General features: G+C 44.1%; 1 protein-coding gene across 1 annotated transcript; it reads right to left on the reverse strand.

Annotated features, from left to right (window-relative positions):
• Positions 1-43,965: 43,965 nt before the first annotated feature.
• On the reverse strand, positions 43,966-97,124 carry LOC126474302 (mucin-2-like). Its single transcript, XM_050101768.1, has 3 exons — positions 97,025-97,124; positions 79,262-79,431; positions 43,966-44,961 (listed from the first exon to the last, which is right to left on the reverse strand). Exons 2-3 carry the CDS (start codon positions 79,421-79,423, stop codon positions 43,966-43,968), a joined length of 1,158 nt encoding a protein of 385 aa, XP_049957725.1. The 5' UTR covers positions 79,424-79,431; positions 97,025-97,124.
• Positions 97,125-144,179: the final 47,055 nt, after the last annotated feature.

Consider the following 144,179-nt stretch of genomic DNA (forward strand, 5'->3'; position numbering starts at 1 on the left):
CTCAACGTAGCCTATGATAACGCAATAAGCATTAAAACGAATTTGTTCTCAAACGATTATCCAGTAGGTTGAACACCATACATACAGATTTGAAATTAACAGTCTGCTTCAGTCCAACGAACTACATACACTCCTGGAAATTGAAATAAGAACACCGTGAATTCATTGTCCCAGGAAGGGGAAACTTTATTGACACATTCCTGGGGTCAGATACATCACATGATCACACTGACAGAACCACAGGCACATAGACACAGGCAACAGAGCATGCACAATGTCGGCACTAGTACAGTGTATATCCACCTTTCGCAGCAATGCAGGCTGCTATTCTCCCATGGAGACGATCGTAGAGATGCTGGATGTAGTCCTGTGGAACGGCTTGCCATGCCATTTCCACCTGGCGCCTCAGTTGGACCAGCGTTCGTGCTGGACGTGCAGACCGCGTGAGACGACGCTTCATCCAGTCCCAAACATGCTCAATGGGGGACAGATCCGGAGATCTTGCTGGCCAGGGTAGTTGACTTACACCTTCTAGAGCACGTTGGGTGGCACGGGATACATGCGGACGTGCATTGTCCTGTTGGAACAGCAAGTTCCCTTGCCGGTCTAGGAATGGTAGAACGATGGGTTCGATGACGGTTTGGATGTACCGTGCACTATTCAGTGTCCCCTCGACGATCACCAGTGGTGTACGGCCAGTGTAGGAGATCGCTCCCCACACCATGATGCCGGGTGTTGGCCCTGTGTGCCTCGGTCGTATGCAGTCCTGATTGTGGCGCTCACCTGCACGGCGCCAAACACGCATACGACCATCATTGGCACCAAGGCAGAAGCGACTCTCATCGCTGAAGACGACACGTCTCCATTCGTCCCTCCATTCACGCCTGTCACGACACCACTGGAGGCGGGCTGCACGATGTTGGGGCGTGAGCGGAAGACGGCCTAACGTTGTGCGGGACCGTAGCCCAGCTTCATGGAGACGGTTGCGAATGGTCCTCGCCGATACCCCAGGAGCAACAGTGTCCCTAATTTGCTGGGAAGTGGCGGTGCGGTCCCCTACGGCACTGCGTAGGATCCTACGGTCTTGGCGTGCATCCGTGCGTCGCTGCGGTCCGGTCCCAGGTCGACGGGCACGTGCACCTTCCGCCGACCACTGGCGACAACATCGATGTTCTGTGGAGACCTCACGCCCCACGTGTTGAGCAATTCGGCGGTACGTCCACCAGGCCTCCCGCATGCCCACTATACGCCCTCGCTCAAAGTCCGTCAACTGCACATACGGTTCACGTCCACGCTGTCGCGGCATGCTACCAGTGTTAAAGACTGCGATGGAGCTCCGTATGCCACGGCTAACTGGCTGACACTGACGGCGGCGGTGCACAAATGCTGCGCAGCTAGCGCCATTCGACGGCCAACACCGCGGTTCCTGGTGTGTCCGCTGTGCCGTGCGTGTGATCATTGCTTGTACAGCCCTCTCGCAGTGTCCGGAGCAAGTATGGTGGGTCTGACACACCGGTGTCAATGTGTTCCTTTTTCCATTTCCAGGAGTGTAATATACTTCGGGAAACACAAAAAGACATACGAGAAACAGCCTCGTCGCTATTACTGGAGTGTCCCTAACCGTGGTCGTGTTACTAGCAGTAGTGAAATACACAACTTGCAGTATCAACTATTTATTAACATAACAAACTACGTACGGTTTCTGATAACCGATGTCCCTCACAACGTGATAATGGAAATGTCGATCCTCGACGGTGCCCGACAGGTGTTCACTGAGACAAAGCCCGTGAACGTCGATGTGGCGGGGAACAGGGAGGGTAAGTGAACGACACGGTCCCACGAAGTGACGACTTTGTGGACAGCCACATGCAGATAGTCTAAGCGGTGCCCTCGGAGGCAGTGCACATACGCGTATTTCATGCACGAAGTTGGCCAAAGTTACAACATGAAATAAAACAATATCGGTATTTCTATTAGATTCTTTATTTCTTAGGTAGAATGCTATGTACACTACTGGCCATTAAAATTGCTACACCATGAAGAAATGCAGATGATAAATATATTATACTAGAATTGACATGTGATTACATTTTCACGCAATTTGGGTGCATAGATCCTGAGAAATCAGTACCCAGAAGAACCACCTCAGGCCGTAATAACGTCCTTGGTACGCCTGGGCATCGAGTCAAACAGAGCTTGGATGGCGTGTACAGGTACAGCTGCCCATGCAGCTTGAAAACGATACCACAGTTCATCAAGAGTAGTGACTGGCGTATTGTGACGAGCCAGTTGCTCGGTCACCATTGACCAGAGGTTTTCAGGTGGTGAGAGATCTGGAGAATGTGCTGGCCAGGGCAGCAGTTGCACATTTTCTGTATCCAGAAAGGACCGTACAAAACCTGCAACGTGCGGTCATTCACTATCCTGCTGAAATGTATCGATTCGCACGGATCTAATGAAGGGTAGAGCCACGGGACGTAACACATCTGATATGTAACGTTCACTGTTCAAAGTACCGTCAGTGCGACAAGAGGTGACCGAGACGCGTAACCAATGGCACCCCATACCATCACCCCGGGTGATACGCCAGTATGGCGATGACGAATACACGCTTCCAATGTGCGTTCACCGCGATGTCGCCAAACACGGATGCGACCATCATGATGCTGTAAATATAACCTGGACTCATCCGAAAAAATTACGTTTTGCCATTCGTGCACCCAGGTTCGTCGTTGAGTACACCATCGCAGGCCCTCCTGTCTGTGATGCAGCGTAAAGGGTAACCGCAGCCACGGTCTCCGAGCTGCTGCAAACGTCGTCGAACTGTTCGTGCATATGGTTGTTGTCTTGCAAACGTACCGATCTGTTGACTCAGGGATCGAGACGTGGCTACACGATCCATTACAGCCATGCGGATAAGATGCCTGTCATCTCGACTGCTAGTGGTACGAGGCCGTTGGGATCCAGCACGGCGCTCCGTATAACCCTCCTGAATCCATCGATTCTATATTCTGCTAACAGTCATTGGATCTCGAACAACGCGAGCTGCAATGTCGCGATACGATAAACTGCAATCGCGGTAGGCTACAATCCGACCTTTATCAAAGTCGGAAACGTGATGGTACGCATTTCTCATCCTTACACAGGCATCACAAAAACGTTTCACCAGTCAACGCCGGTCAACTGCTGTTTGTATATGAGAAATCGGTTGGAAACTTTCCTCATGTCAGCATGTTGTAGGTGTCGCCACCGGCGCCAACCTTTTGTGAATGCTCTGAAAAGCTAATCATTTGCATATCTTAGCATCGTCTTCCTGTCGGTTAAATTCCGCGTCTGTAGCACGTCATCTTCGTGGTGTAGCAATTTTAATGGCCAGTAGTGTATTATTCAGATGATGCCTCCCAGTTCTGTCCATCTGAGCAGTCTGTTTCTGCTGGGAACTCCATTCATTATCATTTTTAGCCTGAGGGGCCTGTCTGGTCCGTTCTTCGCGTAAGGGCAGTAAATGTAATCTTTGTTTTAGAAAACATTGCTGGTTGTCTTTGACCTCGGTCTCATGGCTGTTATTAATGGATAACACGTCAGCAGTAGCCTATTTATTACGTGCCGATTGCTTACTTCTCAGGAGAATTTCGTGGCAAACGATGGCGATAGAGAATAAAGCGCTTATTGCCGGCCTCGGCTGCTTCTTTTGTTAAACTACCTGTGGGTAAAAGGGCACGTTCAATGACTGTTGGACCATGCACCAAGATCTTGTGTGCGGTGGGAGACATACAGGGGATAGGCAAAATAATGTGAACAGTGGTAGTAATGGGATGGTCGTTTACGACTACTGCACAATTCGTATTTTCATTCAGAGGCAGAGGTCGACGTGCAATGAAAGACATAACAGTTCCAGAGAGGGCAGATTTTGGGGGCGCGATTAGTTTGAGCATCAGTAACCAAGACAACCAACTTATAGAATGTTTGAAGAGCAACTGTTTCAACAGTCATGACAGCCTGCACAAACATGGAAAGACATCGTGTAAACGTAATAGTGGGCGCAAATCAAATCTATATGACAGAAATCGTCGTACGCTAACACGAATTGCGTCAAAACAACACAAAACTGCAGCGGTTAAAGTGACTGCAGAGCTCAGTAGCCATCTTAGAGACGCGTATCCATCGACACTGTCCACCGAGAACCCCATAAAGGAAATATTCACAGATACCGAAACCATAAGTGACGACACAACCAACGCAAAGAAGCGTAAAACATGGTGTCTAGAGCATAAATCGTGGACGGCTGATCAGTGGAAACACGTCGTATGGTCCGACGAGTCAACGCTTTCGTTATTTCCAACATGGAACCGGATTTACGTCTGGAGAACACCAAAAGAAGCCTACAATCCTTATGGCCGGACGGTGTGGCCGAGCGGTTCTAGGCGCTTCAGTCTGGAACCGCACGACCGCTACGGTCGCAGGTTCGAATCCTGCCTCGGGCATGGATGTGTGTGATGTCCTTAGGTTAGTTAGCTTTAAGTCGTTCTAAGTTCTAGGGGACTGATGACCTCAGATGTTGAGTCCCATAGTGCTCAGAGCCTGCAATCCTGATTGCTTGGTTCCAGCGGTTAAGCACGAAGGTGGAAGTGTGATGGTGTGGGCAGCCATATCATGATATCCTGTTGGTCCCATCATTACTCTCAAGGGTCGTGTTACAGACAATAATTATGCGAACATTTTAAGTGATCAGCTGCACCCTATGATTTAAATGCTATTCCCCAATAATGATGCCATATTTCAGGACGATAATGAAACCATTCACACAGCCAGGACAGTACAATCGTTGTATGAGGAGGATGCAACTGAACTGCAGCGTCTTCCCTGGCCAGCACAGTCCCTTGTGGGCGGTATCGGAGCGCAGATTCCGGAGCAGATTTCTGCCTCCCTCGTCACTACAGGAGTTATAAGAGGTTCTGACCGAAGAGTAGCACAATATTCCACTGGAGACTATACGATTATTACATGTCAGTGTTCCAAGAAGACTCACAACTGTATTACGGGCAAATGGGGGTCGAACCCCTTATTGATAAACCGTTCCTAAGTAAGTAAAGGTGTTCACATTATTTTTCCTATCCCTTGTACGATGCCATGACTATAAGTCAACATACAGTCTCGCTGTTTGTCAGTACCAGCAGAAAATTTGTCTATGTCCGTCTTACGTCCACTGTAAATAGCTCCTAGAACACTGGTTCCCTATCTTTCTTAGACCATTACTGCTGAGTGCAATCAGACATTAGCTAGTACCCCCAACTCCCTGCAGTCTGTTGTCCCTCCTCCCCCGCATTATCACAACTTTAGCACCTAACTAAATTGTAAAATGTAAGAATTTTCTTGGAAAACTTTTATTTTTAAAATGGTGAAAGATGACTCCCATTTGTGTGTCGGTGGGGGGGGGGGGGGGGGGGGGGAGGGGGGGGGGCGAGAGGGGATGGTCACATTTAGAATGAGCGACGAAGGGATTCGTGGTGCATCGCAAGTGCTACCCACAAATCCTTCTCAGATAAGAAAGCTAACTATCCACAGTGAGGGCACACACTTGTTACAAAACGTACATCCCCTGCATTACTCTTCACTGCGGCACTTCCATGACCTGCACACTGCGACCCAATTTAAAATCAGCCAAGTTAAAATACATGCGCTACACTTGCTGTTCGTAAATTACTTGATTGCTGCACTCCTTACTTCTGAACTGGCAAAAATTGAAAGACTTCAGGTTGTTAAAGTTTCGCATCTAACCACTCTAATAATAATAATAATAAGAAGAAGAAGAAGAATACTGTGTAAGCATTATAGTAGCCCTTATGTAGTTACTGCTGTGTCGTGCTGTCAATTAATTCATTTATCCGTTTCGAAGCGAGTACGGAAGCAATTTACGGACTATTTCAGGTACTTAATCATACAGTTCATGCAGTTCAGGTACTATCTACAACTCTGAGAATACATTTTCTTGAGATGTTTAACATTTGTTGGATATATGTCTCACTTTTACATCAGCGATGTATGGGACAAGCCACAACTTATGTGTGTACTGGACGAACTATGTGAGGAACCTGTAACCTCCAGTGCATTGATGTTACTAATTGCAAAAAGTAATTATACTGATAACTTATCAGTATTAGTCTTACATAACTGTGATAATAGTAATTATCTTTTGAAAATAACTTTATGCGTGGCTGAAACAAAATCGAATCACTTAGTTTTTACCCATCAGAAAATTTCATTTTGCCCCTCAGGAGGTAATTAGCCACAGGCTGGGAGCCACTATTCTAGAAAAACCTCAATCAATAGATGAATTGCAGATCTACACCTGTGATTTCTGCTGATGTTTCAGGGTCTAAAAAAACTGGTATTTCCATCATTGCTATTTCAATAGCCTAGCTTGCGAACATCTGCAGTTAATTCAAATCGGTTTCTGAACATTTCTTGTGTGACTTTTTTCCTCTCTTCATCAAGTTTCTTTTCCTTTTTGAACGGATGTGGCACACCTTGATGTTTATTTTAGAGGACAAACGAAACAAAATTTTGAATAATCTAATTAGGGAATGGAGTATAGACAGGCCGAACTGAGGAGCTTTTGTATTTACCACTTTGGTTTTTGACAAGACTTTCGAGGTAGCTTTGCAAATGCAGCACCTCATTGTCGATGCTGCCTCTGTTGCTGCACTGAAGACTCATGCATCTACCATAGTCATCAGCAATTGTGTGTTTTATGGAGAAATCACCCTCTGTTCTACCAGTTTTTGTTTCTTGTAATGTTCGAGTTCGTCTGTTGATGAAACCAATTTCTTCACTAGTAATGTTAGGTGTTTCATGAATAAATCTAATTCTTACTCGTATGCAAGCGCGAGAAAGTGCTGGTGTATGATTTTTCCAAAGAATTAGGTCTTTACTCGTGGGACTAATAAGTTGGAGTGGTACTAAAGATGACAGGTTTATTCGCATCAGAGTCATGGTTGTTTTCAAATTTTTGTTTAAATTGAATTTGCTGTGAACCATCAGAACCTCATTTATAGATAAGTTCCAATAGCTTTATGTCATCATTTGGAGGATCATTTAAAACTTCTTCCAAATATAATATTAATTCGTGACATGCGTCATTAAGCAAGGCTTAAAGTTGAATCCCCGCGCAAATGGCTGTCACCTGATAGGATTGAGTGACAGGCAAGCGAAGGTTTTTAGCCTCTTGAAGGATAGTGTAACAGGCCTATACTTCTTATCAGCTGTTCTAATTATTTCGTATTGTTTCCTTATCAGTGAGGCTTCCACACAGATTGACAAGGCTTAGATACGTGAAAGTCATTTCCTTGCTTGTAAGACTCCACTACTCCGATCTAATGCTTGTCTGTATTTAGCTTCTCGTGTAGGAGATAAAGTAATACCTTTAATTGCTTTGGAACAACATTTCCAGATTCTGGGAGCTTCACTTGACTGCCATACGTTAATCCTGTGGTTCCAAAATTGTTTATCGATAGCTATCTCTTACACCATCTACTGCGTTAACTTAGCTACACAAACGACTTTGATGGCGTACAATCTTGAGGTTTGCAACACGTAATTTTAATTGTACTTCGCAGCCAATTACGATTATTTTTTAAGAAGGCACTTTCAACTTTGTGTGAGGCAAGCCACAGATTCTTTAATCGTGACTTTATATAAGACAGTTTATATTCAAAAACTTTCTTCCTCAGGGAAGGTAGAATCTATTAACAAATAATTTTCCATAAAGCCCAATCTCTTCACAAACTCTTTTTAAGAACATCCCTTCATAAGGTCACAGAGACCTTTTCTTGTTATAATTTTGGCTTTCGAAGAACCTAGGATAAAAAGAAAATGCTTTCATAATTAATTTCGGAGACAACTTTTTTATAGCCAATTACTCATTAACGTAAAAAAAATCGTACAAAATCAAACGGAATTCAGCGGCTGTTTTTTTTAATTTTCAGTAGGGCAATGATTTTTCTGTCACATTGTATTAACAAATATGCAGGGAAATACCGTGAACTATAACAAAAAGGACGATTAGCATTGAAGTACCAAGTAACATGAATGAAAATAACGGGACGCACCCGAATCTTTGGAATACATACTGCTTTTCGTCGCACTCCAAGTGAAAGCACACTTTAACCTATTCAAAATCTAGAGTGATTTAAAGCCAGTGCAGGAGCTTCAGGTTGTAATCTACCCCTCCCTCACATCATTTGTTGATTGTCACTGTGTTTATGGTTAACTCTTTTAATAAGTTTCGAGAGGAGTAAGATTTACAATAACCTTTTTCTGATTTTCTTTTCTCGTCGTTGACTCCAGTTCTTCACCTCTAGGGGTGAATTTTTTTACATTATAGGTTCTCATGGTTCCAACTGACATAATTAATTTCGAAGTAAGCCTGTTCAGATTTTTTATTTTTTTCACTATAATTTATTCTCTCACATTTTTCTGTATCACACTGTCTTTTGAATTTTCACATTAACAAAGCCGAAAATTACATTGTTCTTCCCAAAAATAAAAACACGACCGATCACGTCAGAGGCATGCCCACTACTACCTCACTCTGCGGTTATAACAATATACCAAAGGGTTTACAAATTGTCTTGATAAATGAATTTCTATTAATTTATATTATTATTTTATAAATGAACCCAGAAACAAACGTAATAAACAGTACTAAATTGCGTAATTAACAATAGAAATTTTAAGTGTACCAAATATTTCGTAATTTCAGACGTTTCTAAAAGAAAAATAATTTCAACTGCACATTCAGAGCTAGTGCATATCGACTGTAACGACGAAAATAAAGTAATTTCTTTTTATGAATTATAGCTTGAAGTATAATACGTCGTGTACAAAATCATATGAAATTCTTTTAGAAAAACAGCTGACTTAATATTGTTGTTGTTGTGGTCTTCAGTCCTGAGACTGGTTTGATGCAGCTCTCCATGCTACTCTATCCTACTCAAGCTTCTTCATCTACCAGTACGTACTGAAGCCTACATCCTTCGGAATCTGCTTAGAGTATTCATCTCATGGTCTCCCTCTACGATTTTTACCCTCCACGCTGCCCTCCAATACTAAATTGGTGACTCCTTGATGCCTCAGAACGTGTCCTACCAACCGATCCCATCTTATAGTCAAGTTGTTCCACAAACTTCTCTTCTCCCCAATCCTATTCAATACCTCCTCATTAGTTATGTGATCTACCCATTTAATCTTCAGAATTCTTCTGTAGCACCACATTTCGAAGGCTTCTATTCCCTTCTTGTCCAAACTGTTTATCGTCGACGTTTCACTTCCATACATGGATACACTCCATACAAATACTTTCAGAAACGACTTCCTGACACTTAAATCTATACTCGATGTTAACAAATTTCTCTTTTTCAGAAACGCTTTCCTTGGCATTGCCAGTCTACATTTTATATCCTCTCTACTTCGAACATCGTCAGTTATTTTGCTCCCCAAATAGCAAAACTCCTTTACTACTTTAAGTGTCTCATTTCCTAATCTAATTCCCTCAGCATCACCCGACTTAATTCGACTACATTCCATTATCCTTGTTTTGCTTTTGTTGATGTTCACCTTATACCCTCGTTTCAAGACACTGTCCATTCCGTTCAGCTGCTCTTCCAAGTCCTTTGCTGTCTCTGACAGAATTACAATGTCATCGGCGAACCTCAAGGTTTTTATTTCTTCTCCATGGATTTTAATACCTACTCCGAATTTTTCTTTTGTTTCCTTTACTGCTTGCTAAATATACAGATTGAATAACATCGGGGAGAGCCTACAACCCTGTCTCACTCCCTTCCCAACCACTGCTTCCCTTTCATGTCCCTCGACTCTTACAACTGCCATGTGGTTTCTGTACAAATTGTAAATAGCCTTTCGCTCCCTGTATTTTACCCCTGCCACCTTCAGAATTTGAAAGAGAGTTTTCCAGTCAACATTGTCAAAAGCTTTCTCTAAGTCTACAAATGCTAGAAACGTAGGTTTGCCTTTTCTTAATCTAGCTTCTAAGATAAGTCGTAAGGTCAGTATTGCCTCACGTGTTCCCATATTTCATAGTTGATATTAATCTATTCAAAATTCGAAGATTTTCTGGTTTCGACTACTTCTGTTGAAAAGTAATGCTACAGGAGGGTGTCCTTTTACATGGAACACTGCAAGCGAAGCGCAGATGTAGGCTAGTTCTACTGTGCATCAGTGCGCAGTATAAGCAAATAACACACTGCCTCGGCGAGGCCCCGTCTACCAGACTATCTCAGGAAGTTATGCATTTCAGAAATTACTCCATTTTGAAAGGCGGACTTTCGGGCAGCTTTAGGGCAAAATACCGCTATGTTCGGCGGACGGAAGCGCTGCGACGTGCGCTGGTCACGGCAAGGGTGAGGGCGACACGACACCTGGGCGGGCAGCAGCAGGGGTTGGAGTCCGGAGCTTAACTGGTGCGAGCTAAGTACGCATCCGGCGAAAGATCACACGCGCCACCGGTGTCACGTGGATACGTGACCGTGCAGACGCAAATAGGTACCTGCGATGCGACTTACACGCTCCCGGACGCTGTGGCGGTAAACATTTCAGCGACTTCTCTGTTGGTAAACATCCTCCGAGGTAACACAGGGACTAGGCCTCCTAAGCGTATCCGCAAGCGTGGTGGCCGAATATGCACGAGTGCAGCCATGGATACGCCACACTTGCAGCTTGCCGGAGAGAAGGAAATCGCGTGGTGTAAGAGCTGAGCTTCCTGGTCAGAGGTCACCCATATCTGAACGCCGTCGGTCAAATTGTGGCCGCCATTTCACTACGGCTGGATGTGACACTGTACTTGGTCTTTTTTTTTTCATCAGTCTTCTGACTGGTTTGCGGTTGCCTGCCACGAATTTCTCACCTGTGCCAACCTCTTCATCTACATCTGCATCACACTCATACTCCGCAAGCCAGCTAATGGTGTGTGGCGGAGGGTACTTTCGGTACCACTGTCTGACTCCTCCAACCCTGTTCCACTCGCGAATAGTGCGTGGGAAGAATGACTGTCGGTAAGCCTCTGTATTGGCTTTAATTTCCCGAATTTTCTCCTCGTGTTCATTACGCGAGACGTATGCGGGGGGAAGTAATATGTTGTCCGACTCCTCCTGAAAAGTGCATCTCTCCGTGATGCACAACGCGTCTCTTGTAACGTCTGTCAGTGGAGTTTGTGTAGTATCTCCGTAACGCTCTCTCGCTAGCTGAACGACCCAGCGACGAAACGCGCCACTCTTCTTTGGATCTTCTCTATCTCCCCCATCAGTCCTAACTGATAGGGATCCCAGATAGATGAACAAACCTCAAGATTCGGGCGAACAAGCGCCTAATAAGCCACTTCTTCCGTGGATGAGTTACATTTCCTTAAGATTCTTCCGATGAATCTAAGTCTGGTGTCTGCTTTTCCCACTATCTGATTTATGTGGTCATTCAACTTAATGTCCCTCTGGATAGTTACGCCTAGATATTGTACGGCAGACGCTGTCTCCAGCTGTTTGTCATCAATAGTGCAGCTGCACAGTAGTAGATTTCTTTTCCTATGTATACCCAATATGTTACATTTATTTACGTTCAGGGTCAGCTGCCAGAGCCTGCACCATTCATCAATTCTCTCCAGGCCGTTCTGCAAATTCTTACTATCTTCTGGCGTTGCTACTTTGGTATAGATAACTGCATCATCTGCGAATAGCCTTAAAGAGCATCCGACGCTTTCTACTAGATCGTTTATATTTCCTGTTAACAGCAACGGCCCTATCACACTTCCCTGTGGACTCCGGATATTATCTTTACGTCTGTAATCCGTTAAGAGCGAAGTGTTGAGTTCTATCTGCAAGAAAGTCTTGAATCCAATCGCAAGTCTGCTCCGATACTCCGTATGCTCCTATTTTTTTTCATTAAACCGCAATGCGGGACGTTTCAAATGCCTTACTGAAATCAAGGAACGCGGCATCAACCTGAGTGTCGTTGTCCACTGCGCTGTGGATCTCATGGAGGAACAGAGCGAGCTGAGTTGCGAAGGATCTCTGTTCGCGGAATCCGTGTCGATTTTTTTAGAGGAGATGTTCATTTTCCAAAAAGGTCATAATTCTTGAGCGTAAAACATGTCGTTAGGTACCTTTTGTTGCTCAATTGATCTACGATAAATTACTGCTGGAAGGGGGGCAAGTTCTTTCGCATAATCTTTATAGACTCTTATAGGTATCTCATTTCAGAGTAGCAGCCACAACCTACGTCCTCAACTACTTGCTGGGTGTATTCCAATCTCTGTCTCCCTCTACGGTTTTTGCCCTCTACAGCCCCCTCTAGTATGATGGATGTCAGTCCCTCATGTCTTAACAGATGTCTTACCATCCTGTCCCTTCTTATCAGTCTTTGTCACATATTTCTTTCCTCTCCGATTCTGCGCAGAACCTCCTCTTTCCTTGCCTTATCAGTCTACCTAATTTTCAACATTCGTCTGTAGCACCACATCTCAAATGCTTCGATTCTCTTCTGTTCCGGTTTTCTCACATTCCATGTTTCAATCCGTTCAATCCTGTGCTCCAGACGTACAGTCTCATAAATTTCTTCCTTAAATCAAGGCCTATGTTTGATATTAGTAGACTTTTCTCGGCCAATAATGCCTTTTTTGCCTGTGCTCGTCTTGCTCCATCCGTCATTAGTCTATGAACGTGTCAGTAGTTGATGACTGGGTGTTGTGTGATGTCCTTAGGTTAGTTAGGTTTAAGTAGTTCTAAGTTCTAGGGGACTGATGACCATAGATGTTAAGTCCCATAGTGCTCAGAGCCATTTGAACCATTTTGTCATTAGTTATTTTGCTGTCTAGGTAGCAGATTTCCTTAACTTCGTCTGATTCGTGACCATAAATCCTGATGTTTATTTTCTCGCCGTTCTCATTTCTGCTAGTTCTCATTAGTTTCGTCTTTCTTCGAATTACTCTTAGTCCATATTCTATACTCATTAAATTGTTCATTCCATTCAGCAAATTATATAATTCTTCCTCACTTTCACTCAGTGAATCGCATCACTGATATCCTTCCACTTTGAATTTTAATCCTACTCCTGAACCTTCCTTTTATTTCCATCATTACTTCCTTGATGTACAGATCGAACAGTAGGGGCGGAAGACTACATCCTTATCTTACACCCTTTTAATTCGAGCACTTCGTTCTTGGTCGTCCACTCTTATTACTCCCTCTTGGCTCTGATACATGTTGTACATTATCCGTCTCTCCCTATAACTTACCCCTATTTTTCACAGAATTGCCCGATTTTACATTGTCGAACGCTTTTTCCAAGTTTGACAGGTCCTATGTACTTGCCTTGATTTTTCTTTAGTCTTGCTTCCATTATCAACCGCAACGTAAGAATTGCCTGTCCTGTGCCTGTACCTATCCTAAAGCCAAACTGATCGTCATCTAACACATCCTCAACTTTCTTTTCCGTTATTCTTTATATTATTCTTGTCAGCAACTTGGATGCATGAGCTGTTAAGCTGATTGTGCGGTAATTCTCGCACTTGTCAACTCTTGCGGTCCTCGGAATTGCGTTGATGACATTTTTGGAAATTTGAAAATTTGTGGTAATGTTATGGGACCAAACTGCTGAGGTCATCCGTCCCTAAGCTTACGCACCACTTAACCTAACTTAACCTAACTTACGCTAAGGACAACACACCCACCCATGCCCGAGGGAGGGCTTGAACCTCCGACGGGAGGAGCCGCGCGGGCCGTTACTAGGCGCCTGAGACCGCGCGGCTGCCCCGCGCGGCGATGACATTTTTCCAAATGTCAGTTGGTATGTCGTCAGACTCATACATTCTACACACCAACGTGAACAATCGTTTTGTTGGCACTTCCCCCAATGATTTTAGAAATTCTGATGGAATGTTATCTATCCCTTCTGCCTTATTTGATCTTAATCCTCCAAAGCTCTCTTAAATTCAGATTCTAATACTGGATCCCCTATCTCTTCTAAACCGACTCCTATTTCTCCCTCTATCGCATCAGGCTAATCTCCCCCCTTCAATGTTTCCTTCCACCTATCCGCTCTCTCCTCTTCATTCAACAGTGGAATTCCTGTTGCACTCTTAGTGTTATCACTCTTGCTTTTAATTCCACCGAAAGTTCTTTTGACTTTCCTATTTGGTGAGTCAGTCCTCCCAACAATCATTTCTTTTTCGATTTCTTCACATTTTTTCTGCAGCCATTTCGTCTTAGTTTCCCTGCGCTTCCTATTTATTTCACTTCTCAGCGACTTGTATTTCTGAATTTTCCTGGACGTTTTTGTACTTCCTTCTTTCATCGATCAGCTGAAGTATTTCTTTTATTACCCATAGTTTCTTCGCAGTTACCTTCTTTGCACGTATGTTTTTCTTTCCAACTTCTGCGATTGCCCTTTTTAGAGACGTCCATTCCTCTCAACCTTACTGCCTACTGAGCTATCCCTTATTTCTGTATCTATAGCCTTAGAGAACTTCAACCGTATCTCGTCATTCCCTAGTACTTCCGTGTCCACTTCTTTGCATATTGATTCTTCCTGAGTTATCTGTTAAACTTCAGCCTACTCTTCATCACTACTAAATTGTGATCTGTGTCTGAATCTGCTCCTGAGTACGCCTTACAATCCAGTATCTGATTTCGGAATCTCTGTCTGATCATGATGTAATCTAACTGAAACCTGCTCGTATCACCCGGCCTTTTCCAGGTATGTCTCCTTCTCTTGTGGTTCTTGAACTGAGTTTTGCTATTACTAGCCAAAATTTATTACAGAACTCAGTTTGTCTTCCTCCTTTCTCTTTCCTTGTCCCAGGCCCATAGTACCCAGTCAACTTCTCTTCTACTTCTTCCCCTACAACTGCATTCCATATACTGTCAAAATGTTACGTTGAATCAGTGTGCAATTTAGACACTTTGCCCATGAGAATAGTACTGTCTTAGCCGGCCGGAGTGGCCGTGCGGTTCTAGGCGCTACAGTCTGGAGCCGAGCGACCGCTACGGTCGCAGGCTCGAATCCTGCCTCGGGCATGGATATGTGTGATGTCCTTAGGTTAGTTAGGTTTAATTAGTTCTAAGTTCTAGGCGACTGATGACCTCAGAAGTTAAGTCGCATAGTGCTCAGAGCCATATAGTACTGTCTTACGTGCTTCAAATCTTGGAGGATGTTTCTAGTTTCCGCGTGGCACGCTGCGATGCACCTGTTATCCGTAATGCAACAGGACTGTTTCGGAGGAGATGTGAAACAGGAGATATGTACTCTTTTCTGACAATGCGCCTTTCTCATTGCGCCGTGGCCGTGGGATGACACGTGTAACTTTCTTTCTGATGTCTCCACGTATTTGTGGTGTAAATATAAGAATATTTTGCAGTAACCTCTTTAAAACTGGATAAACTAATTACTGATTCTTGCTGTATTTATTCCGGAATGAATTATGACGTAATTATACAGTATATCTCTCCCGAAAACCAACGACTTAGTTAGGATCACTACCAGCAAGAACAAAAATCTTCATAAAGACTTAAAGTCATTGTGTTAGGTCCCGAATGGCTTCCTTTATTCAGGAATACATATTTTCAGTAGTTTCCCAGCAACCATAAATGGTTTGACTACTGCCAGAATACACATTAAGACGAGCCCTTTATTGCTAGCCTACTTTTCCTACTCGACGAATATCGAACCAGATCAAGTCGTTGTTCTATCTTAAATCTGATGTCGGCGTAGCTTTAGTGCAATACAGTGGTCTGTTTAAGCAAGGCTAGCAAACTTTTCTTTTTCTTTTTGATGATGCTTGGCTACATTAGTCTTGAAATCAATAATACAATTAAAACTTTTATCGATTGTGAATGTGGAACTGTCAAGAATAAAGGTTTTTAGAAACAACTGCGATAATTTTTCATTTTGTGATGGTTCAGTTATTTACTATACTATGACCGGTTTCGAATCGCCTAGCGATTCATCTTTAGAGAGCACACACTTTTGATGATTGTTTGTAGCACTGTGGGGGTCATATATCTGTAACAATACAGGAATGGCGAAAGAATTAACCACTGAATGTGAGGAGGTATCTGGAATCTTCTGATGTAAATTATTCCTGACACTCCTCCACATACAGTGTTTATCTGTACAGTCTTTTCTATCTAGCCACTATGCTATGCGACCCCCACAATGCTACAAACAACCATTAAAAGTGTATATCATTTAGAGATGAGGTTTTAGGCGATTCGAAACCGGTCATGGTATAATAAAGAATTGAACCATCACAGAAGGCGACTGGTTGCAGCTATTTCTGTAAACTTTTATGCGTACAACTGTATACCTGTGGTAATTTTTAACTGATGTTTCTATTGTAAAACTCTTTTTTTTTTATTTTTTCCACGCCATAGAGAACAGTTTCATATATAAGATATTTTGAGATAATTACTTTACAATGTGTTTTTGTTTTTCTGATGTGTTCCACGTGTCGAGGATGTCGTCTCTATGCTTCTGTGGGTCGAAGAGGGTATGTAATCTAATCTAAAATATCAATATGTTTAACGACAAACCACCAATGAAAATCTGGTAAAACATTATATCTTCAGCAAAGGCGCCACTGAACTTCCAATATCATAGTAAAAGCAGCAGTAGATATCGTCTAAAATTGATAAACCCACGCAAGTCAGACAAAAATCATCAAAGAAAGAAGTAATTATTCAGTCGTACAAGGTACGGTGTATGTCAATTAAGTGTGTATAGGTGTAATTCAGAAAATCTGTAAACAGGAATTAAATTACTTCAATTTTCCAGAATGGAAATGAATAATTGTTATCAGACTTAAATTGTCATATCGTCAAATTGAAGCATTAACTGCAAGATGATTTTAAATTTATAGTTTGTTCCAACAGATATGTAAACTGAAGTTAACAGATAGCTTCATAATTCTCTAAAGTTACACGTATTCACCGTCACCTTCTTGTTGAAGTTGTATTCATTGGTGAGAAAAATGTAACTTTTATATCTACAGCTTTCGTTCACTAAGCCACTTCCCACTACACGATAATAAAAACGTCTCCCATCAATGCCGAACTCAGCTGTGTGCATTGCAACTAGTAGTAGTCTGCAATAGGCAACGAAGTTTATTACGTTAAATACGTTGTGTTGACCGCGAACAACAGCTCTCGACGCGAAACGCCTGGAAGAACCGCAAACCTCTACACAGACGAGTAAGTTGGATTGCTTACTAACTCGTTTGTAGGCGCATTGGTTCTGATGCACCCATCTAAATTTACACTCAAAGTCATTTTTGGATGGATTCCTAGCCGAGATGGTGTGTGGGAAGGACAAATGCCGATGAGCTTCTATATGCGCACTAACATCTCTAATATTCCCACTGCAGCCATATATGTAGAGGGATGTAACATTTTGCCTGACTTCTTGGAAAGGACTATCTCGGAATTTTTACCAGTAAATTTGTCTGCGATGCATAATATCTCGTAACTCTCTCACTGCCTTCGGTATTCTTGCAGTGGACCGTGTTCAAGTGTACCCATTTACCGAAAATAGCATCAGCTCTGAAGAAAATAAACCGAAATGATGTGGGAAAGTATACAACTGCTTGTTACTATGACACACAGAATTTTGTCCTTATAACGAATGGGTATAAATATGCTTCACGGTTAATTTTGATCAGTTACTTGAATTTGTTACTGGTTAATAAACTGCAGTTTACTGAAAATTTAATTACAGATGTGAATAATACGGTCGTTAGTCCTAAAGTCCACAACAGTGTTGCTATTAATTGGATTACATTGAATCTGAACTTATATACATTACAACTAAAGATATGTGCGTGAACGACGATGGCCATTACTTATGTGGGAGCTCTATTGAATATGCAAGTTATAATCAATCACCATCCTCTATTATTACCTTTTTTTATATAGAGATAACTGATACCATGTATACAATCGATTTTTGCATAGGTTAAAATTGTCTCAGCTGTTTCATTAGAAGAATTGATATGATGTTGTGTACGATTTCAGGCTAAAATGTATAAAAAAGAAATTAATATGTTACAATCGATATGTACTTTTAAAAATATTTGAAATTATGAAATGTCTGGTAAACCTAGAATTCATATTATTAATTGTACAATGTAACTCTATTAAATTTATTTCTGGATTTATTTATAAAATAATGATATAATTTGGTGAAGATTCTTCTTTGGTAAAGAATGTTTGTAAACTCTTTTGCTTTGTAAACTCTTTGCAATAACGTGAGTACCGCAGAATGTAAGTAGTGGTGGGCAGGCCTCTGATGGAAGTAGACGTTTTCTAAGTTTGTCATCAACTATGTAATTATTGTTTTTTTTAATGTGGAAAATGTAAAAACGGTGGTATGTTGAAAGATGTGACAGAGAATAAAATTCAAGAATAATACAGGCCAATCTTCACCAGTTATTTTCTCATAAAGAACCTACGAAATCGAAATTTCGGCTGCAAGAGTGTTCCCCTAGACAAAACTTTCAGCCATCGACAACAACAAAGAGATAATGAAGATAAGTAAAAAGTTATTCTTTTGTATATCTTACGCCTCTCGAAGCTTTCAAAATTTATGCAAAGACAGAGAATGGTGTGGGAGGATAAGATTACTAAGTTATCACAAAAATCCATTTGGTCAGTTACTATTAATTTCAACACTTTAGGACTATTTAGATTCAGAATTGACGGACTTATTGTCTCGCACGACATGGTAATAACTACGTTGCGTGATCTCAAAGTAATATCCACTGTCACTGGGTACAACTAACCACTTCTTACAAACAGTCAAAATTCGTTACCAAAAATAGAACATTTAAACATATGTGACGTCAGAAATAACAGCAACAATCGAAGGTAACGCCCAAATGGGATGGCCACGAGATCGATACACGAAATTAAACTCACAAAACTAAGTAATATATCTGAATAAAATAATGAAAATCATTATCGTCTACCAGATTCAATAATTTGAACATTTAATGAATATTACTTTAAAAAACTTAATATTACTGGGGTTCAGAATTTACGTAACGATTTTAACTACAAGGATTGCTCTTTTAATCTGAGACAACATTTAGCGTTATTTTCTGGCACATCTACCAGTTTTTAGATTGTAACATTCCTCTTTTTTATTATGTGATATGTAGTTGTTAGGATGGTAGGATATGGACTCTTCTTATGGCAATAATCGCTTGGGTAATTAATTATTTATAGGATTATGACTAAGTTTCACACACTCATCAGTGTATTGTCCGAAGAAAACTTTACAACACTGGCAAGTCTTTTACAGCACTAGTCGTCTGAAATGGTACAGTGTTACTTGATGTTAGATTGGTGGCGCGGTGTGTTAGTTTAGAGGCAATAGTTATACCTGCTCTGGCTCATCTTACAGTTGTGGATAATTTGCGAATGTGTTTTAGCTACACCGCACCCACCCTTTACAGTCCTCTTGAAGCCACTTCATTAATTAGCACTGTACTGTAGTCTACAGGATTACACGCCCCCCACACCTTGCCACGTTGCCGCGCGCGTTGCCAACATACCGTGAACACAGACACCCACTTGTGGGAGCCTTTTCTCGCAGCTACATTGCGCCAAATTTAATTCACTGGTGATTTCAGACTGTCCACTTGATCCCTCGTACGCCACAGATTCTACGCATCATCTACACCATCTCTGATTCTTTATAATGAAATGTCCGTGACATTGCCAGTGCGTCCACTTTGCAACTGTTCAGATGGAACTTTTACCAAAATATTACAGCTGATCATCACTGGCAAAGAAATAATGAAAACATGTACATGCCAGATTTTAAAAAAATGAAATAACAAAACAAAAGGATACTGTATCATATGGTGACATACTACACTGTAGGAAAAAAATTAGTACACCCTTTCAGAGTTTTCCACTTCACTCAAGATTTATTATTGCACCAGTGCATGTAGTGTACATGAAGTGATTACATTTACAGATCAACAGCACAAGCGGTTCTGAAGTACCAGGTAGCGATCCATATTAGTGCCTCCTCAGGTGGCAATGCAGGCTCTGACTCTTGCATCCAGTCGATCGTATAGATGGCGAATACTGTCCTGGGATACGTTATGCCATACCTTCTCGACCTGTTCGCGTAGTTCTGCAAGAGTTGTTTCTTGACGAGTCGCACGAGCCACTTCTCGTTCCATCGTATCCCACCTGTGCTCCTTTGGAGACAGGTCTGTATACTGTGCTGGCCAGGGAAGTTACTGTACGTCTTGCAGAGCACGTGGAGTTTCACGGCCAATGTGTGGGCGAGCGTTATCCTGTTGGAACGACACACCACCTTCCTGTTGCAAGAATAGCAAAAGAATGGGACTGCATATACCGAGCGCTGCTTAGCGCCCTCCCCCCCCCTACCCCCCTCAGAAACACCAAAGTGAACGAGAGTTGTACTTATCGTTTCCCAGACCTTAAGGCCTGGGCTGAAGCCAGTGTGACTTGGACAAATTTACTCTACGAGATAGTGCTCAACAGATCTACGTCGTACGCGCAAACGAGCATCCCTTGCATGCAGGCAGAATCTGATTTCATCGCTGAAGACCACGGCACGCCATTCCATATTCCAGGTGATCCTTTGACAGCACCAGTCGAGCCGTGCACGTCGATGTTGTAACGTGAATGGCAGACCGCCTAGAGGTGTGCGTGCCTGCAGTCCCACTTTTAATAACCTGATTGCAACAGCTCGTGTTGACAAGTCTGGGCTCTCAAGCCCTCTTCTCTATTCTACAGATTAATTAATAGTTTTAAGAATAATAATTACGATGGATTATGAGACGATAGTTCTTCGAGCCTTGTAATTATTTACCCCCTCTATTTTCTTTGAAGATAATGTTTCGGCGTCCAGGTTGCTGTGCTTAAATTTCTTGTTTCTCCGAAGTACACTGTTGGCCATTAGTACTGCTACACCAAGAAGAAATGCAGATGATAAACGGGTAGTCATTGGACATATATATTATACGAGAACTGACAAGTGATTACATTTTCACGCAATTTGGGTGCATAGATCCTGACAAATCAGTACCCAGAACAACCATCTCTGGTCGTAATAACGGCCTTGATACGCCTGGAAATTGATTCAAACAGAGCTTGGATGACATGTACAGGTACAGCTGTCCATGCAGCTTCAACACGATACGACAGTTCATCAAGAGCAGTGACTGGCGTATTGTGACCAGTTACCATTTACCAGACGTTTTCAATTGGTGAGAGATTTGGAGAATGTGTTGGTCAGGACAGCAGTCGAACATTGTCTGTATCCAGAAAGGCCCGTACAGGACCTGCAACATGCGGTTCGTGCATCATCCTGCTGAAATGTGGGGTTACGCAGGAATCGAATGATGGGTAGAGCCACGGGTCGTAACACATCTGAAATCTAACGTCTACTGTTCAGAGTGCCGTCAATGCGAACAAGAGGTGACCGAGACGTGTAACCAATGGCATCTCATACCATAACGCCGGGTGAAACGCCAGTATGGCGATGACGAATACATGCTTCCAATGTGCGTTCACCACGATGTCGCCAAACACGGATGCGACCATCATGATGCTGTAAACAGAACCTGGATTCATCCGAAAAAATGACGTTTTGCCATTCGTGCACCCAGGTTCGTCGTTGAGTACACCATTGCAGGCGCTTCCGTCTGTGATGCAGCGCCAAGGGTAAATGCCGCCATGGTCTCCGAGCTGATAGTCCATACTGCAGCAAACGTCGTCGAACTGTTCGTGCAGATGGTTGTTGTCTTGCAAACGTCCCCATCTCTTGACGCAGGAATCGAGACTTTGCTGCACGATCCGTTACAGCCATGCGGATAAGGTGCCTGTCATCTCGACTGTTAGTGATACGCGGCCGCTGGGAGCCAGCACGGCGATCCGTATTACCCTCCTGAACCCACCGATTCCATATTCTGCTAACAGTCATTAGATCTCGATCAACGCGAGCAGCAATGTCGTGATACGATAAACCGCAATCGCGATAGTCTACAATCCGACCTTTATCAAAGTCGGAAACTTGATGGTACGCATTTCTCCTCTTTACACGAGGCATCACAACAACGTTTCACCAGGCAACGCTAGTCAACTACTGTTTGTGTATGAGAAATCGGTTGGAAACTTTCCTCATGTCAGCACGTTGTAGGTGTCGCCACCGGCGCCAACCTTGTGTGAATGATCTGAAAAGCTAATCATTTGCATATCACAGCATCTTCTTCCTGTATGTTACATTTCGCGTCTGTAGCACGTCATCTTCGTGGTGTAGCAATTTGAACGGTCAGTTGTGTATTACTACAGGCACTGAAAACGCAGATAGATAGATCAGGGGAAATAAGTAACTAGTACTACAAGAATTAATGTTTCACATTACTTGTAAACTAAACAGAATTTCACGTCCTCCCTCTACCATGAACTGGGAGATCATTTGCATATCACAGCATCTTCTTCCTGTCTGTTACATTTCGCGTCTGTAGCACGTCATCTTCGTGGTGTAGCAATTTGAACGGTCAGTTGTGTATTACTACAGGCACTGAAAACGCAGATAGATAGATCAGGGGAAATAAGTAACTAGTACTACAAGAATTGGTATTTCACATTACTAGTAAACTAAACAGAATTTCACGTCCTCCCTCTACCATGAACTGGGAGACAAACATAAGAAACTCAATGTTAAAGACTAGCACCACAGGCTTCGTTGCTGTGTGCATAATGCATTTTAGTATTTACTGTAAACTACTTAGGCGAAAGAATGGATAAAAATTGACAGAAAAAATAAAACATGTTCCTGTATGTGTAAATCCCCCCTCCCCCCCCCCCTTCTGTATACTAGCGTGTTCCCAGATTACTGAACGGCAGTATACAGTAGCAGTGCTCTTCTCTTTCTACACTCATGCTCATAAATTAAAGATAATGCTGATACATGGTGAAATAATGCTCTGGTGCGTGGTTTGCAGGTTTAAATCACCTCGGGGTATGACCATGCCGTGCATTTGGCCTGCGGTCGTTGCACGGTGTCGCTGGCAGCAGTCCACATACTCAGAGGTGTGTTGGTTCATGTCAAGAGTACGGTGCAGCGAGTAAGTGTGCAGACGTTTCAAGACGTGCTAATGGTGACTGTGAATTGAAAATGGCCCAAAGAATCATATTGATAACGTTATGAGGGGTAGAATACTGGGGCGACTGGAGGCTGGTCAAACACAGCAGGTCGTAGCATGGGCCCTCCGTGTGCCACAAAGTGTGATCTCAAGATTATGCCAACGATTCCAGCAGGCGGGACACGTGTCCAGGCGCTACAGTACGGGACGTCCACAGTGTACAACACCACCATCAGTGCCCACAGACGGCCACGGAGTACTGCAGGTAGCCTTGCTCGGGACCTTACCGCAGCCAATGGAACAGTTGTCTCCAGAAACACAGTCTACAGACGACTAAACAGACATGGTTTGTTTGCCCAGAGATCTGCAAGGTGCATTCCACTGATCCCTCGTCAGAGGAGAGCCCGTAAAGCCTAGTGTCAAGAACGCAGCACATTATTATTGGAACAGTGGTCCCAGGTTATGTTCACGGACGAGTCCAGGTATAGTCTGAACAGTGATTCTCGCCGGGTTTTCATCAGTCATGAACCAGGAACCAAATACCAACTCCTTAACGTCCTTGAAAGGGAACTGTACGGAGCTCGTGGTTTGATGGTGTGGGGAGGGATTATGATTGGTGCACGTGCACCACTGCATGTGTTTGACAGAGGAACTGTAACAGGTCAGATCTGACGTCATTTTGCACCAGTGTGTCCACCTTTTCAGGGGTGCAGTGGGTCCCACCTTTCTCCTGATGGATGATAACGCACGGCCCCACCGAGCTGCCATCGTGTAGGAGTACCTTGAAACAGAAGATGTCAGGCGAAAGGAGTGGCCTGCCTGTTCTCCAGACCTAAACCCCATCGAGCACGTCTGGGATGCTCTCGGTCGACGTATCGCTGCACGTTTTCACTACGACACTTCAGAAGCTCCGAGAGGCACTGGTGCAAGAAGGGAGGCTATACCCCAGCAGCTGCTCGACCACCTGATCCAGAGTATCCCAACTCGTGTGGCCTGTGCACGTGTGCATGGTGATCATATCCAATATTGATTTCGGGGTACATGCGCAGGAAACAGTGGCGTTTTGTAGCACATGTGTTTCGGGACGGTTTCCTCAACTTATCACCAATACTGTGGACTTACAGACCTGTGTCGTGTGTGTTCCCTAAGTGCTTGTGCTATTAGCGGCAGTTTTGTGTAGTGCCACGTTGTGTGGCACCACATTCTGCAATTACCCTTAATTTATGAGCATATGTGTACCTACAATCATAACATATTAAAATTTATTTTCGGTTATAACTCGTATTGTATCTTTGGCCTTATCGGGTGTTTAAAATACCTTTATTGATGGCCAATCTTATATTAGTGTATACCCTAGACGTGCCACTCTTGTTTTACTGTTTTGTATACGTATTCTGGAAGTTTAATTTTCCAAAGCCATGCCGCAACGAAAGGAATGTTAAGAGGTACAGTCCGCGGTTGCATTATTGCGAAGTAAGCGCTACACGGCTCTTGCAGGGCTATGCTCTCACTCGTTAAGGAGGGTAGCACGTCAAGCGGCCCGACTTGGAGCAAGACAGGCACCACAGGACATTTTAATTTGCACTGTCTATAATTTTACCAATAAATTCGTAAAAATTTGTCAGCATGACCAGGAAGGATTCAGGATTCATACTCATAACAGTGGAAGTTCAAACACATAACAGAATAAATATTTTTTTCCTTGTGAAATTTCAGCATTTTTTCACTTACTATTGGCTGCATTTGTTGCTATAGGTACACTTTTCTTCACAAGCAAGAGAGATTGTTCCATGAATTTTGCACAGCATACAAACCATGCTTACATGTGTATGAAACTCTAGAATTTTCCAAATCTATTAAAAACTGTGGTAAAAATTGAGGTAATTCACTATAAGAGTTGAGTGTTTTTCTGAACATGAAGTTTAAAATGCAACAGCTCATTCATGTTTTCATAAATTAAATATATTCTAGAGTTTCATATACCTGTAAGTATGGTTTCCGTGCTGTGCAAAATTAATCGAACAATCTCTTTTACTTACAAAGAAAAGTGTACCTATAGCAACAAATGCTACCAGTAGTAAACTAAAAAAATGATGAAATTTCACATGTAAAAAAAATTATTATGTTATGTTTTTGAACTTCCACTACTATGAGTGTGAATCCTGAATCCCTGCTGGTCATGCTGACAAAGTTTTAAGAATGTATTTGTAAAAGTATAGACAGTGGGAATTAAAATGTCCTGTGGTGCCTGTCTTGCTCCAAGTCGGGCCGCTTGACGTCCGCGAAGTTTGTTGCGCACGCACCTCGTAAATCCGTTGTTGCAACATGGCTAGGCGGTACACATTGTTTTCACACATTTTAGATAACAACGAGTCTTATGTCGTCAAAATGTCCATAGAACTGTTCCGTAGTGTAGTGTGTGCAGGCGAGTGCGTGATTGGGTTTCTGATACTGGAACGGAAAGCCCCGTCGTTTCCGATCTATGGTACCGGAGCCACGTCTTGCGTCATATATTTCAGTGTCCAAGGCCAGCCCGCCAGCATCACGTCGAGATCTTGTCAAATGTTAGGTAAAGTCATAAACGTTTTCACCTTATACGGTCCCATGAAGCAAACTCTAGCATTCCTCGTCGCTACAAACGAACCGAAAACGTGAGCACTTGCATTTCCACCCACTATGATACACGTCAGTGTAACCTTTTTACAGCACACGCCAAGCATTTATTAATTGTATAGTTCCTCTTGACGACTGTTTTGTCAATACATATATTGTTTCAAATAACATAAATAAGCATTAGAGTCCAACATCATTTGATTTAACCTAAGCATACATAAATCTATATCTACGTCTTGCTGAAACGTTGGGTACATATATTGTACATTTTATACATTTTCGCATCTAGATTTATTATAACATTTATAACTCGTGCATAAAACAATATTTCAATATCACTGCATGTTCTTTAAGATTTAATTTTCGCCGCTGGGACGCGTATTATACGCTACTCGCCATTAAAATTGCTACACCACGAAGATGATGTGCTAGAGACGGGAAATTTAACCGACAGGAAGAAGATGCTGTGATATGCAAATGATTAGCTTTTCAGAGCATTCACAAAAGGTTGGCGCCGGTGGCGACACCTACAACGTGCTGACAAAAGGAAAGATTCCAACCGATTTCTCATACACAAACAGCAGCTCACCAGCGTTGCCTGGTGAAACGTTCTGATGCCTCGTGTAAGGAGGAGAAATGCCTACCATCACGTTTCCGATTTTGGTAAAGGTCGGATTGTAGCCTATCGCGATTGCGGTTTATCGTATCGCGACATTTCTGCTCGCGTTGGTCGAGACCAATGACTGTTAGCAGAATATGGAATCGGACGGTTCAGGAGGGTAATACGGAACGCCATACTGGATCCCAACGGTCTCGTATCACTAGCAGTCGAGATGACAGGCATCTTATCCGCATGGCTGTAACGGATCGTGCAGCCACGTCTCCATCCCTGAATCAACAGATGGGGACGTTTGCAAGACAACAACCATATGCACGAACAGTTCGACGACGTTTACAGGAGCATGGACTATCGGCTCGGAGACCATGGCCGCGGCTACCCTTGATTCTGTATCACAGACAGGAGCGCCTGCGATGGTGTACTCAACGATGAACCTGGGTGCACGAATGGCAAAACGTCATTCTTTCGTATGAATCCAGTTTCAGTTTACAGCATCATGATGGTCGCATCCGTGTTTGGCGACATCGCGGTGAACGCACATTGGAAGCGTGTATTCGTCATCGCCATACTGGCGTATCACCCGGCGTGCCATTGGTTACACGTCTCGGTCACCTCTTGTTCGCATTGACGGCACTTTGAAAAGTGGACGTTACATATCAGATGTGTTACGACCCGTGGCTCTACCCTTCATTCGATCCCTGCGAAACCCTACATTTCAGCAGGATAATGCACGACCGCATGTTGCACCTCCTGTAGCGGCCTTTCTGGATACAGAAAATGTTCGACTGCTGTCCTGGCCAGCACATTCTCCAGATCTCTCACCAATGGAAAACGTCTGGTCAATGGTGGCCGAGCAACTGGCTCGTCGCAATACGCCCGTCACTACTCTTGATGAAGTGTGGTATCGTGTTGAAGCTGCGTGGGCAGCTGTACCTGTACACGCCATCCAAGCTCTGTTTGACTCAATGCCCAGGCGTATCAAGGCCGTTATTACGGCCAGAGGTGGTTGTTCTGGGTACTGATTTCTCAGTATCTATGCATCCAAATTGCGTGAAAATGTAATCACATGTCAGTTCTAGTATAATATATTTGTCATATGAAAACCCGTTTATCATCTGCATTTCTTCTTGGTGTAGCAATTTTAATGGCCAGTAGTAACTTCTTATGACATTTTAAATACACAATACTTGCATTTTCTCTGACCAATCAAAGGCTACTTTTATCTTACAGTTTTTCCATGAACAGGTCACTCTCTTAATTTCTGAGTTCATGCAATAGTATTACCTTACACAGAATAACAATTAAAATTCTTTTTTTCAATTTCTGGGTTGAAAGAGCAATATACATACGAGTAATATACATAAACCACTGTTCTCACATTTCGTCTGACTCGTGCCTGTAAATCCAGATTGATAAAGATAAGAAATCTTCTTACACGTGAACCAACACAAAATAAAAATAGCTACGCTTAGCCCCACCCTCCCAAGTCTAATAGGAATGCGTTTACTGATCTACAGGGAATGGAAAGAAGAATTTTTTGATCTGATACTGAAATCCATCGCCTACATACCATAGAATAATTGAGTAAACTCTTTCCGCACACTTCGTTGCATCTTTGTGAAACTACTTACTTACTGTTTGGTGAACTAACTGCAGAAATCTCACAGTACAGTGTTACATAAATTATCAATATTATTTGTTTGAAAGCACCTGTTTTCCCAGCTTATATCCATCTTCAGGATACCACCTTGTGTATATAATATACTTAAATATGCAACTACGTAGGTCGTGCCTAGAAAATATTGTAGAACTTTCAGATAAGTGGTCATCCTGTGTAAATGCATCATGAATACTCGTATTTGGCGTTCACATCGGTAGTTTGCGCTTTATTAATATGTGGTCTAACCCCTTTTTTCCCTTGGTAGTACCAGACCTAAACTTCGTTTAACAACATTCTACGAACTGTAATCTTTTCACATACACATTCATACACATATTTATATACATATAATTACTCGTATTGCGGTGTGGGCCGTTTTTTTGGTATCAGCTACCTAAATTCTCCTTCCTGCCTTTACCAGGTCGTGTCCTTGTATCGTTACTTGGAAAAGAAACTTAATAATAAGTTATAAACTAAGAAAGTAGTCGCTCCTTGGCTTACTAACTTACCATTTTTCCCCTCACACACACAACTTTTTACTTTAAGTACTTGGACGAGGAAATTCATCAACTCCTTTTCAGTTCTCAAAACCAGTTCTTTTATAAGAGCGGAAATATTTAGAGCATGTCCGTCGTTTCTACGATTTCAGTACTTCCACATTCGCGTACGATTAGATCTGCAATTAATAAGTGTTGTAGACGGGCACAATCTCATACCTCGTCTAGTTTATCTAGAATGTGACCATACTTCTACAATTATTATTTTTTTCGTTGTACATAGATACTTTCGCTGTATTGTTTTATTCATTGTGTACACAACTACCGTGTAAATTTGAAAATACTGTAAATAGTAGTCTATTATATACGTAGGTTCTTGTAGTTAGTTATTTTTTCTTCATCTGTAAATTTTTATACCTCCTTACTGTATTACCCTTATAGTGTAGACACCTTCATTTTAAGAGTAATTAACTTATATCAAAACCTCCAGAATACAGCTTCTATTCCATCTGGCGTATTGGACTGAACTGTTTCTGCGCTTGCACTGAGGTTGCTGACCTATTTGTTAGCTGCTACTACGCCTGGGTGTCCTCTCTGGCTTGTAATGCTATTTCACGTGTTTACTTCTTAAGTGCATCATCATATTGTATTTGGGAAATGTACGTATTGTAGAATGAATCGGCATCACTGCAACCGTGTTTGACATCAAACAGAATCTTAAACTATTGTAACGTACCTTGCTTCCATTTAAAAAATATAAATAAATAAAATAAAACTAAGCGAACAATTGTTATATATGTATTGTATTGAAATATTTCAGTTGTTCATGTACAGTACTTCAAGTGAGGTTTGACCTTCGTCCAATCATCTTCGATCCTTGAGTGGATAAAGTCCCTTGTCAATGCCCCTATTAGGGTAGACTAATCTGTATGCACCTAGATGTGGAATTTTTAATAACTACAAATGGCCCTGTGCACAAAACTGCCATTTACGGTTGAGCTTCCCATATTTCGTAGATTTGGGGTGCATTTGTAGTAACACCTCTTGTCCTGCCTGAAATGGTACAATGCGCCCTAATCTTTTGTCGTACGACATTTTCCTCTTCTCAGCCCTTTGCTTCAGATTAATCAAGGCCTGGCTTACTTTTTCTTCAACTCCCCTGGGTATCTTGGGCTATGGTTTTTCCCACTTGTAGACTTCTTTTCAACATCAATTCTGTAGGTGTAAAACAGGTTGAAGTGTGTGGTAAGTTGTTAAAGATTTGTTGAAATGGTGAGACAAACTTGTGTGCTTCTGGGGTGCGTAGGTGCATCTAAACCTGTTAAATTCTTTGGCTATCCTTTCTATTGGACTTGCCTTCGGGTGAAAACCGGATACCAGTATTCGTTTTATCTTGTTTGTGTTAGTAAATTACTTCCATCTGGTGCCTACAAAATGCGATGCATTGTCCGTTAACAATACTTTTTGCTTCCACAGTCTCGGGACATAATCTTCCATAATCCTCCTAATAATAAAACCTGCAGTCACAAACCGCACTGCAAACAACTTATCATATTTAACATATTTTGTGAAAACATCATACAAGGCAAAGACATATCTGACACCCCCTTCCATTGTGTATAGGGTCCAGCAGCATCCAAGGACACTAATTCTAAGGATTTTGTGGGCAGTATTGGATATAGATCAATCGACTTGTACTTGTTTGAGAATTTCGTCTTTTCGCAAGTAATGCACTGCCGAATTACTTGGAAAACTCGTCTCCGCAAGTTGGCAAAACAGTAGTACGTACTTACCTTGTTTGTGCATTTGGAAAGCTCGTAGTGACCCCATACGTTGTGAGTGCACAAAATGAAATCAACTACTTAACTTTCCGGTAAACGCACACACCACAGTTCTTGATTCGGTGTATGCAGTTGAAGAAGGACTCTCTTGTATATAGTATAGAATTTCTTCAAATTTTCGTCGTTACTTTCAGACAGTTTCTACCTTACCTTTCTCCATTACAGGTCTCCGTCTTCCGCTACGGTCGCAGGTTCGAATCCTGCCTCGGGCATGGATGTGTGTGATGTCCTTAGGTTAGTTAGGTTTAAGTAGTTCTAAGTTCTAAGGGACTGATGACCTTAGAAGTTAAGTCCCATAGTGCTCAGAGCCATTTGAACCAATTGCTCCAAACTCTTACACATCTTCACAAAACATGGCTGTTGGGTTGTTGTGTCTTGTCCTGCGTAAGCAGAATCCTAATTTCAAGATTATGTTCTGTGATTTCGAAGAATTTATCGAGCACTTGAGGTGACCTTGAAAAGCCGTATGTGATTATGTTTTGTTTACGATTCATGTATGTGAACTGAACTCCTGCACCACCTGGATAACCCTCATTGTAATAATTTGCATGTCAACAGGATAGGAAGTGCTTAATGGACATAACAGACTTTGGTGTGCTTGCTCCATAAGTGATACTTAAATTTCCTAAATGCCCATGTAACCCCGAGAGCCTCGAGCTCTGTCTCGGAGTATGACTGCTCTGATTCAGAAAGTGTTCGACTAGCAAAACAGATTATCTTGGGTGTCGGTTCCCCATCGTCTCAGTGATTTGAAATACACGTGCTAACTAGTCCCTGTGGAGATGCACCTGTATTCAAACAAAAATCCTGTGTCACGTCAGGGTAATGTGGTATGTTTGCACATAGTAAGGCTTCCTTTATTTTGTTGAAGTCTGCTTGACATTGAATGATCCACATCCATGGCTTGTTTGTCCTCAAAAGATTCAGCAATGCGTCACTATTCGATAACTGATCTGGAATGAAACCAAACCCAAATATACCTTGAGTTGCTTATTATTTTTTGTTGGTGGCAGATGTCTGATCCAGGAAATGCCGAGATAGTATGACACAGGAATTTGACCTTTTCTTTGCTAAACTCCGAATCTGCTAAATTAGCTGTGCCCCATATTTTGCAAATCGGTATAATACCCGTGCCAGGAGCCTCACATGTTCTTCCCATGTGGGAGTAGCTGTTGGCAGGTCATCAACATAGACAGTGGCTCTACTGGGGAGCTCTGGTCCCAAACGTTTGTCTAACGTGGAAATGAAAATAGCCAAACTCACGTTCAAGCCGAACACCGAAACACAAAATTCAAAGCTCCTGCCTCCACATACAATGGCTGTGTACTTCGCTATCTTCATGTAAAGACGACAAAAATGGTTCAAATGGCTCTGAGTACTATGGGACTTAACTTCTGAGGTCACCAGTCCCCTAGAACTTAGAACTACTTAAACCTAACTAACCTAAGGACATCACACACATCCATGCCCAAGGCAGGATTCGAACCTGCGATCGTAGAGGTCGCGCTGTTCGAGACTGAAGCGCCTAGAACCTCTCGGCCACTCCGGCCGGCGCCAAGACGACATTTTAAATCAATTATAATTAGGTATTTAACATTGTGAATTTCAATAAATGCTCTTCAAGGTTGTCAAAGGCGTGTCCTGACAAGAACAATGATTTTGTTTATACTTCGGGCGTGAAACACAAGCCTGACGGGTTTGGTGACAGCTAAAATAGGGCTACAATATGGGGAATACGAGGGCTGTATGATCTTCCAATTTACCATCCTTTCAATTTTTTTCCTCACAACTTCTTTTTTTGCCCAAGGAATTGGATATGAATAAAAGCAAAATGTCTCTTGTGGGTAAACGACCATTTTATACTCGTAATCCTTTATTATCCCAGGGCACCTTCTAAATACTTGCGCGTACCAAAGTATTGCTTCTTGTACCTCCTCCTTCTGATCTTCTGACAAACAACAGATTCACTTACCTTGGTTTGGACAGTCTCCGGGTTCATGTCTTCTTCAGACAGCTGCTCAAAACAGTATGTTTGGATATTATAACTGTACTCCGATATCAGTAATCGGTTTGAGTGTATTTTCAGTTGTGCTAGTTTTAATTAAATTTACTGATAACCTCTGTTCGTTGATTGTAAAGAAAAATTTTCCTTGCAGTATGTCAATCTGTACTTTGTAGTGTCCGAAGGTATCCGTTCCAATGAGTTTACTACAAGTTTTTCCGCTACAAGAAAAATACACTTTAGAGAAAAATTGCTGATGTGGGTACTAATACTTGAATGCCTGAAGTTGAACTCCTTTTTATTTGCTCCCCAATGAGGTCAAACTACGATAATTGTGTACCGGAAAACTTAGTGTATAGCATCGTCTTTGCAGCTCGTTAAACAGCCCTTCCGATATTAGATTTGTCTATGCACCCGTGTCAAGCAACACAGGTAACACGAGGTTACATATCTGGACATTAATTACAGCTTGCACTGACTCCTCGTATCCTTGTCTGCATTATTTACATGTTCCCGACACAGTTCTTCTTTCGTGTCTACTCCTTGGTCATATCTGAGAAGGTAATTTCTAATAAATTGCATGCCATACTTCTTTTACCGGTCTGCGAAAACGGGCTTATCGCCACCTGTTCGAGTTTTCCTGATTGGTCGGGGAGTTAGACTCTACATGGTGAGTGGCTTCAACTACCTGCACGTTGTAGGTCTGACGTCGCCAGTTCGTGTCCTGTATTGCCCTGGAATTAAATTCTCCGTGACCTTGACCCTCACTGGATACATAACTGCTATTCCGTTGATCGTAAATGCCTGGTGGAAGACTGCCGGATGGTCTGTTTGCTGTCGGTTCCCGCCAATTACTGTATTCGTTACCGCCACCTGCTGGGGTGCGTTGTGAACTTGTTGGCCATAGCCTCTCTGTTCCTTATAAACGGGTCTATTATAATTCGGTTTGTGATTTCCTTTGAAAACTAGTTTGTAATTTAGGTTTTGCTTGTGTTATTGTTCTTGCTCGGGACGTACAGGTGTCAATCGTGTTGGTTATCGCCACCGTTGCCATTCTGCTGTTGACTATTTTGCGGAGACGCGCATTGCGTATTAATGTTCTGTGGCTGCGACAGCCCATTTTCATACGCTACTGGCCATAAAAATTGCTACACCAAGAAGAAATGTAGATAATAGACGGGAATTCAGTGGACAAATATATTGTACTAGAGCTGACATGTGATTACACTTTCACGCAATTTGGGTGCATAGATTCTAAGAAATCAGTACCCAGAACAACCACCTCTGGCCGTAATAACTGCCTTGATGCGCCTCGGCATTGAGTCAAACAGAGCTTGGATAACGTGTACAGGTACAGCTGCCCAAGCAGCTTTCACACGATACCACAGTTCATCAAGAGTAGTTACTGGCGTATTGTAATGAGCCAGTTGCTCGGCCACCATTGACCAGACGTTTTCAGTTGGTGAGAGATCTGGAGAATGTGCTGGTCAGGGCAGTAGTTGAACATTTTCTGTATCCAGAAAGACCCGTACAGGACCTGCAACATGCGGTCGTGCATTATCCTGCTGAAATGTAGGGTTTCGCAGGGATCGAATGAAGGGTAGAGCCACGGGTCGTAACACATCTGAAATGTAACGTCCTCTGTTCAAAGTGCCATCAATGCGAACAAGAGGTGACCGAGACGTGTAACCAATGGCTCCCCATAGCACCACACCGGGTGATACGCCAGTATGGCGATGACGAATACACGCTTCCAATGTGCGTTCACCGCGATGTCACCAAACACGGATGCGACCATCATGATGCTGTAAATATAACCTGGACTCATCCGAAAAAATGACGTTTTGCCATTCGTGCACCCAGTTTCGTCGTTGAGTACACCATCACAGGCCCTCCTGTCTGTGATGCAGCGTAAAAGGGTAACCGCAGCCACGGTCTCCGAGCTGCTGCAAACGTCGTCGAACTGTTCGTGCAGATGGTTGTTGTCTTGCAAACGTACCCATCTGTTGACTCAGGGATGGAGACGTGGCTGCACGATACGTTACAGCCATGCGGATAAGATGCCTGTCATCTCGATTGCTAGTGATACGAGGCCGTTGGGATTCAGCATGGCGTTTCGTGTTACCCTCCTGAACCCACCAATTCCATATTCTGCTAACAGTCATTGGATCTCGACCAACGCGAGCAGCAATGTCGCGATACGATAAATCGCTATCGCGATAGGCTACAAACCGACCTTTATCAAAGTCGGAAACGTGATGGTGCGCATTTCTCCTCCTTACGCGAGGCATCACAACAAAGTTTCACCAGGCAACTCCGGTCAACTGCTGTTTGTGTATGAGAAATCGGTTGGAGACTTTCCTCATGTCAGCACGTTGTAGGTGTCGCCACCGGCGCTAACCTTGTGTGAATGCTCTGAAAAGCTAATCATTTGCATATCACAGCATCTTCTTCCTGTCGGTGAAATTTCGCGTCTGTAGTACGTCATCTTCGCGGTGTAGCAATTTTAATGGCCAGTAGTGTATGTTAGATCAATCGAGCTGAGTACTGATAAGATATACCCAGTATCATTTTCAGGTATAGTGATCAGATTTTCCCTGATACGGGTGGACAGGCGACTTTTCCGTATTTTCAAGACATCCACATGGGAGATTGGATTTGTCCAAGATCTGGTTTTGTTTTTCGAAATACTTCATCAGTATTCCATGTTTACTAATGTATGGTGACGGGTCGAAAACCTCTCGAGGTAGCCTCTCTTGGATTGCTGTGGACTAATGTTTGTCCAAGAAAGTCCATAAAATTGATCATAGGCATGTCATCTCTCAGCCATATCTGTTGCCCACAATAAAACATCGCCCTGTGTGTACCCCACACCCGATCTTCTGAGCTTCTGTCCAGTTGCGGGGAACACGTTGCGAAATGGTCTGATAAACATTATTGGGTTCGTTCTCTTACCCTTTGTTGAAAGAATCAGAAATTGCCTATGATGGAGCTGACCATCTCTAATAAAGTATACAAGTATACAAACATGCAGTATTGTTTGTTGCCGCCATGGCATTGTTCTGATGTTCAGTATTATACTCTGGATATGTTGGCGCAAGTGGTATTGACATTGGCAGAGCCAGAAATTCCTTCCTTCTCCGTCTGGGGGACTGGTAGCAAATGATTGATACATATTGCCGCTATCTATTCTGTCTGACTGCACCTGATTGTTGCCATGGCGTCTCTCTTGTGACATCCGCAATGTTAACTGGACTGCTCTGCAATTTCTCTTCCGTTGCCTTTACTTCTAGCTCAATCCTAGCAATCAATTCGTCAACCCTTTCCTTGACTACCTGTTCAACTGTTTCGACATAGGTCTTATGCTCTTGTACGACCTTCTGTGGCGAGGGTCATATCCAAAAAATGTTCAGACGTGTATGAAATCTCATGGGACTTAACTGCTAAGGTCATCAGTCCCTAAGCTGACACACTACTTAAACTAAATTATCCTAAGGACAAACACACACACCCATGCCCGAGGGAGGATTCGAACCTCCGCCGGGACCAGCCGCACAGTCCATGACTGCAGCGCCTGAGACCGCTCGGCTAATCCCGCGCGGAAGGTCATATCCTTACTTACCATACCCAGACCGCTCGGCTAATCCCGCGCGGCAGGTCATATCCTTACTTACCATTCCCACTTCGGCTCTGTCCTCTAAATTCTTCACCTACTTTTTGATATTTTCTTCCGCTTTCAATTTTATCGACAGCTCTTGCACTTGTTCTGGCAATTCTTTACATAAAGATTGCAACTCATTAACAGCACCTGTCATAATTTCTAAATTTTTGCAAATTTCTGACTGAGCCTCTTTTATCTGGGTCTGCCATTGACTCTTGTGCCTGGTCTATAGATGATATTTTTCGATCTATTTTGTTTATCCCCTGAGGCAAATCAGTAGATAATTCCACTTTTAATTTCTTCCCCATACCTGAAGTTTTGCATGTTAAATTGTTAGAAGGGCCAGTGCGTAGATTTTGACCTAAATTAACGAACCTCTGTGATAGGTCATTCCTAAAGCCATCAAATGTTTGCTTTTGTTCATTTTTAAAATCACTAAATTTTTGATCAAGTTTTTCGATTTGTTGTGTAGAAAAATTATTAAATAAATTCTTCATTGGGTCATGAGGCATTTATACATGTCCAGCATTGAATGCACTGATGACACATTAGCTTCTTATGTATCTACCGTCTCTTGTTCCGTCACATTTGAAACAAGTTCTTGTGACATGGAGAAATTGAAATTTTGCTGATTCCGCACTAGCGTGTCTTGCACTGGCTTTTTGCGAGAAAATGCATCTCGGTGAGTTTTGGGAATTAGTCTTGTCTACCGTTAGCATGGCAGTGAGACATTTTTGTCATCAGCATAAACTGAATTTCTGTAATATTCCCCACTGTCGTCGATAGGATCGACATTTTCGGTGTCACCATTATTTGTCGTCGCATCCATTGCGGCGACATTTTGTATCTCTTCACTTTTTTCATTAGTCAGCACAACCTTTTTAACTGGTTACATTTTGTACATCTTTTATAAAGTTATAAATGTGAAATAAAATTAAATCTCAAAACTGATTCCGAAAATTTTCCCGATAAGTATATGACGTATTCTACGGTAGTGTTGGAGCTTATTGTTGCCGTTTACAATTTTTGTGTCCAGATTGCAAAATATCAAAAAATGTTATCACAAATCTCTATTGCTTACAAAAAATGCTTCAAATTTATGACAGGACAGGGTAAAGTACTGATACTACTTTTGATCGAGGCATTACCAAGCGCAGACATGCGAACTATAAGGTGGAGCTCTTTCCTGCCTTACAGACGATCTTCTCAAATGTTGTTGGTACAATTCGTCCGGTTAACAATTAGCAATTTAAGCATTACACGTGGTGCTTGCCCTTGATTTTCTCTCGGCAGTGTTATTCCAATCATGGAACAAAATGAATAAAAAACAATTAGTACAATAGAATGTTACACAACACTTCATTATTGCACGTGTCTAATCTACCTGGCACCTACCAGGGAACGGTCGTCAGTTCTACTGGTTAGTTTCCAATTTTAAGAATAATAAATAATTACGACGGAAATTTACTGGCGTCGCACAAGATAGTGAGTTCACTCGGGAGCGTGTGTTTCAGCTAATTTACGAACAACGACACACACTACAGACAGTCAGGCTTATGACTTGCCGTACACACGGAAAATGTGTGACATATGATATTGGATTATTAGATGATAGTTCTTCCAGCCTTGAAGTTATTTACCTCCTCTTCTTGTTTGAAGACAATGTTACGCCGTCCAGCTTGCTCTGCTACAATTTCTTGCTTCCCCGTAGTATTACAGGAACTATGGCGGCCGTATAACATTCCCTTAGGGTAGTCCAGAAGTTACTTTAACGTCAGGCTATGTTGTCCCGTTAAGAACGAACTGTTGAGTTCTTTCTGCTAGGAATCCAGTCAGAAATCTGCTCCGATACTCTGACACTAACTGACACTGCGGAACTCTATCGAATACCTCCCGCATGTCAAGGGACGCAGCATCATACTGAACAACACTGTCTACAGTTCTCTGAATCTCATGGACGAAGAGACTAAAAGCCGATTACTACGAGGCTTGCCCAGAAAGTAATGGACCACAATTTTTCTCTCAGCCGAAAGCAATGCTACGAATGCGGAATGTTACGTACGTATTATGTGAAGTCTCCTGAGAGAGCGCGCCAAGTTTCCGTCACTTCCGACAGATACTGTAGGTGCAGGACAGTTTCAAAATAGCGTCTGTAGGTGATGTACGTTATGACCAACGTTCCGTCACTGAATTTCTCACTTCAGAGAAAGAAACTGTGGGGAAAATTCGCAAAGGCTTGTACAAAGTCTACGGAGCATCTGCTGTCGACAGAAGTACAGTTAGTCGCTGGGCACGGAGGGGGAGGTCGTCAGAAGCCGGTTCGGTTCGGCTCCACGATTTGCAGCGGTCGGGGAGACAGTCCACGGGCCGGCTGGTGTGGCCGAGCGGTTCTAGGCGCTTCAGTCTGGCATCGCGCGAGCGCTACGGTGGCAGGTTCGAATCCTGCTTCGGGCATGGATGTGTGTGATGTCCTTAGGTTAGTTAGGTTTAAGTAGTTCTAAGTCTAGGGGACTGATGACCTCAGATGTTAAGTCCCATAGTGTTCAGAGCCATTTGAACTATCTGAACAGTCCACGGCTGTCACACCTGACATGTTGCAGCGAGCTGATGTTGTCATTCGCGAGGACAGACAGTTGGTGCTGCATCTGTCAATCAGCAAAGGAAGTTCACACAGTGAAGCACTGGCTCCGCCACCAGGACATGGATTGGTACCGACAGGGAACACACGCCATTGTTTCGCACTGGACGAAGGCCATGGAATGGGATTGAGGTTGCGTGGAAAAATAGGGTGCGTAGATAAAACACCATTGTTTCGTGTATGTAATTCTCATTACGTTCAATAAAAAATTGTTGAAGAAAAAAAAATCGGTGCATTACTTTCTGGGCAACCCTCGTACCTGTCTGATCTTAATCGAGCACATACGTGTTATGAACCCACTAGTAATGCCATGTAAAATAGTTCCCTTGATACAGAAATTTTTTTACCCATGAATGAACATCTATGCAATCTCACTGTTATCAATGTAATACCCGGTAACAGGCTAAACTTTCATAGGGCAACGGAAAATATGACGGGGTCTCTAGCATTTCTTGGCATTACAGAAGCGTCCGAGTCCACCCGTCTGCTTTGACCCATGACGTCATCAATATGGTGGAAACTGCTTCTTCCAGTTTATAGAAAATGATGACAATTAAATCACTACATACACATGTCAACAAGCGAGAACAAAAATATAAATGACGCAATAAAGTCTCTCTCCAAAAATAAAACGAAACTAACGAGGCACAGAAATCTGGGGGTTTGAGGTAAGGAGAAGCTAAATACACAACAATGAAAGGACAACACATCATCCCAAAACAATTAATATCCAAAAAAATTTAAATTACAACATTCTGGTACACCAACAAAAGCACAGTGTCGACAACCGCCCTACCATAAATACAAACACACACAAAACACTAAAATTATTATAGAATAAAACCGAAACAAAAATTACCAATAAAAGTTTCCGACACATACACACTAAATTAATCAGACTTGACATAAACGCCAAACACATAAACAAAAAAAAAAAACCTTGATAACTCACTGGAGACACTTCCACAACCCGCATTACCGCATCAATTACCTAAACTCAAAACCACGTTAGCACAATGACAACCAAAATTCAAATGAGCCCAATACCACACGTTAAACTCAGCACTTCCACATTCACCGCCAGAGGGCACCATCAAATACAACAATATAAATGGTTCAAATGGCTCTAAGCACTATGGGACTTGACATCTGAGGTCATCAGTCTCCTAGACTTAGAACTACTTAAACCTAACGAACCTAAGGACATCACACACATCCATTCCAGAGGCGGGATTCGGACCTGCGACCGTAGCAGTAGCGCGGTTCCCTGCGTCAAGGATTACAGCCGACGGGTGGAATCGGACACTTCCGCTGATCCACAAGAGCTTTGTGACACCCTTCCCACACGAAACATCACTTGTATCCAGGCAAGAGCGGTGGAGCGTCATACTGATAAGTGGACTCATAAGGCCACGTTCTTCGTGAATTTCACTCCATTTTTTGATCACTGAAATAGGATCACACACTCTGTCAAATCGTGAAGTTCCATTTGGTCTCCTCCCCACCTGCTTGGTTCCCTTTTTTCCTGGCTGTGAATAACCTGCTGACGTCCACTATGTTGTGCGAACTTTGTACAATACGTGACATAGTAGTCACAAAGAGTTCTGAGCACAAACGGCCCGCTACGGTCGCAGGTTCGAATCCTGCCTCGAGCATGGATGTGTGTGATGTCCTTAGATTAGTTAGGTTTAATTAGTTCTAAGTTCTAGGCGACTCATGACCTCAGAAGTTAAGTCGCATGGTGTTCAGAGCCATTTGAACTACAAACGGTCAGTGGCCTTTTCTGCCACAAGTTGGGTCTTAACGTGACGCAAGTTAGTACACATAGCTTTTCATTGATAGGAGATAATATCGAAACGTCATTGCTGTGGTTTGTTGGTTACCTTTTCAGCCGTAGTCCATATGGAAATTTGACTTTTGTGATTCTGATGGAAGTGTTTCCTAACAGCAGTCTGTAGGCTGGCACCATGGCCTGATAACAACAGTAAGAAGTGCCAGTGACTGGTTGGACAGTGACTGGCTGGGCTGCAAGAGTGCGAGTAGTGTAGTGGTTTGGGCGATTTCTGGTTGTGGGGGATGTGGCTGGGTGCGCCGTGGGTACAATAGAGTCTTAGTGTAGGGTTGTGAGGTTTACTTCTTCTGTTGGGACAGTTTATAGGTGAGCAGAGAATTGTTTGGGGAATAACTAACCGGGCAGTGTCTGTTTGGGCATTGTGTGGCTTGATGTTGCTATGCTGGGTGATGCTACATTAGACAATATCTGGTTGTTTGGTAGTGTGTGATGTTAATACTGGATGGTGCCTGGGGTTATCAGTCCTGAATGAGAGATGTGGCTCAGTGCTAGTTGGGTGGAGTATTCCCTGGGTGAATGGGATCAGCTTTGATAAAGACTTGGTGTATTGTATTGAGGTTTACTTCTTCTGTTCGGACGTTTCTAGGTGAGCAGATTATTGTTTTGGGAACGACTAATTGGGAGGTATCTTTTTAGGCATTATGTGGTTTGGTGTTGTTATGTTGGGCGATGCTAGGTTGTATGGTAGTGTGTAATGATACTGTTGGACAGTGGCTGGGGTTATCAATGTGGTTGTGAGGGATGTGGCTGATTGCTTCCTGTATGGTGTGCTCTGCGAGTGGGTGGACTTAGGTTCGATATACAGTTGGTTTATGCTGTTGAGGTTTACTTCTAATGTTTGGTCAGTTTCTAGGTGAGAAGAGTTGTTTGGGGTTGACTAAATGGGAGATGCTGTTTGGGCAGTCTGTTCTCTGTTGTTGGTATGTTGGGTGATGATAAGTTAAACAATGAGTTGAGTGTGTGGTAGTGTGTAATGCTATTGTTGGACAGTGCCTGGGATTATCAATTTGGTCATGGGTGTTGTAGCTGAATAGAATCATGTTCACTAGAGTCCTGGTGTATGGTGTTGAGGTTTACTTCTTCTGTTTGGTCAGTATCTAGGTTAGAAGACTGCTGATTGGGCAATGAATGATCGGGAGGTGTCTGTCTGGATGGTCTGTCTTTTGGTGTTGGTATGTTGGGTGAAGCTAGGTTATACAATGTCTAGGTTTATGGTAGCGTGTAATGTTATTTTTGGACAGTGCCTTGGGTTATCGATCTGGTTGTAGCAGATCTGGCTGGGAGTTCACTGGATGGAGTGTACGGTGGGTGGATGGGATCAGATTTGGTAGAGTCCAGCTGTTTGGTGTTGAGGTTTACTTTTTCTGTTTGTACATCTTCTTGCTGAGTCTTCCTGTTTGGGTAGTATGTGGTTTGGTGTTGGAATGTTGGGTGATGATAGGTTAGGCGTCTGGATGTGTGGCAGCATGTAATGTTACTGTTGTATAGTGCTCCTGGTTATCAGTGTCTTGGTCGACGGTGTTACATTGTCTCGGATGGCCAAAATGTCATGATGTGTAAGTGGTCAAGGTGATGGGAAGGGAGAGGGGCTGGATGTCAAGGTGAAGATAGTTCAAATGGTTCAAATGGCTCTGAGCACTATGGGACTTAACATCTGTGGTCATCAGTCCCCTAGAACTTAGAACTACTTAAACCTAACTAACCTAAGGACATCACACACATCCTTGCCCAAGGCAGGATTCGAGCCTGCAACCGTAGCGGTCACGCGGTTCCAGACTGAAGCGCCTAGAACCGCACGGCCACACTGGCCGTGAAGATAGTGATACTGTCTCCACTCAACCTATCGAGTGGGATTAATAAAACTGCTGCAACGCCAGGAGACGTCTGATGGAGCAGTCCTGAAAGTACTGCCTAGAAAATTGAATCTGCGTTCTCGCTTGATATGAAAATGAAATTTCTTTGAGTTTTATGTAAAGATGTTGCTCTTGAGAGGACGTAGAGAGGTCATCAACACAATGGAATAGTTGTTAACATTCCTTCTACTGAGTAAGATGTTTCTCCAATGTTCCTGACGCCGACTGGCTAACCTGCTGATGCCATCTACAGGAAACTATTGAGACGAATAAGCAGTGATATTCAGGAAATGGCATGACGTTATAATAATATATTTCATTTGATTTATGCTTCATTTATGGATCAGAGGCTCGAAACTTGTTCAGTTTTAGATTCCTTTTAGCATGCACATTCTTGTCTCACTCTGTTTTACAATTAGTTAAATAACACACTAACTATGTGTTGGAATAATAATATTTATTTCCATTTGCATTATTTTTGCAGTTTTTTTACATGAAATATGGACATCAGCGGCGAGTGAATAAGAAACAGCAAAGGGAAAGGTCACTATTATTGATGTATCCAAGCTGATAATACAAGTCTCACATACATCCACAGTTTTAAATTCAGAAGGAATCCCATTTTATCAACTTACTACAATATATATTTCAGTTAGACACTTCTCTGGCTCATCTTAATACTAAAAAATAAAGTTTTTTCGTACTAATAGATTCTTTTCTATGGCTGTTATCATCTTAGTGTTGTTGTGAAAGGAATTTACTTAAAAAATTTGTTGCACATAGACGTCTTCGCATATCTATGTGCTGTCTAAATGTCCATACCTCGAGACATAATTACCACATTTGATATGTTTTAATTTACAAAAATTATTGTACCTTGTTATAATAACACGATTAATTTTTTTCCAGCCAATGATTGCTCAGCGACAAAACTTGTGGTGTGAGAGGACAGAAGCTTGAACAGAAAACATACATTGTTCTGTTCAAAAACTGGTCAATTGTTGAGCATAATATTGCAAATGCCTGAAAACTAGGGTGGCTAACAACCAAACACAAAAAATTATGTTAGTGATAATTTAAATATTGTAAGGTTGCACCAATAAATTTCTCTATACAATAATGATGTTGTAGATGTTATTACTGAGCAAAAAACACATTAAGCGCCCTATTTGCTCAATATTTAATTTCGTGGTGTGGTGTGGGGGGAGTCATTTTCACAGAATTCTTTTTGTAACTCCCAGCATAAATAAAAACAAAAAAGTGAAAGGAAAAGTAATGCTTTCTACTGCTTATGTATCATATGCAGCATCACAGCTTGGAAGAACTATAGAATACAATTACATTAACACATATAATACAGGTCATATAACGTGATATTTCGCTCTTCTGACGATCAGTAAGGAGAAAGTCTTGCGGAAAGTCTTTGGCGCACTATGGTTGTGAAGTTTCCGGTACATAACGGCAAGTAACAATCGTCTGATTGTCGGCGTGGGTTGTGTACAGTTATGAGTAAATGGACAAAGTGGAAACTGACCTGTAAATTACACTGAATGAACTGGAGTCGCCTGTATGGTTTGTGACACAAGAAGAACTCTGGCAGTGGTCGTAGTCATGGTCGAGGTCGACGTTGTGGAGTCCACTGGCGGCAGCGGATGCGCCGTCGTCGTGGTCGTCGTGGCTGCTGCGGATGTAGACTCTGGTGGTGGTGTAATGGGCGGATGCTCTGTTGTTGTTGTTGTTGTTGTGGATGTAGACTCCGGCGGTAGGGCTGTAGATGGGTGCTGCGTTGTTGTGGTTGTCGTTGTCGATGTAGATTCTGGTGGTGGTGCAGTGGGCGGATGCTCTGTTGTTGTTGTTGTTGTTGTGGATGTAGACTCCGGCGGTAGGACTGTAGATGGGTGCTGCGTTGTTGTGGTTGTCGTTGTCGTTGTCGATGTAGATTCTGGTGGTGGTGCAGTGGGCGGATGCTCTGTTGTTGTTGTGGATGTAGGCTCCGGCGGTGGGACTGTAGTTGGGTACTGCGTTGTTGTGGTTGTGGTTGTTGTCGATGTAGATTCTGGTGGTGGTGCCGAAGATGGGTGTTGTGTTGTTGTTGTTGTTGTTGTTGCCGGTGTTGCCGTCGCCGTCGTCGTCGTCACTTTTGTCGTAGACTCCGATGGAAGACCAGTTGTCGTTGGTATTAGTGTTGTGATTGTCGTATCTACCGTCCATGTTGTATCTTCCGCCGTTGTCGAATCCAGTATTGTTGTCTCATCAGTCGTCAGTCCCGTCGTACTTATTTCCGATGTATCTTCAGTAGCCGTTGTGTCAGATGTACCTATAGGCTCTTCTGTCGTATCCGTAGGCGCTTCCGTCTCCAGTGGTGTTGTGTGTATTGTAACTCTATTATCTTGCGTCGGTTCTATTGTGGCCATATATGTTCTCGACACGTCTCCAGGAGTCGCCAACTTCTCTGCTGGTCTCTGATTTATATCTGCATGCTCTGCTGTTGCCGCCATCAACACCATCGTCTCGATCAGCTCGGAAGTACGTCGACTCTGCCAAGAGAAAGAAACTTTTGAATCACCAGTTTATGCACAGCTGTCCTTTTCGAAACATGGGTGGGTAAAGTTGTATAGCCCTGTCGGATGAAAGGCAGCTCAGCTCACTGAAAGACGATATATGTTTCTGATGTGTTGGCACACAGTTCGTTATGCTGTTCTGTACAGACAAGCACTGTCAGAAACTACGATAGCGTCTAGCGTATCTCAAGGGCCACTGCTATACACGAGATGTGTAGAAATGTAAAAGTAGCCTAATGAGTCTGTTCGCAGAGGACACAGTTGTGTACCGAGAAGTGACATCGTTAGAAACTTGTCACAGAATGCCGACTTGCAGATGATCAGCACCTATACTCCGTTCATTGTAAGAATAAACCTGATGTAAAAAAAAAAAAACACAAACGCGATTATTAGTCATATTCCGTAGCACATGTACACTGGTTTTGTTTCGCTCTTGGAAGTAAGTCCTACTTATTTATTAGCTACCGGGTGATCAAAAAGTCAGTATAAATTTGAAAACTGAGTAAATCACAGAATTATGTAGATAGAGAGGTACAAATTGAAACATATGCTTGGAATGACATGGGGTTTTGTTAGAACTAAAAAAATACAAAAGTTCAAAAAATGTCCGACAGATGGCGCTTCATCTTATCAGAATAGCAATAATTAGAATAACAGAGTAATACAAAGCAAAGATGATGTTCTTTACAGCAAATGCTCAATATGTCCGCCATCATTCTTCAACAACAGCTGTAGTCGAGGAATAATGTTGTCATCAGCACTGTAAAGCATGTCCGGGGTTATAGTGAGGCATTGGAGTCGGATGTTGTCTTTCAACATCCCTAGAGATGTCGGTCGATCACGATACACTTGCGACCTCAGGTAACGCCAAAGGCAATAATCGCACGGACTGAGGTCTGGGGACCTGGGAGGCCAAGCATGACGAAAGTGGCGGCTGAGCACACGATCATCACCAAACGACGTGCGCAAGAGATCTTTCATGCGTCTAGCAATATGGGGTGGAGCGCCATCCTGCATAAACATCGTACGTTTCAGCAGGTGTTTATCAGCCAGCCTGTGGATGATGCTATTCTGTAACATATCGGCGTACCTCTCACCCATCACGGTAGCAGTTACAAAACCAGAATCACGCATTTCCTCGAATAAAAAAGGCCCGATAACGGTAGATGTGGTAAATCCAACCCATACCGTGACTTTCTCGTCGTGCAGTGGAGTTTCCACGACAGTTCTAGGATTTTCGGTAGCCCAAATTCTGCAGTTGTGGTCGTAGACAGACCCTCGGAGCGTGAAATGAGCTTCGTCGGTCCACAACACGTTACTCAACCAATCGTCATCTTCCACCATCTTTTGAAACGACCACACAGCAAATGCCTTCCGCTTCACTAAATCTCCAGGTAACAGTTCATGATGCCGATGGATTTTGTACGGATAGCATCGGAGGCTACGCCTCAGTGCCAACCAAACAGTAGTGTATGGAATACCGGTGCGACGTGCGACTGCACGAGCACTGACTTCCCCGTGCGTAGACGAACCCGCTACAGTCTCCATTTCTTCCTGAACTGTCTCAGCAGCATTACGCCTTGTGCTTGGTCGGCCACCACGCGGTCTGTCGTCTAAACAACCCGTGGCTTCGAACTTCGAAATCATTCTCGCCACAGCTGCATTTGTCAACGGACCTTTACCCGTTCGAATCCCCTTCCTATGGCGATAGGATCATAACGCTGAACTAGCACATTCCCCATTCTGATAATACAGCTTCACTAAAAGCGCCTTTTCAGGTAACGTCAACATATTGCGACTGCTGGCGCATCTGATTCTCTCTCTTTTCAATTCCCCCCAAAGGGGGGCGGGCTGGCAGCAGCTTACTACGCTGCTCTACAGCCTACAGACTTTTTGTTAAAAATAGGAAGAAGAAAGAAAGAAGGAAAAACAGGCGATAAAATGGTGATTTAAAGTGTAAAATGGCGTAAAAATGAGGAAAGTTAAAACAGAAAGCAAAAGGGGTAGGCAATGTTGATAAAATACACAGGAATCAGACAAGTAACATAGTAGACAATTAAAAAAAACATGGCGACAGTCTGGTTTCTGTTCGCAAGAGATAAAAAATCACACCCAGCGACAGTATGATGGCTGTTCGCTACACTTCCCAAAAGACACAACACGGATCACTCACTGGAAAAACAAACCGTAAAACACTGCACGAAAATGGCGGCACAAATATGGCATTCCCGATCCAAAGGCAGATGGGGGGGGGGGGACTTGGAGAAGGGGGAAAAACAAGGAGGGAGGAGAGGAAAAAACGAAAAAGGGGGGGGGGGGAAGCAAGGAGGGAGAGGACTAATAAAGGGGGAGAAGGGCAGATGCGAGAGGGAATGAGAGGAGGCAGAGGAGGGAAATGTAAAAGGACTCAGGGGAGAGAAGGGGGCAAAGAGAGGGGAGGTGGGGAAGAAAGAGGATGGAAGGGGGGGGAGAGGGAGCCCGGGAAAAGGACAGAGGAAAGGAGGGGGAGTGAGGATCAGAGTTGATAGGAGGGATAAATGAAGGGGGAGAGGGCATCATCCGGGAGGGGGAGTTGATGGAAGCCACCTTGGGAAAGGAGATGTAGGGTGTAGAGATGGAGGGTAGGGGGGACACAACGGTGAAGACGTGGCAGGGGGCGGGGATCGGAGAGGAGAGGAGCAACCAGGGGGTGAGGGGGTTCAAGACGGCGGGAGGTGTAGAGGATGCGGATATGTTCGAGGAATAGGAGCAGATGGGGGAAAGGAATGAGATCATAGAGGATCTGCGTGGGGGACGGGAGGCGTATACTGAAGGCGAGGCGGAGTGCATGACGCTCAAGGATCTGGAGGGACTTATAGAATTTGGAGGGGGGGGGCAGATATCCAGGCAGGACTGGCATAACATAGGATGGGACGGATTAAGGATTTGTATGTGTGGAGGATGGTAGAGGGGTGCAACTCCCATGTCCAGCCAGAGAGGAGTTTGAGGAGTCGGAGGCGGTTGTGGGCTTTGGATTGGATGGAGCGGAGATGAGGGATCCAGGTGAGGTGACGGTCAATGGTGAGGCCAAGGTAGGTGAGGGTGGGAGTAAGGCAGACAGGACGGGCGCAGACAGTAAGGGAGAAATCCAGGAGCCGGAAGGAGCGAGTGGTACGACCTACGATGATGGCCTGGATCTCGGAAGGGTTGAGTTTCAGGAGTCACTGGTTACACCATGCAGCAAAAAGGTCAAGGTGATTCTGGAGAAGGCGTTGGGACCGGTGGAGGGTAGGAGCGAGGGCTAGGAATGTGGTGTCATCAGCATATTGCAAGAGGTGTACTGGTGGGGGGGGGGGGTGGGTTGGGGCATATCTGCCGTGTACAGGAGGTGGAGGGGAGGGGAGAGGACAGAGCCCTGGGGCACACCTGCAGAGGGGTAGAAGGTGTGGGAATTGGCATTATGGATGGTAACGTAGGAGGGGCGGTGGGAGAGGAAGGAGGCCACCAGACGGATGTAGTTGATAGGAAGGGCATAGGTTTGGAGTTTAAACAGGAGACCGGGATGCCAGACATGGTCGTAGGCCTTTTTGAGGTCAAGTGAGACAGAAATGGCAGAGCGACGGGAGTTAAGCTGGAGGGAGAGGAGATGAGTGAGGCGGAGGAGTTGGTCATCAGCAGAGAAGGAAGGTCGAAAGCCACATTGGGTGTTTGGGAGGAGGTGGTTGCGGTGGAGGTGGTGATGGATGCGCCGGGAAAGGATGAATTCCAAGAGCTTGCTGAACACCGATGTGAGACAGATAGGACGATAGGAAGAGGCATCAGATGGAGGCTTGTTGGGTTTGGAGAACATCAGGATACGGGAGGTTTTCCACAGGTCGGGATAGAAGCCAGTGGCAAGGATGACATTGTAGAGGGTGGCAAGGATTGAAAGGAAGGAAGGAGGGCAGTGTTTGAGGTGGCGGTAGGTAATGCAGTCGTGGCCGGGAGCAGTGTTGCGTTTAGTGCGGAGTGTGAGGCTGATGTCCTGTGTAGTGATGGGAGTGTTAAGTTCAGATGGTGGGGTGTGGCCCAAGTACTGGAAGCTAGGAGCAAGGGGAGGAACAGAGGTATTCGTACGGTCCATGACATTAGGGAAGAGGGAATAATCAAAGTGGGGATCATCTGGGATGGAAAAAACATCAGAGAGGTGGGAGGCAAAGTGGTTGGCCTTACTGAGGTTGTCAGGAAAGGGACGGTCATTAAGGAGGAGAGGGTACTGCGGGGTGGGGCGGTTCCCAGTAAGGCGGTGGAAAGCAGACCAATACTTGGAAGAGTTTATGGGGAGCGTGGTGTTGAGTTGTGTACATGTCTGGCGCCAGGCACGGCGTTTCTTCGCAGTAAGCAGGTTGCGGATGTGTCGTTGTAATTGCCGGTGGCGGGTAAGTGTATCCCGGTCACGAGCGTGGAGAAAAGAGCAGTAGAGGCGGCGGGACTCTCGAAGGAGAAGGACGGCCTGTGGAGGCAGGGCAGGGCGGTGAGGGTGGATGGCTTTGGTGGGGATATAGGTGGCGACGGCGTCAGACAAGGTCTGGTGCAGGAAGGCAGCAGTGTGAGAGATGTCATCAGGAGATTGGAGGGTAAGGTCGTGGCCGTCAACCTGGGTGTGAATGGAGTCCCGGTAGGCATCCCAGTTGGCACGGGAGTAATCATGGACAAGTTTAGGAGGGACGTCAGGGCGAGGAGCGTTGCGGGGATGTCGACCATTAGAGATAGTGAGGAGAACAGGAGCATGGTCACTGCCAATGAGGTCAAGGAGATTCTCTCTCTCATTACAGCTCCTTTTATACACGATTGTCATGCGCAGTCACTGACGTTTTGCTGTCCAGCGCCATCTGTCGGACATTTTGTGAACTTTTTTTTTTTTTTTTGTTCTAATAAAACCCCATGTCATTCCAAGCATGTGTGTCAATTTTTATCTCTCTATCTACGTTATTCCGTGGTTTATTAAGTTTTCATATTTATACTGACTTTTTGATCACCCGATATATTATTACTAAGTAACGTAAAATGAAGCTTTAAGACATTCAAATGTATTAGGAGCCATCCATCAAAGTTTTTCTTAACCACGCTTTAGTTATGTAGTTTTTATTTCAAAAATCGTGCATAGTCACAGCCTCTGTACTGTTGTTCTCTTGATTGTCGGCGCTGTTAATACGCAGTACCAAAATGGTGAGGCTGCTTCATGCTCCGTAGTGAAACACGCGTGTGGAACAGGGTTAAAAAGTGCCAAAAAATAGGTTTTTCTTAATGTTTGTCATAAATTTACAGAGGTAATTAATTGGCTTTGAAGTTTTCCGAGAGACTATATTACATACAGTTGCAACGAAGTTACACATTCGTGTACAGCGGAATCGGTAGCGTAGGAGCTGGTTCAAGTCTCGCAGAGTGAAGTTTTTTATCGTTCATTTTGAATTACCTACCTCTCGTAATTGTAAAATTAATCGTCATTTTTTATGAATAATGCACGTCTTCTTGCTTTCAATTACATATTGCACTCGAAATTCCTGTTTTCATTTCAAAAATAAATTCTCAACTATCGATATTTTATGAAAGACTTAATAAAGGTTGCTTATATTAATAAAACATGACATTTATTTTTAACGCAAAAATGAAAAACTAATACTCTTTATTTGGGCTATGTCCATTGTTTTATACTACAATTGTAGATAAGTATCGATATGCGTCGTAGAAACATGAAAAAAAATCATTTTCACAGAATCGAGCACACCATACAAATGCTTCATTTTAATGTGAACCCAACAGAATCGATCAGGAGCCAAGTTAAGGGATTTGGCTCGAGAAATAACAATACTGTTAAGCTGCCAGACCTGCTGGAACTGACGCACGCAGCTTTTTCACATCTTACTGCCGAACGTTGGCCGGGATGTAGAATGAAACGTCATAAAAGAAGAGGAGAAAATGCGGCACCTGGATGGCTTCGTGGATTCTATTGTTTATCGACTCGTTATAAACGTGGCAGATGACAGTTCCAGTACTGAAATGTAATTTTCGGATGTGGATGAGGAAGGAGCTGAGAGTTTACCAGACGCCTGATTGTAATTAATACTTTCACTGGCTTCAGTATTAAATAGTGCGGTGAAATCCCTGCAGTATGCTTTTGCATCACACATTAGTCGCTCAGAAAAATTACCCCGTGTTTAAATTAGAAATTTTCACCACTCTTGTTTGTAATTAGAATACTATTCCAGCTGAGAATGAGAGCATTTTATGCTTTCCGTCAGGTCGCCTAAAAAGGAAGCGGTAGTGCTGGAGTTTTGCCGAATGTTATTTCATTCTGTTTAAAAATTAAATGACATTCGAAACTATATTGTTTCTTTGCCCGTCTCTTTTTATGTCTGAACTGCAACTGCTCACATCATTGCAGGTTTATTGGATTGCTGGTTGGCCAGTGTTGCCCAAGTTCAATGCGCCGGTTGTCCCGCACATTATCGCTCAATAGCCTGTGTGTGCGTGTAATACAGCGTAAAACTTATCTTTGTGATCGTACTTGACTGTACTGGTCACAACATGGCTTCCGCTCCACGTGAGACGAAATCCAATGATATTCAAGCAAACGCGGAAGAATACATGGAGTAATGTTTACATCAGGTTTATTGTTGTGATGAATAGAGTACGAGCGGCGTTTGAAAAGTCCGTGCATAGTTTGAGAGATGGCACCACCGGCGCGTGTCGAGGTCATGTTTAGTTAGTAGCATCTTTGGAAAGACCGCACACCAAGTTTCATCCATATTGGTCTATTTCTTTGTGTTTGGCATTCGTGTAAATCAAGGAAGTGATTGTCAAAAAATGGACGAAAAAGAATTTAGTGTAGTGATTAAACGTTACTTTATGAAAGACTAAACGCCTCAGGAGACTAACGAGAAGCTTGATAAACATTATGGTGACTCTGCATCTTCGATTATAACAATTTATAAGTGATTTCAAAATTTACGGAGTGGCCATATGGGCACAAGTGATTCTGAACGTTCTGGACGCCCTGTGGAGGTTACGACTCCAGAAATCCTTTATAAAATCCATGATACGGTGATGGATGACAGAACAGTTAAGGGGGGTGAGATTGCTAGTGCTGTGGGAATCTTGAGTGAATGGATACATAATATTTTGCATAAGCATTTGGACATGAGAAAGCTATCCGCAAGATTGGTTTTGCGATTGCTCACGCTTGACCAAAAGCGGAATCGTGTGAAGTGTTGCGAGGATGGTTTGCAGCTGTTCAGGAAGAATCCGCAGGACTTTAAGCGTCATTTCGTCTCTGTGGATGAAACATGGATGCATTACTATACTCCTGAGACGAAAGAACAATCTAAACAATGGGTTACCAAGGGAGAATCTGCACTAAAAAAGATGAAGACCATTCCTTGGGCCGAAAAGGTTATGGCGACTATCTTTTGGGATTCGCAAGGGATAATCCTCATCGACTATCTGGAAAAGGGTAAAACTATTATAGGTGGATATTATTCATCGTTATTGGACCGTTTGAAAACCAAGCTGCAAGAAAAATGCCGACGATTGGACCGCAAAAAAGTCCTTTTCCATCACGAAAATACACCAGCTCACTCCTCAGCAGCTGTGGTTGCAAAACTAATGGAAATAGGATTCCAACTCGTTTCACATCCTTGGCTCCCTCGGACTTCTATTTGTTCCCCAATTTGAAGAAATGGCTGGCGGGACAAAAGTTGTATTCAAACGGGGAGGTGATTGTAGCAACTAATAGCTACACTCCTGGAAATGGAAAAAAGAACACATTGACACAGGGGTGTCAGACCCACCATACTTGCTCCGGACACTGCGAGAGGGCTGTACAAGCAATGATCACACGCACGGCACAGCGGACACACCAGGAACCGCGGTGTTGGCCGTCGAATGGCGCTAGCTGCGCAGCAGTTGTGCACCGCCGCCGTCAGTGTCAGCCAGTTTGCCGTGGCATACGGAGCTCCATCGCAGTCTTTAACACTGGTAGCATGCCGCGACAGCGTGGACGTGAACCGTATGTGCAGTTGACGGACTTTGAGCGAGGGCGTATAGTGGTCATGCGGGAGGCCGGGTGGACGTACCGCCGAATTGCTCAACACGTGGGGCGTGAGGTCTCCACAGTACATCGATGTTGTCGCCAGTGGTCGGCGGAAGGTGCACGTGCCCGTCGACCTGGGACCGGACCGCAGCGACGCACGGATGCACGCCAAGACCGTAGGATCCTACGCAGTGCCGTAGGGGACCGCACCGCCACTTCCCAGCAAATTAGGGACACTGTTGCTCCTGGGGTATCGGCGAGGACCATTCGCAACCGTCTCCATGAAGCTGGGCTACGGTCCCGCACACCGTTAGGCCGTCTTCCGCTCACGCCCCAACATCGTGCAGCCCGCCTCCAGTGGTGTCGCGACAGGCGTGAATGGAGGGACGAATGGAGACGTGTCGTCTTCAGCGATGAGAGTCGCTTCTGCCTTGGTGCCAATGATGGTCGTATGCGTGTTTGGCGCCGTGCAGGTGAGCGCCACAATCAGGACTGCATACGACCGAGGCACACAGGGCCAACACCCGGCATCATGGTGTGGGGAGCGATCTCCTACACTGGCCGTACACCACTGGTGATCGTCGAGGGGACACTGAATAGTGCACGGTACATCCAAACCGTCATCGAACCCATCGTTCTACCATTCCTAGACCGGCAAGGGAACTTGCTGTTCCAACAGGACAATGCACGTCCGCATGTATCCCGTGCCACCCAACGTGCTCTAGAAGGTGTAAGTCAACTACCCTGGCCAGCAAGATCTCCGGATCTGTCCCCCATTGAGCATGTTTGGGACTGGATGAAGCGTCGTCTCACGCGGTCTGCACGTCCAGCACGAACGCTGGTCCAACTGAGGCGCCAGGTGGGAATGGCATGGCAAGCCGTTCCACAGGACTACATCCAGCATCTCTACGATCGTCTCCATGGGAGAATAGCAGCCTGCATTGCTGCGAAAGGTGGATATACACTGTACTAGTGCCGACATTGTGCTTGCTCTGTTGCCTGTGTCTATGTGCCTGTGGTTCTGTCAGTGTGATCATGTGATGTATCTGACCCCAGGAATGTGTCAATAAAGTTTCCCCTTCCTGGGACAATGAATTCACGGTGTTCTTATTTCAATTTCCAGGAGTGTATTTTGCAGACTTGGACAATTCGTATTATTCGGAAGGGATCAACAAATTAGAACAGCGTTGGACAAAGTGTATAAGTCTAAAGGGAGACTATGTTGAAAAATAAAAAAGGTTTACCCCAAACACGTAAGTAGTTTTTATTTTTGCGCGGACTTTTCAAACAACCCTCGTATAGTTCACAGATTGACAGCTGACCCTCAACGTAAGCAAATGTAATGCAACGCTAGTGAAGGGACGAAAAGATGCGACTGAGAGACAGGATATCAGTCACGACCTTCTCGCATCTAGGAAATCAACCCAGAATAGTTTAAGGTGCAAATTAAATGAATAAATTTGATCGTAGAGAAGGCAGATGGCAGACTGAGGTTGATTAGAAGAAGCAGAATGAAGTGTAATACACTCATGGAAGAGATTGCTTGCGATATACTCGCTCCAGCAATTTTTGAGTATTGTTCGCCCGTCTGGGACCCTTGCTAGGTTGGTTTCCGTAGCATTGACAGAAGAGAACGCAGAAGTTGATTCGCTGCGACTTTGTTAGGTCAGCGAAATGCTCAACAACCTGTAGTGGAAGACTTCGCTTGAAAGATATTGCGCTTCGCGAGTAGCCTTACCTACAAACTTTCGAGAACTCACTATCGAAAAGGAGTCAAGAAAGAAAGGACTTCCTTCAACCACGTAAAGAATACGACGATAAAACTGGATAACTTCGGACTGACACAGAAGGGTACCAACGTTTTTTCTTCCTGTGTACCATCCAAGATCGTGAAAGGTGGCTGCCCTATTCGCTATGGTAATTCTGAGTATGTCATGGTCCATAAATGTGAGTTAATTTGTAAATTTGATAAATGTTTTCGAGCTTTGTAATACCGCTTTAACAATGCCTTTGTAATTACACTGATAAGCCAAAACATTGTGACCTCTGCCCACTCCGACGTTGGATGCTGTCTGGTGGCGTTGCGGTAACTAAAGTATGTAAGCAGGGCAGTCACGGATGAGGAATCACCCTTGCGGACATGTGGGCTGCAAATGGGGAAATACATTGAGGTAAGCGACTTTGATAAAGGGCAGGTTATTATTACGCAGACCATGGGCGTACCCAGCGAGGGCCAGAGGGGGGGGGGGGGGGGGGAGAGCTGGGAAGAAGAGGAGAAGTTTATAGAAATGATAAATTTAGCGATAAGCAATCCGCTCTGCTATTCGCAGGCATGTTACGTCGCCAAGGAACAGCGTATTCGCTTGTAGGCAGTAAGGGGCCGTGACTATGTGAAGTTTCTAACGAACAATATCGTTTCTCCTACCATATTTAAATGTAAAATGCTTTTCTGCTCCTAAATTATTAATTTTTTAGTTACAGCTGACGCTAACTGTAGATTAATAGCAGTTGACGTGCAGGTTATGACAAGCAGTAGATGGCGAGACATTTAGTGCAAGTGATTTATAAAATATTTTTTAGAACGTTTCACAAAACTGGCCATCACCGAAAAAACTACCGGGCACTTCAGTAAAAGCCCCATTAGGGCTGCCTGAAGCCCTTGCTCACTTGCGTAATTTAATGAGTCCATTTTCTGGATTGTTACTAAGTGACGAAGAAAGATCATTTACCAAGAAATTATCGGCGGCTAGAGTGCTAGTGAAACGCACGTTCGGATTTTTGACGAGCAAGTTGCATATTCTCCCAAAGAAAAAAAACTCCTTTAGAACACCAAGATATTGTTATTCAGTGCATCTCCTTCTTTCATAACATATTAATCGATAAAGGTAGACCCAAAATCTCCCTTCAGTTGAGTTTTTACTACGACATAATCGAAAACAGTGCTTTGAAGCATGCTTTCAGAAGAAAACAGTGGAGCTTCAAGAAGGATGAGGAGCGGAGGAGAGGTGTTCAAAACCTGTCAACTGTCATTATTGCAAATTTACATCATGAATCGTTTATTGAATACTGTAACTACTGGGGCTATCATTTCTTTACTAAAATGATAAAATTTGTACGTAACTCAAATATGATAATATACCAAAGTTTATGCGTTTCTTGTCTGTAGTATTTTTGGTAGTTATTTATTTTAATTTTTTGTACTTATTCAGTTCATTCCAAGCTTGGCATACCAGACCTCAGTCGTGGCAGTGTTTGTTTTTCTGATCCCACAACACGGGATGTTGACGTACATATGGGACTTTCGATGTCCATCGCATCCAAAGTTGTATTTTTAAACAAGTGCATTCTAATATTTAAAATGTTTATTGAAAGCAGTTTTTCACTAGTTTCCTGTTTCATTTAATAAGAACTTCTGCATGTTTTCTCGGATTGTACAAGTGCATTCTTGTATTTAAAATGTTTATTAAAAGCAGTTTTTCACTGGTTTACTGTTTTATTTAATAAAAAGTGCTGTATGTTGTTTCGAGTCCTTGTTTCCTGAGACTAGTATGACCTGCCCCCCCCCCCCCCCCCCTAGTTCAGATCCTGGGTACGCCCTTGACGCAGACCCTGTGAATGAGGATCTCGAAAACGGCGAAGCTGGTCGAATGTTCAAGTGCTACTGTCGTGAGCATCTACAGATAGAGGTACAAGGACAATAGAACTACCACTAGGCACTAAATGGTTGGAGGTCCACGACTCTTCACAGAACGTGGGGTTTGGAGGCTTCTCTGCTCTGTACAGTAGGATAGATGTTGATCTGTGACATATCTGCAGAAAGAGCGTTATGCTGGTGCACGCACAATTGTTTCGTAGCACACCGTTCATCGCACATTGTTGAACACGGAGCTTTGCAGCACACCACCCCTACGTGCTCACACGTTGAGCCAACGACATCGTCAACTGCGATTGCAGTGGGCACAGGGCCATCGCGATTCGACCGTGGATCAATGGAAACGTGTCGGCTCTTCGAGGGAATCACACTTTTTATACACTAGGTCGATGGTCGTCTTCACAAACGCCGTCGTCGAGGTGAACGGCGGCTCGAAACGTGCAGCGCGACACGAACGCAGTTTGGAGGGAGCAGTAGTATACTATGAGAGACATTCTCCTGCTCTTCCATGGGTAGCAGCCGAAAACCTGCTGACAGCTGCGAACCACCTGCATCCCTTCATATTTGATACTTATATGGAGCGTCTGCCATCTAAGCAGCAGTTCCCGAGCGAGTCCCGGTCGGGGCACACATTTTCACCTGTCTCCGTTGGTATATAACAGCGCCCGTCAGCAGCCGAAGGAATTCATATAATTCTAATTTCTGTTCTTTCGGGACTTCTGTAAGAGTTCGGGGAATATGCGTGCATCCGCACAGAAGAACAGACATCATATCCATATAAGTATATTGCCAGAACTATATACATACATGGATATGGGGACTGTTCTTTCGGACATGTCCGAAAGAACAGACACTATATTCATAAAGTATATAGTTCTGGCAATACCGGCCATGACCTTCTTCTTCTGTGCGGATGCACACATGTTACCCGAGCTCTTAAGGGACTTGGTAAGAATGTCTTCCACGAATAATGAGTATGTTGGGTAGGGACAAAATGTTCAAATGGTTGTGAAATCATATGGGACTTAACTGCTAAGGTCATCAGTCCCTAAGCGTACACAATACTTAACCTAAATTATACTAAGGACAAAAACACATACCCATGCCCGAGAGAGGACTCGAACCTCCCCCGGGACCAGCCGCACAGTCCATGACTGCAGCGCCTAAGACCGCTCGGCTGGGTAGGGACACTACGAATGTAGTGTGTGGACATATATGGTGAGAATGTGGGTCTCGCGGGAGGCGTGCGCGAGATAGTCCCTGCAGTCGCACTGTTCTCTGCGCCCTCGGTGGCTCAGATGGATAGAGCGTCTGCCATCTAAGCAGGAGTTCCCGAGTTCGAGTCCCGGTCGGGGCACACATTTTCACCTGTCTCCGTTGGTATATAACAGCGCCCGTCAGCAGCCGAAGGAATTCATATAATTTTAATTTCCTTCATACTTGATGTCCTCACGGACGGCGATGTCTTCTTTCAGCAATATAAATGTCCGTGTCGCGGGGCCAAAATCGTGCTACAGTGGTTTGAGGAGCATTATAGTCAACTCACGTTGATGTCTCGGCGACCACACCCGCCTGATGTAAATCCTATGGAACCCGTCTGAGTCGTTTTCGGGCGCCATCACAGCGTACGCAAATCAGCGGCCCGTTATTTACGCGAATCAAATGACGAGTGCGTAGACATCTATTGACGCATATCTCCGCAAACCTACCAACAAACTGTCGGATCCCTGATAAGCAGAATCAGTGATACATTTCTTTGCAAAGACGGACAAACAAGCAATTAAGCAGGTATTTATAATGTTTTGTCCTATCAGTGTAGACACTTTCGAAGTGCGTTCAAGACAAGAGATGTTGGACAGAGAGGTTAGCTTTACTTTGTCAGAGTAGACCCATAGTGTTCTAGTAGCAACAGTGTGGTAATGTACTTGTTATGAAATGGACTGAAGCTGGTCTGTCCTGCAGCGGAGGTAACATTATTTGGAGCAATTTTTGTAATATGACGTTTAAAGACAGATATCTAAACAAAAGGATTATAATACTGAATGAATGAGAAAATGTAAAATTTAAAGGTAACGTGGTTTGCCATATTTGTAATTACTATAGTTCGCTCATTGTTATAACAGTGCTTATGGTTTAGATTTTCTGCAAGGTTTTTTGTAATGAAGTTGGTTTAGATTTTCTGTAAGGTTTTTTGTAATGAAGTTATATGGTTCCGTCTTCCACTGCAGTGATAAATGCTAAAGAGACATTTTACGAATTAGTCCGTGTGTGCAAAGTGTGGAAAGTTGTATTGTTGGAATGACTTAACGAAGCTCAGTTGAAACTTAAAGCGCCGATTTTGTTATTTCTTTGTCGCCGAGGTTGGTACCCGATTTTTCATTTGCTGTCATAGTTTTGACTGCACACTCCCATTGCACATCGCGAGTGGTGTGCTGAGTAACATTTCTGAGTGTTGACGAAATCCCGTCTTGCATTGCACAACGCCAGTACGGTGAGTGAAACTTAATTCTAAGAGCCAGGTCACTATTTTATATACATAAAAAAAAAGTTTAAAAAAACAAGATCGCAGAGCAGACGAGCGATCCATTGCGCAAAGGGAAGCCATAAATTTGATTATCATTGTAGTTCATATTGTCAGTCCGCCACGATAGCTGAGTGGTCAGCGAGGCGGTCTATCGCGCCAAGGGGCACGGGTTCGATTCCCGGCTGGATCGGAGATTTTCTCCGCTCAGGGACTGGGTGTTGTGTTTTCCTCATTACTATTTCATCATCGTCAGTGGAAAGTAACGGGAATTCACCACTCGAATCACTTCCCTAGATGCTCATGCAGTGGACCTCTCTGACGAGGCTTCCCCCATGACAAGACCTGCCGTAAGGCAGAACGCAAAGTAAGTTTTCGTAATGTCAGAGTGCATTTACGAGAATAATATCAGTAAAAGTTGCAAGGTCGAGTGAAACGTTTTATGAAAGTGCTACACTGCGATTTCACACAGATTTATCAGATAAAGTCAAACGCGTTTTATTCAGTGATCATTTGTTGTGTGATTAAGAAAGTAGTCCTGGTACAGCAATTGTTTTCTAAATTAACAAAGATTCGCAACATTCAGAGTCAACATTTAACCCAAAGTCATTTTGTCACAGAGGCAGATAGCGTACGTAAATTTGATTGAGAACGGATTTCTTTCTCGCAGTCGTATTATCTGATCGACTGGTTACTCTGGATTTCCAATCGCATAGCATGAGCTTCACGTATTTCCACCTCAAATAAGCTTCAGATATTTCCAGTCAACATTTCTCAATTACTCGCTTTGCATGCTTTACCGTCTGGTTTCACAATTATGAGATTATTAATACATTTGAAAGAATACTTTCAAACGGTATATGAATGGGAAAAATGATGCCATTGCACCATATGCCGACTCCAGACACTGAATTGTGGTTTGCCGATAGCAGTTGTAGGTGTGGTTGTAGTGCTGTACAGGCGGACCAGGAGAAGTCCCAGGAGCTTGTATAGCTTGCGTAGGATACGGTGGATGATGCGCAGTCGCCAGTTTTCGTCCAAATTGCTGGGCGAGTTTATTCGTTTCTTTGGTCGGGGAGGCCGATAAGTGCTTTCCAGAATAAAGGCGCGCACCCCTCAAACGATTTAACAGAAACTATTCGGTAAAGAAATTTCATTCTTGCTTTACTTGCAGCTTTATATGTCGGCCTAACGATGATGTGCCCATCATTTCATTAATGGTCATAGTCATTGTGGTATTTGCGTGTAAGTTGGACACTTTGCGAAATTCGGGAAAATATACAATGAAAAATAGATTTCGCTATGACTTTGTGTTTGGTTCATTTTACGTAGTACACTATTGGCCATTAAAATTGCTACACCAGTAAGAAATGCAGATGATAAACGGTTATTCATTGCACAAATATATTATACTAGAACTGACATGTGATTACATTTTCACGCAATTTGGGTGCATAGATCCTGAGAAATCAGTACCCAGAACAACAACCTCTGGCCGTAATAACGGCCTTGATACGCCTGGGTATTGAGTCAAACAGAGCTTGGATGGCATGTACAGGTACAGTTGCCCATGCAGCTTCAACACGATACCACAGTTCATCAAGAGTAGTGACTGACGTATTGTGATGAGACAGTTGCTCGGCCACCTTTGACCAGACGTTTTCAATTGGTTAGAGATCTGAAGAATGTGCTGGCCAGGGCAGCAGTCGAACATTTTCTGTATCCAGAAAGGTTCCGTACAGGATCTGCAACATGCGGTTGTGCATTATCCTGCCGAAATATAGGGTTTCGCAGGGATCGAATGAAGGGTAGAGCCACGGGTCGTAACACATCTGAAATGTGACGTCCACTGTTCAAAGTGCCGTCAATGAGAACAAGAGGTGACCGAGACGTGTAACCAATGGCACCCCATACCATCACGCCGGGTGATACGCCAGTATGGCGATGACGAATACACGCTTCCAATGTGCGTTCACCGCGACCATCATGATGCTGTAAACAGAACCTGGATTCATCCGAAAAAATGACGATTTGCTATTCGTGCACCCAAGTTCTTCGTTGAGTACACCATCGCAGGCGTTCCTGTCTGTGATGCAGCGTCAAGAATAACCGCAGCCATTGTCTCCGAGCTGATAGTCCATGCTGCTGCAAACGTCGTCAAACTGTTCGTGCAGATGGTTGTTGTCTTGCAAACGTCCCCATCTGTTGACTCCGGGATGGAGACGTGGCTGCACGATCCGCTACAGCCATGCGGATAAGATGCCTACTATCTCGACTGCTAGTGTTACGAGGCCGTTGGGGTCCAGCACGGCGTTCCGTATTAACCTCCTGAACCCACCGATTCCATATTTTGCTAACACTCATTGGATCTCGACCAACGCGAGCAACAATGCCGCGATACGATAAACCGCAATCGCGATGTGCTACAGTCTGACCTTTATCAAAGTCGGAAACGTGATGGTACGCATTTCTCCTTCTTACACGAGGCATCACAACGACGTTTCAGCAGGCAACGCCGGTCATCTGCTGTTTGTGTATGAGAAATCGGTTGGAAACTTTCTCCATGTCAGCACGTTGTAGGTGTCGCCACCGGCGCCAACCTTGTGTGAATGCTCTGAAAAGCTAATCATTTGCATATCACAGCATCTTCTTCCTGTCGGTTAAATTTCGCGTCTGTAGCACGTCATCTTCGTGGCGTAGCAATTTTAATGACCAGTTGTGTATGAAATTTAACTAACATATTGAATTTTTCTTTAGACATGGGTAGATGTATCTATCTGTCACCAATCTCGAGAAAATTGATCTGATGTAGCACACTCATTTGCGATCGCGCCGCGCCAACGATAAAGCCGGAGTGAAAATCCACAACATTCCTCATATTTCATAAATGGTTTCAGATATCGAAATGAGATTTTGGCAAATGATAGCATGCAAAGAGGAGAGTATTTACCATATCGTTATCATCTAAAACTTCTTTATTCTAATAACTACGGATTTTTTCGGTGAAAGAATGTTATTTCTAAGGGCTATCGATAGCTGTGAAACGAGAAATGCTATGGATTTTGGAACGACATACGTGAAGACGTTACTCGTTTTTTGTACCTAGGATGTGCCTTTAATTAGCTACTGGCTTTACTTTCCCTCAGTTCATTACTTAATAAACTTAACAAACCACCGTTTCAGAATTGCCCCGCAATTGTGTCTGCACGTGTTAGTCAGAGGAGACAGTGTAAACTCCACTGAGTTTCGGCATAAGAAGCAAATTTTGACATGGCAACCGGAGAAACGTGTAGGTTTTACTCAAAATTCGTCACTCACGACGCTTCCTTAAAGTTACAATAGGTTAACAAGCCAGGTGAAAATAAATCGCTGCATTTTCGGCGGAATTCTTTTTAGATACTAACGAAAGCGGGGGTAGCAAGTAGATCTTTTTTAATGCCACCACGCAGGTGTTGGCGTGGAGGGGCCCCACGTAATAGTTACGTCTCGAACTACCAAAATTGGCGACGTAGCAATGAGGCAGCTGATGTTTGTCTTTTTTTCGCTCATTTGATATTTACCGCTGAGATTTCGTCATTTGTGCTAAGTCTAGTTTCCTTTAGAGCGCGGCGGAATGGCACATGGCAGCTGCAGCTGCTAGTGCATCAAGGTGGCTGCAGAAGCGTCAAGGTGGCACACGGGATTGGTGTTCCCGTCAGAAGCAGCAGCCGCCAGCGGAAATCAGTGGCAGAACCGAGCTATCAGGAGGGACCAACGCAAAGCGCTTGGCAACTGGCACTTCGGACAGGGTAAATACGCCATTAGGGCTCGGAATGGTGAATTGGTGCCATAGTTCTAAATGAATCCATGCTGTCCAGAGATTGTATGTTAATGACTGTACTAAGTATGTTAGAACATGTGATTAACTGTACCGCCGGCCGCGGTGGTCTAGCGGTTCTAGGCGCTCAGTCCGGAACCGCGCGACTGCTGCGGTCGCAGGTTCGAATCCTGCCTTGGGCATGGATGTCTAAGTTCTAGGGCACTGATGACCACAGATGTTAAGTCTCATAGTGCTCAGAGCCATTTGAACCATTAACTGTACCGTGAAACTACACTACTGGCCATTAAAATTGCTACACCACGAAGATGACGTGCTACAGACGCGGAATTTAACCGACAGGAAGAAGATGCTGTGATATGCAAATGATTAGCTTTTCAGACCATTCACACCAGATTGGCGCCGGTGCCGACACCTACAACGTGCTGACATGAGGAAAGTTTCCAACCGATTTCTCATACACAAACAGCAGTTGACCGGCGTTGGCTGGTGAAACGTTGTTGTGATGCCTCGTGTAAAGAGGAGAAATGCGTACCATCGCGTTTCCGACTTTGATAAAGGTCGGATTGTAGCCTATCGCGATTGCGGTTTATCGTATCGCGACATTGCTGTTCGCGTTGTTCGAGATCCAATGACTGTTAGGAGAATATGGAATCGTTGGGTTCAGGAGGGTAATACGGAACGGCCTCGTATCACCAGCAGTCGAGATGACAGGCATCTTATCCGCATGGCTGTAACGGACGTGCAGCCACGTCTCGATCCCTGAGTCAACAGATGGGAACGTTTGCAAGACAACAACCATGTGCACGAACAGTTAGACGACGTTTGCAGCAGCATGGACTATCAGCTCGGAGACCATGGCTGCGGTTATCCTTGACGCTGCATTACAGACAGGATGGTGTACTCAACGAAGAACTTGGGTTCACGAATAGCAAATCGTCATTTTTTCGGATGAATCCAGGTTCTGTTTACAGCATCATGATGGTCGCGGTGAACGCACATTGGAAGCGTGTATTCGTCAGCGCCATACTGGCGTATCACCCGGCCTGACGGTATGGGGTGCCATGGGTTACACGGCTCGGTTACCTCTTGTTCGCACCGACTGCACTTTGAACAGTGGACGTTACATTTCAAATGTGTTACGTCCCGTGGCTCTACCCTTCATTCGATCCCTGCGAAACCCTACATTTCAGCAGGATAATGCACGACCGCATGTTGCAGGTCCTGTACGGGCCTTTCTGGATACAGAAAAGGTTCGACTGCTGCCCTGGCCAGCACATTCTCCAGATCCCTCACCAATTGAAAACGTCTGGTCAATGTTGGCCGAGCAACTGGCTCATCACAATATGCCAGTCACTACTCTTGATGAACTGTGGTATCGTGTTGAAGCTGCATGGGCAGCTGTACCTGTACACGCCATCCAAGCGCTGTTTGACTCAATACCCAGGCGTATCAAGGCCGTTATTACGGCCAGAGGTGGTTGTTCTGGGTACTGATTTCTCAGGATCTATGCACCCCAAATTGCGTGAAAATGTAATTACATGTCAGTTCCAGTATAATATATTTGTCCAATGGATACCCGTTTATTATCTGCATTTCTTCTAGGTGTCGCAGTTTTAATGGCCAGTAGTGTATATGAAGCAAAGATAGATTTTGGTGAAGATATGGTCATTTTTAAAGTTATTTTCTCTATTATAGAGGATGGTCAGAAACAGTCTGAAAAGCTAATAAGGTGGTAGTTGCAGTGAGGGTGTGGTGAGAAGTAGCTGTTAAGAACAAAATTCGATACGTTGCGCCGTTTCCAAGTTATTTAGCGTTGAAACTAGCCAGTTGGGTCGTCGCGCGCGCAAATTCAAGTACTTGCGCCTGCTAAAAAGTGGCAATGCCCAGACATCTGTGGATCTGCGAGTTACCACTTGTTCAAATGTTCATTACCAGTTAAAATGTGCTTTTTTTGGAAATGATAAATTTAAAGTAGGCGAGCAGAAGCGAAACGAGGAACAAGCTTGGAGAATCTGTCTTTGGCAGACTTATTGAAACTGCACACGCTACATTGTGATTGGCTAACTTCAATGTCAGATAACCCACAAATGCCGCAGAGTACAGAATTTTGTTTTTAACAGTTATTTCTCTCAACAATCTCCCCTGCAACACCCTTACAAGCTTTGCAGACTTCTGCTGCTCACCCAGTATATTTGTTCACACATTATTTATGTGGTGTTCTTTTACTATCAATATCCTTGAGAAACTGTTCACTATCTTGTGAATATTGAAGATGGTGTACAGGATATTATGTTCGGTACTTAACACCAAGGTGTTCGCAGTCAGCTGCAATCACGTATGTACATCTACATCTGCAACATACTCCGCAAGCCACCTAATGGTGTGTGGCGGAGGGTACTTTCGGTACCACTATCTGATCACTCCAACCCTGTTCCACTCACGAATAGTGTGTGGGAAGAATGAATGTCGGTAAGCCTCTGTATCGGCTCTAATTTCCCGAATTTTCTCCTGGTGGTCAATTTGTGAGATGTATGTGGGTGGAAGTAATAAGATGTCCGACTCCTCCTGAAAAGTGCTGTCCCGAAATTTTAGTAGTAAATCTCTCCGTGACGCACAACTCCTCTCTTGTAACGTCTGCCAGTGGAGGAGAGGAAAATTTGCAATATATATAGGAGTGTCATAGGCAGTATTTTAAGAATATGGACAAGTACTGTGCGCTGTCGGTTACTTTCTATCTCAGTTTTCATCTGAAAGAATTAATTATTATCTATCGAATAACCTATAGAAATGGATGTCTCTTGTTACACCTTGAAATTGTTTGTGTGCAGCATTTACTACAACACGTCAGTCAACGATTTTTGCAGCCTCCTTAATGGAAAGCGCCCGGGTAGAGCGTCTATCGTTTCTATAACAACATGCTGCTCTTCATGGTACGTCGTCTGACGTGACAGTGTTTGCCTATCGATATTACAACCTCGTTGGAGAGTAGCCTGCTGCCATATCTTTGGAATGGCATCTATACTTAATATGGCAACCAGTAGCTTCTAAATGGTTCTGCAACAGGCCCAGAGAGGACAACCCATGTACTGTCAAAAAATGGTTCAAATGGCTCTGACCACTATGGGACTTAACAGCAGAGGTCATCAGTCCCCTAGAACTTAGAACTACTTAAACCTAACTAACCTCAGGACATCACACACATCCATGCCCGGTCGCGCGGTTCCAGACTGTAGCGCCTAGAACCGGTTGGCCACTCCGGCCGGCCCATGTACTGTCGAAATGATTTTTATTTATCTCATATGTTTAATATTTTTACATATTTTATCTGACAATTGCTGTTGAACCAGCTAAGTTCCATGTATTTTTATTTTTCATTCTAGCCTTTTTCTTTTAATTACGAAATTTTACGTTATTATTTGACTTTTAATCCATTGGTTAGCGATGATATCATTCTGTCAAAAGTGGGCGGAGCCTCCAGTTTTTAAGTAAGACGTGCACTGCTCTATCTAACAGTGATTTACCACCAGAAGGAGGTTCCTGCTCATGCAGCATTTTGCTAATTTATCATTTTATATCTTTGTAGTTTTATATAATGTTCTTTAATGGCCGGCCATTGTGGCCGTGCGGTTCTAGGCGCTTCAGTCTGGATGTGTGTGATGTCCTTAGGTTAGTTAGGTTTAGGTAGTGCCAAGTTCTAGGGGACTGATGACCTCAGATGTTGAGTCCCATAGTGTTCAGAGCCATTTGAACCATTTTCTTTAATGTATGTAGCCCTCTGATCAGACCTTGTATTTGACTTGTAGGTCTGAAGATGACCACAGACGTGGTCGAAACCGGTTACCAGAATAAATAAATTTGTGATCAAGACTGATTTTAATAGTAACTATTAGGAATAACATTGATCACTGTCTGCTCCCACGATGTATTCAAAAGTAAATATGCAGCCTAACACGCACAACACGCAAATTCACAGCGACATCTATTTTTCACTGCAAACTAAGGATCTCTTTCAATAGTTTACCTACTATCGAAATGTCACAATAACTATGACCATTAACGAAATGATAGGGGGTTCTTTCATGAAGCTGACGAATTAAACTATAAGATGTGCGAAAATCAGAGTTTATTAAGGAGTAGTTTGTTTAAAGTCCTCTAGGAAAGATCGCAGATCGGCCGGCTTGTGCGGCATGCTGTTCAAGCGAGGCTGCCAGGTTCCACGCCGAGTAGGCTTGGCATTAGACTGCTGCACCTGTTGACGCTCCCAGCACACGCTGACAACTACGCTTCCCTCCACTCGCTCCGTACTGAACTGTCAAAAGCCGGTACTTATTTTAACCGCGCTATACATCTACATCTACATCTATACTCCGCGAGCCACCTTACGGTGTGTGGCGGAGGGTACTTATTGTACCACTATCTGATCCCCCCTTCCCTGTTCCATTCACGAATTGTGCGTGGGAAGAACGACTGCTTGTAAGTCTCCGTATTTGCTCTAATTTCTCGGATCTTTTCGTTGTGATCATTACGCGAGATATATGTGGGCGGTAGTAATATGTTGCCCATCTCTTCCCGGAATGCGCTCTCTCGTAATTTCGATAATAAACCTCTCCGTATTGCGTAACGCCTTTCTTGAAGTGTCCGCCACTGGAGCTTGTTCAGCATCTCCGTAACGCTCTCGCGCTGACTAAATGTCCCCATGACGAATCGCGCTGCTTTTCGCTGGATCATGTCTATCTCTTCTATTAATCCAACCTGGTAAGGGTCCCATACTGATGAGCAATACTCAAGAATCGGACGAACAAGCGTTTTGTAAGCTACTTCTTTCGTCGATGAGTCACATTTTCTTAGAATTCTTCCTATGAATCTCAACCTGGCGCCTGCTTTTCCCACTATTTGTTTTATGTGATCATTCCACTTCAGATCGCTCCGGATAGTAACTCCTAAGTATTTTACGGTCGTTACCGCTTCCAATGATTTACCACCTATGGCATAATCGTACTGGAATGGATTTCTGCCCCTATGTATGCGCATTATATTACATTTATCTACGTTTAGGGAAAGCTGCCAGCTGTCGCACCATGCATTAATCCTCTGCAGGTCCTCCTGGAGTACGTACGAGTCTTCTGATGTTGCTACTTTCTTGTAGACAACCGTGTCATCTGCAAATAGCCTCACGGAGCTACCGATGTTGTCAACTAAGTCATTTATGTATATTGTAAACAATAAAGGTCCTATCACGCTTCCCTGCGGTACTCCCGAAATTACCTCTACATCTGCAGATTTTGAACCGTTAAGAATGACATGTTGTGTTCTTTCTTCTAGGAAATCCTGAATCCAATCACAAACGTGGTCCGATATTCCGTAAGCCCGTATTTTTTTCACTAAACGTAAGTGCGGAACCGTATCAAATGCCTTCCTGAAGTCCAGGAATACGGCATCAATCTGCTCGCCAGTGTCTACGGCACTGTGAATTTCTTGGGCAAATAGGGCGAGCTGAGTTTCACATGATCTCTGTTTGCGGAATCCATGTTGGTTATGATGAAGGAGATTTGTATTATCTAAGAACGTCATAATACGAGAACACAAAACATGTTCCATTATTCTACAACAGATTGACGTAAGCGAAATAGGCCTATAATTATTCGCATCTGATTTATGACCCTTCTTGAAAATGGGAACGACCTGCGCTTTCTTCCAGTCGCTAGGTACTTTACGTTCTTCCAGCGATCTACGATAAATTGCTGATAGAAAGGGGGCAAGTTCTTTAGCATAATCACTGTAGAATCTTAAGGGTATCTCGTCTGGTCCGGATGCTTTTCCGCTACTAAGTGATAGCAGTTGTTTTTCAATTCCGATATCGTTTATTTCAATATTTTCCATTTTGGCGTCCGTGCGACGGCTGAAGTCAGGGACCGTGTTACGATTTTCCGCAGTGAAACAGTTTCGGAACACTGAATTCAGTATTTCTGCCTTTCTTCGGTCGTCCTCTGTTTCGGTGCCATCGTGGTCAACGAGTGACTGAATAGGGGATTTAGATCCGCTTACCGATTTTACATATGACCAAAACTTTTTAGGGTTCTTGTTTAGATTGTTTGCCAATGTTTTATGTTCGAATTCGTTGAATGCTTCTCTCATTGCTCTCTTTACGCTCTTTTTCGCTTCGTTCAGCTTTTCCTTATCAGCTATGATTCGACTACTCTTAAACCTATGATGAAGCTTTCTTTGTTTCCGTAGTACCTTTCGTACATGATTGTTATACCACGGTGGATCTTTCCCCTCGCTTTGGACCTTAGTCGGTACGAACTTATCTAAGGCGTACTGGACGATGTTTCTGAATTTTTTCCATTTTTGTTCCACATCCTCTTCCTCAGAAATGAACGTTTGATGGTGGTCACTCAGATATTCTGCGATTTGTGCCCTATCACTCTTGTTAAGCAAATATATTTTCCTTCCTTTCTTGGCATTTCTTATTACACTTGTAGTCATTGATGCAACCACTGACTTATGATCACTGATACCCTCTTCTACATTCACGGAGTCGAAAAGTTCCGGTCTATTTGTTGCTATGAGGTCTAAAACGTTAGCTTCACGAGTTGGTTCTCTAACTATCTGCTCGAAGTAATTCTCGGACAAGGCAGTCAGGATAATGTCACAAGAGTCTCTGTCCCTGGCTCCAGTTCTGATTGTGTGACTATCCCATTCTATACCTGGTAGATTGAAGTCTCCCCCTATTACAATAGTATGATCACGAAACTTCTTCACGACGTTCTGCAGGTTCTCTCTGAGGCGCTCAACTACTACGGTTGCTGGTGCAGGTGGTCTATAGAAGCATCCGACTATCATATCTGACCCACCTTTGATACTTAACTTAACCCAGATTATTTCACATTCGCATTCGCTAATAACTTCACTGGATATTATTGAATTCTTTACTGCTATAAATACTCCTCCACCATTGGCGTTTATCCTATCCTTGCGGTATATATTCCATTCTGTGTCTAGGATTTCGTTACTGTTCACTTCCGGTTTTAACCAACTTTCCGTTCCTAATACTATATGCGCACTATTTCCTTCAATAAGAGATACTAATTCAGGAACCTTGCCCTGGATACTCCTGCAGTTTACCAATATTACGTTAACTTTTCCTGTTTTTGGACTCTGAGGACGGACGTTGTTTATCAACGATGATAATGTCCTCTCTGGTAAGCCGTCAGGTATTTTATCGTTTCGCCCAAGGGGGGGTCCCTCTAACCTAAAAAACCCCCGTGTGCACGCCACACGTACTCTGCTACCCTAGTAGCTGCTTCCGGTGTGTAGTGCACGCCTGACCTGTCTAGGGGGGCCCTACAGTTCTCCACCCAATAACGGAGGTCGATGAATTTGCAACCATTATAGTCGCAGAGTCGTCTGAGCCTCTGGTTTAGACCCTCCACACGGCTCCAAACCAGAGGACCGCGATCGACTCTGGGCACTATGCTGCAGATATTAAGCTCAGCTTGCACTCCGCGTGCGATGCTGGTTGTCTTCACCAAATCAGCCAGCCGCCGGAAGGAACCAAGGATGGCCTCAGAACCCAAGCGGCAGGCGTCATTCGTTCCGACATGTGCTACTATCTGCAGCCGGTCACACCCAGTGCGTTCAATAGCTGCCGGAAGGGCCTCCTCCACATTACGGACGAGACCCCCCGGCAAGCACACCGAGTGCACACTGGCATTCTTCCCCGACCTACCCGCTATTTTCCTGAGGGGCTCCATAACCCGCCTAACGTTGGAGCTCCCTATAACTAATAGGCCCGCCCTCTGTGACTGTCGGGACCTTGCCGGAGAATCGGCCACTGGTCCAACAGGCGAGGCATCCTGTGGTGGCTCGGAAACGATGTCATCACCACTAGGAAGCACCCCGTACCTGTTGGATAGGGGTAAGGCAGCTGCCACGCGGCCAGATCCCACCTTCGCCTTTCGGCCAGGCACGCGCGAGCCCACCACTGTCCGCCATTCACCCTGGAGTGATGGCTGACCGGTAAGATGCTCACTGCCGGAAGACGCAGCGACATCAGGGGTTCCATGTGATTCCAAGGCCACCGAAGTAGGCATAGGTCTCACCACAGTTGCCCCAACGCCACTACGAGCCGACGCCTGCGCCTCGAGCTCGATGAGCCTAACAGACAAAGCCTCCACCTGCCCCCGAAGAGTGGCCAATTCTCCTTGCGTCCGCTCACAACAACCACAGTCCCTACACATGACTATGTTTACCCTACTCTATACGGTGACAAATTCCCAAGATAATCTTCTGATGAGCTACTCTGATAATCAAGAAACACTCACTGAAATACGAGACGCGAAAACTACGCTAGGTTTTCCCAGAAAAACTATTTAAAAGCTAAGCGCAGCAAATAAGTACAAAAACGCTTTATACAAACAGTACTCGCTGCTGCTGGTGCTCTCGCTCTGGCTGTCACAAGACAACTGCTGATTCAAGTGACTAGTGGCTAACAGCCGCGAAACAAACAAAAGACGGTTTTAGGGCGCTTTCTGTTCTAAACGATCAAGAAAACACTAAGAAATCTAACACGAAAACTACGTAAAGTTTTATCAAGAACTGTTAGTTACTATGCAGAGCAGATAAACACAAATAGAATCCCTTCCTTAGTGGAAGGTCGTAAACAAAATGCAAAATAAACGCTTTATACAAACAGTACTCGCTGCTGCTGGTGCTCTCGCTCTGGCTGTCACAAGACAGCCTTGACAGAAGCGACTTCTGACAAACGGCAGTCTGTTACGTCACGGCGCCTCGGAGCGAGTATCTGGAGAACAACTGCTATCGTGATCATTTGTGAAAAGTGGTGGACGGACGGCGGTGAAACCTAGAGTGAGCGATAAAGTGTTCGGACATCCAAGTCTCGTCACAGAACGTGGATATCGGGCGCAGCGGCCTGTGGCAGATCTGGCGACAGAGTAGAGTGCTGGAGTGGGCGCAAGTGTTCCGGAGCGCAGCGTTAACCTCGCCTTGTTTAACAAGGGCTTCGCAGCTGAGGGACCCCTCTGTGTTTCCATTTTGACTCAACGCCACATCCAATTACGACTGCGGTGAGTGAGTGATCATCGAGACTGAACAGTGCAACAATGGAAACGTTTTGCTTGGAGGGACGAGTCACGCTTCTTGTTGCATCATTTCGATGGCCATGCCCCGACATGTGGCCCCAGAACAGATGCATACGATAACTGAGCTTTATACACTACTGGCAATTAAAATTGCTACACAAAGAAGAGAAGAAATGTAGATTATAAACGGATATTCATTGAACAAATGTATTATACTACAACTGACATGTGATTACATTTTCACGCAATTTGGGTGCATAGATACTGAGAAATCAGTACCCAGAACAACCACCTCTGGCCGTAATAACGGCCTTGATACGCCTAGGCATTGAGTCAAACAGAGCTTGGATGGCGTGTACAGGTACAGCTGCCCATGCAGCTTCAACACATCAAGAGTAGTGACTGGCGTATTGTGACGAGCCAGTTGCTCGGCCACCATTGACCAGACGTTTTCAATTGGTTAGAGATCTGGAGAATGTGCTGGCCAGGACAGCAGTCGAACATTTTCTGTACCCAGAAAGGCCCGCGCAGGACCTGCAATATGCGGTCTTGCATTATCCTGCTGAAATGTAGCGATTCGCACGGATCGACTGAAGGGTAGAGCCACGGGACGTAACACACCTGAAATTTAACGTCCACTGTTCAAAGTGCCGTCAATGCGAACAAGAGGTGACCGAGACGTGTAACCAATGGCACCCCATACCACCACGCCGGGTGATACGCCAGTATGGCGATGACGAATACACGCTTCCAATGTGCATTCACCGCGATGTCGCCAAACACGGATGCGACCATCATGATGCTGTAAACAGAACCTGAATTCATCCGAAAAAATGACGTTTTGCCATTCGTGCACCCGGGTTCGTAGTTGAATATACCATCGCAGGCGCTTCTGTCTGTGATGCAGCGTCAAGGGTAACGGCAGCCATGGTCTCCGAGCTGATAGTCCATGCTGCTGCAAACGTCGTCGAACTGATCGTGCAGATGGTGGTTGTCTTGCAAACGTTCTCATCTGTTGGTTCAAGGATTGAGACGTGGCTGCACGATCCGTTGCTGCCAGGCGGATAAGATGCCTCTCATCTCGACTGCTAGTGATACGAGGCCGTTGGGATCCTGCACGGCGATCCGTATTACCCTCCGGAACCCACCGATTCCATATTCTGCTAACAACTGGAATTCGACCAACGCGAGCAGCAACGTCGCGATATGATAAACCGCAATCGCGATAGGCTACAATCCGACCTTTATCAAAGTCGGAAACGTGAAGGTACGCATTTCTCCTCTTTACACGAGGCATCACAGCTACGTTTCACCATGCGACGCCCGTCAACTGCTGTTTGTGTATGAGAAATCGGTTGGAAACTTTCCTCATGTCAGCACGTTGTAGGTGTCGCCACCGGCTCCAACCTTGTGTGAATGCTCTGAAAAGCTAATGATTTGCATATCACAGCATCTTCTTCCTGTCGGTTAAATTTCGCGTCTGTAGCACGTCATCTTCGTGGTGTAACAATTTTAATGGCCAGTAGCGTTTTTTGTAACTGTCACTGCTTTAATAAGTTAGTGAATGATGTCAGGATGTTGAAAATAAAATGTTAATTACGACGTGACAACAGCTTTACAGTTACACTGTTAACGACGCTATAGCGTCGTAACTAACATTTACCGAGCGGTTCTAGGCGCTTCTTTCCGAAACTGTGCGACCACTACGGTCGCAGGTTCGGTTCCTGCCTCGGGCATGAATGTGTGTGATGTCCTTAGGTTAGTTAGGTTTAAGTAGTTCTAAGTTCTAGGGAACTGATGACCTCAGATGTTAAGTCCCATAGTGCTCATCCATTTGAACCATTTTTGAACTAACATTTAATTTCAACATCTTTACACCATTTATGCTCTAATTAAAGCAGTGACAGTTACTAAACAGTTCACTAATGATACAATATACACGTCACATCAGTTAAGACGTACTTGAAAATGGCGATTAAGCCGAAATAGTTTGTCGTAAATAAAGATTACTCACTATAAGCTGCTATTTGGATTATCTACTCTAACAATCAGATCGCTCTGTTCCTCGATAGCGATGTACACAACATCGCTTAAGTCGATGCCGTGATCCCTGACTCCAGGGAGACATTTGACACCATCCCGCACTGACGTTTAGTGAAAAAAAAAAAAAAAAAAAAAAAACGAGCTCATCGTATATGGTACCAGATTTTCAACTAGATTCAAAACTTCATTGCAGACGGAACTCAACACGTCGCAAAACCGACTGATTTAAAAATAATTTCCGGAGTACGCTAAGGAACAACGCTAGAAGATGGTATCGATTTGTGGAATGACCTACAGAGGACTGATGAATGTTGCAGGCTCTAGCATTTGACCCTGAACGTAAATAAATGTAAAGTAATGCGCATACACAGGAAAAGAAAGCCACTACTGTACAACTACACTAATGGTGAGAAACTGCTGGAAACAGTATCCAACGTAAAATATTTAGGATTAACTATCCAGAGCGATCTTAAGTGGAATGACCACATAAAACAGTAGGAAAAGCAGATGCCAGACTCAGATTCATAAGAAGAATCTTAAGGAAATGTAAATCGTGCACGAAGGAAGTGGCTTATAAAGTGATTCGTCGAACGACTGTTGAGTATTGCTCATCAATATAGGATCCTTACCAGGTAGGACTGATAGAAGAGATAGAGAAGGTCCAACGAAAGCTACGCGTTTCATCACAGTGAAACGTACTAATATATGATCGTTAGGATGAGTATGAATCAAGCGCTCAGGCTTCAGACTGTCACATTTACAGGCTTATGCAAATTTTGCAACAACCTTACTTCAGTTATCTGGCCATTTAGAATTTAATTTACCATACTGATTCATATTCTGTCGTTAATTCCTTGCCAACTTCAGCAAGCAAACATATATCTCTGCGCTGGTTCGACTTTTACCAATCGATACTTGAAAATAAAACATCAACAATTCTCATTTTGTAATTGCAGGATAGTTTTTGTAAGGATTGAAATTTGCATTTCGTTTATATTTGTTTAATGAACTCACAGATATGTTAGGATGATGTAGGCAACTTTTTCGAAAAACATTTTTAGCGAAAATAAATGTAAATGTCGTGTGACTAGGGCCTCCCGTCGGGTAGACCGTTGGCCGGGTTCAAATCTTTCGATTTGACGCCACTTCGGCGACTTGCGCGTCGATGTGGATGAAATGATGACGATTAGAACAACACAACACCCAGTCCCTGAGCGGAGAATATCTCCGACCCAGTAGGGAATCTAACCCGGGCCCTTAGGACTGACATTCTGCCGCGCTGACCACTTTTTTTTCTTTATTTTGTTCGGTGTTGTTCGTGGTGTTTGGTCTGGGCGGACGTCACGTGACATCCGTTCAAGTTAACGGCCACCACTCAGCTCCCGGGGGCGGGCAGCGAACATATTTTACGAATTTCAGTATTAACAGCTGAAAGCCGTGTAAAAACTTCATGGACTGGTAACCAGTCAGTTTAATCCCTCTACTCCGAAAACCAAAGAACCAAAGCTTCATGTTTGCTATGTGAGAGGAAACGAATTAATTCGTAACTGAATGGCGACAGTCTGCGTACACTAGGAAGATTTTGATTGTAATCCATAAACTATCCGTTTCTAGTAATGGATGACGTAGGCAGTAATTGCTACAAATATACATAAGCAGTGGCGAATCAGCCGTGGAGGTGTCAGTTTTTCGATACTTTTTGTGAGTCAGTTTTGTTACAGTATTACGAAATGAAGATGTGATTTTTGAAAGAGGCACCGTATTAGCCGGAATTTCTTGAAATTTCTCTTAGCACTACCAAATCAGTAGCTACAGTGTCAAGAGCTCAGCAAGTTGCAGCAAATTTTGGATGGAGCAGATAACTCGCAAATTTTTTTACAGCTACTGCAGCATCGGAGATCGCCGAGAAATGAAGATAAGTGTTTGCTGATTGTTACTCCCTGGAATATTTCAACGGGGCCGTTGCAGAGGTGCTCAGCAAACTCCGTTGGCAGAAGCTACAAGAGAGGCGTTGGGCTTCACTGGGATGTTTACCACTGAACTTTCGAGAGAGCTCTTTCCGGAAAGAGTCGGCCAACATATTACTTTCTCCCAGATACTTCTCGCGTAATGACGTCGACGAGAAATTAGACACAATATAGAGGCTTACTGACAGTCATTCTTCCCACTCGCCATTAGGGAGAGGAACAGTGAAATGGGGGGGGGGGGGGGCAAAATCACTTAGTGGTACCAGGATTACCCTCTGCCAAACACCATTATGTTGCTTGCGAGGTATGATGTAGATGTAGACGATGTTATCCAGGCAAAAAGCTGGTCGAAATATTAAACGCGTCACTGCCGCGATGCGGTGCAGGCAATATTATGCTATGGAGGAATAGAGGATATCGACTTAGGACTCCATGAGACCTGTGGTAGTAACCAAAGGCACCGTGACGGCTGTACACTGCATAAGGTTATTGTGGTCCACTGACATCCGCTAATGCTTGATGTCTTCCAGACGACAATGGCATCTTCCAGCAAGATAACCATCCGTGCTAGGAGGCCAGGATCATGCTACACTAATTTGAAGAGAATGATAGTGAACCCATGTGCCGTCCGCGGTGGCCAAGAGGTTCTAGGCGCTTCAGTCCGGAGCCGCGCGAATGCTACGGTCGCAGGTTCGAATCCTGCCTCGGGCATGGATGTGTGTGATATCCTTAAGTTAGTGAGGTTTAAGTAGTTCTAAGTTCTAGGGGACTGATGACCACAGATGTTAAGTCCCATAGTGCTCAGAACCATTTGAACCAAGTGAACCCATTTCGATGACTTGGACGCCAAATTCGCCTTAACTGAACCCTATGGAACACATCAGGAACGTTAACGGACACGGGCTCTTCGCCCGCAAACAACCAGCCCGTAATTTAAGGGAATTGCGTAACCTGGTGTGCAAGACGTATGAGACAGGTGAAATACCTTCAGACCTCAAGAAGAACGTAATAATTCGAATTCCAAAGAAACCAGGTGGTGACAGGTGTGAATATTACCGAACTGTGAGTTTTATAAGCAACAGTTGCAAAACGCTAGCGCCAATTCATTGAAGAGCAATGGAGAAACTGGTGGAAGCCGACCTCAGGGAAGATGAATTTGGACTCCGGACAAATTTAGGAACACGAGAAGCGATACCGACCCTACGACTGATCTTAGAAGATTGGTTAATGAAAAGAAAAGCTGCGGTTATAGCACATGTAACCTTAGAGAAAGCTTTTGACATTGTCGCCTGGAATTCTCTCTCTCAAACTCTGAAGGTGGCAGGGGTAAAATATTGGGAGCAAAATGCCATTTACAATTTGTACAGAAACCAGATGGAAGTTATAAGAGTTGAGGGGCATGAAAGGGAAGCAGTGGTTGGGAAGGGAGTGAGACATGCCTGCAGCCTATCCCCGATATTGTTCAGTCTGTATATTGAGCAAGCAGTAAAGGAAAAAAAAGAAAGATTTGTAGTAGGAATTAAAATCCATGGGGAAGAAAGAAAAACCTTGAGGTACCCAAGCACGACTCCAGCCACCAGGCTGTGGCTAAGCCATGTGTCCACAATATCCTTTCTTTCAGGAGTGCTAGTTCTGCAAGGTTCGCAGAAGAGCTTCTGTAAAGTTTGGAAAGTAGGAGACGAGGTACTGGCAGAAGTACAGTTGTGAGGACGGGGCCTGAGTCGTCCTTGGGTGGCTCTGTTGGTAGAGCACTTGCCCGCTAAAGGCAAAGGTCCCGAGTTCGAGTCTTGGCCCGGCACACAGTTTTAATCTGCCAGGAAGTTTCATATAAGCGCACACTCCGCTGTAGAGTGAAAATCTCATTCTAAAAACCTTGAGGTTTGCCGATGGCGCTGGAATTCTGTCAGAGACAGTAAAGGACTTGAAAGAGCAGTGGGAGGGCATGGAGAGTGTCTTGAAAGGAGGATATAAGGTGAGCATCAACAAAAGCAAGACAAGGATAATGGAATATAGTCTAACTAAATCACGTGATGCTGAGGGAATTAGATTAGGAAACGAGACACTTAAAGTAGTAGATCAGTTTTGCTATTTGGGCAGCAAAATAACTGATGATGGTCGAAGTAGAGAGGATATAAAATGTAGACAGGCAATGTCAAGAAAAGCGTTTCTGACTATTTAAGAGACATGAAATCTTTTCTGAAAGTGTTTCTATGGAATGTAGCTATGTATAGAAGTAAAACGTGGACGATAAAATGGTTCAAATGGCTCTGAGCACTATGGGACTTAAGTTCTGAGGTCATCAGTCCCCCAGAACTTAGAACTACTTAAACTTAACCAACCTAAGGACAACACACACATCCATGCCCGAGGCAGGATTAGAACCTGCGACCGTATCGGTCGCGCGGTTCCAGACTGAGCGCCTAGAACCGCTCGGCCGCTCCGGCCCGCCAAACGTGGACGATAAACAGTTCAGACATGAAGAGAATAAAAGCTTTTGAAATGTGATACTACAGAAGAACGTTGAAGATTGGATTGGTAGATCACGTTAGCTAATGATGAGGCACTGAACAGAACTGGAGACAAAAGAAATTTGTGACGCAACTTGACTAGAAGAAGGGGTCGATTGATAGGCCACATTCTGAGACATCCTGGGATCACAAATTTAGTACTGGAGGGATGTGCTGGGAATAAAAATGTGTGTAGAGGGAGATCAGGAGATGAATACACTAAGCAGATTCAGAAGGATGTAAGTTGCAGTAGTTATTCGGAGATAAAGAGGCTTGCATAGCATAGAGTAGCATGGAGAGCTGCATCAAACCAGTCTTCAGACTGAAGACCTCAACAACAAACAACACACACAAACATCTGGTGCCACATACCTTCGGAACACTACGTATGATGTCGAAACCTCGCCACGCAGAATCGCCGCTGTATTGCGTCTAGGGGTGGACCAACACGTTATCAAGCAGCTGATCGTAATGTTTTGACTCATCATTGTGCAATTAGATAAAATAACATGTCGGAAGTGCACAACAACATCAGAACCACGTTTTTGTAGCGCCTGTAACTTTTCTACCCAGGCTTCGGCACTTGTCTGTCGCTAGTTTGCACTCGCACCTCACCTTCGGCAAAAGTGGGCTGTTGGAGGCCTCCTGGTGATGTCTCCCATGAAGTGCCGGCGGCAGCAGCTGGTGAGTGTCGGACGCTGGAGGTCTGGCGGGCAGGGCCACCGCGTCCATCAAGCCGCCAACCAGTAGCAGCAGGAGTGCCACCAGCCCCCTCATGTCGGCGTCTGGAACAGAGTTCCGGCAGGTCAGCCAATTGACCGGGACAGCAGGTTCTGGACGCGAGAACTGCGCCTCACTTCAGCTCAGCACTCGGAAAACCTGCATTTCATACACAGGATGGCTCTGTTGCCCCCAAGTTTTGATTTTATGCTACCCGCAATGCCTTCAAAAACCACTGCGAGATTTTAGCACATTCGCTACACATGAATTGTTAGTTGTATAGAAAAAAATGAACATTCTCTCGTTCACTACACATGAACTGTTAGCTGCATAGAAAAAAATGAACAGGACGTTATAGTAAAAAATTGAATGTAGCTAAGTTTTATACACCACTGGCCATTAAAATTGCTACACCACGAAGATGACGTACTACAGACGCTAAATTTAACCGACAGGAAGAAGATGCTGTGATATGCAAATGATTAGCTTTTCAGAGCATTCACACAAGGTTCGCGCCGGTGGCGACACCTACAACGTGCTGACATGAGGAAAGTTTCCAACCGATTTCTCATACACAAACAGCAGTTGACCGGCGTTGCCTGGTGAAACGTCGTCGTGATGCCTCGTGCAAGGAGGAGAAATGCGTACCATCGCGTTTCCGACTTTGATAAAGGTTGGATTGTAGCCTATCGCGATTACGGTTTATCGTATCGCGACATTGCTGCTCGCGTTGGTCGAGATCCAATGACTGTTAGCAGAATATGGAATCAGTGGGTTCAGGAGGGTAATACGGAAGGCCGTGCTGGATCCCAACGGCCTCGTATCACTAGCAGTCGAGACGACAGGCATCTTATCCGCATGGCTGTAAAGGACCGTGCAGCTACGTCTCGATCCCTGAGTCAACAGATGGGGAGTTTGCAAGACAACAACCATCTGCACGAACAGTTCGACGACGTTTGCAGCAGCATGGACTATCAGCTCGAAGACCATGGCTGCGGTTACCCTTGGCGCTGCATCACAGACAGGAGTGCCTGCTATGGTCTTCCCAATGACGAACCTGGGTGCACGAATGGCAAAACGTCATTTTTTCGGATGAATCCAGGTTCTGTTTACAGCATCATGATAGTAGCGTCCGTGTTTGGCGTCATCGCGGTGAACGCACATTGGAAGCGTGTATTCGTCATCGCCATACTGGCATATGACCCGGCGTGATGGTATGGGGTCCCATTCGTTACACGTCTCGGTCACCTCTTGTTCGCATTGACGTCACTTTGAACAGTGGACGTTACATTTCAGATGTGTTACGATCCGTGGCTCTACCCTTAATTCGATCCCTGCGAAACCCTACATTTCAGCAGGATAATGGACGACCGCATGTTGCAGGTCCTGCGCGGGCCTTTCTGGATACAGAAAATGTTCGACTGCTGCCCTGGCCAGCACATTCTCCAGATCTCTAACAAATTGAAAACGTCTGGTCGATGGTGGCCGAGCAACTGGCTCGTCACAATACGCCAGTCACTACTTTCGATGAACTGAGGAATCGTGTTGAAGCTGCATGGGCAGCTGTACCTGTACACGCCATCCAAGCGCTGTTTGACTCAATACCCAGGCGTATCAACGCCGTTATTACGGCGAGAGGTGGTTGTTCTGTGTACTGATTTCTCAGGATCTAGGCACCCAAATTGCGTGAAACTGTAATCACATGTCAGTGCTAGTATAATATATTTGTCCAATGAATACCCGTTTATCATCTGCATTTCTTCTTTGTGTAGCAATTTTAATGGCCAGTAGTGTATTAATTTTAATACTTTCTTAGTAGTTTTTATAACGCATCTTTACAGTCTTACAGAAAAGTTCTCTTACAAGCAATTTGGTTTTCAGGTCAAAAACTTCCATCTAGTTCGATGTTGCCACCAATCTCTGCATGTATGACGTGGATACTTTTGTATCCTTACTTTTTCTACTGCGCGTGTATATCAGTTGCCTAACATATCATAGACTTCGTCTCTGAATTCCGATTTTTCTCCTTTCACTGCTTATTGCAAGAACTATTTGACTATTTCTGGAAGCCTACGGAGATATCTCACTGACCTGTCCCATCACCACTCAGGAGATTTCGTCTTCAAGTGCTTCTAGTCGCAACTTGCTTCGTGTTTTAGCTGCCCACTTAACGATAAACATCCTCCTGCAGCGCCACATTTCAAATGTTGACAGCTTTTTGCGAACCGCGTTTTCCACTAAGCTCAAGTCACATCGTTGCATTACTCTGATCCAGACTCAATAGTTCTTGAAACCTCTGATTCAGTTCCTATTACGCCGTGTTCGACATACGCATCCACAAAGGGGGAAGGAAGCAATAGGCAGAGAGAGAGAGAGAGAGAGAGAGAGAGAGAGAGAGAGAGAGAGAGAGACCCTCTACCCTGAAAGGTTTACCAGAAGCAACGTCATCCGGTCGTGAAAGCATTCATTCTATCAAGAAACATGATTCATCCGTCCAAGCGAGATGTTTTCATTGATCCATGGTCCCGGCCACCAATCTGGTGTAACAAGAAATACCTGCTTCAGAGGACAATACACAGCAACGTTCGATGGACGGTGGTTGAGGAGACGCTTATGGTAGCCCCTTGGTTCATCTGGGCAGTCAGTTGCACGTCTATGTGCTTGTAGACATCCGCACTGCCATCGTTCACCTCTGTTGTCTATGGCCTGGCTACCTCTAAACAAATGTGTGTGAATTCCTAAGGGACCAAACTCCTGAGGTCATCGGTCCCTAGACTTACACACTACTTAAACTAAGTTAAACTTATGCTATGAACAACACTCACACCCATGCTCGAGGGAGGACCGAACTTCCGGCGGGAGTGACCGCGCAATCCGTGACATGTGGTTGCCTCTCGATCCGGTTTTAGATAGTGCCATTTTGCACGCGAACAATTTACAAACTGAGCCATTTCGGAAATGTTTCCACCCTTGACCAGAAAGCCAGAGATCATATCCTTTTCGTTGTCAGATAAATCGCTGTTTCCACGTTACGATGACTGCACTATTTTCAGCGTCCCCCCCCCCTCCCCCCCCCCCCTCTCCGATAAGACTCGCTTCGTATACCCTCCATTGCTAATGCTGTTACCTGCCGTCTGTGAGTGGTTACTGCACGTTGGCGTAAACATAGGTGGTGGTCACATTAATGTTAAGTGGATAGTGAAGATAAAAATGGCTCTGAGCACTATGGGACTTAACATCTGAGGTCATCAGTCCCCTAGAACTTAGAACTACTTAAACATAACTAACCTAAGGACATCATACACATCCATTCCCGAGGCAGGATTCGAACCTGCGACCGTAGCGGTCGCACGGTTCCAGACTGTAGCGCCTAGAACCGCTCGACCACCCCGGCCGGCTAGTGAAGATAACGGTGTGACCCAGAGACCTGTTCGTTCTTCTCTTAACAAATAGGTCTACGAATGGCAATTGGCCCTCTTAATCGAGCTCAGTTATGAATTTTATATTGCATCGGATCGGGTTTTAATGTTCCAGGAACTTTGGACCTTTTCCACCACATGTGGTGAAATCATAAAAGTATTATCCATGTAACGATAGAAATACGTAGGTTTCAGCTTGGCGGATTCTTGTGCCCTTGCTTCAAAGTGTTCCGTTTATCGCTTCGCCACGACAGGTGATAACAGTCTACCGTCTCAACGCTATCGATTTGTGCACAATATATTGTATCGAACAGGCGGTGCCTATAAAGTTCTGCGAAAGAATCGTGAAACTTTTCTGCGATTAGTTCCAAGGAATCAGAAAGTGGAAGAGGGACGGTACATCGAAAATGACCATAATATCCGTATCCTGGACCTGCTGTTGACTGAGGCGGTGTACAGACCCAGCCGATTTGCGAACGTGGTGTTCACACTTCCCCCATATTCACTGAGAATGCGTTTCAAGTATTATGCCAGCTGGTATGTGGGTGCGTCAATATTACGAACTATGGGTCTTACAGGAATTCTGCCCTTTTGTGTCTTACGACGGTTATATACTCATGGCGTCACCGCTGCCCGTGTTTTAAGACCCTTAATGGTATTACGCAGCAAGCCTGACTCACTGAGAAGAGCCATCATCTTCCTCTCGATTTTATTTGTAAGAGGACATCTGTGTGTCTGAATGCAACGTTATCCGAAAAATCGAAAACCTTCCTATTGTAGGACGTTAGGACCACAGTGTTCCCTTGTTGGCTGTCAGAACTCCCGTTTCCTTGTTCTACCGCAGACTTCTCAATGCTTCTCGTTGTCTACTTGATCCTAACATTGGCGCCTTGGTAAGTGCTCTCCAGGTTTCGCGCGAACCTCTTCTGCTTCGCCGTGCGGGAGAGAAGCTACAACATGCTCCATGGAGCTGAGATAATCTGCTACTGGTAGCATTTTTGGAGTGGGCGCACAATTCAGCCCTTTGGCAGTGTTCATAACTGCATCCTCTTCCACGTGTTTGTCATTGAGATTAATTACAATACGCCTCCTTACATCTTCTCCCGGATTTTTGAACAGGTGATCGTATTCGCTGTCTGGCGAGCACACATCTTCAATTGCTTTGATTCTCTTTGTGACCAGATCGTATTGTCAACTCATTCCGAAGAGCCTGCAGACAATTTAGCCTACATGTAAGGATGGACATGAAGAAGCTCTTTTGAAGTAACATCTAGCAACCGTTGAGTGTCACCAATTCCCTCTCACACTGGAGCCTGGTTTGCACCGTGCATAATCCTATTTGCCGCCGACATGTTAATGTAATACTCTTATTTGCTTTTAGTGAGCATAAGTACAATTTTTTCGCGTCGACATCTTTTTAGGAAGGTCGACGTACTAAGTCAGCCTTTCTGTTGGCCGAGCTCATCCAACTTGTGTAGAGTGATGCGATGTGATGTCTCAGCTTGTTCTCGGCGTCGTTGATAAGTAGTGAGCTTTCGGGTGTTTAGACGAGTTGCTTCCATTTTCACGTTTCGAGCCACCACTATCCATCACCAAAAAAAATTCGGCGCTAAAGGCTCTGGTCCATAGAGTTCGAACACTGTCAGACAAGAAGAGCTTCGCCGAAAATTTGCAACTGCCCACGAATAATGTTCCGAAGAAATGTGTACTCAGATCATCAAACTGAACGGTCCATGTGTGGTATCACCCTTTTCCTGTCACTTTTTCTCCTTTAGTGCAAATATTTAGTCTTAACTGTCCAAGCGGTGTATATGGATCAAAGACTCATTACGACTGCAAGAGAGAGAGAGAGATTATTTCTGACTCGTGATATAAAAACTTTGTGGATGTAAAACATTTCGTGTACTATGAACTTACTTACTTCTGATTTAGCAGTTGTGGAGAGGAATCGGATGGCATCATCGCAGCTGAACTGTAATTAGCGGCATTGTTGGAAGCTGCCATTTTGAATACGGAATGTAATTTGATTAATTATGATAACATTTCATCTCATACAAGAGGATGACGTATCCTAAAATGCAGCTATGAGGATCATTTATGGAAAAATATAATTTCATGAATGGAAAAGGTACGTTTAATTCTTTGGTTATTTTAAGTTCTCCCTTATCTGTGGCTCGGAACATTATTTGGTGTGTCGTAACTCTTAGGGAACTTTGTATCTTGGGAAATCAGTAAACCCTGTACCACGATCGTGTATGCTCTATTTTGAGAGATTAATTTCTGGACTTTTGTAGAAATTAATACACAACCTGGACACTGATTCTCACGCTGCACAGTGAGTACGTCATTGCACCTAAGACGGCTCCCCCATGGCGTACGATTGTGTCTCTGACTATTTTAAGAATTTTCAGAATCGACAATCGCCGGAATTGTGCAGAGCCATAGAAATTTTATTCCAGGTGCTGACTCCGACGTCGAGAGGCAGACGGAGTATGATTACGAACTGTAATTGCCCTTTACAAACCGTTAATCATTTTACTTTATAAACTTGAGAATTCAGACAGGAATTAAATTAATAACCGGGAGTGAGGGAGATATTTGTGTAAAAATATTGACGAAGCAATTTCTCTCGCCCAAAGTTTCCATGCAAGTAACCAGATATTATTCAAATGTAATAATTTAACTTCAATTTAATAGGGAGAGAAGTTAGAGATGCAGTCAACATATAAGAACGTCTGAGAAAGAGGTTGCGACTGAGACCTAGGAAGAGAATCACTGATCTGCCTTACGCTGGCCCAATGTACGTTAAGATCGGTAGACTTTTAAGGAAACATGGCATCCAGCGTACTTCGCTTCCTTTTTCGAAGGATCTTTGTGATGTTAAAGACGATCTAGGCCTCCGAAAGTCGGGTGCGCATTACGCCCCATGCGATTGTGGCGTGTACGAGGTCTGTTAAAAAAAATTCCGGAACATTCGTAACTTCGCGTGATGTGTTGGAGCGACATGCGGTTGGGGTCCCAGCACGCGCCCATGTTTAAGGGGGGTAGGACGTCAAACGGGCCGACTTCGAGCAGGAGAGGCATCACAGGGCATTTTAGTTTCCACTGTCTATACTTTTACAAATAAAATCATAAAAATTTGTGAGCATGGCCAGGAAGGATTCAGGATTCACACTCATTGCAGTGGAAGTTCAAAAACATAACAAAATAAATTTTTCTTACGTGTGAAATTTCAACATTTTTTCACTTACTAACGGCTGTATTTGTTGCTATAGGTACACTTTTCTTCATAAGTTAGAGAGATTCCTCGATGAATTTTGCACAGCATACATACCATACTTACAGGTGTATAAAACTCTAGAATTTATTTAATTTATGAAAAAATGAATGAGCTGTTGTATTTTAAACTTCATGTTTAGAAAAACACTCAACTCTTATAGTGAATTACCTAAATTTTTACCACAGTTTTTAATAGATTTGGAAAATGCTAGAGTTTCATACACCTTTAAGTATGGTTTGTACTGGGTGATCAAAAAGTCAGTATAAATTTGAAAACTGAATAAATCACGGAGTAATGTAGATAGAGAGGTACAAATTGACACACAGGCTTGGAATGACATGGGGTTTTAATAGAACCAAAAAAATACAAAAGTTCAAACAACGTCCGACAGATGGGGCTTCATGTGATCAGAATAGCAATAATTAGCATAACAAAGTAAGACAAAGCAAAGATGATATTCTTTACAGGAAATGCTCAATATGTCCACCATCATTCCTCAACAATAGCTGTAGTCGAGGAATAATGTTGTGAACAGCACTGTAAAGCATGTCCGGAGTTATGGTGAGGCATTGGCGTCGGATGTTGTCTTTCAGTATCCCTAGAAATGTCGGTCTATTACGATACACTTGCGACTTCAGATAACCCCAAAGCCAATAATCGCACGGACTGAGGTCTGGGGACGTGGGAGGCCAAGCATGACAAAAGTGGCGGCTGAGCACACGATCATCACCAAACGACGCGTCTAGCAATAAGGGGTGTTTTTCTTTGGTTCTTATAAAACCCCATATCATTCCAAGCATGTGTGTCAATTTTTACCTCTCTATCTACATTATTCCGTCGTTTATTAAGTTTTCAAATTTATACTGACTTTTTGATCACCCGGTATGTTGTGCAAAATTCATCGAAGAATCTCTCTTACTTATGAAGAAAAGTGTACCTATAGCAACAAATGCTGCCATAAGTAAGTGAAAAAGATGATGAAATTTCACATGTAAAAAAAATTATTTCGTTATGTTTTCGAACTTCCACCGCAAAGAGTGTGAATTCTGAATCCTTCCTGGTCATGCTGACAGAGGTTTATGTATTTATTTGCAAAAGTACAAACAGTGCCTCATCTGCCCCAAGTCGGCCCGTTTGACGTCCTGCCCCCCTTAATGTGTAACTTCCCGAAGTTTTTGTTGTGTGTCTCAATGGTTCCAAAGGCTCTAGGCACTATGGGACTTAACATCTGAGGTCATCAGTCTCCTAGACTTACGACTACTTAAACCTAACTAACCTAAAGACATCACACACATCCATGCCCGAGGCAGGATTCGAACCTGTGACCGTAGCAGCAGCGCGGTTCTGGACTGAAGCGCCTAGAAGCGCTCGGCCACAGCGGCCGGCTGTTGTATGTCTGTTAGTTACTGTTCAGTGCTGTATTGAGTAGAACGTGGTGCCGCACAGATTGTGAATATCGAAATGCAGAGTTAGAGGAGCAACGCTTCTGCATTAAATTTTGCGTGAAACTCAAGAAGACCTTTACAGAGACACACTCAGTGATGCAGGAAGCGTACAGTGATGAGTGCTGAAGCCGTACTCGGTGTTACGAATGGTTCACACGGTTTAAAAATGGCCGGACCGGACTTAAGGATGACACTTGTTCAGGACACCCTCGGACGTCTACCGATACATTCATGTCGAAGACTGACTGTCGGAGAGATTCCAGAAGAATATAACATTTCAGTTAGATCCTGAGAGAAGGAAACGGTCTGAATTCATGGCTCTTGAATCACAATAACGCACCCACATATTCATCCCCGTTGGTGCGCGACCATTGCAAAAGAAACGAAAACATCGTGCTGACTCATTCTCGTACTGTCCAGGCCTGGCCCCAGCAGATTTTTTTTATTTCCAAAGTTGAAAGCCCCATTGAAAGGACTAATATTTTCAGCGATAGGCGAGATAAAAGAAAATTGGCAGACGGCGCTTCGTCCGATCCAGCAAGAGGCGTACTAAGACTGCTTCCGGAAGTGGAAACGGCGTTAGGAGCGGTGTATCAACTGTGGAGCGACGGGGTGGGGGAGGGTGGGGGTGGGGGTGGGAGGGGGGAGTATTTAGAAGCAGACGATGCACACTAAGTAAAATGTAAGCGTATAAAAAGTTTGTGGACAAAGTTCCGGAATTTTTTGAACGGATCTCGTATTACGTGGGACAGACCATCAGAACAGTCGAGAAGGGATGCAAGGAACATCAGCGGTACACCCAGCTAAAGCAAACAAGCGAATCACCTGTCACCGCGCAGTGCTCCGAATATTATATGAATTAAAATACGATGAGGCCGTCATCGTAGTGCAAACGCCAAGTTTCTACCATAGCATGATTAAGGGGTCGTATGCCCCGATAGCTGAGTGGTCAGCGCGGCATGATGCCATGCAAAGGGGCCCGCGTTCGATTCCCGGCTGGTCGGAAATTTTCTCCGCTGGGGGCTGGGTGTTGTATTGTCTTCATCATCATTTCATCCTCATCGACACTCAAGCCGCCGAAGTGGTGTCAACTAAAAAGACTTGCATCAGGCGACCGGTTTACCCGACGGGAGATCGTAGCCACACGTCATTTAAGGGGTCTACCACAATAAAGATGCCAGAAAACCTGATGAACAGGAACGGCAGTATCAGTTTAAATAACGCTTGGAAAACGCTCAGAGAGTTTGCGTTACACGAAGTATCAAGACAGTCTAATATACACTAGTGGCCACTAAAATTGCTACACCAAGAAGAAATGCAGATGATAAACGGGTATTCATTGGACAAATATATTATACTAGAACTGACATGTGAATTCATTTTCACGCATTTTTGGGTGCATAGATCCTGAGAAATCAGTAACTAGAACAACCACCTCTGGCCATAATAACGTCCTTGATACGCCTGGGCATTGAGTCAAACAGAGCTTGGATGCCGTGTACAGGCAAGCTGCCCATGCAGCTTCAACACGATACCATAGTTCATGAAGAGTAGTGACTGGCTTATTGTGACGAGCCAGTTGCTCGGCCACCATCGACCAGACGTTTTCAATTGGTGAGAGATCTGGAGAATGTCCTGGCCAGGACAGCAGTCGAACATTTTCTGTGTCCAGAAAGGCCCGTACAGGACCTTGCAATGTGGGGTCGTGCATTATCCTGCTGGAATGTAGGGTTTCGCACGGATCGAATGAAGGGTAGAGCCACGGGACGTAACACACCTGAAACGTAACGTCCAATGTTAAAAGTGCCGTCAGTTCGAACAAGAGGTGACCGAGACGTGTAACCAATGGCACCCATACCATCACGCCGGCTGATACGCCAGTATGGCGATGACGAATACACGCTTCCAATGTACGTTCACCACGATGTCGCCAAATACGGATGCGACCATCATGATGCTGTAAACAGAACCTGGATTCATCCGAAAAAATGACGTTTTGCCACTCGTACACCCAGGTTCGTCGTTGAGTATACCATCGCAGGCGCTCCTGTCTGTGATGCAGCATCAAGGGTAATCGCAGCCATGGTCTCCGAGCTGATAGTCCATGCTGCTGCAAACGTCGTCGAACTGTCCGTGCACATGGTTGTTGCCTTGCAAACTTCCCCATCTGTTGACTCAGGGATCGAGACGTGGCTGCACGATCCGTTACACCCATGCGGATAAGATGGCTGTCATCTCGACTGCTAGTGATACGAAGCCGTTGGGATCCAGCACGGCGATCCGTATTACCCTCCTGAACCCACCGATTCCATATTCTGCTAACAGTCATTGGATCTCGACCAACGCGAGCAGCAATGTCGCGATTCGATAAACTGCAATCAGGATAGGCTGCAATCCGGCGTTTATCAAAGTTGGAAACGTGATGGCACGCATTTCTCTTCCTTACACGAGGCATCACAACAACGTTTCACCAGGCAACGCCTGTCAACTGCTGTTTGTGTATGAAAAATCGGTTGGAAACTTTCCTCATGTCAGCACGTTGTAGGTGTCGCCAGGGGCGCGAACCTTGTGTGAATGCTCTGAAAAGCTAATGTTTTGCATATCACAGCATCATCTTCCTGTCGGTTAAATTCCGCGTCTGTAGCAATTTTAATGGCCAGTAGTGTAGATACAGTCATGACACTGTCTGGAGCAAAAGTTGTTACCGTTTGACAGCTAGAGTGACACTAGCGCTCCAAGCGGTGAGAAAGCATTCACATACGTCTTAAGGATATTGTATGTTTATAATTATTTTCCTACTTAATTAACAAAATAATTGTTACCTTTCTGCGTTCTATGCAATAATAAAGTACCAAGAGACATGAGTTATCGTGAAATAAATGTGAAAACATCCGGATCTCACTGATCAGTGACATATGCTACATCTTATTCATGACGTACTTTCGTAAATGTGTATAGTTGCAACTTATTCCGCTAAAAAGAAGAGAATGTAAACACATATTTCATGCATGAGGAGCATATATTTGTGATGCTGCCTGGTCTTATTACGATAGCCACTTCCCTTGACAAGTAAAATTTTTTGTGGAGTCTGATGAAAACCCATTCTTACATATCAGTCGACTTTCTAATGCACGAATATTTTTGTATATGTAATCAACTTTGTTTCAAAAGCGAATGTATTGAAGATTTGTCTATAGTGGGGAGCAGGCTTGGTAATTGCGACGCGATAAATAATCTCTCGCACTCCCATCACTTACTATGTATACTTTTATTCTCGCAGCCTATGCACAATGCCTTTGTCATAGAGCGCGTATTACAGAGAACTAGACTTGGCCACTGTTTCTATGTTTCGATACAGTGTATCGATACGTGGAACTGTTTCAGTGTTTCGGAACGGCTGTGGTTTACTGTTTCGAAACAGTGGTGTTTCGTATCGCCCCTGTCTCGGATATCCGGACCAGATTCGATCTCGAGCCAGACACAGAAACTGTATCGTTGTTTCAAAATAATGCTTGTTTCAGTCCACCTGTGCTTGGAACGGACTGATTGTATCGAAACAGTGATGTTTCATTCCACTCTGTGTCGGACGAGATTCGGGCTCGGCACAGGTACTGAAACACAACATACCACTTCGTGAAACACCTTCAAGAGTGTCGAAATCGTTTTGACAAGCAATAGCATGAAGCTTAAGATATCCGAAAATAAAGCTTCGTTTCTAGATGACTGTCCTATTCCGAAATGGCGTAATATTTGCTTTATAAACATTAACCAAATAATAAAACAACGCATACTATTCACATTCAAAATAATAAATATTCAGTTAAATTACACTTTTTTATAACATACATTTCTCTGTTCAAGTACAGTAATCATATTAAGAAACGCAAGTAAGCCTAGAACATTTCGAATAAAAAAAAGGCGTAGAGGGACAGTTATTATACATATACATAAATTTAATGTAGGTATAATTGCAAGCAATCTGTTTGACATATCACTGATAGTGTAATGATGAACGGGAAGGGCTTGGAAGGATGGTGAATTTATAGTTACGGTTCGAAACACCTTGAAAGACAAAAATTTTTATGTTATATTTTGTTATTTATTCGAATTATTTGGCATTATTTGTGAGTCTATAGTCACTGTGCCTGTTATCCACAATGATTCCCTTTGTGTGCATGGGAATTAGCAGGATGGGTATATTCCCGTACTAGCAGAATGTGGGAATCCCAGTACCATATCCGTTGTTTCTGCAGTTCGCTCCCACCTCCAGTTCCGTTCGTGGTGGTTCTTCTGTCTTCAGCTATGGCTGTCCTCAGCCAATTGAAAAGTATGAAAGTCACACGACACGAAAGCAGCGCATTTGCTGCATGAAATACGAAACGGCCAAGACGCCTAAGTGATAGTTTCATACTTTCTGCGATTTGATTAGCGCTCTCGCATCTCATTTGTGTTTATAGGGACATACCTATACAGTAGACATTCAAGATGATAAAATGTCGAGGTTTATTAGATTACAAAACACAAACTGTTTCACTGTTTCGAAACAGCGTATCGAAACATTACATTGTACTGTTTCATTTGTTTCGAAACAGTTACTTGTTTCAGTTTGCCCATCTCTACAGAGAACTAATCTGGCAAAGATACAGTTGTTCTTGCTGCGGTAGGGCAGCGATATTATTGGAGGGTAGAGCCAGTGGTTCCACGTCCCCACAGATTCTTGCCGTTTGTCACTCAGATGTAGTAACAGTTGTGGGATTGGTTTCATCTGTGTTGGGAATCTGTTTTATTGCTTTTGGCGTGTTTTTATCTCGCCTATGCGGCTTCCCCTTCAGTTACCTGTGTTTTGGAATATTCCCTTCGTTCCACATTCACTGATTTGGCAGAAGGTGTGGCGATCAAAACTTCGCATTGTTGGGTAGATACACGACGTATTTCTGCAAAAGGTCCGTCCTTCTGGTGTTTTCTAACAATGTTTAGTTATTAAAAGAAAATGACACCCTCCAATAAATATCTGTACGTTATAAGAGAATCGTAAATATATTATCCTGTAATGTACTGTTTTATACCTCCCAGGGTCCTTAGGAAACTAAAGTATGACAAATGTGGTACCTTTTTAGTTATTGTCGATTTTTGTGGCACTACATACGCTCTCTATTGTAAAGACTATGGTACAAATCAATATAAACGGTTGTACTCCCTCTCATCCGATAGCATACTCAGAAGAGTCACTTGCTGGCCGCTTGGTGCGCTGCTGTAGAAAAGAAGAGACGGAGTGTCGCGAATGTTGCGTAACTCTGTGGTATCAGTGAAAACTCTGAAACGCAAAAAAAGAGCACCAAAAGGTGTGGGGCGCATCGGGAACCGAACTCGGCTATAAACAGCGGCGCGAGTCCGACAGTAGCTCGCTGCCTTGTTGGAATCCGGGCAACGACTACACGTAACAGCACAACTGGTCGCAACCGAAGAAGACGGCTGGGTCGGCTGTGGAAATATTTTGTACAACATGGAGACAACAACTTGGCGGAACACCTGGGTGCTCACTATCAATCAATCATGCCGAGAAAACCTGAGAGATCAGAGGCAATCACATTTATAGCATTTGTAGATGTAGATAATGTTGACTGGATTAAACCATTTGATACTCTAAAGTTATCAGGGATAAGATACAGGGATCCAAAGGTTATCTACTGCTGGGAAACAAATCTCACAGCTTAAGAGACAAACGACGGTATGGAGGTGATTGGGAAGGGAGTGAAACATGGTTGTAGCCTATCTCTCACGTTATTCAATCAGCGCAAAGAGCAACAGAAAAAAAATAAGGAGACATTTCCAAAGGACAGGAAGAAGAAATAACGACTTTAAGATAGTTGGTACTGTAAGATACTGTCAGAGACGGTAAGGACTTGGAAGAATAGTTAAGCGGAATGTATAGTGTTTTGAAAAGAGTTTGTAAAAGGAAAATCAACAAAAGAAAGCCGACGGGGTGTAGACGAATTAAACCAGGTGATACTGGAAGAACTGAATTAAGAAATGAATCGCAAAGGTAATGTGCGAGTTTTGTCTTTTGGGCACCAAAATACAGTATGTAGGCGTCGTCAGCAGAAATAAAGAGAGTAAAAAACGGACCCTGGCAACAAGAGAAGGACCTGTTCTTAAAAAGAGAAATGTATTGGCAATATAAATGAAAGTCTTGGTCGTTTGCAATAGTAGTTCAAAATGGTTCAAATGGCTCTGAGTACTATGGGACTTAACATCTGAGGTCATCAGTCCCCTAGAACTTAGAACTACTTAAACCAAACTAACCTAAGGACATCACACACATCCATGCCCGAGGCAGGATTCGAACCTGCGACTGTAGAGGTCGCGCGGTTACAGACTGAAACGCTTAGAACCGCTCGGCCACTTCGGCCGGCTGCAATAGTAGCTGTTGCGAATGTATGCTCCTGTGGAAATCAAACGTGGACGAGAAAGAGACTGACGAAAAAAAATCGAATCACCAAGGAAGAAAGATGAGGCTACTCCAATTTCGCGGCAGTCGCGTAAGTGTGGCACTAGAAGCGCCACTATGAGGGTGCAAATCGGGTTCGCTTTTAAATGTACGCTGCAACAGTCGTGAGTGTTGGTTACGTTTGAGATTCGACGTGGTGTGTTGATGTTAGCCAAGAATGGCGACAAAAGTACTATTCTTAACACCTCACTAAGTTCGTGTATCAGGCTTACGAGAAGCTGGATGTTCGTTCTGAGATATTGCAGCAACACTTGACAGGAATATAGTCTCTGTAAGTGACTGGTGGCAGTGGTGGTCATTCGAATTTACGGTCGCAATAAGATAGGGATCCGGACGGCAACCGGCCACTACACAGAGGAAAGAACATGATGTTCGGTGTACGGTTCTGGCACATCGTACTGCATCTGCAGCTGCAGTTTCAGCAGAAGTTGGCACCACAGTGACAAATGGTTCAAATGGCTCTGAGCACTATGGGACTTAACATCTATGGTCGTCAGTCCCCTAGAACTTAGAACTACTTAAACCTAACTAACCTAAGGACAACACACAACACCCAGTCGAGGCAGAGAAAATCCCTGACCCCACCGGGAATCGAACCCGGGAACCCGGGCGCGGGATGCGAGAATGCTACCGCACGACCACGAGCTGCGGACCCACAGTGACAGAACGAACTGTTACAAATAGGTTACTTCAACAACAGCTTCGAGCCAGACGCGCTATAACTTGCGTTCCACTGACGCTAAGCGACCGGCATATGCGACTTCAGCGGTGTCAGGGGAGAGCCCATTGGAGGGCAGTGTGGAGTTCTGTTGTGTTTCCTGATGGATGCTGGTTCTGCTTCGGTGCCACTGACGGCCGTGTGGTGATTAGGAGTCCAGATGATGGCCTGCAAATAACCTGTCTGCTTGCTAGGCACACTGGACGTACACCTAGAACTGTGGTCCGGGGTGCGATTTCGTATGACAGCAGGAGCACTCTAGCGGTTATGCCAAACACCCTGGTTGCATATTTGTACATCAGTCTGGTGGTTGGGTCTCTTGTGCTGCCATTCATGAACAGCATTCCAGGGGGGAGGGGGGGGGGGCGGTTATAACATCAGCACACATACCGCTGTTGTAACCCAACATGTTCTACAGAGTGTCGACATGTTGCCTTGGTCTGCTCGATCATCACATCTACCTCCAATCGAGCACATACAGGGCATCATTGGGCGACAACTCCAGCGCCATCCACAAACAGCATTAACAGTCCCTATCTGATTTGATCCATTATAAATGGTTTTTGAAAGCCTGCGACTGTAGATACAATAGGTTTGTTTATAAATAAATAACTCTTCTGCTACCAGTCACGATTTTTTCTTTATTTTACTATTCGCACGACGCGTTTCGAGAAATAATTCCCATTTCAAGTGCGTTTTTTGGTGTGTATCAAGCCATTTCTTTTGATGTTGTCAGTGCGTGTGAATCTGCTTCATTTTGTTGACCTTTAAGTTTTCTAGTGGTCCATTTGTATAGAGACTCTATACAAAGAAAAGTCTCATTACTTTATTGATGCACCTCGTAGAATCTAAAAATATTTACATTGTCAAGGGACCAGAAACTTTAATACTTGATATAAACTTCAAATTGATACACGTACTCGTTCCTGAGGAAAAGAGTTTCTAACAGCTGGACAGACAAACGGATGGACAGACCACAAAGCTATCATATCAGAGTTCCGTTTTTAAAGACTGAGACACGGAACCGGAAAAACAAAAAAGAAGCAGAAGTAAAGGAGTCATTTCTAGGCTCTTTTCAGCAATCTGGGAAGAAAGCCGTTAGCATAACACAAGATATTTTTTGGGTCATTGAACATGATGGTCAGCAAATAACAATTTGCCTAGGACAGAAATACAGCAACGCTTCTACAATGGCTGCAGTGCGTTCAGGAGTCCAAGTAAGAATTTTTGTGAACTTTCCTAAGGCATTATTTGTGCCCTATGTAGGCCAGTCTTAACCTGTGCGGATTACACTCTTTTGCAACAGTTTCATCGTGCGCGACTTTTTTTGGGGGCCTCTGAAGATCTGTTAACCTGTTTTACTCACCCTCCACAGACAGGTTGACGATACTTCCGAAAAACGTTGGGATTTAAGTTAAACTTTAGGATACACGATGGACTGTTCACTATCAAGCTGTTAAGCCTTTGTTTCTCTGCATTAAATCGATTATCGATGCCACTGAGGAATTGATCCTTGCTCAAACTTTGTCTTCATTGCGTGATCAATCATTTTTATGACAAATTGCTTGTTAGCTTTTATCTCGGGGTTCTTCGACCGACGTTTGATTGATAATTTTTCTGACCTTTCGCCGGCAAGAGTTACTGGCACTGAAGAACCCGAGACAGATGTAACAGGCAATTTGTCAAGAAGTGGCCTGTTAAATCTTAACCTTTTTGTAATCATTTTTACGTTTTTGTGTTTAGGGAGTATTGACTTAGAAGAAGACTGTCATTCACAAAATATTGACAATTTCTTGGTGTCAGCTTCGGAATACGTATTGCTAAGATAAGAGGCCTAAATGCCTTTCTGAAAGACAAGAGTAATTATAAATTATCATGTTGATGGAGGTCACATGTGACAAGGTGGGCATTCCCGTGGAAAATAAGGAAAACTATAAAGAAGAAGGGGAAAATACCTGAAGAGAAGGCTGCAGACGAGACGCTGACCTTGCACCACGAACGAAGAAGCTCAATCAATGTCGAAAGTGCATATACAGCTGCGGCGTGTATTGAGGTGACGCAACTGAAGCACTGCCTCGGCAACAACAGCTGTAACGATGTATTATGGCTACGGTCGCAGGTTCGAATCCTGCCTCGGGCATGGATGTGTGTGATGTCCTTAGGTTAGTTAGGTTTAAGTAGTTCTAAGTTCTAGGGGACTGATGACCTCAGCAGTCAAGTCCCATAGTGCTCAGAGCCATTTGATGTATTGTGTAACTTCAGTCACGCCGTTATTCAATAATATTTACCTGTAGATAAAACCGTCACATTTCTTCGAAAGACGTAACACTAATACGTTCATTACGTCACATTACTGACCGAGCATTGTGTGCCGACCCGAAGCAATCGTCCTGCACTTACCGGAACAGACAGACAGTTGCGCGCGCATCTCTGAAGACCACGAGCCATTTGCGTGCCTTTCTGCCACAACCGATACTAGCGTCGGACGGACATATAATACAAAGTAGCAGATTGTGTCAATAACAGCATGTACTGTATTGCTCAGTATACGGGGTTGATAAATGTGTATGAAAGTGTGCATAGGTGCTAGATAGCATCTACTCATATAATACAGAACTATATGCGTGTTACAAAAGAGCTTTTGTTGACGCTGTTTTCTGCACATTCTTTCTCAGAAAAACAGGGGATAATTAAACATGGACAGCCAACATCAGAACTACCCAACTTGGTTCAAAAACCAGTAAATTTAGGAGTGATTTAGGAGTAATCCACTAAATTACATGTCCATATCATTAACGTCGATATGCAGCAGGATTTTGGAACATATATTGTGTTCGAACAATATGAATTGAAGAGAAGGTTCTATTGACACAAAGTCAACACGGATTTAGAAAACATCGTTCCTGTGAAACACAACTAGCTCTTTACGCACCCAGAAGACTTTTGACACTGTATCACACAAGCGACTTGTAGTGAAATTGCTTGCTTATGGAATATCGTCTCAGTTATGTGACTGGATTCGTGATTTCCTGTCAGAGACGTCACACTAGTAATTATCGGAAAGCGATAGAGTAAAACAGAAGTGATTTCTGGCGTTCCCCAAGGTAGTGTTATAGGTCCTTTGCTGTTCATCAGAGGATCAGAACAAAATGCAAAACGATTTAGAAAAGATATCGGTATGGTGCGAAAATTGGCAGTTGACCCTAAATAATGGAAAGCGTGAGGTCATCCACACGATTACACTATAAATCAGTCAAATCTAAAGGCCGTAAGATCGACGAAACATCTAGGAATTACAATTATGAACAACTTAAATTAGAAGGAACACATAGAAAACGTTGTGGGGAAGGCTAACCAAAGACTGCATTTTTTTGGCAGGACACTTACAAAATGTAACAGATCTACTAAAGAGACTGCCTACACTTTGCTTGTCGATCTCTTTCAGAATACTGCTGCGCGGTGTGGGATCCTTACCAGATAGGACTGACGGAGTACATCAACAAAGTTCAAAGAAGGGCAGCACGTTTTGTATTATCGCGAAATAGAGGATAGAGTGTCACTGAAATGATACAGGATTGGGGGTGGACACCATTAAAACAAATGAGTTTTTCGTTGCAGCAGAATCTTCTCTTGAAATTTCAGTCACCACTTTTTTCCTCCGAATGGGAAAATATTTTATTGGCACCTACCTACATAGGGCGAAACGATCATAGTAAAATAAGGGAAATCAGAACTCTCACGGAAAGATATAGGTGTTCGTTTTTTCGCGTATTGAACGAGATTGGAATAATAGAGAATTATTGTGAAGGTGGTTCGATAAACCTTCTGCCGGGCACTTAAATGTGATTTGCAGAGTATCTATGTAGATGTAGATTAGACATTTTCACAGTAATACACTTTAAGAAATAAAAAAAAGATGCACCACGAAGGAATTATCCGTATGCGACGTAAATCAGTACATGTGATGTAGGCCCACCCGGCTAGCCGTGCGGTAAAACGCGCTGCTTCCCGAGCGGGAAGGCGTGCCCGTCCCTGGCACGAATCCGCCCGGCGGATTAGTGTCGAGGTCCGGCGTGCCGGCCAGCCTGTGGGTGGCTTTTACCGCGGTTTTCCATCTGCCTGGGCGATTGCGGACTGGTTCCCCTTATTCCGTCTCAGTTACACTATGTCGGCGAGTGCTGCGCAAACACTTTCTTCATGTACTCGTACACCATCATTATTCTACCACGCAAACATTTGGAGCTACACTCGTCTGGTATGAGACGTTCCCAGGGGGGCCCACTGGGGGCCGAACCGCACAATAACCCTGGTTTCGATGTAGGGCGGCGGTGGGGTGGTTGGACTACTATGGCCTGTTGTGGGGTTGTAAACCACTGGGGGGGGGGGGGGGGGGCTATAGCGGGACGAAATCTCTCTGTCGTTTCTAGGTCTCTGGTTCAATACACAATACACACATGTGATGTACATGTAAAGACAAACAAATGGTTACAATCTCAGAAAAACTGGATGATCTATTCAAGAGAAAAACCTTCACAAATTGAGCAAGTCAGTAGCCCGTTGTGCCACCTCTGCACCACGTGTGAGCAGTTATTCTGGTCATCTTTCCAGACGACGTTACCAGAGCATCATCTGTGTCTACCCTTTAATAGGGGGTGCTCATAGACATGTGAAGCAAGGAGGCAATCATGCAACAGAGACACACCCTGGCTTCCTACTGCTAAATGAGCGAGTTCGAAGGGAGTCGAATTGTGAACTTACGAGTGGCGGGATGGTCCACTCAGAGAACTGCCACACAAGTTGGATGTGCTTCGTCAGTAGTACAACGATGCTGGTATCAGTGGTCACACGGGCATTCTCACAACTGTAGACGAGGTTCTGGACGTACATACGGCACGGGCGCGCGCCAGGGTCGTCGTATTTTTAGGGCAGCAATGGTAGATCGTACAGCTACCACAGCTCAGATAATAGGGCTTGTGGGTGTAGATGTCTGACTCATCGTGGAGCTTTGAAAACCTCCTCTCACATGACGCTACGGGAACACAAAAAGTTATGCAAATCTTTACTCCAGAATGAGGCTGGGAACGCACTATGAACAGTACGAATATTTATGATGTCCAGCCAAGAGACTCAATGAATTTTTACAATTTGCGAGAACCTTCATACATATGAAATTTCTGCAAGGATACTATCCTCAGAAATGTCGTCGTAATTGTGAATTGAACTTAGAATCCTGGCAAGTTCCATTTCTGAAATTTTTATCAGACTGCTAGTCTGGTTTTTCAACGTGTCTCCATTTCTTGCAGAAGCTTGTCGATCAGTGGCGTGCTGTGGTCATTCAGATAGCCGGAGCAATGAATGTTATAATTATAATATCTTTATTGTATATTAATTATAATTTTAATATTACTTAATTCATAATTTTAATATTACAGTTTTAAGTAACCAATGGTAAACCAACTGACAATATTGTCTCCGTTACTCTCACAACGGTTATTAGTTTCAACTGAAAGAATAGATAGTGAAATAATTAGACCTAATATCAATTTACATTACTACAATAGTGGAAATCCGTGTAGAGCCAGGGTTCATACGGAAGTAACTGTATAATGTCTGTAGCATACTGTGACGTTTCTGTTGTGAAAGTAATACACTACTGGCCATTAAAATTGCAACACCAAGAAGAAATGCAGATGATAAACGGGTATTCATTGGACAAATATATTACACTAGAACTGACATGTGATTACATTTTCACGCAGTTTGGGTGCATAGATCCTGAGAAATCAGTACCCAGAACAACCACCTCTGGCCGTAATAACGGTCTTGATACGCCTGGGCATTGAGTCAAACAGAGCTTGGATGGCGTGTACAGGTACAGCTGCCCGTGCAGCTTCAACACGATACCACAGTTCATCAAGAGTAGTGACTGGCGTATTGTGACGAGCCAGTTGCTCGGCCACCATTGACCAGACATTTTCAATTGGTGAGAGATCTGGACAATGTGAGCCCAGGGCAGCAGTCGAACATTTTCTGTATCCAGAGAGGTCCTTACAGGACCTGCTACATGCGGTCGTGCATTATGCTGCTGAAATGTAGGGTTTCGCAGGAATCGAATGAAGGGTAGAGCCACGGGTCGTAACACATTTGAAATGTAACGTCCACTGTTCAAAGTGCCGTCAGTGCGAAAAAGAAGTGACCAAGACGTGTAACCAGAGGCACCCCATACCATCACGCCAGGTGATACGCTAGTATGGCGATAACGAATACACGCTTCCAATGTGCGTTCACCGCGATGTCACCAAATACGGATGCGACCATCATGATGCTGTAAACAGAACCTGGATTCATCCGAAAAAATGACGTTTTGTCATTCGTGCACCCAGGTTCGTCGTTGAGTACACCATCGCAGACGCTCCTGTCAGTGATGCAGCGTCAAGGGTAACCGCAGCCATGGTCTCCGAGCTGACAGTCCATGCTGCTGCAAACGTCGTCTAACTGTTCGTGCAGATGGTTGTTGTCTTGCAAACGTCCCCATCTGTTGACTCAGCTATCGAGACGTGGCTGTTCGATCCGTTATAGCCATGCGGATAAGATGCCTATCGTCTCGACTGCTAGTGATACGAGGCCGTTGGGATCCAGCACGGCGTTCCGTATTACCCTCATGAACCCACCGATTCCATATTCTCCTAACAGTCATTGGATCTCGACCAACGCGAGCAGCAATGTCGCGATACGGTAAACCGCAATCGCGATCGGCTACACTCCGACCTTTATCAAAGTCGGAAACGTGATGGTACGCATTTCTCATCTTTACACGAGTCATCACAACAACATTTCACCAGGCTACGCCGGTCAACTGCTGTTTGTGTATGAGAAATCGGTTGGAAGCTTTCCTCATGTCAGCACGCTGTAGGTGTCGCCACCGGCGCCAACCTTGTGAGAATGCTCTGAAAAGCTAAACATTTGCATATCACAGCATCTTCTTCCTGTCGGTTAAATTTCGCGTCTGTAGCACGTCATCTTCGTGGTGTAGCAATTTTAATGGCCGGTAGTGTACTTACATACAAAACATAAACAGCCCTGAAAGGATTACGTAATTTCTTTCATAACACGAGTAACAAAATAAGGCGTTTTCATTTCCTGGATAGAAATTGGTATGAAAGCACTCCCTGTCTTGTTGTGCTATTGCACTGTTAGTACTTTGTCCAACCTCCGATTTTCCTAATTGCCTCAAAAATTCTTTTCGGCATTGATTTTGATAGGATTTGTAGTTCCTGCAGTGAAAGTTTCGCCCCTCTTCTAGTACCGCACTTTTCATTTCAAATACGGGCTCAATTGTCTTTAACTGCGAGAAATACGCCTTTCAAGTATTCCCCAAATGTTTTTCCACGGGATATATATCCGGGCTACGTGTAGAAAAGGGCAAGAAATGAATATCTTTATCTTCAGTTCACTTTGTGGTTGTAGCAGAAACATGCACAGATGTATCACCTTTTTGAAACATTTGACTTTCATTCCGTAGGTCCTCATACATTCTAATCAGTTCTGTCTGTAGCATCCCAGTGTGCATGTTAGAATTTATTCTAGTGTTCAGCCAAGCACTGGGTGATTTACGTTTAGCACAGAAGGTTGCCCAAATCACAACAGTTCCACCACCATAATTTCTGCTCATTCTTACCTGCAGGTCTGTTCTCAGATCACGTCAATAATACTGTATTCCATCTGGTCCCTCTAAATTAAACTTCTTCTAAGCACTGAAGATCACTTTATCCCATTCTGAAGTGTATGACAGACGTCTTTCAGCAAACTCCAATCTAGACAGTTTATGTTTGGGTGTTAGAGCAAGTTTCTGTAGTTCGTTTCTTGAATGCAAGATGTTTTTCATTGGCCAAAATTTGTCGTTGACGTATGGCACTTGCTGACAACGGTAAATCTCAAACAAGTAGAATAACGGTTTGTGGCCCTCTCTTCGTGCAGAATGAACCGTTTCGATGCTATTCAGCCCATATTTTCCTTTCTGTTTATATCATGAGCGAAATCTATCGAAGTGATCAACCACTGCATTTGAACTGTTCAAGTTCTTGGCGATTTGACGATTACAGAATTCCATTTCGTTGTACGCATTAACTTTTCCTTTTTCATCTCATTATAAATATTTTCCGCATAGCACTGTCATAGTCGTGGTTTATGTACACAACACGCACTCTCACTTATGATGCGTGTTTACTGTTTGCGGCAATGGCACAAACGCACACACTAACATAACGCAGTGCCGACTGCCCTTACACTGAGTTCCACCCTCTACCACCTGAATCATTGATGTCTTGTTATGCACAGCACTACTGACATAAAATGCGATGCCATTTGACTGCATTTCTCAGTATACTGGATCTCACACCATAGCATACACACTGTGCACTACTATTCTAGCCGACAACGTTAATTTTCCCTCAGATATCCGTGCCTTTGTACTGATTTCTGCTACTGTACAAGCAAACTTCTACAAAAAAATAACTACAGTGAAGCGTCAAACAAACTGGTATAGGCATGCGTATTCCAATACAGATATATGTAAACAGGCAGAATATGGAACCGCGGCCGGCAACGCCTATGACAAGTGTCTGGCGCAGTTGTTAGATCCGTTACTGCTGCTACAATGGCAGGTTGTCAAGATTGAAGTGAGTTTGAACGTGGTGTTATAGTAGGCGCACGAGCGATGGTACACAGCATTGAACGTCAGGAATCCGGTAAAACATCAAATCTCCGACATCGCTGCGCCCGGAAAAAGATCCTGCAAGAACGGGACCGACGACGACTGAAGAGAATCGTTCAACGTGACAGAAGTGCAACCCTTCCGCAAATTGCTGTAGATTTCAGTGCTGGGCCATTAACAAGAATCGCGTGCGAACCATTCGACGAAACATCATCGATATGGGCTTTCGGAGCCGAAGGCCTACTCGTGCACCCTTGATGACTGCACGACACAAAGCTTTACGCCTCGCCTGGGCCCGTCAACACCGACGTTAGACTGTTGATAACCGGAAACATGTTGCCTGGTCGGGCGAGTCTCGTTCCAAATTGTACCGAGTTGATGGACGCGTACGGTTGTGGAGACAATCTCATGAATTCACCGAAACCTGCATGCCAGCAGGTAACTGTTCAAGCCGGTGGAGGCTTTGTAATGGTGTGCGGCGTGTGTAGTTGGAGTGATATGGAACCCCTGACACGACTAGATACGAATGTGACAGGTGGCATATACGTAATCATCCTGTATGTTCACCTGCATCCATTCGTGACCATTGTGCATTCCGACGGACATGGGCAATTACAGCAGGACAATGCGACGCCGCACACGTCCAGAATTGCTAACAGAGTGGCTCCAGGAACACTCTTCTGAGTTTAAACACTTCCGCTGGCCACCAGACTCTCCAGATGTGAACATTATTAAGCATATCTGGGATGCCTTGCAACGTGCTGTTCAGAATAGCTCTCCACCACGTCGTACTCTTACGAATTTATGGAGAACCCTGCAGGATATGTGGTGTCAGTTCCCTCCAGCACTACATCAGACGTTAGTCGAGTTCATGACAAGTTCTGTTGCTATACTTGTGCGTGCTCGCGGGGGTCCTACACGATATTAGGCAGGTGTTCCAGTTTGTTTGCGTCCTCAGTGTATTTTCTGGCTTTTTTGGTGACCACCTCCTTAAAGAAATGTACCTTCTTTCTGCGTTCTCCTAGTAGGCACGCTTCAACTGAACTAATTCCAAGCTGCGACAGTCTCTATTCTCCGGTAGAATTTCGAGAGTACCTTTTGTTTCTCTTCCACGCTGATAACGACTTTTTCTACTGCATACTCACAGGAATTGCGTACAGTAATGACACTAACATATTAAACTGCTATAGACTTTTATTTTTGAGTTAGAACTCAGTAATGTTGCAAATTCACTCATGGTTTTATCTCTAAGCTGTTCAGTACTGTACTCTACAGTCAGCTCATTTTTCAATCGAAAAGCTTCGAAGAACTCCCTATAGGTATTTGAAAGACTTTGCGAGTTGCTATCGGGAAAATGGTTAGCATACTCTCCGCAGTCGTCACAATAAATTTAAAAACCTCAGTTTAGAATAATCTTGAAATCTAAAACCAAGTGGCTATCAATGTTATCAGACACTTCGCAGCAGATACGTTTATAGTTGATATTTTTCCTCCTCGTACTTTGGACACGGCTTCCTGGAAAACCTGTTCACAGTTGTCAAGTGGCGCGGCTATGGAGCTGCAAGTTTCCTGGATCATCTGTTCACAGTACCAAATAGCACTTCGATGCTTGTATAGAATGCTGTAGACATCGGTGAAGATAAATACACTTACGAAAAAAATCGCAACGCCAAAAACTAATTAATGTAGGGTAACGAAATTTCGCGAACGCAATTGTCTTGGTAACATATTTAAGTGATTAAGATTGCAAGATCACAGGTCAGTGCAAGCGCAAGATAAGCCATTGAAAACATGAAATGCTGGTACCTTAATAAGCGGTGTAAACGCCGGCATGTTGAATGCAAGGATGCAAATGGGCATACATTGTGTTGTACCATTACTGGATGTCGGTTTGTGGGATGGAGTTTCATGGCTGTGGCACTTGGTCTTCTAGACATGGACGATTAATGCTGTTTGTGGATAACTCTGGAGTTATAGTCGGATGATGTCTCGTACGTGCTCGATTGGAGACAGATCTAGTGATCAAGTAGCCTAAGGCAACATGTCGACACTCTAGAGCATGTTGGGTCACAACAGCCGTATGTGGACGAGCGTTATCCTGTTGGAAAACACCAACTGGAATGCTGTTCATGAATGGCAGCACAACAGGTTCAGTCACCAGACTGAGGTACAGATTGGCAGTCAGGGGTCATGGGATAACCACGAGAATGCTCCTGCTGTCACACGAAATCGCACCTCAGACCATAACTCCAGGTGTAGGTCCAGTGTGTGTAGCACGCAGACAGGTTGGTTGCAGGCTCTCAAATGACCTCCTTCTCACCAAGACACGGGCATCACTGGCACCGAGAGATAACCAACTTTCTTCAGGAAATACGACAGAGCTCCACCCTGTCCTCCAATGAGGTCTCGCTTAACACGACTAAAGTCGCAAATGGCGGTGGTGTGGGGTCAATGGAATGCACGCTACAAGGCATCTGGCTCGAAGCTGTCCTTGAAACACCCGATTTGTAACAGTTCGATGAGCTGCTTAAATTGCTGCTGCAGTTGTTGTACGATGTGCCAGAGCTATACGCGGAAGACGATGGTGCCAGCAATCATACAGGGTGAAAAGTATTTAAACCGACAAACTCTGGGAAGTTGTAGGGGACATCAAACAAATATTTTTCCCTAATGTCATTTTTCCCTATGAGGATTATTTAAACCGGTAGAGGCCGTATTACGCTCTTCAGTTGTTACAGGCCGCATTACGATATTCGGTTGTTGGAGGGCGTATTACGCTCTTCAGTTGCAGGCAACTGCTGTCCATCAGTGTAGTAGTGCATTGTCTCTGTTTACTAATGGAGCGATACACCGGGAGTGAGTACACTGACATGCTTGGTGCGTACTACGTAGCGCACCACAACAGACGAGCTGCACAGCGGGTTTATCAACAACAATATCCTAATCTCCGTATCCCGCATCATACGACCTTTGCTGCTGTATGCCGGCCGAAGTGGCCGTGCGGTTCTAGGCGCTGCAGGCTGGAACTGCGAGACCGCTACGGTCGCAGGTTCGAATCCTGCCTCGGGCATGGATGTGTGTGATGTCCTTAGGTTAGTTAGGTTCAAGTAGTTCTAAGTTCTAGGGGACTAATGACCTCAGAAGTTTAGTCCCATAGTGCTCAGAGCCATTTAAACCATTTTGCTGCTGTATGCCAACGTCTGCGTGAGACCGGGTCATTTAGCAGATTACCTAGACAGGAAGGCTGTCGCACGGTAAGAACACTGCAATTTGAAGAAGCTGTCTTGCAGCATGTGGAGCGGGATCCTTCAATCAGCACTCGTGCAACTGCACGTAACATGGGGACGAATCAGACAAATGTAAGAACAGTCCTTCTAAAGATTGCTTTCCATTTCACATACAGCGTGTCCACAACCTAGAACCAGTTCATTATCCACCCAGAGCACAGTTTTCGCAGTGGTACCTGGAACGGTGTGAAATGCATCCTACATTTATATCTACTGTGTTGTTTACCGATGAAGCAACGTTCGGGCGTGATGGAGTCTTCAACATGCACAATTCGCTTCTTTGGAGTGAGGATAACCCACATGCCACAGTTACTAGCGCTCCTCAAGCGCGGTTCTTCGTTAATGTGTGGATCAGTGTTGTTGGGGACTGTTTAATTGGGCCGTGTCTGCTACCTATGCCATTAAATGGCAGGCACTATTACAATTTTCTCGCCAGAGCATTGCCAGAATTGCTGGAAGACGTCCCGCTCCCTACAAGACAACGCATGTGGTTCCAACATGACGGGGCGCTGGCACATTTCAGTCTTCGTGTGCGTCGATTCCTGGACCAACGGTTCCCAGAAACGTGGATTGGTAGAGGTGGTCCTGTACCATGGCCTACTCGATCCTTGGTCATAAAAATGGAAAAGTGTTTGTTGGTTTAATTAATTTGCCGCCAGATAAATCTTCCTCTACCGGTTTAAATACTCCTCATAGGAAAAAATGGCATTAGGGAAAGATATTTGTTTTGATGTCCCCTACAACCTCCCAGAATTTGTCGCTTTAAATACTTTTCACCCTGTATACGGTGGCTACATTCCTGCCCACCAGTCTTTCTGCAGTATCGCAGAAGGAACGTCGAGCTTCTCGCAGCCATATTAAACGACCTCGTTCAAACTCAGTGAGGTGTTGATAATGGCACCTTCGTCCCGTTAAAGGCATTCTTGACTAACATCAATTCACCACCTTCAATCTCGAAGCTCTCGACCGTTTCGGCGTGTACTTAAAGCAAACCTGATTTGCATCATCATAGTGGCGCTACTAACTTTTCTCTCACGCGACTGGCTTGAAATCTGAATAGACTTCAGATGTAGAGACATGCCTACCAACTTTCGTTTATGTCGAACAACTTCTTCTTGGTGTTGAGATTTTTTTCTATCAGTGTATTTTGTGGAAATCGTTCAACAAAAGAAAACAAATTTGAAATCTTGTAAAAGTGCCCAAAATCCATTAATTGGTGTTAAAATATTTGAATAGTTTCTTGGGGACCTTTTAGCATGGCGCTAAACACATAACAAAGATTAATTCTGTTCTTGAACGCAGTGTTCATTAATGTTGATAAGTAATTCCATCTCGTTGGGCAGAGATTTGGAAATCGATGTTGAAAGAATCTATCCAAAAATGTAACACGTTTATGATACCTGAAAAAAAAAGGCCGCCAGATCATTAACGCGAATTCTTTACAGACGAATGGAAAAACTGGTAGAAGCGGACCTCGGGGAAGATCAGTTTGGATTCCGTAGAAATGTTGGAACACGTGAGGCAATACTAACCTTACGACTTATCTTAGAAGAAAGATTAAGAAAAGGCAAACCTACGTTTCTAGCATTTGTAGACTTAGAGAAAGCTTTTGACAACGTTAACTGGAATACTCTCTTTCAAATTCTGAAGGTGGCAGGGGTAAAATACAGGGAGCGAAAGGCTATTTACAATTTGTACAGAAACCAGATGGCAGTTATAAGAGTCGAGGGGCATGAAAGAGAAGCAGTGGTTGGGAAAGGAGTGAGACAGGGTTGTAGCCTCTCCCCGATGTTATTCTATCTGTATATTGAGCAAGCAGTAAAGGAAACAAAAGAAAAATTCGGAGTTGGATTTAAAATCCATGGAGAAGAAATAAAAACTTTGAGGTTCGCCGATGACATTGTAATTCTGTCAGAGACAGCAAAGGACTTGGAAGAGCAGTTGAACGGAATGGACAGTGTCTTGAAAGGAGGATATAAGAGAACATCAACAAAAGCAAAACGAGGATAATGGAATGTAGTCAAATTAAATCGGGTGATGCTGAGGGGATTAGATTAGGAAATGAGACACTTAAAGTAGTAAAGGAGTTTTGCTATTTAGGGAGTAAAATAACTGATGATGGTCGAAGTAGAGAGGATATAAAATGTAGACTGGCAATGGCAAGGAACTCGTTTCTGAAGAAGAGAAATTTGTTAACATCGAGTATAGATTTAAGTGTCAGAAAGTCGTTTCTGAAAGTATTTGTATGGAGTGTAGCCATGTATGGAAGTGAAACATGGACGATAACCAGTTTGGACAAGAAGAGAATAGAAGCTTTCGAAATGTGGTGCTACAGAAGAATGCTGAAGATAAGGTGGGTAGATCACGTAACTAATGAGGAGGTATTGAATAGGATTGGAGAGAAGAGAAGTTTGTGGCACAAATTGACTAGAAGAAGGGATCGGTGGGTTGGACATGTTTTGAGGCATCAAGGGATCACCAATTTAGTATTGGACTAGAAGAAGGGATCGGTTGGTAGGACATGTTTTGAGGCATCAAGGGATCACCAATTTAGTATTGGAGGGCAGCGTGGAGGGTAAAAATCGTAGAGGGAGACCAAGAGATCAATACACTAAGCAGATTCAGAAGGATGTAGGTTGCAGTAGGTACTGGGAGATGAAGAAGCTTGCACAGGATAGAATAGCATGGAGAGCTGCATCAAACCAGTCTCAGGACTGAAGACCACAACAACAACAACAGATCATTAACGAACTGTTGTTGTTGTTGTGGTCTTCAGTCCTGAGACTGGTTTGATGCAGCTCTCCATGCTGCTCTATCCTGTGCAAGCTTCTTCATCTCCCAGTACCTGCTGCATACCCATACATGTCCATCCACTCGATACAATTTGAAACGACATTCGTCCGAACAGGCAACATCTTTCGAGTCATCAACAGTCGAATGTCGGTATCGACGGCCACAGGCGAGGCATACAGCTTTGTGTCGTTTAGTCATCGAGGGTACACGAGTGCGTCTTCTGCTCCGAAAGCTCATATCGATGATATTTCGTCGAATGATTCGCCCGCTGAGGCTTGTTGACGGTCCAGCATCGAAAGCTGCAGCAATTTACGGAAGGGTTACACTACAGCCACGGTGAACGATTCTCTTCAGTCGTCGTTGGCCCCGTTCTTGCAGGCTCTTTTTCCGGGTGCAGCGATGTCGGAGATTTGATGTTTTACCACATTCCTGATAATCACGGGACACTCGTGAAATAGTCGCATGGGAAAATCACCGCTTCATCGCTACCTTGTAGATGCTGTGTCCCATCGCTTGTACGCCGACTATAACACCACGTTCAAACTCACTTAAATCTGGATAACCTGCCATTGTAGCGCCAGTAACCGATCTAAGAACTGCGCCAGATACTTGTCTTTTATAGGCGTTGGCGACCGCTGCACCGTATTCTGCCTGTTTACATATCTCTGGGTTTGAATACGCATGCCTGTACCAGTTTCTTTGGCGCTTCAGTGTGTATTCCTTAAAAGCGGCTAGAGCTCAAAATGGTTGGAGATGGTTAACAGAAAGTCTGTGCTCGGTTATCGACTACACCAAGTTTCTCAAATGCGTGAACTCAATTTTGATCCAGCTAGTATTTCTATCCTTTCCACATAACAGAAAAGTACCAGAATAAAACGGCATTTAGATCACCACTACCGGCTGACCAGACACATTTGGTGTACATACAATCTAAGACAAAAAAAAAACTGGTAAGGAGCTTATTCCATATTCCCCAAAAGGAACTATCCGAATTTGATGCAAATCAGTGGATGTGATGTACATGTACAGACAAACAAATGATAACAATTTCAGAAGAATTGTCTGAGAAAAAGCTCCAGAGATTGAGCAAGTCAATAACGCGTTAGTCCACCTCTGGCCCTTTTGCAAGCAGTTATTCGGCTTGGCATCGATTGATACAGGTGTGGGTGTCCTCCAGAGAGATATCGTGTACAAATGCTGTGAAATTTCCACGTTAGATTGTCAAAATCCCAACTAGAGATGGGTCGAACTCGTTCATTCCCGTGAACTACTTCATTCATTTCACTCTTTGCCGTGAAGCGTTCAAATGAAGTAGTTCATGAAGTACGGAAGCCTGGCGAAGTTGCTAAGTTCGCCGCTCAGCCGCGGCTACGCTCGCTTCGCCTCGCTCGTACAATAAAGCTTCGTAATACTTCATAATTTTACCAACAGATAGCCGAACTATGCAGTAACGTGCACGCAACGTTTTGCGTCTTACAGCGTCTGACGTGAGTTAACTTGAATAGAGCGTGGTCGAAGGGGACAAAGGAAAGTTAAACAGAGAAGCATGTCACATATAAAGAAGGTATTACGTTTAATCTTGCTCGACATTTTCTCATGAAGCGCCAAAAAAAGTCTTCATCTACCAAGTGAAACATTATTTGTTTTATTCATGGACTGAAAACTAGGGCTACCAACGAAATGCAGACCAATTTTATGTTCCTTTTAAAATTTAATCCAAAATGGAATGAGTATGTTTACCACTGTCACAAAGTCTATATACCTACGTTACGTAATTATTCAGAAGTTTTCCTGTATATTTTATTTTTGTTGAGAATAATAACCCTCTAAATTCAAAACGTATACTGTCACCTGTAGTCATTGGTACGATTTCAGGTAAAATCCCTCATTATTTTATTCGGAAAGCAGTTTTTGTTTCTGTTCACGCTTATACAATGGCGAGCAACTCACGATCGCCTAAAAGTAGTGAAATTTGGGGTTTCTTCGCTGATTTAGGTGATGGGAAAGCAAATGCAACTGTTGCTCTAAGTGTATTTCACCGCCCGATTCGTCGACAGGCAGTAGAGGGAGGACTGAAGTGAAGGGAGAATGAGTGACGTAGCGCCGATGTAATGGAAAAGGGAGAGTGGAAGAGAGTGAGTGAACTAGACGAAAGTGTGGAGTGTGCTATCTGTGAAGAGTTTGAAGTGCCAGTTCGTTGAAATTGAGTGGTTAGTTCACACTTCACTGGAGTGAAGCGTTCATTTAAACGACTCATTCACGAGCTCCACATCACTAATCCCAACCTGATTGGAGGGCCCTGCCTATAATGCTCCAGACATTCTCAGTTGTAGAGTGAACCAATGACATTGCTGGCCAAGCTAGGCTTTGGCAAGCACGAAGACAAGCAGTAGAAATACTAGCTGTGTGGGGGCGGGCATTATCTTGCTGAAACGTAAGCCTACGATGGCCTTCCATGAAAGGCATCAAAATGGCGCGTAGAATATCGTGGACATCCTGGTGTGCTATAAAGGTATCACGGATGACAACCAAAGGGTTCCTGCTTTTAAATGAAATGGCACCCCAGACCATAAACCTTGGTTGTTGGGCCGTATGGCGGGCGAAAACCAGGTTGTTACTTGACTACGGTCCGGAGCTTCTCCAGTCACGCCTTCACCATGGAATGCATTGCCTCGAGCAGACTTGTGTTGCGGTCACATGTAGCAAGCGTTGCTTCACGCAGTGGAGAATGGAAAAACAGAGTTAGCCGGCGATCGCGGCATTGCGAAGTAGGCACGGCACAGATAGCCTTGCTGACAGTTGCAGTCTACCAACAAGCTGATGCAAGAACGCACACAGACCGAGCGCCGAGCGAAGCCTGGTGAGTGCTGAGTAAGGAGAAGTGAGGCCAACACACTACTGCGGGAGTAATAACAAAAAGCTATCACCGAGGGTAAAAAACGCCCACCTGCCGGATATAAATAGTGGAGCGCAGGCAGCAACAGACAGAAGCCATTAGGAAGCAGTTCGGATCTGAGGACGGACGTGGTCCGTGTCCGAATGTTCAACCTTCGTAGGTGACGATTCTGGAAGTCTGTTCCACCTCACAGGAGCCATCCGTTCGCCGCCAGATGTCAGCTTCAGCTCTGGGGGTCGGCCCGAGTTCGGTCGGCACCATGGCTGACTAACTACAGCGAGAACTTCGAGTAGGACCGGCCGCAGCGCGGTCTTGGTCACAGGCGCCGCTGGGGACTGACGCCCGGACTTCACGGCAACCCGGTCCCACAGCGCGTGGTCCGTCCGTGACGGGACCTCGCGGACTTCGCGACTGACGGCTTCTCAGCCGCTGGTGCAGCAGGCGTCGGCAGCTGACCTCACGGCGACGAGTTCATCTCAACCACAGGGCATCCTGACTTCAGCGTAGCGCTGGTGGTCTGAGGCTGCCGCGTGCCATCAGCGGGGCGCGTTGCGCGCATTGTCGGAGAATGTACACAGCAGCAGCCAGGCGGAGGGATCTGCAGGGCTGGGCAGCAACGACGAGGGAGAAATTGTAGAGAAAGTTCAATAAGTAATTGTAAAACTCCACGATGTCTCAGTCTTTGGCACAGCCTCTGTGTCTGCTGCTAGCAAGTAACGCAAGATACGTAACAAGTGGTGCAGAAGCCGTAACAAGTGGCCATCCGCCGTAACACTTGTCTACAGTGATGAGTTCCGCTTCGAATTGAACTCCGATGACCACCAAAGACGTGCCTGGAGATGCCCCAGACAGCGGTGGGAGACCAACCAGACTGTCACCTGCCATACATCCCTACAACGAGGAGTGATGGTCTGGGGTGCCATTTATTTTCGTCCTGGAGTACTATTTTTCATTTTTCTTCTTTTTTTGCAGCTGTATAGTTAACATTATACTTTGCTTACTCAACCACTTGCATCAATTAATTGCTTCCTCCCCAGAAAAAATGAAATGATCGTGTGGCATTGTTGGCCGGGAGGCCACGTCCAAGGAAGTTCGGCCGCCGGGTGCTGAAAGGCTTATTGTAAGTGACGCCACACTGGGCGACTTGCGCTTCGGTGACGACGATAGGATGATGAGGACAACACGACACACAGTCCAAGGGTGGAGAAAATCTCCAACTCGGTCAGGAATCGAACCCGAGCCCGCTGCATGGTAGGCAAGTACGTTACCACTCGGCTAAGCACTCGGTCTCTTCCCCAAAAAAATTGTGGTTCTCTGGCATTTGTGTGTGTGTGTGTGTGTGTGTGTGTGTGTGTGTGTGTGTGTGTGTGTGTGGTGAGCACCGAGTGTCAAACTACTCATCTACACCAGTAAGTGATGGGACATAGTCCTTTTCGGACATGTTAATGGACTGTGCTTCGTGAATAGCAAAATTATTTCCAAACGGTTTCAGTGTTGCTGAACAATAATACATCGAGATATTGGAGACATGTCCTCCATCTGGAATAAGTTCAAGATGTTCAAATGTGTGTGAAATCTTATGGGACTTAACTGCTAAGGTCATCAGTCCCTAAGCTTAGACACTACTTAACCTAAGTTATCCTAAGGACAAACACACACACACACACACCCCTGCCCGAGGGAGGACTCGAACTTCCGCCGGTATCAGCCGCACAGTCCATGATTGCAGCGCCTCAGACCGCTCGGCTAATCCCGCGCGGCTCTGGAATAAGTGGGAGAGTTGTTATATAAATAGGTATGTTATCCCCATTACGGTCGGAGGAAGACAAAGACAAACCACCTCCACTATGACCTTGCCTAGTCAGCGGTGCGGATCTCTCGCATCATCCCCTGCGCTCCTCGGAGTATGGGACCTCATCATCATCATTGACTTGCGAGTACGAGTGTCGTGTCGCGGAATTTTCCGGGAGACGTGAGCACGCGCAGTCTGGATGCGTTCGTGTGACATACCATTGCAAGAGGATGTGTACGCAAAGGTACAATATTTCAAGATTTGTTGAACGTACTCTTCGTTATCGTCTCCTGGAGACTACTTTCGTCCGTGTCGCGACGGTTGGCCGCGTCCTGGTGAACAGAAACTGTGTCCCGCAGTTCATCTACAGGGATTAGACGGAAATATGGAAACCTCAAAAACACCGCACTTTACCATGTGCAATACGGTACAGAGAACCCACTGACATTCAAACCAGCTTCCACTCGTCTCGGAAAGTCCTCTGTAGTTTTCAAGGGAATATTGCACTATTCTTCCTGAAAAATGGTGGCAAGTTCAGGAAACATTGATAAAGGTCAATAACGATTAGCACATTTCTCTCCAATGCACACCAATAATATTGGCTCAATAATACTGAGGTCTAGTGACTGGTGGCCAGGGGAGAACTAGGTATCCTCGGAGTAATAAAGCAACTTAAATCACTTAACAAAAGCAAGTCTTCCGGTCCACACTGTATACAAGTTAGGTTCCTTTCAGAGTATGCTGATGTAATAGCTGCATACCTAACAATGGGTCGCAGGTTCGAATCCTGCCTCGGGCATGGATGTGTGTGATGTCCTTAGGTCAGTTAGGTTTAAGTAGTTCTAAGTTCTAGGGGACTGATGACCTCCGATGTTAAGTCCCATAGTGCTCGGAGCCATTTGAACCTAACAATGATGTAAACCGCTCGCTCAACGAAAGATCCGCACCCAAAGACTGGAAAGTTGCACATGTCACTCTGACATTCAAGAAAGGTAGTAGGAGTGATCCACTAAATTACACGCCTATATCATTAACGTCGATATGCAGCAGGATTTTGGAAAATGTATTGTGTTCGAACATTATGAATTACCTCGAAGACACACATTCAACACGGGTTCAGAAAACATTCTTCTTGTAAAACACGACTAGCTCTTTAATCACACGAACTGTTGAGTGCTGTAGAAAAGGATTTCAAACTGATTCCGTATTTCTAGATTCTCAGGTTTTTCACACTGTACCATACAAGCGGCTTGTAGTGAAATTGCGTGCTTACAGAATATCGTCTCAGTTATGTGATTGGATTGGTGATTTCCTGTCAGAGAGGTCACAGTTCGTAGTAACCGACGGAAAGTCATCGAGTAAAACACAAGTGATTTCTGGCGTTCCCCAAGGTATTGTTACAGGTCCTTTCCTGTTCCTTACCTACATAAACGATTTAGGAGACAATCTGAGCAGCCGTCTTAGGTTGCTTGCAGATGCCGCTGTCGTTTATCGACTAGTAAAGTCATCAGAGGATCAAAATAAAATGCAAAACGATTTATAAAAGATATCGGTATGGTGTGAAAAGTGGCAGTTGACCCTAAATAACGAAAAGTGCGAGGTCATGCGCATGAGTGCTAAAAAGAATCTGTTAAACTTCGGTTGCAAGATAAATCAGTCAAATGTAAAGGCCGTAAATTCAACTCAATACCTATGAGTTATAGTTACGAACAACTTAAATTGGAAGGAACACACAGAAAATGTTGTGGGGAAGGCTAACGAAAGACTGCGTTTTATTGGCAGGACACTTACAAAATGCAACAGATGTACTAAAGAGACTGCCTACACTACGCTCGTCCGTCCTCTTCTAGAATACTTCTGCGCCGTGTAGGATCCTTACCAGGTAGGATTGACGGAGTGCATCGACAAAGTTCGAAGAGGGACAGCACGTTTCATATTACCGCGAAATTTTGGAGAGAGAGTAACTGAAATGATATAGGGTTTGCGGTGGACATCATTAAAACGAGGCGTTTTTCTTTGCGACAGAATCTTCTTACGAAATTTCAATCACCAACTTTCTCCTCTGAATGCGAAAATATTTTGTTGAAGCTGACCTACACATCGAAATACAACCGTCATAATAAAATAAGGGAAATCAGAGCTCGCACGGAAAGATATAGATGTTCGTTTTTTCCGTGCCCTGTACGAGAGTGGAATAATAGAGAATTATTGTGAAGGTGGTTCGATAAACCCTCTGCCAGGCACTTAAATGTGATTTGCAGAGTATCAATGTAGATGTACGCAATTCATCCCCGTGCTCACAAAACTAGTCCTGGACCATGCAAGCTGTGTGAAGATGGGTCTTATCGTCTTGGAATAAAGCGTCACCCACTGGAGTACAAACGTTGTACCATGGGACAGACATGACGGGCCAAATGGCTCAAATGGTTCAAATGGCTCTGAGCACAAAGGGACTTAACATCTGAGGTCAGCAGTCCCCTAGAACTTAGAACTACTTAAACCTAACTAACCTAAGGACATCACAAACATCCATGCCCAAGGCTGGATTCGAACCTGCGGTTCCAGAGTGAAGCGCCTAGAACCGCTCGGCCACACCGGCCGGCGGGCCAAAATGATCACATGATTCTTGGCTGTAGTGCTACCTTGCACTATAATAATGGGGCGCATGGAATACCACGGTATGTATGCCCAAATCTTCATCGAATCTCGCCATGTTTCACTCTTGGGACGTAAACTTTGCCAGAAGTGGGAAACAGTGTCAAAAAACACTCACGCGGCCAAATTACTTTCTTCCATTGCTGCACAGTCCAGGTTTCATTGGCTTCGGCAGCACACTTTCCTGTTACAGGCATTTGCATCACTGATGAGTGGTTTTACAATAATTCCAATTCGCCCTGCAATTCCCTCTTTATGGAGCCTGCTCCGTGTTGTTTTGACCCTGACAGGGTTCGCGTCAGTGACCGTCCGCCCCATCACTGAACACACACTTTCGTCCGCGCTGTCACTTACCGGATGATGTTTTTCCGCTTTCGCTGTATGCGGTGCAAATCTTCTGTACGGTGCCTCTTCAAACACCAGACACCTCGGCTCCCTTCCTTACGCGCACCAACAATCTGCCCACGTTCGAATTCACGTAGCTGCAACATGATGCACTCACAAGTACACAGAACGCTGTTCTGATCACAACTGTCACTTGCAACGAACAGAAGGCATTGCACAAGTGTTGTTCGTGGTCAGATACAACAGTGCAACCAGGAGGCTTGGCTAGCTTCTGCATTTATATTCATTTATATCAATTATCGCGGTGTTTGCCTTGTTTTGTCCAACCCCTGTATTCCGCAAGTTAACTTACGCTGAGTCGCGGTGAGTTCTTTGGGTACAATTGTTAGCTTCCCCTGAGCTTGTTCCAGTCGCGAGTGCTTCGCGGGAAGAACGATATCTCTTCAGTTGACGTTCACGGAGTTTTCCCGAGATGTACGTAGGAGAAAGCGATATATTGGTTGCTTCCTCTAGGAACATACGCTCTCGACACTTTAACACTAAACCAACTCGCGATGCTGAACGCCTCTCTTGCAGCTTATGCTACTAGACTCGCCTGAACATCTGATTACGTTTTCGCACTTACTAAGTGAACCTGTAACGAAACACGCTACTCTTCTTCGGATCTTTCCTATTTTCTCTATCAATCCTATCTCGTACGGAGCCCAGACTGATGAGCAATATTCGGGTATTGGTCGAACGAGTGTTTTGTAAATTATCTCCTTTGTTGATGGGGGATTCTTCCAATGAAAGTCTGTCATCTGCCTTACTCGCGGTTAATTTTGCGTGGTCGTTCCAAAAAATGGTTCAAATGGCTCTGAGCACTATGGGACTCAACTGCTGAGGTCATTAGTCCCCTAGAACTTAGAACTAGTTAAACCTAACTAACCTAAGGACATCACAAAGATCCATGCCCGAGGCAGGATTCGAACCTGCGACCGTAGCGGTCTTGCGGTTCCAGACTGCAGCGCCTTTAGCCGCACGGGTGGTCGTTCCGCTTCAAATCATGCAGTGCACATGCTTCAAGATATTCTATGGAAGTAACTGTTTCCAGTGACTGATGTGAAATTTTGTAATCATACGATAAAGGGTCTTTCTGTCTGCGTATTCGCAATGTGTTTTATTTGTTTAAGTAGAGGGTCAATTGCCACTTAGTGCACCTTCCTCTGAAGATCTTTCTGCATTTCGCTACAATTATCTAGCGGTACCATTTCTCTGTATACAGCAGTATCATCTGTGGAAAGCTTCGCGGAACTTCTGACTTTTTCTACTAGGTCACTTACACATATTGCGAAAAGTAATGGTCTTCTCCCCTGGGACATGCCTGAAGTTACTTTTACGTCTGAGTACTTCTCTCCGATCAAAATGACATGCTGTGTTCAGTTTTCTAGATACTCTTAAGCCAGTGATCGCACTGGTCTGATAATCCGTACGCGCGTATTTTCTTTTCATTAGGCGACAGAGCGGAACTCTTTCGATCGCCTTTGGAAAGTCAAGGAACATGGCGTCAACCTGGACACCGGTATCTGCTGATTTATGGATTTCTTGGACGAACAGAGCGAGCTGGGTTATTGTGAAATGTGCGTCTGAGGACAAAATATATATATCAAATCTATATCTCTCAAGCAACATGATTAGTGAATACCAGTTGTCCTTATAACACGGCAGCCATTGCACTTATTTCAAACACGCAGGAAGTCAGCAATCACTCGCGATTTTCAATCATTTTCAACTGCTTTCAAGGCAAATGTGCTAAAATTTAAGTTGTTACTGTTAAGTTTTCTTCACATGTAACAGTTATGCAGTCAAACGGTGTCTTATGTTTACCATGTCAATATATAATTATATGAATTTTTTCTGTTTTTGTCACACTTCTTCCGATGGAAACTGAAATACGAGGGTTGGAACTTAAATAGTGGTAACTATTTATTCACAACCGATACAAAAGAGTTACACATTTGCACCTCTTACTGTCCTTCAAAGTAGTCACCAGCGTTGTGTACAACCAGTTGCCAGCGATGTAGAAGGCGTAGTATACCGTTAGCAGAGCCTGTTCTGTTGATGGTGCGAACGGAGCGGTCTGAAGTTATGGTGATTCTCGTTTACGGCTGTGGTGGTGTTATCCCAACGCATTACGTTCCTCCACGGCAGACCGTCAATGCACAGTATTACTGTTCCTTTTTGGAGCACCACCTGCGACCAGGTTTGCGACAGAAGGGGTGACACTTTCTGCGCAACCCACCTATCATCTTGCACGACAATGCGAGGGCGCATACAGCGCAAGCTGTGGCTGCTCTGTTCAATCGATGGGACTGGGAAGTACTGTTCTCGTACCATCGACCGTACTCCCCGGACTTAAGTCCTTGTGACTTTGATTTGATTCCGAAGATGAAGGAACCACTTCGTGGCATTCGCTTCAGAACTGTTCCAGAGATTCGACAAGCAGTAGACCGCTCCATGCTCACCATCAACAGAACAGACTCTGCTAACGGTATACTACGCCTTCCACATCGCTGGCAACGGGTTCTGCACAACGCTGGTGACTACTTTGAAGGACAGTAACAGGTGCAAATATGTAATTCTTTTGTATCGGTTGTGAATAAATAGTTGCCACTATTTAAGTCCCAACCCTCGTCATCTTTAAATTATATAATTAAAAAATGGTTCAAATGGCTCTGAGCACTATGGGACTTAACTTTTGAGGTCATCAGTCTCCTAGAACTTAGAACTACTTAAACCTAACTAACCTAAGAACATCACACACATCCATGCCCGAAGCTGGATTTGAACCTGCGACCGTAGCGGTCCCGCAGTTCCAGACTGTAGCGCCTAGAACCGCTCGGCCACTCCGGCCGGTTGATATAATTAATAAAATCCGTTATTAAACAAGAAAAATCACAGAAGTTTTATATTTCCATTCAGTTTAATAGAAAGCATGTTCTTACTGAACCTAGAACAGTACAATAAGTCTAGTTCTTTCTGTTTTCAATGAAAGTTTTCAAACTTCTAAGGAATTACCTTACATGAAAATTGATTCCACTAACTTACCTCCCCTTACTTGTTCCGCTCGCAACGGGGGAAGGGGAAAATGATTGTCGGTAGCCTCTGTAATTTCTCAAATTTTCCCGTCGAGGTCGCTTCGTGAGACGTATGTGGGAGGTAAATATGTAAAATTGTGGTAAGATCTTATGGGACCAAACTGCTTAGGTCATCGGTCCCTATTACGCTATGGACGACACACACACGCATGCCCGAGGGAGGACTCGAACCTCCGACGCGGTGGCGGGGTGGAGGGGGGGGGGGGGGGGGAGGGGAGGAACCGCTCTATGTGGGAGGAAGTCATATGTTGTGCGACTCCATCCGGAGAGTGCTCTCTCGAAATTTCGGTGGTAAATGCACAGCGTCTCGCTTGTATGACCTGCCACAGGAGTTTGAGCATTTCTATAACGCTCTCGCGCCGGCTAAACGATCCCGTGACGTAACACGCCGCTCTTCGTTGGATCTTCTCTACCTCTTCTATCAGTGCTACCTGGTAAGGTATCAGACTGACGAACAATACTCTAGGATTGGGTCGAACAAGCTCATCGTAAGCCACTTCGTCTGTTGACGAGTCACATTTCCTTAGGTTCTTCCTATGAATCTCAGATTGGCATCTGCTTTTCCTACTGCTTATTTTAAGTCGAAACAAGGCCCCAGGAGTAGACAACATTCCATTAGAACTACTGACAGCCTTGGGAGAGCCAGGTCTAACAAAACTCTACCATCTAGTGAGCAAGATGTATGAGACAGGCGAAATACCCACAGACTTCAAGAAGAATATAATAATTCCAATCCCAAAGAAAGCAGGTGTTGACAGATGTGAAAATTACTGAACTATCAGAGTAATAACCCATGGCTGCAAAATACTAACACGAATTCTTTACAGACGAATGGAAAAACTGGTAGAAGCCGACCTCGGGGAAGATAGTTTGGATTCCGTAGAAATGTTGGAACACGTGAGGCAATACTGACTCTACGACTTATCTTAGAAAATAGGTTAAGGAAAGGCAAACCTACGTTTCTAGCATTTGTAGACTTAGAGAAATCTTTTGACAATGTTGACTGGAATACTCTCTTTCAAATTCTGAAGGTGGCAAGGGTAAAATACAGGGAGCGAAAGGCTATTTACAATTTGTACAGAAACCAGATGGCAGTTATAAGAGTCGAGGGGCACGAAAGGGAAGCAGTGGTTGGGAAGGGAGTGAGACAGGGTTGTTGCCTATCCCCGATGTTATTCAATCTGTATATTGAGCAAGCAGTAAAGGAAACAAAAGAAAAATTCGGAGTTGGATTTAAAATCCATGGAGAAGAAATAAAAACTTTGAGGTTCGCCGATGAGATTGTAATTCTGTCAGAGACAGCAAAGGACCTGGAAGAGCAGCTGAACGGAATGGACCGTCTCTTGAAAGGAGGATATAAGATGAACATCAACAAAGCAAAACGAGGATAATGGAATGTAGTCGAATTAAGTCGGGTGATGCTGAGGGAAATAGATTAGGAAATGAGACACTTAAAGTAGTAAAGGAGTTTTGCTATTTGGGGAGCAAAATAACTGACGATGGTCGAAGTAGAGAGTATATAAAATGTAGACTGGCAATGGAAAGGAAAGCGTTTCTGAAGAAGAGAAATTGGTTAACATCGACTATAGATTCAAGTGTCAGGAAGTCTTTTCTGAACGTATTTGTATGGAATGTAGCCATGTATGGAAGTGAAACGTGGACGATAAATAGTTTGGACAAGAAGAGAATAGAAGCTTTCGAAATGTGGTGCTACAGAAGAATGCTGAAGATTAGATGGGTAGATCACATAACTAATGAGGAGGTATTAAACAGAATTGGGGAGAAGAGAAGTTTGTGGCACAACTTGACTAGAAGAAGGGATCCGTTGGTAGGACATGTTCTGAGGCATCAAGGGATCACCAATTTAGTACTGGAGGGCAGCGTGGAGGGTAAAAATCGTAGAGGGAGACCAAGAGAGGAAAACACTAAACAGATGCGGAAGGATGTAGGTTGCAGTAGGTACTGGGAGATGAATAAGCTTGCACAGGATACAGTAGCATGGAGAGCTGCATCAAACCAGTCTCTGGACTGAAGACCACAACATTTTATGTGGTCATTCCACTTAAGGTCGCTCTTACAGTAATTACTGTCTCCAGTAGTTGGTCATCAATCGTTTAGTTGTACAGAAGTGGTTTTCTTTTCCTATGTACGTATGTGACACTTCTGTACGTTGAGTGTCAACTGCCAGAGACTGTACCATTCGTCAGTCTTCGGTAGGTCATTTTGCAAATCGATGCTGTCTTCTGGAGTCGGTACATTCTTTTAGACAACTGCATCATCTGCGAGCAGTCTTTAAAAGTTTCCGACGCTTTCTACTACATAACTTACACACACTGAAAACAGAAACGGTCCTATCATACTTCCTTATGGTACTCCCGAAATTACCTTTGCATCTGTCCATTTTGTCGCGTTAGGAGCGGCGTGTTGAGTTCTGTCTGCAAGGAACTGTTGAATCCAGTCGCAAATCAGCTCCGACAGCAGGCAAGCTAAGTGCCACTGGGGGAAAGTGTCAAATGCATTCCTTTGGTGAACGAACACGGCGTCAACCTAAGCACCATTGTCTACGGCGCTATGAAGCTCACAAAGGAACGGAGATAAGTGTGTCGTCAAAAGTTCTTCAGGGTAGTGTGATATGGCTGCTCTTATTCCGTATATACTATGACCTGACGGACAGGGTGGGCACCAATATGCGGCTGTTTGCCGATGAAGCTGTGGTACACGGGAAGGTCTCGTTGTTGAGTGACTGTAGGACGTAGACAAGTTTCTAGTTAGTGTGGTTAATGACAACTAGCTCTAAATGTGGAAAATTGTGAACTGATGCAGACAAGTAGAAAAAAAATCCCGTAAAGTTCGAGTATTGCCCTAGTAATGTTCGGCTTTACGTAGTCACGTCGATTAAATATCTACGCGTAGCGTTGCAAAGCTATATGAAGTGGAACAAACACTTAGGTCCGTAATAGGGAAGTCGAATGGTCGACTTCGTTTTGTTGGGGAATTTTAGGAAAGCGTTGTTCATCTGTAAAGGAGGCCGTGTATGGAACACTAGTGCGGCCTATTCTTGAGTACTGCTCGAGTGTTTGCGATCCCCACCAGATCGTGTTAAAGAAAGCAGCAGTTCAGAAGCGGGCTGCTAGATTCGTTACCGGTAGGTTCGATCAACACACGAGTGTTGCGGAGATGGTTCATGAACTCAGCTGGGAATCCTGGTGGAACAGCGTTGAAAAAATTTAGAGAACGATTCTACTGCTACCAGTGTACATTACGGATTAGGACTACGGAGATAAGGTAGAGAATTCAGGGCTCATACGGGGCGTAAGACAGTCGTTTTTCCCCACTCTATTTGCGAATCGAACAGGAAAGGAAATGTCTAGTGGCGGGTACAGGGTACCCTCCGCCACGCACCATACGGTGGCTTGCGGAGTACGTATGCAGGTATAGATGTAAAAAGGAACTACTGCCCTAACCTCTAAGTCCACTTCTATACAGATGGTTGCGGGACGTTGAGTGTTCAGTACAAAATGTCAAACTGAAACCCCTTCAGCCGCCTAAATTCCCATCTTCAGGGATCGCTGTGTTAAGAAGAAATCTACGGATACCAGTCACTTGAATGCTGGCCCCTATTCTGACTGGACCAGAGGTGGGATTCTTCCTACAAGTCGGTCAGGGGATCTCAAGATGGCGTAATGTAGCGCTGAAACTGGTTGCTCTAATAAAATAAAAAATGGAAATTTAGACGGCTGAAGGTGTTTTGATTCGACATTTTAATGTCGTAATGTCTGAGGGGGGGGGGGGGGCGCCAAATGATATTTCCCTTTTGTGGAGAACATGTTATCCAACCTGCTCTGCCAGACAATGGCAAACGGTACAGACTGAATAAATGTTTATGGCCACACATAAGAATATCCAGTTGTGTCTTTGGGCACTGAACATAGAATTCGCTTGAGAAGGAGGATCGACCATGTCTCTCCACGGCATACCTGGTGGTCCAAACTCGCGAGGTAGAGTTGTTATCCAGAAACTTCGACGAGACATGGAGGCGTACCACCCGCTGGTACCTACCTCTGGTCACAGCTCAGCACGGTCCAGGGCGGAAGGCAATACTGGCCACTCGATCTGTCCGTCCTGTTACGCACTGATTGACCGGTCTATCTTATCAGCACAGGGAGATCTGCGCACAGTTGGTGCAGTCTCACGCGTCAGCTGACGCACGTGTAGTTCCGTATCGAGCTGTCACAATCTAAACCGATCCGTCAATTGTGTGATCTTCTCGCCCTCCTGTAGACGAGTTGTAAACATAAGAGGATTACTTTTTTATCTGGCGTCGGCCGTCGTTCACGCGAAAACACTTCTAGCCGGCATTTGCGTGAAGAATTGCTGGTAGCTATTGCTCAAAGAATATACTGCTTGCCATCAAAAGTGCCAAGCCAGTGACGATAGGAAATAACATTGGTTCATGCGATTATAGAGCGTAGTTGGAAGCTTTGGTGGTGTATAGGGTGTCAACTTTTGTACACAGAGCTGGAAAGTCTAGCGGCAGCGACATCTTTAACATGTTTGGACATAAAGCTTGTATGACAGGTGGGGGTATGTCATTCCACGGTGCTACAACTCTACGCTAGAGTTGGCTGCTGAGTGGCGGCGTGCGAATCCCTCGGGAACCCGTGACTAGATGTTTTCAGTGGGTCAGAAATCAGGAGAACTTGCTGGCCTGGGCAAGAATCGAACACTATCTGTATCGAGATAGCTCAGATACTTGCTGCAGGAGGACATCACAGGGAACTCAGAGGTGGGCACAGTCTTAACTACCCGTCAAAAATGTGACGGCTACGCGAATCTGACATAATCGTGATCTGCAGCGAGGTCCTCGTGCCTTCGCGTCTGGTGCTAGCCCGTATGATAGTGATGAATGCAGTGTTTCAACCAGTGTTGTCAACTTTGTGACACGTATTTCAGCTAACCAACTGTAAAAATCTCCTAGAAATCGGCCAGGAAAAAATATTAAATTCACTTATATGTAGAACAGGTACTGCAGGGTCATCACTTCTTCCACGAATTGCGTTAATGTTGAGTGTCCTATGTTATCACTACTAACACCACTAATCTTGCCGTAGGCTTGGATGATGCCTGTGAAACAATCAATATTTATTTTGTAAACGACCTTGCCGCAGTGGTAACACTGGTTCCCTTCTGGACCAAAATCCAGCTGTGACTGTCACTTTCTCCCATTCCACAAACTTGATTTCCTTCTACTGGAGTTCCGTGACATACAGGATGGCCGGTTTGATACATATCTCCAAAGTTAATGATGTGATATTGTCCACTGTCGGGCTGGGCTAGCACTTGGATGAGTGACCATCCAAACTGCCGACCGCTGTTGACAAGCGGGGTGCATTCAGCCCTTATGGGGCAAGCTGAGGAGCTACTTCATTGAGAAGTACCTGCTCCGGTCTCGTAAACTGACATACGGCCGGGAGAGTGGTGTGCTGACTCCTCCGTATCCGCATCTAGTGACGCCTGTGGGTTGAGAATGACACGGTGGCCGGTCGGCACCGTTGGGCTTTCATCGCCAGTTCAGGCGGAGTTTAGTTTTAGTTTTAGCATGATAATGCAGAAAACTCGAACCATTTATACATTTATATGGTTATTCAATTATTTTGAGTCTTACCTATTTTCTTCAGAGCTGCATCTGCAAATTGAAATTCGTGACAGCACATTCCGAGACGCCGAAGTCCAGCATGAATCATCAGAGTAGTATTGAGCATGGCGTTACCCATCCTGCTCCTACACGAACGTTTGGCAATATTCATTTCACTGAAGCACCTCTCTACATCTGCATTTGGTCAAGGCAGCATTAGAAGTATCTTACCGAATTTGGAGAATTCACTAAAAGGCTTCTGTCTACTTGCATCCTCATATTTTGATACTTCAGACCAAAATCCAGCCGTGACTGTCACTTTCTCCCATTCCACAAACTTGATTTCCTTCTACTGGAGTTCCGCGACATACAGGATGGCCGGTTTGATACATATCTCCAAAGTTAATGATGTGATATTGTCCTTTACTCTTCTTAAACAGTTTTCTGATGCTATAGATGATACATTGCAGAGCACTGTAACATTCTTCGGAAGACGGGATCTCACTGACAAGGCAAAGAATAAAGTTAATGCAAATTTTGTTATTTCCTATTTCAGTATCGACAATCATTCTTCCGCTGGTGCGCAAAGTTACTACTTGCTTTTCAAACGATGAAACCAAATGTGGCTTGGGATGAAGAAAATCCACTTGATAAACTTTTACGATTACTATTTGGACAAGTGTTTTGATTAAAATGGTGAGATCTTGCCGCAGCTTGGAAAGGTCAGTAGATCTAGACTGGAACACCTTATTGCACTCTCGCGCAACTGGTCGTAGAAATACGAAAAAAATTGTTGTTATTGTCTTTATACCTTTTGTATAATGTCTGAGCGGTAGGGCACTTTTCATTCATTGAAGCTTTCCTGAAGTACTCTGTTACTGCCTCCTACTGGTCAAGCACGCGTTCACAGACGGGCTCAATTGTGATTTATCATGTTCCATTGCTTTGTAGCCCCCCATAATGCCACCACAAAACAACAGGGAACCTCCACGTTGCTGTACTCGCTAGACAGTGTGTCTAAGGCGTTCAGCCTGACTGGGTTGCCTCCAAACACGTCTCCGACGGTTGTCTGGTTGAAGGCATATGCGACACTCATCGGTGAAGAGAACGTGATGCCAATCCTGAGCGGTCCATTTGGCATGTTGTTGGGCCGTTCTGTACCGCGCTGTATGGTGTCGTGGTTGCAAAGGTGGATCTCGCCATGGACGTCGGGAGTGAAGTTGGGCATCATGCAGCCTATTGCGCACAGTTTGAGTCGTAGCACGACGTCCTATGGCTTCACTGAAAGCATTATTCAACACGGTGCCATTGCTGTCAGGGTTCCTCCGAGCCATAATCCATACGCAGCGGTCATCCACTGCAGTAGTAGCCCTTGGGCTATTTTTTAAAAATAAGTATCAAATATTTGATTGGATGACGCTGTCAGAAACTCCAGACTGTGATGATTGAAAACACTGTTATATGAATGATTAAAAATAATATGAAGGTTTCAGGCGCCAATCGTTTTCAGGAATATTTGTATCTGAAGAGCTTCTTAGAAACTAAGTGTGACTCGGAAGAAAGGAATTCTAAACACTCCGTGGGAGAAAGATGGATTTAATGGTCCAAATGGCTCTGAGCACTATGGGACTTAACATCTTAGGTCATCAGTCCCCTAGAACTTAGAACTACTTAAACCTAACTAACCTAAGGACATCACACACATCCATGCCCGAGGCAGGATTCGAACCTGCGACCGCAACGGCCACGCGGTTCCAGACTGAAAAAGATGGATTTGCTTTCACAAGGAAACCGAAAATCCTGAAGACAAAAGTCAACTGCTAAAATTATGCGAGTATTTGGTTTCTAGTCTCGCACACAACGCCACTGGGGAAAGAGTATTTTCTCTAATGTCTGGCCAGTGGACAGATGAAACAAATCGACTGCTGCCAGTGACTGTAAAATCAATCTTACAGTGCCGATTTGACTACAAGCTGACTTTCATGGTGTTTTATAAATATGGAAGATGGGAAAAAGACTTGCTGAAAAAGGTGAAATCTTTCGAAAAATATGGTGTACCAGCAACTTCTATAGCAACAAGCTCCATGTAATTGTATTCTAAATAAGAAAGTAATTAAATTGAACAATTTTTAGTTCATTTCTGCACACCCATCTCAGAGTGTCCCGACGATAACCCAGGTAGTTATGGCAGCCCTATATGAGGTTGGCTATAATGTCGTTCATAGTACCGCTCCTAAAGCGTTACGTGGTTATGCTGTTTTTGAATCGTCATTATCATTCTGGTGTAAACAGCTGAGTAACTCGTTAATGTTGAACAATAAGAGTCTGGTACCTGATACTTCTCTTGCAAGAGGAAGAAGAACTAAATGCAGAAATGTAACACATCGATCTATTGTCAACAACATGTTAATAACTTTATTTTATTATGTGATGGGTTGTGTCTAACAATAAAACCATGAAAAAAGTGAAATGAACATTTCAAACCATGTGTGTGAAAACATAATTGGATCGAAACATATTTCGTCCAGCGAATTGGTTCAAAACGAATTAAGTGCAATTTAAAAATTAAAATAGCGCCTTCACAAATTGGGAAATGATTTCAGTCATGACTAATTCTGGAACATAATCTAAATACCTAAGCCCTGCCGTCGAGAATTCTGTCATATTTCATTTGGTTAGGAAGCAAAACTTTTTTTTTGCTTTCTGTAAAATTATGATCTGTGCACTTAATACTGTTTAAAAAGACACACCTCACATAGAACTTTGAAAACGAATGAATCATTTATAGTATCCATGTATACAGCCTTTCTGCTACGTACACGCATCAAAAAAAAGTTTTGTATCACCTCGGTTCGGAGAGCTCCGGAACCTGTACAGAAAATTGGAATAGAGATCAACATAAACATCATTTTCGCCCTTTTATTGCTCATGAAAACCACACATTACAGCGAGATTTTCAGAGGTGGTGGTCCAGATTGCTGTACACACCGGTACCTCTAATACCCAGTAGCACGTCCTCTTGCATTGATGCATGCCTGTGTTAGTCGTGGCATACTATCCACAAGTTCATCAAGGCACCGTTGGTCCAGATTGTCCCACTCCTCAACGGCGATTCGGCATAGACCCATCAGAGTGGTTAGTGGGTCACGCCGTCCATAAACAGGCCTTTTCAATCCATTCCACGCATGTTCGATAGGGCTCAAGTCTGGAGAACATGCTGACTACTCTAGTAAAGCGATGTTGTTATCCTGAAGGAAGTCATTCACAAGATGTGCATGATTGGGACGCAAATTGTCGTCCATGAAAATGGATGCCTCGCCAATACGCTCTCAATATGGTTGCACTGTCGGTCGGAGGATGGCATTCACGTATCGCACAGCCGTTACGGCGCCTTCCATAACCACCAGAGGTGTATGTCGGCCCCACATAATGCCACCACCAAACATCAGGGAACCTCCAAAAATAGTTCAAATGGCTCTGAGCACTACGGGACTTAACTTCTGAGGTCATCAGTCCTCTAGAAATTAGAACTACTTAAACCTAACTAACCTAAGGACATGACACACACCTATACCGGAGGCAGGATTCGAAACTGCGACCGTAGCTGTTGCGCGGTTCCAGACTGTAGCGCCTAGAACCGCTCGGCCACCCCGGCCGGCGAGAATCTCCACCTTGCTGCACTCGCTGGGTAGTGTGTCTAAGGCGTTCAGCCTGACTGGGTTGCCTCCAAACACGTCTCCGATGATTATCTGTTTGAAGGCATTAGCGATATTCATCGAGGAAGAGAACGTGATACCAATCCTGAGCGGTCCATTCGGCTTGTTGTTGGGCCCATCTGTATTGCGCTGCATGGTGTGGTGGTTGCAAAGGTGGACCTCGCCATGGAAGTCGGGAGTGAAGTTGCTGATCATACAGCCTATTGTGCACAGTCCTGTGGCTGCATGAAAGCCGTTATTCAACATGGTGGCGTTGCTGTCAGGGTTCCATGAAGCCATAATCCGTAGATAGCGGTCATTCTCTGACACTCCACTCTTTTTGACATTCGTCAGACCTCAGCAAAAATACCCTGTGAGTGCGTTAACGTCACTAGATTAAATGACTGGGGTTAGGAGTGGACTCTTATTCTATGACAGAGCACATCGGTCTTTAGCTGTAAATTTGGTTTAATTTCTCTATTATTTTAAAAGAAGCACACGAGTTTACATATATTGTGACATGACTATTTCAGATCAGTTGTCAATATAACGCATTATTATATCCTGTTTAGCAGAAATAACACTGAACACAACAATATAAAATTTAAATAAAAGGTTCTCCACAAGATTTTTCTTACTTCTACACAGTGAAGTTGGCCGATATTACGACAAATCATCCGATTCCTGTACTAAGTTCGATACTGTTTAGGATGACAATCAAGTCTACGTAGGATGGTTAGTTTTTGTGACAAGATGAGCAAAAGATTACTCAAGGTTGCTCGAGTTCAGAGTGGACGCAAGCTTTGCTTAAATTTTACTTGTAGTCTTGCTCTCTCCCTGGCCAAACAACGGAGGGACGGAATTAATGCTACGTGTTCGCCCGTTAGTACGAAGGTTGCCAGAATGTAATGCATCGCATTTTTTCTTTCAGCCGAAAACAATGCTACGAATGCGAAACTTTACGTATGTATTATTTGAAGTCTCCTGATTGAGCACGCCAAGTTTCCGTCACTTCCGACAGATAGTTTAGCCGCAAGACAGTTTAAAAATGGCGTCTGTAGGTGATGTACGTTATAAGCAATGTGCCGTCATTGAATTTCTCACTGCAGCGAAAGAAACTGTGCGGAATATTCACAAACGCTTGAGCAAAGTCTGTGGAGCATCTGCTGTCGACAGAAGTACAGTTGGTCGATGGGCACGGAGGGTGAGGTCGTCGGAAGGTGGTTCGGCTGAGCTCCACGATTTGCAGCGGTCGGGGAAGCCATCCACTGATGTCACGCCTGACATATTGCAGCGAGCTGATGTTGTCATTCGCGAGGACAGGTGCCATTCGTGGAAGACGTTTTGAGGACGATGAGAGGTGATTCGCACAGTGAAGCACTGGCTCTGCCACCAGGACAAGGATTGCCACCGACAGGGCACACGCACCCTTGTTTTGCGCTGGAGGAAGGCCTTAGCACGAGATGGAGATTACGTGGAAAGGTAAGGTGTGTAGATAAAGCACCATTCTTTCGAGTGTGTAATTATCACTATGTTCAATAAAGAATTGTTGAAGAGAAGAATGCGGTGCATTACTTTCTGGGAATCCTCGTAATTAATATTCAGTATTGATAACTGCTGACTGTTATCTTTGGTTGTGTGGCGACACTAGTGTTAACGCTGTATGTGTGTGTGTGTGTGTGTGTGTTGTCATTCGGTATACGCCCCATGTACCGATGTTTTAAATTTCCTCGCACAGCACTCTACCATTGCCTTGTGGCTTTAAAATGACAATGTGTGCACCTATTGAAATATCTGGAGTTGTCGAAGCCGACACATGGCTGCATTCCGGTAAATTATTTGAGCAATAAAATCGTTAGTTGAAATTTTCTTCTGCCACTCCAGGGTTACGCCTAGGGCCTGTTCTGGTGTCGCCGTCTCATCACCGGTCTTCCAATACTTCTCTTCCACTGTGGTTTACATTCCATTGCGCGGCCCCTGCCGCCGGAGGTTCGAGTCCTCCATCGGGCACGGGTGTGTGTGTGTTGTTCTTAGCGTAAGTTAGTTTTAAGTAGTGTGTAAGTCTAGGGAACGATGACCTCAGCAGTTTGGTCCCTTATGAATTCACACACATTTGAACATTTACATTCGATTGCTCTTTTAGGAAGCTTTAGTGGCAACATACGAAGTAAACGTTCTCTCCATTTTTCTTTGCGCAGGAATACCTTCTGGGTTTTTGGTTGGATCCCTATTTGCTCTTATTACTTCATATTTACTTATGCCTTCCCTAGTGCAGCCTTTCACAGATCTTAGAAAATTCATTTCTAATGCTTCTAGTTGCCTTAAATCTTTGTTTTTCAGCGTCCAGCTTTCCGCCCCATATGAGAAAGTAGGAATTGCCATGACTTTACAGATTTTCAGCTGTCTTTCTCCCCTTGGATTACCCTTAACTGTTCTCCTTATTGTGCCACAGATACGCTGGTAAGTATCAGGTTTTTTTTCTGTGTATCCATTTCAGATCGTTTGATATGTCGCGTCCTAAGTACTTGAAATCGACTACCTGTTCTATCGGTTTATTATCGAGAAACGTTTCTGTTAACACTGGGTGAATACTTTAAAAGATTACGATTTTAGTCTTATTTACAGATATGATCGAATTGTAGCTTGCAGTTATGTGCTTATGTAATGCCATTTGTAATTTATCTTCGCTGTCTTGTATGACAACTTGATCACCCATGAATAACATCACGTTAATATATTTATTCCTCCAAGTTTTTTTGCCTGATGGTGTTCTATCTCTTTTTCCGTTCATCGCCTCATCTATACAGATAATGGATAACGTCGTTGACAGCTTCAGCCTTGTTTTACTCCTTGATTTATTTGTATTGGTGGTATTAACTCTTCACCCGTGTCAAGTAAAAAAAGATGTTGACAAGCCACATCGTGCCACCCCACCTGTTGTATTTAGTGACACGGTCGAATCCGTTTAGCAAGTCTGTCGAATCCTGCCCAGTGTCTCGCGAAAACACTGCTGTATTTTCGGTGTACATCGAGGTTTTTGTATCCACTGGTACCTGGACAATGCGAGTTGATGGATTTGTTACCGGCAAGTTCGAACAACACGCAAGTATTACAGAGGTCTTTCGGGAACTCAAATGTGATTCCCATCACTGGAGGGGCACTGTTGAGAAAATTTTAGAGTACCGGCATTTGAGGCAGACTGCAGAACGATTCTGCTGCCATCGACGTTCATTTTGGTTAAGGACCGCGAAGAAAGGTTCAGAGAGATTAGGGCTCGTGCGGAGGCCTATAGGCAGTCGCTTTTCCCTCGCTCTGTTTGCGAGTGAAACAGGAAAGGGAATGACTATGAGTGATGCACAGTACTCACCGCCACGCACCATTCGGTGGTTTGCATAGGTAGGTGTAGACGTAGACAATGTGTGGCGCCACACTCTTCTACACTACTGGCCATTAAAATTGCCACACCACGAAGAGCGAAATTTAACCTACAGGAAGAAGATGCTGTGATATGCAAATGATTAGCTTTTCAGAGCATTCACACAAGGTTGGCGCCGGTGGCGACACCTACAACGTGCTGACATGGGGAAAGTTTCCAACCGATTTCTCATACAAAAACAGCAGTTGACCGGCGTTGCCTCGTGTAAGGAGGAGAAATGGGTACCATCACGTTTCCGACTTTGATAAATGTCGGATTGTAACCTCTCGCGATTGCGGTTTATCTTATCGCGACATTGCTGCTCGCGTTGGTCGAGATCCAATGACTGTTAGCAGAATATGGAATCGGTGGGTTCAGGAGGGTAATACGGAACGCCGTGCTGGATCCCAACGGCCTCGTACCACTAGCAGTCGAGATGACAGGCATCTTATCCGCATGGCTGTAACGGATCGTGCAGCCACGTCTCGATCCCTGAGTCAACAGATGGGGACGTTTGCAAGACAATAACCATCTGCACGAACAGTTCGACGAGGTTAGCAGCAGCATGGACTATCAACTCCGAGACCATGGCTGCGGTTACACTTGACGCTGCATCACAGACAGGAGCGCATGCGATGGTGTACTCAACGACGAACCTGGGTGCACGAATGACAAAACGTCATTTTTTCGGATGAATCCAGGTTCTGTTTACAGCATAATGATGGTCGCATCCGTGTTTGGCGACATCGCGGTGAACGCACATTGGAAGCGTGTATTCGTCATCGCCATACTGGAGTATCACCCGGCGTGATGGTATGGGGTGCCATTAGTTACACGTCTCGGTCACTTGTTGTTCGCATTGACGACGCTTTGAACAGTGGATGTTACATTTCAGATGTGTTACGACCCGTGGCTCTACTCTTCATTCGATCCCTGCTAAACGCTACATTCCAGCAGGATAATGCACGACCGCATGTTGCAGGTCCTATACGGGCCTTTCTGGATACAGAGAATGTTCGACTACTGCCCAGGCCAGCACATTCTCTAGATCTCTCACCGATTGAAAACGCCCGGTCAATGGTGCCGAGCAACTGGCTCGTCACAATACGCCAGTCACTACTCTTGATGAACTGTGGTATCGTGTTGAAGCTGCATGGGCAATCTCCATTCCTTCCGAACTGACTATGCAAATGTAGACGAGATGTGGCTCAAAGTCAAAGATATAGTAGCAACAGCAATTGAGAGATTCATACCTCATAAATTGGTAAGAGATGGAACTGATCCCCCACGGTACACAAAACAGGTCCGAACGCTGTTGCAGAGGCAACGGAAAAAGCGTGCGAAGCTCAGAAGAACGCGAAATGCCGAAGATTGGCAAAAATTTATAGACGCGCGAAATTTGGCACGGACTTCAATGAGAGATGCCTTTAATAGGTTCCACAACGAAACATTGTCTCGAAATTTGGTAGAAAATCCGAAGAAATTCTGGTCGTATGTAAAGTACACAAGCGGCAAGACGCAGTCAATACCTTCACTGCGCAGTGCCGATGGTACTGTTACCGACGACTGTGCCGCTTAAGCGGAGTTATTCAACGCAGTTTTCCGAAATTCCTTCACCAGGGAAGACGAATGGAATATTCCAGAATGTGAAACACAAACAGCTGCTAGCATGAGTTTCTTAGAAGTAGATACCTTAGGGGTTGCGAAGCAACTCAAATCGCTTGATACGGGCAAGTCTTCAGGTCCAGATTGTATACCGATTAGGTTCCTTTCAGATTACGCTGATACAACAGCTCCCTACTTAGGAATCATATACAACCGCACGCTAACCGATAGATCTGTACCTACAGATTGGAAAATTGCGCAGGTCGCATCAGTGTTTAAGAAGGGTAGTAGGAGAAATCCATCGAACTACAGACCTATATCTTTGACGTCGGTTTGCAGTAGGGTTTTGGAGCATATACTGTATTCAACCATTATGGATCACCTCGAAGGGAACGATCTATTGATACGTAATCAGCATGGTTTCAGGAAACATCGTTCTTGTGCAACGCAGCTAGCTCTTTATTCGCACGAAGTAATGGCCACTATCGACAGGGGATCTCAAGTTGATTCCGTATTTCTAGATTTCCGGAAAGCTTTTGACACCGTTCCTCACAAGCGACTTCTAATCAAGCTGCGGGGCTATAGGGTATCGTCTCAGTTGTGCGACTGGATTCGTGATTTCCTGTCAGGAAGGTCGCAGTTAGTAGTAATAGACGGCAAATCATCGAGTAAAACTGAAGTGATATCAGGTGTTCCCGAGGGAAGCGTCCTGGGACCTCTGCTGTTCCTGATCTATATAAATGACCTGGGTGACAATCTGAGCAGTTCTCTTAGGTTGTTCGCAGATGATGCTGTAATTTACCGTCTAGTAAGGTCATCTGAAGACCAGTATCAGTTGCAAAGCGATTTAGAAAAGATTGCTGTATGGTGAGGCAGGTGGCAGTTGACGCTAAATAACGAAAAGTGTGAGGTGATCCACATGAGTTCCAAAAGAAATCCGTTGGAATTCGATTACTCGATAAATAGTACAATTCTCAAGGCTGTCAATTCAACTAAGTACCTGGGTGTAAAAATTACGAACAACTTCAGTTGGAAAGACTACATAGATAATATTGTGGGGAAGGCGAGCCAAAGGTTGCGTTTCATTGGCAGGACACTTGGAAGATGCAACAAGTCCACTAAAGAGACAGCTTACACTACACTCGTTCGTCCTCTGTTAGAATATTGCTGCGCGGTGTGGGATCCTTACCAGGTGGGATTGACGGAGGACATCGAAAGGGTGCAAAAAAGGGCAGCTCGTTTTGTATTATCACGTAATAGGGGAGAGAGTGTGGCAGATATGATACGCGAGTTGGGATGGAAGTCATTAAAGCAAAGACGTTTTTCGTCACGGCGAGATCTATTTACGAAATTTCAGTAACCAACTTTCTCTTCCGAATGCGAAGATATTTTGTTGAGCCCAACCTACATAGGTAGGAATGTTCATCAAAATGAAATAAGAGAAATCAGAGCTCGAACAGAAAGGTTTAGGTGTTGGTTTTTCCCGCGCGCTGTTCGGGAGTGGAATGGCAGGGAGATAGTATGATTGTGGTTCGATGAACCCTCTGCCAAGCACTTAAATGTGAATTGCAGAGTTATCATGTAGATGTAGACCTGTACACGCCATCCAAGCTCTGCTTGACTGAATGCACAGGCGTATGAAGGCCGTTATTACGGCCGGAGGTGGTTGTTCTGGGTACTGATTTCTCAGGATCTATGCACCCAAATTGCGTGAAAATGTAATCACATGTCAGTTCTAATATAATATATTTGTCCAATGAACACCCGTTTATCATCTCCATTTCTTCTTGGTGTAGCAATTTTAATGGCCAGTAATGTATTAATTAGAGATTAACAAGAGTTCGAGGCTAGCAATGATATTAAACAATTTTGACTGTGATTTGATTACTGATTAGATGTGTGATACGAGGGCGAACGAGAGATACTAAATAGGTGGTAATAATACCCCGCCATAAAGGCACTGCTCTTATTTTTTGCTGGTCGTAAATGCAACTAAATCAAAAGCTGGCAATTTTCCCGTCGTATGGGAGGCCTTCGTGAACTTTCAACGGTCCTTCGCGCGTAGATACGTTAGAGAGACGCCACAGAAGCGGTTCTGGCCATTAGAAAGCAGTGCCTGTCAAGAGGGCATCAACAACTCTGCCAATCAATGCCAAGCCGAATACCTGCTTGCATAAGTGTCAAATGTTGACCAACGTTTTATTGACTTGCTCAGTTTGTGAAGGTCTTTGTCTCAAATAAATCATCCAATTTTTCCGAAACTGTAATCATTTGTTTGTCTGTACAAGTACTTCACACCTACCGATTTCCGTCCCATTCGGATTAATCCAATCGTGGTCCGTCTTTTTTTTTTGTCTTAGAGTGTATATAATTACTCTCCAGAACGAATTTTTTACTGTGCAGCGGAGTGCGCGCTGATATGAAACTTCCAGGAAGATTAATACTGTGTGCTGGACCGTGACTCGATCTCTGGACCTTTGCCTTTCATTCTGGAAACATCCCCCGGGATGCAGCTAAGCCATATCTCCGCAGTACCCTTTCTTCCAAGACTGTTAGACCTGCAAGGTACACGAGAGAACTTCTATGTAGTTTGGAGGGTAGGAGACGAAGTACTGGCGGAAGTAAAGCAATGAGAACAGGTCGTGAGTCGTGCTTGGGTAGCTCAGTTCGTTGAACCCCGGCCCACGAAAGGTAAACGACCGGGGACCGGCACACAATTTTAATCCGCCAGGAAGTTTCATTTTATTACTCCGTAACAGCCAAGGGAGACCACGGGTCTCTTATACCGAAATTCTCAGAAAATCTCCCGAACAACATCCGAAGATGTGACCACAAATTTTGGATCCAATCTATATACTGGGCCCTGCTGTGTGTTATCTGCTTTTGTGTAATTCAATTATCATTGCGGAATGGCAACATACGGGTCAGCGGTTTGATTCGCGCCATATGCAGTTATTTAACATTTGTGATTTCTGGAACGTTCTAAGTCTTACCAGTTTATGGAATATTGTAATTTACTAAAATATTCTACGTGTGTGTAAATACAGACACTCTCTTCTGCAGCAGGCAATTAATCTCCGTCTATACTTTTTGTGTTTGCTCCACAAATGCGAGCGCAAAACATGTTCCGAAAATTCTACGACATACTGACAGCGATGCAGTCTTATAGCTGCGTACGTCTGTCCGATAAAGTTTCTTGGAAACGGGAATGACCTGCGCATTTTACCGATAACTGGGAAGCTACATTCTTCTCGCGTCCTACGAGACTGCCCCTAGAAGAGGAGCAGGTTTTTTCGCATACTCTATGCATAATCGTATAGGTATCTCAGAAGGTCCAGTCGCGTTCGTCTGCTGAGTCCGTTTAGTTGATTTTCTGTCCTGCGATCACTTATTTCGATATCTCGAAAGGTGTCTGTACGAGGAGAAGTGGCGGTAGTTTTTGAAATCTTTGCCACAGGAAGCTTTGTTGCTGAGTACGTGGATGGAAAAGATCTCTCAGGGCTGCCAGAGTCAATGTTGTTAGAGGTCGATGACGTCACTCTCTGACTTGCTTCTTTCTGGGCACGAGGGTCTCCGGCTTGTGCTGTTGGCAATGATAGCGTGGCGACTTACTCTTTCGGGATGTCGTTGCCTCCATCTCGGTGTACGCCAGGTAAGGTAATGTCCACTAGAACATTTGAGCTACATGGCCGAGGAAGATTTTTCATTTCGCAAGTCAAATGTAGAAATTGTGTTCTTGTAATGAAATAAGCAACCAGTTGCATATAAGAAATTTAATTTCTTTACCGGTTTCGGGCACCTAGTGTCCATCTTCAGAAGGCTGTACAGGAAAATCCCACAAATAAGTAGAAGTCAGATAAGAATATTAAAATTAGGGACGAAAACTACAGTTTTTTTTTAAATTTAAAGATAAAAAATTGTACATACTTATGCCTATCGCATTATTTGCATGTGTCAAAAATAAAGTGCATGCAGCAAAATGCCATGGTCCCAAAAAATATGCAGGAGCAATAAGCATTACAATACATTAATGTAATAAGAACTCTTAAATGGCTACAGTAGATCACAGTGTCTACATAAAACTAGTACAAAGAAGCGAACCAACAAGTGCAGACATCACACCAGAACAGGAGCCAATCAGCCAATGACATGCATATCTTGAAGTTGGTCTCAGAGTGGTGGTGAAATTATATTGAAGAGGTTGCTTATTATTTGATTATATGCGACTACAGTTGCTGAAGATGGATAAAATAATACATTCTGTTCTTGGTAAATAGAACATTGTATGAGACGCCATTTCGCGATTATTGCACATGTACTCAGTGATTCACTAAATCACACTTTACCCTTTTCGGAATACCTATCGCCGGAAAAAGTTTTTCTAAAAGGATTTAATGTATCATATTCATGCCCATGTGATTGTTGCTGACAGTGCCCAAAAGAAACTCGTAGAGCTCATTCGAAATGTAACTGAAATATTTTCATTGTCTCTTTTTCTCATCTACGAGTGTAATATAACTTTAAACCAAAAAAGGACTGATTCGCTTTACTTTGAAACTGAAATTCGATTATTCTCACGCGCATTACTCTTGCGTGATTTATGTATAGCGATTTTCTTTACAGTGAAGCAGCGTGATTTTTTTCAGGGCGACGTGCAGCGAAGTGTAAGGTGGTAGAGCAGACCTAGGCCTCATCACCTTGGTTGCTCAGGCAAGAATTAGAATCAGAACCATGTCGAAGCACTGTGCGGTGAGTTTTGGGAACAATGAAGATCTGTCTATTTCTATATAAATTCAAGTTAGTGTCATTAACTGCACATGGTTGTTGTACACCCCACGTCAATATTACATTTTCGATAGTTGAATGGTTATCACTCACAACTGCTAGGTCAAACTTCCTATTATATTTAGGATACTGCCTCAGAAAACTCTGTACCACTGCACATTCACAGTGTTGCGTTTCGTATTCAGAAAGCTGCGCTGTCACACTGCGCTCAGGTCACTACTACACAGGCTACGCGGCTTGAAGATCACACGCCAGTAACAACAGGAACGTTCCATTTTACATTCAGAACATTACGCTGCAACATTTATGCAGTATTACATTGAAATGTTAAACAATTAGAAGTCCCAAAAGGACACTCATAATCTGTCATTTCAGTGGCGTTGTGGCGATTGAAGGAGGCAACTGTAGTGTGATTTTCCTCAAACAATCTTGGTAAATGTAATTTAGTATTACGGCCTTCTCTCTGTCATCCTCCGTTTTGTTGCCTATAAGGTCACTGAGCGACTAAACAGAACTTTCTCCCGCTTACTGACTTAATGTAAAATCCAAAACTAAGAAAGAATTTTACTTTTTGCTTTCGGTTCATTCTTCTTGACGACCCTGCTGTTGAAACTGCTACTTAATTCTGGACTCAATGTGACATAGTTTGTTGAAGACACCGGGTATCTCTCATTCTTCAGCGTATCTCAATCCATTGCAGGATACAGGCCTCTTTCATGTGTTTCTACTGTCTTCGATTTTGAGCCACATAGTACCGTCCTGTTCCACATACCAGTTTCACGTCATTAAGCCACCTCTTTTGAGGACTTCCAAAGACTCTCTTCTTGTCTCATGGTCTCCAGTGAATGATTCTAGGATCCACCTGCTGCGATCTTGACGAGCCATGTGTCTGACCCATTGCAGTCTTGCAATTCTCTCTAGGACGCCTGTTACCTTTGTCCTCTGATCGAATTCTGTTCCTGAGTGTGGCTCCTAGCATCTATCGTTCAGTGGCTCGTCGTGCACTTCAGGCTTGCAATTCTCTTTAGGACGTCTTATAACAGTATTCTTGAATCAGTCATCTAAGTTTATAATTTTTTTTGCCTTTAAATTTTGTCGCAACATAACTGTGATATGCAAAGACTATTTGTAAAATGTGATATATGTGATGTCAGAGTGCTTTGCTAATGTATATTTGTAACTTATGTAAAGAAATATGTTGTTGTTGTTGTGGTCTTCAGTCCTGAGACTGGTTTGATGCAGCTCTCCATGCTACTCTGTCCTGTGCAAGCTTCTTCATCTCCCAGTACCTACTGCAACCTAAATCCTTCTGAATCTGCTTAGTGTATTCATCTCTTGGTCTCCCTCTACGATTTTTACCCTCCACGGTGCCCTCCAATGCTAAATTTGTGATCCCTCGATGCCTCAAAACATGTCCTACCAACCGATCCCTTCTTCTAGTCAAGTTGTGCCACAAACTTCTCTTCTCCCCAATCCTTTTCAATACCTCCTCATTAGTTACGTGATCTACTCACCTTATCTTCAGCATTCTTCTGTAGCACCACATTTCGAAAGCTTCTATTCTCTTCTTGTCCAAACTAGTTATCGTCCATGTTTCACTTCCATACATGGCTACACTCCATACAAATACTTTCAGAAACGACTTCCTGACACTTAAAGCTATACTCATGTTAACAAATTTCTCTTCTTGACAAACGCTTTCCTTGCCATTGCTAGTCTACATTTTATATCCTCTCTACTTCGACCATCATCGGTTATTTTACTCCCTAAATAGCAAAACTCCTTTACTACTTTAAGTGTCTCATTTCCTAATCTAATTCCCTCAGCATCACCCGACTTAATTTGACTACATTCCATTATCCTCGTTTTGCTTTTGTTGATGTTCATCTTATATCCTCCTTTCAAGAGACGGTTCATTCCGTTCAGCTGCTCTTCCAGGTCCTTTGCTGTCTCTGACAGAATTACAATGTCATCGGCGAACCTCAAAGTTTTTACTTCTTCTCCATGAATTTTAATACCTACTCCGAATTTTTCTTTTGTTTCCTTCACTGCTTGCTCAATATACAGATTGAATAACATCGGGGAAAGGCTACAACCCTGTCTCACTCCTTTCCCAACCACTGCTTCCCTTTCATGCCCCTCGACTCTTATAACTGCCATCTGGTTTCTGTACAAATTGTAAATAGCCTTTCGCTCCCTGTATTTTACCCCTGCCACCTTTAGAATTTGAAAGAGAGTATTCCAGTTAACATTGTCAAAAGCTTTCTCTAAGTCTACAAATGCTAGAAACGTAGGTTTGCCTTTTCTTAATCTTTCTTCTAAGATAAGTCGTAAGGTCAGTATTGCCTCACGTGTTCCAACATTTCTACGGAATCCAAACTGATCTTCCCGAGGTCGGCTTCTACCAGTTTTTCCATTCGTCTGTAAAGAATACGCATTAGTATTTTGCTAAAGAAATATGTGAAATGTATAATTTACTAAATAATACCAGGGGCGCCCAGAAAGTAAGCTCCGATCGTTCGCGAAATGGAAACGATTATGAAAATCCGATAAAGCTTTGCACAGACGTGTTGAGCAGTGTCTCTAGTATAGCATCACGTCGCTCTTCTCATTTATGAGCTCACAGTGAGCGCGGAAATATGTCTAAAAAATAGTGTCTACCGCCAAGTACGAGAGCCTGGTGAGAAATTTCTCCTGATGCTATGCAGCCAACATTACATAACTGTCGTGCTGTTTCCTCTTCAAGACAATTCTCAGCCGCATTCTGCAGGGGCAATGAAGATGCTCCTGCATGGTTTTCAATTGGAAATGTTTCATTACCCACAATACAGCCCGTAATTGTCTGCCTCTGAGTTTCATCTCTGGTCACACGAACCGCTGTCTATGAAGATAACATTTTGGCGCAGACAACGAGCTGTAGGCCAGTGTGGAGAATTCTATGATGAGGGTATTGAAAAGTTGGTACAACGCTACGACAAATACTAAAATGTAAACTTTCACGGCGTGTTGCTCCAACGTAATTTGAATCGCGCGCAAAAAACAAGACAACCAATCAGAGACTGTGCTCGACATCTATTGAGCAGCCCAGAGAGCATCCCAGAGTGACGCAGAGAGCATCCCAGAGTGCCCCAGGGAGCTACAACACTAAGAAGAATCGCTTCTCGGCTTTTGGCAAGATCAATGTGTAGTATTTGTGGCCCTTAAAAGGGCCGTTTATTCGGAACTGCCTTCAATGATTATATAAAGTACAATCACCCACAATGCGACAATCTTCCAAAGAAGAAGGACCACTAGCCTTCACCCATAAGTGAATGCTGGAATCAGACTTTATCTTACATCGTCTACGACAAGACAAAGACAAACTCCCGTGCGGAAAAAGGTAGGAACCCTCACTAGCAATAATAATCTCAGAAACAGGTATAGTACGGTAAGCTAAGATTTCCCGAGCTTCAAAGGATTCCAAACCGGCTCTCCCTGCATTGTTACAAGCAACGAAAGCAACTGTTATCCATCCGTTACCCAAACTGGAAGAAGAAGAAACTTTCATTAAAGAAAAATTTAACCTCGCACCACAAAATAAAGTAGGTCCATTAATAAGAACAAATTGAGTAGTTTTACCTACTCCTCTTATTTCATTCTTTTTACCCTTCGCAGAAGATGTCGAAGCACCAAGAGTGCCGTCCACATTGACAAGTGATTTGTAAACCAGCATTCGCCTGCCGATATTTTAGAGCTGTTTAAGTGTTGTTTGACGACCACATACTTCAAGTGGAATGAACAGTTTTATGAGCAAACGGATGGCGTGGCTATGGGAAGCCCCCAAAGTCCCTAATTGCAAACTTCTTTATGGAGAAATTCGAAGAACAGGCCTTAGGTACTGCCAGCAAGAAACCAAATGTATGGTTCCGATACGTGGATGACACGTTTGTGTTGTGGAGACATGGTAGGGAGGAACTAAGCCGGTTCCACGAACATCTGAACAGTATAAACTCAAGAATTCAGTTTACTATGGAGGAGGAGGTAGACGGCAAACTACATTTCCTCGATGTGCTTGTGTTTAGAAACGAAAATGGTAGTTTGGGCCACTCAGTGTACCGCAAACCCACGCACACGGACCGTTTTTTGCACCGTGATTCGAACCACCACCCACAACAGAAGCGGGGTGTTATCAAGACGTTAGCGGACAAAGCTAGAAATATTTGTGAACCTGAGTTGCTCGACGCTGAGATGGAACATCTCCACAATGCACTAACGAAGAACGGATATTCGTCCGCCGAAATAAAACGTGCGTTGAGGCAGCCACGCAGAAATCATACTGACGTACAGGCTACTGCAAAATCTAAGGTTTTCCTGCCATTTGTTAAAAATGTAACGGAAAGAATAGGGAGGATCTTGACGAAGCGGAATGTTACCGTAATTTACAAGCCCACCAGGAAGATACAGGAATACCTTAGGCCTGCGAAGGACGCTCGCAAACCATTGGAAAAATCTGGAGTGTATAGGATCCCATGCAGCTGTGGTAATGTTTATGTGGGTAGCACCAAAAGAACTGTTTCTAAACGTTTGGAAGAGCACAAGGGAAATTGTAGAAGAGGAGAAACGGAACGATCAGCTGTTGCGGAGCATGCTTTCCAGCCAGGGAACCACAATATTCGTTTCGAGGAGACGCAAGTACTAGCGGCCACGAGCG

The sequence above is a fragment of the Schistocerca serialis genome, chromosome 4, assembly GCF_023864345.2.
Source record: "Schistocerca serialis cubense isolate TAMUIC-IGC-003099 chromosome 4, iqSchSeri2.2, whole genome shotgun sequence".
Lineage (NCBI taxonomy): Eukaryota > Metazoa > Arthropoda > Insecta > Orthoptera > Acrididae > Schistocerca > Schistocerca serialis.

Bases quoted from the DNA above. Each gene is read 5' to 3' on its own strand.
- LOC126474302 (XM_050101768.1), bottom strand. From the start codon at position 79,423: ATGAGGGGGCTGGTGGCACTCCTGCTGCTACTGGTTGGCGGCTTGATG. The intron at 44,962-79,261 runs GTGAGGTGCGAG...TTCTCTTGGCAG, and splicing joins ACAGCCCACTTTTGCCGAAG to AGTCGACGTACTTCCGAGCT.